Genomic DNA, 140,391 nt, shown 5'->3' with positions numbered 1-140,391 from the left:
GTGACTGTTGAAAATAAAAATTCTTGTGAAAATTCATTTTTGAGAAAAATGAGGTAAAATATATAAATAAATCTTTATAAATATTGGGCCTCCCCGGTGGTGCAGCGGTTGAGCGCTGGGTTGCGAAGCTGCCCGCGTCCTCTGCGGCGCCGGTTCGATCCCCGGCTGCTCCCCGGCCACCTGAGGAGGGTCCCACATGGCGCGCAGACCTCTCCTGCCGCCCGCTGCTCCCCTCAGCAGTGTACTTCGGTCCTTCTGCCTGCTCTGCTCCCCGCTCTGGCTCTGGTGAATTCTCTCACCCTCCCGCGCTTCTGACTGTACCCAGTGCATGTATAAACAAAAAACAAACAAAGAAAGAAAGAAAGAAAGAAAACGTACCTCTATATATATATAAAAAAAAATCTTTATAAATATTGACTCACCTATAGAACAGCAATTTAAATCTAAATTACAAGTTCTATGGACATAGCCTCTTCTCTTCTATACAAAATTCTGAAATGCTCTAAATATATAAACTTTTTAAAAAAAGATTTATTAATTTATGCATACAAGAACTGGGGTGTAGGCCAGAGGTGCAGGGGGTTAGGGACTCACTAGAGAGAGAGGGGAGCAGAACAGGCAGATCTACTGAAACACACTGCTGAGGGGAGCAGCAGGCAAGGCAGGAGAGGTCTGCTATCATGTGGGTTGCTGCCTGGCAGGCCTGGGATCGAACTGGTGCTGCAGTGGCTGGCAACAGCTTGATAGCGCTATCTTTAACCTCTGCGCCACCAAGGAGGCCCCTAAAGTTCATTTAGTTCAATTTCATTCCACAAATGTTTACTAAGTTCATTCCTTTTATGACCCAGCAGGTTCTCGAGTCCAAAGACAAATAATGTTTTAGTGAGCTCACAGGCATATACTTAAAAAGTTCAATATAACAGGAAGTATGCTAGCATGGAGATCTGCATAGGATATTTCTTATACATTAAATTTAATATGGAAGTTGAATCACATTTACATTAATGCCTAAATAAAGATCAAGCAGTCACTGAAAATGATTAATTTTAACTTGTAATCAGTTTTGAATTAATTTATAAAAACATAACTTTGCAGATTTTAAACAATTAAATTTTTGGTGCATTTTCTAGACTATTTATGTAGGCTCTAGAGACCTTTTTTGAATTGTGTCACTGAATTCTTTTTTTTTTTTTTAAGATTTATTTATTTATACAAGCACTGGGTAGTCTGAAGCGCGGGAGGGTGAGAGAATTCACCAGAGACAGAGTGGGGAGCAGAACAGCAAGACTGACGAAATACACTGCTGAGGGGAGCAGTGGGTGAGACAGGAGAGGTCTGCCATGACATATGGGACCCTCGCCGGCCGGCCGGGATCAAACCAGCACTGCAGAGGCTGCGGACAGTCTCACAGCTCACCCTAAACCGCCTGCACCACCAGAGGAGGCCCTCCTTTCTCAAAATTTAATTTAAGCCTGCTTTTCTATTTTCTCAGACTTTCTTTAAGCTTTACTTTTGATTTTTAAAGTTAAGCAATATCTACAAATTCAATTGTAATCATTTATTCATAGTCTGCAACAAAAATATTCAACTGCTTATCTCAATGTATTCCTGGAAGTAGTAGAGTAGTAACAAGAATACTGCTTTAAGACAAGAGAAATCTTTTTACAAGTTACAAGTTTTGTATAAATTCTTTTTTTTTTAAGATTTATTTTATCTATACAAGAACTGGGGTACAGGCCAGAGGTGCGGGAGGGTGAGAGGACTCACCACAGACAGAGCAGGGAACAGAACAGGTAGACAGACAGAAAGCACTGCTGAGGGGAACAGCAGGCACAACAGGAGAGGTCTGCTGCACCATGTGGGAATCTCCCTGGCTGGCTGGGAATCAAACCCGTGTTGCAAAGGCTGCAGACAGCTTCACAGCGCTGTGCTCAACCCTCTGTGCCACGGGGGAGGTCCCATAAGTCTGTCATTTTAGAAACCTGTTTACTTCCTTTAACTTATATTCCCATAAATTCCTGATGTTTAACATTTCTGCAAACTTGCTAATAATTGAGTCAATCAAAACTTTTAGAAGTTATATATAATGTTGTAAAGTTTTTATTTATTTATTAAATAAACTAATTCCTCACTTTTGTGATGTGATGACAGATCTTCTTTTATTGATTAGGGTTCTTAGTTGAAGGAAACAGAAGCAAACTGGTTAATTTATCTAGAAAAAGAATATACTGGAAGAATACTATGTAGTTTTCAGAATCACTAGGGATGGTGGAAAGGTAGGTGCCTAAAAATGTGCAGGGCCATCCATTTAGGATGTCTCACTGGCTGTCTCATGACCAGACCCTGGTAGCCATAACTATCCACATGACTATGAATTCTCTGTCTCTCTCTCTTCCTCTCCCCATACCTCCCTCCCTCTCTTACTCTCTGCATCTTTGCAACACTTTGCCCAGATTCCAAATTTCTGGTGACAAAATCCAACATAACTTAACTGGGAAGAACTTTTGCCAAACTCAGTTTCCAAAGTGTAAGGTAGCCTTGCTCCCATCAAAACTCAAAATTAAAGGCTCTCTGAAAATAGGAAAATATAATACCTCATAGAGCTATAAAGATTTATTTTTTTAATTTTTTTTAAATAATAAATTTTATTTTTATATTCCCCATACAATTGCAACCCCCCCATTCTGATCCCAATCCCTCCCCTCCCGCCCCCCACCCCCCCAAAAGTGTCTCTGTTTCATAGTTTTTTGTTGATTCTGATTTTCACTTTCTTATAGTTATTCATTTTCCTGGTCCCTTATTTAAGTTTTCTAGATTCCTGCTATGAGTGAGACCATCTGGTATTTTTCTTTTTCTTTTTGGCTTATTTCACTGAGCATGATCCCTTCCAGCGCCATCCATGTTGCTGCAAATTGCATGTGTTTATCTTTTTTGAATGCTGAGTAATATTCCATGGTGTATATGTACCACATCTTCTTGATCCAGTCATCTATTTTTGGGCATTTGGGTTGTTTCCAAAGCTTAGCTATTGTAAACAGTGCTGCTATACACATAGGGGTGCAGGTGTTCTTTGGAATTGATGTTTCTGTGTCCTTTGGGTAAATACCTAGGAGTGGAATTGCTGGATCATATGGAAGCTCTATGTTTAGTAGGTCCAGAAATCTTCACACAAGAGCTATAAAGATTTAATGGGATAATATATGCAAAGTGTTTATATATTAGGAAAGTGCTAACATAATAAGAATTCAATAAATATCTGTAATTTTTTTTATTTAGAAGGCAGGCAATAAGCTAATCCCTGGATTTTAAAAAGGGGAAACTTGCTTGTTAAAAGACTCAATATTTTTAAGAACTCTTACAAGATAAACAAATTTTAAAGCATAATTATAGTCACTTAATCAGTGCTACAATAATACTATGAAATGGGAGCTCTGGAAAGTAGGGAAAAGAAAAAACTCTGCTAGAGTCAGAATAGAGAAAATAATCATCAGACTGAGTTGAAATTGAGAGGAGCAAGGTCTTCCTGGTGATGCAAGAGGTTAAGTCTCAGCACTATGAAGCTACCAGCAGCCACTGCAGCGCTAGTTCAATCCCCAGTCGGGGAGCTAACCCACAAGGTGCAGCAGATCTCTTCTGTCTTGCCTGCTGCTCCCCTCAGCAGTGTATTTCAGTAGATTTGCCTGTTCTGTTCCCCACTCTCTGGTGAATCCTCTCACTGCACCTCCCCCTCCACCTCTGGCCTATACCCCACTTCTTGTATGCATAAATAAAATAAATCTTTAAAAAAATAGAAAGATGCCCTCCCCGGTGGCGCAGCGGTTGAGCGCTGGGTTGCGAAACTGCCCGCAGCCTCTGTGGCGCCGGTTCGATCCCCGGCTGCTCCCCGGCCACAGGAGGAGGGTCCCACATGGCGCGCAGAGCTTTCCTGCCGCCCGCTGCTCCCCTCAGCAGTGTACTTCGGTCCTTTTGCCTGCTCTGCTCCCTGCTCTGGCTCTGGTGAATTCTCTCACCCTCCCGCACTTCTGACTGTACCCTGTGCATGTATAAACAAAACAAACAAACAAATAAATAAATAAATGAAACATGCCTCTATTAAAAAAAAAATTTAAAAAAAAAAAGAAAGAAATTGAGAGGACCACTAGCAAATGGGCTGCTATGTTTGTATTTCTTTGTTTTGGGTAAGTTCAAGGTTCTGAAGGCTGTGTTCCATACAAATGAGTTTTAATTGACCTGAAAGTGTGCAGGATTTAGTAAAGGGGGTGATAACAGTCAGATTTGGGAGGAGACGTAACTTTTCTAGGAGTGGTCAGGAAATGAACTAGAATGAGTTTAGCCATGTTAGAGTTCAGATAAAGGGGAGTATTAAGTATTAAGGGAAGATGGAGAGTAAGACATTAACTTAGAAATAATTTGTCATAGAATGAACTGAATTCAGTCACTCCAAAATAAGGGTAAGGATGGGAAGGCATACTGGGTGACTTAAAAATCACAATTTTGTGAGACCTGGGTATATAGTCAAGGATATCATTTCAGGCAGTAGGCAGGGGAAAGAGAATGAGTTTCTATGCAGTGTTCAACCACCCTACATTAGGATTTTGCAACATTGATGCAGTTGAAGCTGTTAAAAGTGGATATTTGCCAGGATAAATGTAGACGCACTTTACATACTTATGATAGTGATTCCTATAAAGATGAAGGGAAAAAAACCACTGAATTTTGCATTGGTTTCAGAAAGTGTTCTTTGAGTCTCCTTTTATGGTAAGGGGGCCATGGATCTCAGTTTAGGAATCCCTGTGTAGCACAAGGAGACTCTGGTAAAAGCCTTACAAATACTTAATGGGTGAGAACAAAGTTGAAAAAATTACAAATATGATATGAATAAGTTGTTAAGATGAGTTTTGGCACAAATATGACAGTTATATCCATCATGCTTCACAACAGTATATGCAATTTCCTAGAATTGTCAACCCTTTTGTGGTGTTTGTTCATACATCTGTTTCATTAATTCACTAATAATAATAACAATAATGATAGTTTAATGAGTGCCTACCAGGTAAAGGCCCTCATGCTTGGCAGTAGGGACATGAAAACAAGTCCCCTACACTGCCCTCAAGGAGCTTATAGTCCAATTGGGGGATAAATAAAATGATAGTGAAATAAGTGTTAGAAGAGATAAGTGCAATGGATTATATGAGAGATGGGAAAGAACACCACATTGCACTTAGGAATAAGAAGTTTAAGGAAAACTTCTTGGAGGGGAAAAATAGGTTTGTTCTAATGGATTAATTGAATTTAGCCTGGCAACACTTCAATGAAATATATATTAGGTCACACAAGTACTTCAGAAGGCGTGAGAGTTAAGTACAAGAAATGGAGAAAGACAGTCTATGGAAATTAGATTGGACAGGTAAGAAGGGCTAGGCAGCAATCCAATATGCAAGTGATTCCTAAGACAGGCAGGAAACACTCTGGGAAAAGGCTGGCTTAGAACAGTTTTATGTGGTTTAGGGCAGTGAAGAAATGGGGATCAATTAAGAGGCATTCAAGTTTAATTAAAAGAAAAAAATCAAAAGAGATCCTGCACTGTGCTAGCCAAACAAAAACAGTAAAAGGATCCTATAAGACATTTCAGTTTGGAGACTTTTTACCCAGGATAGTGGAATGACTTTATGGGAGTTAAAAAAGATGAGTACATAATCAGACTTTTATTTTATCAAATAAAAATCTAGTGGCATTGAAAAGATTGGATTAGAAGGGGACAAGATTACAACCTGGGGAACTGGTTAGATGGCCGAAGCAGTAGGCAAGATCTGAACAGATGGTGGGCTGAAAGAAGATAATGGTACTAGATATGGAGAACTGGAACTCTGTGTGTGTGTGTGTGTGTGTGTGTGTGTGAGAGAGAGAGAGAGAGAGAGAGAGAGAGAGAGAGAGAAAGGGAGAGAGAGAGAGACTGTGTGTGTGTGTGTGTGTGTGTGTGTGAGAGAGAGAGAGAGAGAGTCAGTGGGTTAACAATGGGGGACAAAGGAGAGAGAAAAAAAATTACAAGTCATGAATCAAACTGTACTGCGTTGTGTTGGTCTGTCAAATCTTTTCATCTTAAATCCAAAATGAAGTCGTAACTGAATTTCAGAAATCATCCTCTCTTCCTTTTTCTTTTCAAACTTATCTTGAAATCTTGTTTTACATATTTAAGATTTGCTTCCTGACAATCTGCAATTAAATTTCTGAGATTGCTGTAAATTATTTCTCCCTCTTTCTTTGTACTGCACTCTTCATGCTAAAATATTTTATGTGAAACATCTGAATATCTGAAACTTGTCTCTTCAGAATCTTGTAAATTACTTGTTTCCTAGTTTCTAGCTGAACAATGTTGCGGGAAAGAGTAATAGTCTTCTGTAAGTGTTCTAATCTTTTTTTCAACTAAGTTGACATTTACAGTCAATTGCCATCTCACTTTCTTAAGAAAACTTTCCTTTCGTCGTAAAGGCAATGTACACTGTCCTCATGCAATTCCATTTTCGCATAGCTACTTCATATTTATTTTTCATCTATGACTCAGAAATACGGAGCTTATAAAAACAGTAAAATTTAAAAGACAGAGAAGACCAGGGCTCTAACAAGTAAATGGGGCGGCGGCAGTGGCAGTGTGGATGCTGGGGCCAAAGCAAAGCAAAATTTCCATCTCAGACCCTCCGCTCGCAAAAGCAGAGGAGCCAGTTTGTTGCGCAGAAAGGTTACCCCTCCAGGCCAGCCCAGCCCGAGCCCCCGGGCCTGCGGCCTCGCTCCCGCGCGCCCCCCTGAGCGCCCCGCGGTCTGCGCTTCAAGCGTCCGGGCAAAACTCGCTCCTTGGCCTGATTCTCGCTGCTGCCCGACGACTGAGCCCGGCGAGGACCGGCGTCGCCAGCGCTGGGAACAATACCCTCTGCGGGGAGAACGTCCCGCAGGGGAGGAGCAGGGACCGTCCCAGGCCGGCGGCGGCCCCTCCCCGCACCCCGACGCGCCCCCCGCAGCCGGAGACGGGGCGCCACCCGCCGGGCACCCGGAGGGGCGGGGCGGCCCCGGACGCAGAGGGCCCCCTCCCGAAGCGCGCCCCCGCGCGCCCGCGCGCCCGGCCGACCCGCCCCGGCCCGCGGCGCCCCCGCCCCCTCGGGCGCTCCGTAGCCGTGACGTGCGCGGCGGGGCCGCGGACTCGGCGGGGCGCGGGCCGGCGGGCGGAGACCGACCCGGGATCTGTCCGAGCAGGAAGCGAGTGGAGCCCGCTCGCCGCCACCGCCCCGTCTCTGCGCGCCGCCGCGTCACCGCCCGCCCCCCCCCGACGCTCACCCCTCCCTCCAGCCTCACCTGCGACAGGTAGCCTCGCTGCCGCGCACCTGCCTTCGCCTCGCCCCGGTGAGTGTCCCGGAGCCCCCTCTGCGGGGCGTCAGCGCCCGGCCCTCGCTTCCCCCGGCCGGGCTCTGCTTCGGGGCCTCCCCCCGCGCCGTCCCGTCCCGGGGCCCCAGGCTAGTTTCACCTTCCGAGGACGCGGGTGGATGCGGCAGGTGATGGGTGGGCCCGGGCGGCCGCGGCTCTCGGTAGCGCCAGGGCTAGTTCTCATTTCCACCGGACAATGAGTGTCTCTTTTCATCGGTTTATCATCACCAAGGTACCTTTGTGCGTCTTTCCTGGCTGCCAGGTAGAAGCAGAGCACGCAGGTATTCAACCCTGATTTGGACGCTCCGCGATAGTTTTATTTTTCTCGTTCGTAAACAGGTTTAAACTCATTGCTGGGATAGTGCAGTTTGTTCTGGGATCTGTGGATCAGCTGCTACCACTAATAGTTGAACCATGATTGGGGCGATCTAAAGCTGTCGTGGTTTTTTGGTGATCCTGTACTTTGAGTATGTTAACTTTTGTGTCTGTTACTGAACAAAACCCCTTTTACATTTGTGAATTTTCAGAAATTCTTTAAAACGGCTAAAATGCTCAAACTTTCGGATTTCAAGTAGGAAATAATTTGATAGGGCTATTTACATACATTTTCAGGAAATGTGTTACATTTCATCAGGCATAAAGTATGCAGAGGTGTGTTTCAATTTAAACTACATTTATTAGTGGGGAACTAGGAACAGTGACCTAACTTAATAGAGTGTTGTACATGCTAAATAAGTTTCAGTTGCTGTTATGCTCTGATGATGCAGATGCAGTATATCTAAATATAGTTAGAGGTTTAGAGTTTTAAAAATTAGATTTAGCTGAAACTGTTTTAATACATAAAATGTGAACTTGATCTTGGGTTGGTAGTGGTCATGGTACAAAGGTTGGCAACAAAATGGCATTTCTGTACAAATTAACTAAACTTGATAGATGTCTTGGGTTGTGGTTATCCAATTGGAAATTGTTTAAAGAAAAAATTACCTCGGTGTCTTTTATCATTAATCTTAGAAACACCACAAATTGGGCTATAGTTAGACCTTGAAACTATGAAACCATTTAAAGTAACTTACTGACTTTTAAACATCCACCTCATTTTGAGTATTTTCCTTTGGGAAGGAGTTACATGCACAGTGATAAACAAGTCCTTTTAGTCTTTTGCAAATTTGCTCGTTACTTTTGTGAATTGTGACACATGCTAATTATTGTTCTCCCAGCTTTGTTTTCAAAATCTGATTTTTAAAAGGCAGTAAGTGATGAATGACTTCAAGAAAAGATGATCATGATTAAAAATTCTCCATGTGTACTAAATAAAACTACGCAATATACACATTTTTCATTAGTATGTAGAAACATGAACAACAGATGCATAATGAGTGATTGTAACATTTAATGTATATTAATGCTGGGTATTACGAGATCATAAATCCTAATTGTTGGTGGAAACGGAATTTTTCCTTTGTTTATATTTATGTGATCAAGTTTTAAAATAACATTGGCCAGGAAATCTGAGAGAGGCTGAAGGCTCTTTTCTCATCCTGTTGTGACTTTGCCTGGAGACTGTGGTGTATCATGTAACCATTGTTTAGATAACTGGTCTGTCTCTGGGTTCTAACATACAGCTTTGTTCAGAAAAGTTTAAAAATTTTGGCTATGTGAAGTTTGAATCTATATAAGCATCCCAAGCATTGAAAAAATTAGCCATATTTCACTGTTGATAATTGAAACTCTATTTTTTGATATGTAAAATGTCAGGTTTAAAAAGATTTGTAAGCCTTGTGACTTTTTCATTTCTTTATATTAAAACATTTTAAGTAAAAAAGAAACTACTACAACTTTAATAAATCTCATGCAGTTTAACTGTGATCCCCATAATCGGCTATAGCATGTCTTTTCCTATTTATGATGCATCTGCCATAATCAGAACACTAACTAAGGAGCTTGGGCAGAAAAATAATTTTCAAAGTTGATGGTCTTTTCCTTTTACATATGGGGAAATTTTGGCTCAGAGAGCTAAATACTGCTCAAAGTCATGTAAGCCCACAGGGATGAAGTCTTGATTCACACCCTTGTTTTCTGAGCTTAAAATCCCTATCCTTTCCATCAGACCAAGTTGCCTTGATCTCAGTTCATTTGGTATACTATTCAAAAACTGCAGAAGGTGGTAGAGTGTTAAAGAATGTAACTCGAGGTTTGAAGAAGGCACAAAGTGGTAAGGTTGAGATAGGTCACGGTTGTGGTTCTGGAATTATTTTTTAATTCAATGTGGCTTTTTCATTCCTAAGTGTATCTAACCTTTAAGAGTCATATGATTTGCTTTATTATTTTTGGTGTCAATTCCAGAATGCTATACATATTATACACTTTTTATTTTGATGGATTTATAGGAACTGGAATTAGGTTATAATGTAACACTGTTTTTCATGGTGGCTAAAATGAATAGTCTAATGTTCCAGGTTAGAAACTATAAAGTTTTTGCCAAATGATAGGGGCCTGAGATCCACTGTTGCTCCTAAATTCAGTGGCTGTCCTTTGAATATTACATTGTTAACTTTGTAATCTTGGGGGGAGGGGAAGACTATTCAGATTATGATAAATTGTCATCTGTACTTTTAGAACAATTTTTGTCTTAATGATCTGTATTTATTTAGGAATATCCCTTCAGCAATAATAAAGGGCAGAAATGAGCATGCAAAGGCAATCTTTTGTAACAATGTAGGAGTTGTTTGAGGAGTACAATGTTGGGACAATAAAGAGAAAAATGGTAGGATAACTGACTTGGGTGGCTACTGTTACAAGGTGTTTTATTATTTAGTTTGAAGTATTAGGAATTTTGCATTCCAAGGATATCTATATTCAACTGTAAATACAAAGCCGTCATCCAAGGGCTTAATATAAATTATTAAGGGATGATCTGTAACACATCTGCTTGTCTGTAGATAATGAAACTAAGTAAAGTTAAATAAGTAAAGTTAAATAAGCTTAATTCTGTTTTTGAGGTATTATGTAATGTTCAGAGGAGCCAGAATGTTTTGAATTTAAAACAATTATGCTTTTACTTGCCAAATTTCAGTGGATCATTAATAATTTTAAAAGGAAACTTTTAGATTATTTATGGCTTTCAAAAATAAACCTTATTTTCTTACTGAGTAGCATAAGGATCACATAAATGATTTGAGAAATGATCAAAGCCCCCCAGAAGTTCTCCCTGTGTGTACTAAAGCATAGGAAGTAAAACTAGAAGAGCAAATCTGGCATCATTAGAAATCTTGCAAGGTTTAAAGAGAAGGGAAGCCCTTTTCATGCAGAAGTCATTGCTCCAGTGAAACCAGCAGACGGAAGCACATTCCTTTGGTGATACTCATGTAGGTGAATATTCATGGCCGTGCTGAATAATGTGTACAAAGAAAGGTGGTGCTCCTGGCAAAACTACAGACATTTTTTTGTGTATGTCACTTAACTTGTTATTTTATTTGAACTTGTTATTTTTATTTGCTCAGCCTTTACAGGGTGAAGTATTGCAGTGGCACAATTTTAAAACTTCTGTGATAATGTGGTTATTTTTAATTTACTGAGGGCCTACTGTGTCTGAAATATGACTGTGTATGGGAACTAGTTCTTCTTCCCTGTTCTGATAGAACTTTGGATTTAGGAAATAGAAACAGTGGTAGAGACATAAAAATGAAGATAAATCGAAACAGCCATTTAAAATCTGAAGATGTTTATGTCAACCTTGACACCTTATGTTTGTAAGACATATTATTGTTTTAGAAATCATTTTATGTACATTTGGTTCTTAACTTGATGAAACAGATGTAGTAAATTTATTCCTATTCTGCAGGTTAGAAAATGGAGACCAAAAAAAAAAAAAAAGAAACTTACTCAAAGTTACCTGTGTGACTGTTTAGTTGCATAGGTGAGAATCTATTTCCATAGTACATTCTCTCCACCTTTCTGTCTCCTAGATGTTAGTTAAGGTTAGCCTCTTAGCAGTGTCTTATTTCATTTTATGACTAATTTCTGGTACAGGAAAATTCTGAAAAGTCAGGGCCACTAAATGTGATGATTGTTAAATAGGTACATGTTTTTGTAGAAGATAAGAAATGATGTCTTATCATGGAACTGTGTTAATCTTTTCAGTAGATTAATGAAGCTGAGTTTTGTCATTAACTTTTCTAGTTAGAGTGTTTTTAAAAAATACTTATTTTTACTTATTTATGCATACAAGAACTGGGCTGCAGGCTTGAGGTGCAGGGGGTGAGAGGATTCACCGAAGACAGAGTGGGGAGCAGAAGAGGCAGATCTTCTGAAATATGAAACAGGAGAGGTCTGCTGCACCATGTGGATTAGTTCCCTGACCAGGGATTGAACTCAGGCCTCATTGGTGATAACATGATAGTGCTGAGACTTAACCTCTATGCCACCAGGGAAGTATTAATTACTGTGTTTTTATTTATTCATTTAAAAGTTTTTTTTTTTTTTAAAGATTTATTTATGCATACAAGAGCTGGGGTATAGGCCAGAGATGGAGGCGGGGGGAGTGATAGTATTCACCAGAGACAGAGTGGGGAGCAGAACAGGCAGACTGACCAAAGTACACTGCTAAGGGGAGCAGCGGGTGAGTCAGGAGAGGTCTGCTGCGCCATGTGGGTTGCTCCCTGGCTGACCAGGGATTGAACTCCTGCTGCAGAGGCCCCGGATTGCTTCAAAGTGTGGTGCTTAACCCCTTGCACCACCAGGGAGGCCCCCGTTACTGTGTTTTTAAAGCAAAGTCAATACAATTAGTTAAAAGAAAAATCTGCTGAGGTATTTTGAAAATAACTTTTATTGTTATTACATTGATATTGATCTAATGATTGTGTCCATTTTTTACACTCTAATGAGCTGAGATGTGTCTGCAGTGGTACCCTTATGCCTTCCTTTATAGTCATCTAGCAAATATTTGAGTGTCTGTCTTGTACCTGGCACTTTTCTAAGTGCCAACAATGCAGTGATAAATTAAGTCCTGAACTGAGTGACATTTTATTGTTGTTTTGCATTAGGTTAATTATAGACTCATCATACTAGGATGTAATCAACAGAGCTGACGCTAAAATTGGGACATAGACAGTCTTCAAAGTGATGCAATTTAAGGACTACTAAGAGACTCATTTACCCTAAAATCTACTTCTGGCCTTCAGTCTGATGACTTTCAGCACTGTTACCAGGCTACTTCTGATAATATGAGTACATTCCATCTTTTATCAGTCATTGGCTGAGAGGAAGTAAATGGGATCTAGGATTCATGTTGGATTTTGTAAGAGCAGTGGTAATTGGCCAAGTATGATTTTAATAGCAGCTATTGTTTATTGAGCTCTTGCTGTGTGTCAGATACTATGTCAAACAGCTACTTTATGAACATTAGCTCGGTGAATGATTGTCACTTTAGTGCAGTTGGTGTTATGGCCCTTATTAGAAACTGAGGCATATAAATGTTAAATTTGCTCAAGTTCATAGCCAGTATTTGTTGAGATAGAATTGGATTCCTTATACTACTTAGCAGTAGGTATTCATGTGGAAAGAGTGCTGATATACATACAGATTTGTGATCATCTACCAGTACTAGATGTCCCATCATGTAGTTGGAAGGCCTTGGTAAGTGAGTGTTGGGTAGGAAAAGTCAAAAGAGCTTGTTGGGTGAGTGGTAGGGCTGGGTGGAGAGAGGGGCCTGGAGGATATTTGAGGCTATTGTTTACCTAAATGCTTGACCCTCAGGCTTAATCCTTTTTGTGACAGCCCTGTGACTTCATTGCATTTATGGGCAAGTGATTGATCAGCTCTGGATAGACCGCAGACCTAAGATGATCCTCATTACCTTGCTTAGGTTACTGAGTTTGACTTCTGTTTTTTGATCTGTAAATTGGAAGCCACAATTATTACCTGCCTGATGTAGTTCTTGTGAGGACTGAGTTCGATAATAATAGACGTAAAGTACATTTCATACTCCCTGGCTTAGAGTGAACATTATTACTGTCACAATGTTTTTTTTTTTTTTTTTTTTTAAAGAGGCATGTATTTTTATTTTTATTTATGATTTATTTATTTGTTTGTTTGTTCTGTTTATACAAGCACTGGGTACAGTCAGAAGCGCGGGAGGGTGAGAGAATTCACCCCAGCCAGAGCAGGGAGCAGAGCAGGCAGAAGGACCGAAGTACACTGCTGAGGGGAGCAGCGGGCGGCAGGAGAGGTCTGCGCGCCATGTGGGACCCTCCTCTGGTGGCCAGGGAGCAGCCGGGGATCGAACCAGCGCCGCAGAGGCCGCGGGCAGCTCCGCAATCCAGCGCTCAACCACTGCGCCATCGGGGAGGCCCCTGTCACAATGTTTTTGTTTTTGTTTTTGCCAGGTTTAATGTGGAATGTTCATTTAAAAGAACAAAAAAGCAATGCATTTCAAGATTTGAGCTCAATCTTGAAGGAGGCCATTTCTAAGTAGTTCTGAAATTGAGGTGTGCATCGGAATTATCTGGGGAATTACTAAAAATACAAGTCAGGGAAGTGTGGGTGGGGCCTGGGCATTAGTATTTTAAAATGCTTCTCAAATTTGCTTGCATACCAGAATTTAAGAACAGCTGTCTTAAACCTTTTTTACAGCCTCTGCTTAGGGAGGACTTCAACAATAACAACAAAAATTGCTTGGATTAACCAGGCAGTGTGTGGTACAAGGAAGTAAAATATCAGTAACCAGAACCCCTTCATTGATTTTTTTTCTTTTATGCTTTCTTGGGGCATATAGCATTTATCTCGAGAGGACAATGTAGTGTTAAATTTCACATCTAAATTTAATTGTAGTGACTGTTTCAGCTTATTAACCTGCTTTATTTGCAAGTGAGTTAGTAATATTTCATTTTTAAACATTCATACAAATAGTGGTAATATAAAAATAAATGCTTGTATAGATCTTAAGACCCTTTTAAACTTATTTAATTGGATTTCTTTATGTAATGTATTGTTTTTGAATAATGACTTGGTATTAGCCTCGCCAGGCTAAAGTCCCTGCAGGAAAGAGATTTCATCCTTAATGGTGCAAATGAAGAGACTGCAGAGGTTTGGAAACAAACAAGGGGTGGTGAAGCACTCAGGGAATAGCAACAGTGAGAAGCCCTTAATTCTCTAGAGTACCAAAACAGAGAACTGGTATTATGAAGAAGGGCCCCTGGGAACTGTAGCTTTGAGGCTGCCAGGGATGGAGGGGAAGTTCCCTGACCTCGGTTTGTCTTTTGGTCTCAACCAGTGACTTGAGTTGTTAGAACCCAGATGAAGATCCTCGGTGATTATCTGTGAAGGTTCACTCTTCCAAGGCAGGAGCAGAACAGAGAAGGGGTCGGGATTCAGTGGACCAAGTAGAGAACAACAAGGGCATTGCTTAAAACCTGTGGGAATGTGTAGCATTTCCTTGGTGCATTTGAAATAACTTTCAGCATTGTGATATATCTGCAGAATGATTGACAGTGCTTTTCTTACACATACTTTTAAAAAGTTTATTCACTTAATTCAGCAATTATTTTAGGAACTTTCGATGATCCATATAATCTAACAAGAGACATATTTTAGGTCTGTTAGCAGTCTTGATGTAAAATAAATGTCTTTCATTAAGAAAAACTTTTAATGACTAAGTTTTTAAAACTTTGTTAAAATTCTTTGCCTCCCCTGGTAGCGCAGGCGGTTGAGCACAGCGCTGTGAAGCTGTCCGCAGCCTCTGAGTGCAGGTTTGATCCCGGCCCGGCCTGCGAGGGTCCCACATGGTGCGGCAGACCTCTCCTGTTGCGCCCGCTGCTCCCCTCAGCAGTGTATTTCATCAGTCTGCCTGTTCTGTTCCCCGCTCTGTCTCTGGTGAATCCTCTCACCCTCCCGCGAATCTGGCCTATACCCCGGTTCTTGTATAGATAAATAAATAAATCTTAAAAAAAAATCTTTGCTTTATGGGATTTATTGTTCCAGTTCCAAAGTTCTCCTCTTGAGAACCAAAACAACAGGACACGTTCTTGGTGTGTAATAGTTAATAGAAATAAGACTATTGGGGCTCCCTGGTGGCTCAGTGGTTGTGCGCTGGGTTGAGAAGCTGCCCACAGCCTCTGCAGCACTGGTTCGATCCCCGGCTGCTCCCCGGCCACCGGAGGAGGGTCCCACATGGCGTGCAGACCTCTCCTGCCGCCCGCTGCTCCCCTCAGCAGTGTACTTCGGTCCTTCTGCCTGCTCTGCTCTTCCCTCTGGCTCTGGTGAATTCTCTCACCTTCCCATGCTTCTGACTGTACCCAGTGCTTGTATAAATAAATAAAAATAAATCTTTAAAAAAAAAGAAATAAGACTATTATGAAATAATTCTTTCTCCCGAAATATTTTTAAAGACTTATTAAGTTTCTGTATAAATTGGTTGCAATCTGTTATAGTTCAGCTGTATAAATCAGTTGCTATTGTTGTAGTTCAGCTGTCGTCTGCTTATGCCAATTTTGTTGAATTATCTGAGTTAAGGCTGAAGTCTAAATCCATGCCCTGGATGGATATGAAAACTCTAATGTGAAAATAATTATCCACACTTATGTACATAGTAGCACAATTGCTAAGTCATGGAACCAACACAAATGCCTTCAGCAGGTGAATGATAGAGAAACTGTGATGCACAAACTCAGTGATTACACACAGCTATGAAATAAGGTGAAACAGTGGCATTTGGGACAAAACGGATGAACCTCGAGGTGATTTTGTTGAGTAAAATCAGTCAAAAAGTAAAAGACACATATTAGGTGCTTTCTCTAATCTGGGGAATATAAATATCCAAAAAATATTTATGTGCAAAGAACAGAAGGAATAAAACTTGATCTTGGCAAAAAGAAGATAATGGTTACCAGAGGGAACAGGAGAAAGGGTGGAAGGAATGGGAAATGGAGACTGATGGGATATAGGGATGGGTGGTTTGTTAGAGGGGGAAAAAAAATCCGTGCTGATGTATTTTGGGTAGCTTTCTGAGGATTACTAAAGAAAACTTTTTCCTTAAAGAGATGCTATAATGATCTTTAGTATATAGGCAATATTTCTTCCCAAACAATTATGGTTTATAGTTTACTTCTTTTGAGGGTTCCAAGGAAAAAAAGAACTAGAGTCCCTGATTTGAGGATTGAGTTATTCCAGAGAGAACTTTTCTCCTGTTCCTTGTTATTTTTTTTCTAAAATTAGATAAAGCAGCTGTGTTTTGGTTTGAGGGCATGATTTGCTTTCTGTTATCCTTTTGGCATTTGGGGGAAAAGCTAAGTGTATGCATATGTATGTGTTTTGAAGAGTCATGTATCAGTTTCTCTGCTTTTCCTGTTCATCATTGTTAACTTGAAGATGGGAAGAGTAACATCATTTGTGAATCTGTTACTCCTGTGTTTGAGGTTTCAAGAAAAGCTATGGCTTGAGTTGCCATTGAGATGATGGAGAGAACAGATGAGTGTGAAATGTATTCAGTGACTAATTGTGAATTATGGAGGGGAGGAGCGAGAAAGAAGGGAATTGAATGAATTTGAATTATATGACCAGCGTCCTCCCTGGTGCTCAAGAGGCTAAGAGGCAACTTATGAAGCTATCTGCAGCCACTGTAGCACGAGTTCAATCCCTGGCCAGGGAGCTACCCACATGGTGCAGCAGACCTCTCCTGACTTGCCCGCTGCTCCCCTCAGCAGTGTATTTCAGTCGATCTGCCTGTTCTGTTCCCTGCCCTGTTTCTGGTGAATGCTCTTAACCCCCCACACCTCTGCCCTGTACCCCAGTTGTTGTATGCATAAACAAATAAGTCTTTAAAAAAATGAGTTATATGACCAGATTTCAATTTAGATGTTTAAGAAACCAGAGAAAAATTATATCAGAATTTTGTATTTTATTAAGATGTAGTCTCCTGATATATTTACTCTTTTGAGCAGCATAAATTAGGAATTTATTTATTTTTTAAAGATTATTTATGCATACAAGAACTGGGGTACAGGCCAGAGGTGTGGGAGGTGAGAGGATCCACCAGTGACAGAGTGGGGAGCAGAACCGGAAGACTGAAATACACTGCTGAGGGAGCAGCAGATGAGACAGGAGAGGTTTGCTGTGCCATGTGGGTTGCTCCCTGGCTGACTGGGAATTGAATTCATGCTGCAAGGGCTGTGGATAGCTTCACAGTGCTGTGCTTAATCCCTTGCGCCACCAGGGAGACCCAATTTAGGAATTTATAAGTTGGTTGTTTAACTGGTGATTTTTAATGAGTTACTAGCAAAACCACAAAGAGCCTGATGGCAACATACAGAAATGTTAGTGTGGCAGAAAGTGGGCCATTATTTATTGAAGATATGCTTCTGGAACTGGTCCAGAATCTCATGGACTTTGGATTTGTTTTCTAGGATCGTATTGTTTGGCATAGAGCATTTACATAGATTAGTATTTTCAGAACATATAGACAGATAAATAGGTTAGTGCCTTTTTTTTTTTAAAGATTTATTTATTTATACATACAAGAACTGGGGTATAGGCCAGAGGTGCTGGAGGCGGGGTGAGAAGATTCCCCAGAGACTTAGAGTGGGGAACAGAACAGGCAGATCGACTGAAATACACTGCTGAGGGGAGCAGCGGGCGAGTCAGAAGAGGTCTGCTGGGCCATGTGGGTAGCTCCCTGGTCAGGGTTTGAACTTGTGCTGCAGTGGCTGTGGATGCAAGTTTCTGAAAGGACTCTGTCTCTGTTGAATCCTTCCACCCACCGCACCTCTGGCCTACACCCCAGTTCTATGCAAAAATAATTAAAAAAAGAATAAAGATCTAAACGAAGCCACTGTGTCTATTAATTAGAAGGTTACATCATAATCTTCGTTATGTGTTTGGAGACAGAACACAGTTCAATGAATCTGGGTTCACAGTCTCATTAGCATGGTATTATGTGTAGGGAATATATATATTTTACACAGGGCTGCATCAGAATTTGTTTTCCAAACTATAGTTTGTCTCTGGTGAATCCGCTTACCCTCCTGCACATCTGGCCTATACCCCAGTTCTTGTATAACTAAATAAATCTTAAAAAAAAAAAAAAGGATTACATCTCAAATCCTTGCTCAATAAGAATCCCTTATTAGTCCTTCATTAACACATGTTAGAGTCCTAACTTTTATTGTGGGATTTGACACCCTTTGTGTCCTAATCTAATCTCTTGACTCACTTTTTACCTCAGTTCTCATTGCACCTCTGATTGTACTAGGTTCATCGCCCTTTGCCCTGTTCCCTAAATATGCCCCCTTTCTATCATCTCCTTACTCATGTTCAAACAGGCCCTTTGTCTAGAATATACTTTCCTTTAGTCATCTTAACTCATCTTTCAGGACTTGCTTGAATTAGATCTTTCCAATTTGGAATCACACCTGTATTACAATATTTATTGTAGGTTATGTAATACATGTCTTCCATTCTCCCCCACTCTTATGAGATTGTAAATGACTAGAGTGTGTGAACTACCTGAAAAAAGGTTTGGTAAGGTTTTATGTAGATTAGCAGATCTTAGGTTATCAGGACACATTTATACTAAAACATTATTGAGGACTACTAGTTATGTCCTACTTAATAGATAAAATTAGGATTATCTGAATAAAATTAACATCCATCCCCATACATACAGAGTTAAAATATTTTTTCTTGTCATGGAACTTCCTTGATCATTATTTTTTTAAATATTTATTTATGCATAAAAGAACTGGGGTACAGGCCAGAAGCGTGGAGGGTGAGAGGATTCACCAGAGGCAGAGGGGGGAACAGAACAGGCAGACTGACTGAAATATACTGCTGAGGGGAGCAGTGGGTGAGTCAAGAGAGGTCTGCTTCGCCATGTGGGTCACCTCCCCAGCTGGGGTTTGAACTCGTGCTGCAGTGGCTGTGGATTGCTTCACAGTGCTGCATCTTAACCCCTTGTGCCACCAGAGAGGCCCACTTCCTTGATTATTTTAAATAAATTTCAGATATTCTGTAATTTCATCATCTGTAAATATTTTAGTTTGTAGGAGAGAGTGTTTCTTAAAATTTGAAACGAGGCATATATGATATAGTCAGAATTTAATATCTAAAAGAAATTTGAATTAACTTCTCAGAAGTCTTTTCTAACTTGATCACTGTTTTGACCCTGTGATCTTCCTTATTTTGTCCTGTTTCTCTTTCCATCACTCTCAACTTCTTGAAAGAGGAAAACACTATTAGCTGTTTTTCTTTTTTCTCTATTTACTCTTACTGCAGTATCATTTCTCTCTTAAAACTATGCTGAAATGTTCCAACATTACTTCTGTCCTTGCTATTTTCAAATTCATTGGTTTATTTTCAGTTACCGCCCTCTTTTGAACCATTTGATGATGTGGAGGCTTTTGCTCCTGTGGCATAGTACACTCTCCCAAGTTACTTTTTAACTTTCTTTGTACTTTTTCTCATTGTTCCTCATTTTTCTAGAGGATAAGATTCCTGACTTTAGTTTCATTCTCTTTTACTGTTAAATTAGTAAATCTCTATTCTTTAAATGTTTTTTCCCTTTGAACACAATTATTTTGTGAGCCCATTTATAGCTCATTTACTGTCCTGACATTAAATTAGTAGACAGTATAATCTACAAAGGGTCTGTGTGCACATACATGTATATATAGGTATATGTAAGATTAAAAATTAATATTGTGACCTAACAAAAGGAAATAATTGTTCAGTCATAAATATTATAGTAATTAGCTTAAGCATACAATAGAAATATGTTATATAGGATTTAATATTCATATTATAAACATAATTTTAAATACAAAATTATATGTTAATATTTTTTTTTGTTATATGAAGACTTACTTTAGAAGGCTGAATAAAGTAATCAGATGCTTGTATCAGTTTGGCGTATACTTCCAGATAATTGTTATGGCTGTTATAGCTTTATTTTCTTCAGTTGAGTGTTGTATGATTGTCTTCATTGGCTTTTAAATTCTGAATAAAAAATACAAAGAATTAATGAAATAAACATTTGATTTGTAATTATGTAAATTAGAGACTTTAATAATTATGAGTAGTATACAGTTTTTTCCCTAAATAGCATGATTCACAGATTCTATTCTGTTAAATGGATGGCATTTCTTTACATTTTTTTAATAAATATCACTACAGAAATTAAAACAAATTGTTCATTCTGTTCAAAAATAAGGATTTTAAATGTATTTACTACAATGAGATACCATCTCACACCAGTGAGAATGGCACATATTAAAAATACTAGCAACAACAAATGTTGGCGAGGTTGTGGAGAAAAGGAACTCTCCTGCACTGCTGGTGGGAGTGCAGGCTGGTCCAACCACTATGGAGAGCTGTGTGGAGATTTCTTGAACTACTAAACATAGAGCTTCCATATGATCCAGCAATTCCACTCCTAGATATTACCCAAATGACACAGAAACAGTAATTCCAAAGGGCACCTGCACCTCTATGTTTATAGCAGCACTATTTACAATAGCTAAGCTATGGAAGCAACCCAAATGCCCAGAAATAGATGACTGGATCAAGAAGATGTGGTACATATACACAATGGAGTATTACTCAGCAATCAAAAAAGATAAACACATGCAGTTTGCAGCAACATGGATGGAGCTAGAAGGGATCATGCTCAGCAAAATAAGTCAGAAAAAAAAAGAAAAATACCAGATGTTCTCACTCATAGCAGGAATTTAGAAAATAAGAGACCAGGAAAAAGACTAATCAATACAAAGTAATAATTAAAATCAACAAGCAACTATAAACCAGAGGCACACAATGGGGGGGGGCAAGGGAGGAGGGAGGGGCGGGGAAAGGAAGGACTAGAGTCAAAATAAGGGGGGGGTGCAATTGTATGGGGAATATAACCAAAATGAAAATGCATACATTGTGCAAAGATGAAAAAAGATGTAAGAATTATATAAAATAAAATATTTAAACAAAAAAATAAAATAAAAAAATTAAAATAAATGTATTTACTTGATTTTTCAGAAGATTTTAAGATAAATTCTGAAAATGACTATAAGTTTGTCTTTATGTGTTTTTGATAGTTAAGAACAGATTAAGTGATTTTCATAACTGTAACATAGAATCTGTAATAATTGAAATAATACTGTTGTTACAAACAACTGTGCTGTAGTTGTAGTGTTAAGTGGTGAGAATGAAACAGTCTTAGCAATTTGAAATTTCAAGCTGTCTGCACAAGAAAAATACTGCAAACCACTGAATTTTCCCATTTAATATAAAATTATGAATAGCCATCTAATTATAATAAGTAGTAAGTAAAAATTGGAATGTGTGCCTTAATATTAAGCTTCACAACTGAATAACTGTACAGAAGTTAGGGTTCAGAATAAGAGCCATATAAATTGGAGGAAATTTTGCGTAACTGGATTTGATTAAATTGTAGGAAAGGAAACTAATGAGGTGTTTCAGACATGTTTTTGAATATAGAAGATAGTGACCATATATCAATCAACATATTAAATGAAAACAGAGAGACTTGATCTTCAGTGGCCTTCTGAGAGAGTTAGATCAATTTGTTCATTTATTTATTTAAAACCACTTGCCTGCTTACTATGTAGAGGCAGTGTGCCAAGTTCTAGAGATGCATTTTTGATCAATACAGACATGATCCAGTGATCATTAAGCTTATGCTGTAGAAGTGAGATAGACATGATTGCACTTCAGAAGAGATGTGCTGTGGGTTCTATGAGAACATGTGATGGGGAAGGATGTAAGAAAGAACAGTGTAAGGTGATGGTGAAACATCAGAACTGACTAATCATTTCCCTTTTTAATACCTCCCCACAAAGTTAACTCATCATTGGTTCATTGTGAACAATCCATATACTTGGAGTGAGTAAGAATTTTTGATTTTTCTACCATGTAGAAAAAACGGTAGTATTTTGGTGGATATTTTAGTAGTATTTTTGTGTCTATGTCTGCCTATGTATTCTTTACAAAAATGAAATTGAAGTAGATTGTCCCTCTCCCTTTATTGGAAGTTCTTAAAATTAAGTGCATTTTCATCTTTGTAAGATGACTGGGAAATTTCATTTCTGTACCTAGAATTTATGATTCTTAGGTTCTCTTATTTTTGCTACTATATAAAGACAATAACTGGTGAATGAGTTAGATAAACTGATGTTCATTTATAGTCCAAAGTAAATACGTTTTTTTCCTTCTTTTAAAAGATTTATTTATTTTACGCATGCAAGAACTGGGGTACAGGCTAGAGGTGCGGGGGGTGAGAGGATTCACCAGAGTCACAATGGGGAACAGAACAGGCAGATTGACAGAAATACACTGCTGAGGGCAACAGTGGGCGAGTCAGGAGAGGTCTGTTTGCGAGGTCTGCTGTGCCTTTTGGGTTATTTCCGTGGCCCAGGATGGAACTCATGCTGCAGTGGCTTTGGGTAGCTTCATAGTGCTGCATCTTAACCCCTCCACTACCAGGGAGGACCTGTAAATATGTATTTATGAGGTGCTGTATATAACAGGAAATATAAATGTTTTTAAAAAATTTTACGTAAGAATGGTTATGAATTATATTTCTTTTGAAGGCATATTATTTAAAAACAAGGTAGTTCAATATTTTTATAAAAGATGGAATTTATGAATTTATATAACTATAACCCTATGTATATTTAAGGAATTTGTAGATTTCCCTCTTTTATTCTAATTGTTTAAGTAGACTTATCTTTTAGTTTTGACTTGTTCTTTTTTATGTATTTCTGTATCTTTCTACCATTACATTGCTAATATTTTTTTACATTCCATTGGATGTTTTTTTTGCCACTGTTAAAGAATGAACATAATGTAGTATTTTATATGACTGTTGAGATCTTTAAATATTGAAATATGCTGAAGCAATGGGAGTACTTTTGCTTTTCAAGTGATAGCTGTCCTTTAAAAAATGACCTTTTTTTTCACTTCAAAACACTTTATTGAACATTTGGATGTTGCTTCCAGTCTTCTAAGTTTAAGAATAAAAAAAGGCATTTAAATAACAACAAATCTATACTGGTCGTTTTTCTTTATGTAGAGAAATATGAAAGAATTGTGCATTAATGTTTAAAAGCAAGGTAGTTCACTGCCAAAACTTTACCTCAAGAGCACAACAAATTCTAAGCACAATAAGATCATAATACTACTTCAGTATTCTTGGAATGGTGAGTGTCTAGCCTGTCTATGGCTTAGAATCTGTTTCCATGCTTGTTTCCTGAGCTGCTTCTACCTCTGAGAGTTTTTCATCATTAAAAAATGACTTTTAATAATACAACTTTATGGTGTATTTTTCAGAGATTTTCCTTAACGAGGAAAATCAAGGAAAGTTTTCCTAGTACCTTTTAATCAAACTCTTCACCCATCCTGCACACCTCATCCCTGTTCCAGACCCATATTTTTGTGTGTGTGTGACTTTATTTTATTGTAATGTATGCAAGACTATTCTTGATATTATCATTCATGCATTGTAAAGAAGGTGCTGTTGTTGCAGTACTTAGTTATGTCCCAATAGACCGCTGTGTTCTCTTCTGTAAATATGATTCTCCTAGGACTTGGAATTTGCAGTTGCTTGGTTGCCAGTAGCAAGGTTAAAGTCTGCATAGTAACTGCATTGAGCTAGTTCTTATATGGCTATTAGTAGGTGTGGAATATTGTGTGCAGGTTACCTCTGGGTTGGGAATACATGCAGAAGGTACTGCTACCTTGGCTCCTGGCATGGTGGGCAGGGCTGGCCCTTGTCTCTGGATACTTAGAATGAGACATGTTGGCAACTGTCCAGATTGGAAATATACCTTCTCAGATTCCAGGTCTAACTTGGCCCATCTGAGGGCAGTGTATGGGGATAGCGGCACCCTGGGTGGACACCTGCCTTTGCCAAAGATCATTCTGCTGTCTTGAGAGCTGTGCTGCTTATCTGTTGACAGTCTGGGAGCAAATTGCCAAATACAGGTCAGGAAGTGTATATGACCTGTAAAAGGATCCTCTCCTTTTCCAATTAGGCTATTCAGGCTTGAGCTTTATTCATTTGTTACTTGTTTAATATTATTGGTTAGCAATTTTGATATCTAGTCAGAGTTTATTAATACATTTGAGGGAATATGACTTTTACCAGAAATTCATAATGCCACCCTTCAAAAGGAATGAAAGTGGATTTTTAACAGACTTGACAAATGTATTTCTAGTAACAGTAATTAATAACATTTACGAGGTAGTTTAAATTCTCTTATGCAGAACACATTGGTATTCTTGTTTACCTGGAATGTATAGCTATTACTGCTTTAAGATTTCATTCTGTTCATATTTTAATACTTGATTCAAAATGGATATCCTTTGTCCTGGTTCTTTTCCTTCACTGCCCACACTCCCTCAGTCCCCATGTTTGTGATACTTTGCCGGTACTTTAAGTGTTGTTGTACAATACAGTTTACCTTTCTCCTTCAGTAGGTTGTAAACACTGATTTTATTCTTGTGTCTTCAGGGCCTAATACTTGGCCCTGTTATAACCGATGCTCAATAAATGTCATTCAGTGAATAATTTTGTTGTAAATTTAAGCTATGAATATATTGTTTACTCCTTTGAAAACTAATTTTCTCCATATTTAAACTCTTTATCTCATCACCATAAAATCACTTGAAGGTAAATTTGGGATCAAGTACTTAATGAGCCCAGGTCCTAGAATGTTGCTCAAAGAAACAAAAGCAAACACTGTTAGCTGTGGTAAGAATTTTTTTTAGGAAAAATGAAACTATAGCTAAAAGTATTTCACTTAAGAATCCTTTAATAATTTTGGAAGATATATTACTGTGATGATATAATTTCTACATATATGTGAAAAGAAAATTTAAATTCTGCTTTTTTTGCATTGCTATTTGGGCTAGATCAAGCATTCTGAAAAATTAGAAAACTAAATTTAGTAATTTGTGCACAATTATTCCTTTTTGACCTCCATCTTGAGATTTTGTGTCTTGGCTTTTCTGGCCTCATGGTTGAACAAGTCTAACTGTCTTAGAAAGGCTGTTGTATTTGTAAACACATACACTCATAGGACCAACTTGAGTTTTCATTGAATTTGTTAAACTTTTGGATGAAAGTTACTTTAAAGATATTATTTTTTCTGATTATAAAAGTAATAGCTATCCTTTGGAAAGTACAAAATATGAAATGTATAAAGAAGAGAAAAATTATAATGCTACCAGTTAGAGATAATGATTTATTCTTATTGCCAAATCATATAAATATTATTCTCTGTTTTCTTCAAGGTTTTTAATTTTTTTCTATTGAGTTGTAATTTATGTGGAAATCATTTTGAAACATGACTGGAAAGTTATTTTAAAATTGTAATACTTAATCATTTTCCTTTTACCACTGTGAAAGAAAAATTTGATTTTTGGATTGTTATTAGAGAAGTTTTTTTTAGTACCTCATATTCTTTATTAAAGCCCCATAAAAATTTTTGAATAATAGCTTTCACATTGTGTTCATTTTAAATTAATCAACTAATAGTGAATGCATGCTTTTTCTAAGTGCAAACCAGAGTAGTATAGATTTAGTTGACATTCTTCTAGAACCTGTGGTTGATCTTCTCCATCTACAAAAAAGTCATGTTTTCATTTGGTGTCTATACTTCTGCATCTTTTACTATTAAGTTTTCTACTTATAGAAATATGTTGTTTTGTGTATGTTTTTTTGACATAGGAGATCTTGTTCCCTATACAATGCTTTTTAACTTCATTTTTCATATAACCATAGGCCCTCAATAGCCATATAGAAAGGGAAACATCTAATTTGCTGTTTTAAATTAGTGCAGGCCTTTCTGTAGTTCAGATCTAGCATAGTTTATTAGGTCTATTGTTATTTATTGGTAAGTAATTCAATTGTTTGCAACTTTTCTTTTACTCATAGTGCTACAATAAGATATCCTAGGTGTATACTTAGGATGCTGGGTCAGAGGATTTACCAGTTTATAGTCATACTAACAGAACAACAATGTTACTGGTTTGTAATTTTTATTATTGTAATGGGTCAAAAAGTATCTCATTGTATTTTAATTTTATATAATCTTTCTTAAGGGCAGATAGAATTTAATGATAAAGATAAATAAAATATCATTTTTCTGGCATAACTATACAGACACATGACTCTTTGAAACAGACTTTGTGTTTGAAAGGTTAAAAAAAGTAGAATTTGTGATTGCATATAAAGAAGCACTCAGCTTCCTCCTTCTAGTTCATTTTAGGTTAGCCTTCATTTGACTTAAACTAACATAAGGGAGAATTTTCATTGTTTTTCAGTTTATAGAAGCAGATATCCCCAATCTTGACAAAACTGTTCAGTAAAATATGGAATCAAGACACCATAGACTATTCTGATGTAGAGGGATGGAGAAATAGTACTTTTTTTTGTGGGACCCTCGCTGGTGGCCGGGGATTGAACTGGTGTTGCAGAGGCTGCGGGCAGCCTTGCAACCCAGTGCTCAACCGCTGCGCCACCAGGGGAGGCCCAGAAATAGTACATTTTAAAGTGATTTGGAATATAGGCAAGTAATACATTAGTTAGAATGCAACTATTATAATTAAGCACATGGCTTTTGCATTGTTAAATTTATTTAAATACTTTTTACATGCATCACTGTTTTTTAGTTAGCAGTCATATGATCTACATGATAAACATAGGAATATTGTATTAAAAGGAAATGATCATAAAACACCTAGCTAAGTTTGTAAGTAGTTTCTTCTGACATGACTTTCATTGTTAGTGCTTTCCTATGTCCATTTTGATTTTAAGTTGTTATAATGGCCATAGTCTTAAACACCTTAAAAGCATTGTATAATATCGTATATTTCCTTATGTATTTTATAATTTCTTGAGAGTTGTGTAGTAAATCAACAGTTCTGTTTGTTTTTATGGTATTTAGTTTTATATGTCTTACATTGGTTTAATAAAAGTAAGGGAGGAAAAAAATGCTTTAAAAGTGAACCAGAGTATAAGGTAATAATTGTCTCCTGATTATTCATACTACCAGTTAACCTCTGTTTGCTAATTAAATTCTTATTAAAATGCTCTTTAAAAACATGCGTTTTGGAGACAGTACATTTAAATGTTCAATCACAAGGTTGCCTTTAATTTGTGACATTTTATTGTAAAGTCTCAGTTTTACTTTAGGAACTTTATTATGTTCACTAACATTTTTGGGTAATTACAAAAATACTTAAAGTAGAACATTTTAAATATGTGATGTTAAAATTCTACATAAACATTAATTTTTTATTCTTCCCAGAGACAGTATATGCTAACTTTGAAATGAACTAATGCTTGTAAACATCTATTTCCTTGGAAACTTTCATCTTAGCATCTGACACTGTGTTGTTTATACATGTTCTAATTTAGCCAGTTAAGTTGAGGAGGGCATTGAGGAAACATCTGCACAATCAACAAATGTGTAATAATTCCCAATATATGACATTCTGTATTACTTGGTGGCAGTACATGGATAAGTAAGACTTTCTACTCTAAGGAAAGATTAAAATTTAACAGCAAAGTACAAAACAAACAAAGTAGAGAGAAACTAATGCTTTATAAACTTAAAAGCAGGTGTAGTGTTAAAAAGCAGGAGCACCTAGTTCTGAGAAAAGTTATGGTGAAATTCTTCTGGGCAGAGCAATCTGCATAATATTTTTCCCTCAAACATTTCTCTTTTTTGAGGTTTAACGTAGTTTGCAACACTCCATATGATCTAGGGGAATTATGTTCACATCTCTTCACATGTATGGTACCATGCCACACCTACCACCTAAGTACTTATCACCCTCCACCATAGTCCATTGTACCCCTTCCCCCCAGATTTGTTTTAATTTTTGAAGCAGTGAGCAGGAATGCAATACAGGAAGAATAGGGGAGACATCTTTTTTGCAAGATGAATGCAAATTGTGTGTGACTCTTCACTGTGGTTGGGGCCCAGAATACATGCTAAGATTTCTTTGGAGAAATTGACCCATTCAGTCTAGTGAGAAGGATACTGTCTGAGTGCCTTAATCTCAAAAATGGGGTTGACATGATCTGTGCTGGGTAACTCAGCTTTCCAGGTGTTCAAGGTTGCCTGTGTTTCCTCCAGTGTCACTTATAGAAATGGTTTCTATTCAAGATAAGATAAGACAAAGGGATGGGGGAGTGGAGTGTCACCTAAACCACACATGGACAGATGAGGAGCTGTACTGGAGTTTAGAGCGAAACTAATTATTCTGAGTAACCCTACTCCAAATATTTAAGTGAGGTGAGTCTTCTACAGTGCAGATATTGGAGATAATTTTGGAATGTTTTCCACAGTGTTTGCTTTATTACATTTTCATAAATACACTTTCTTTGCATTTTTTAAAAAAGATTTAATTAAATCTTTTTGGATTTAAATAAGAGCTGGGGTATAGGCTAGAGGTACAGGGGGTGATAGGATTCACTAGAGACAGAGTGGGGAGCAGAACAGGCAGATCTAATGAAATACACTGCCGAGGGGCGCAGTGGACAAGACAGTAGAATCAGCTGTGCCATCGTTGTTGATGCACCATATGGGTTAGCTCCCTGGCTGGGGATTGAACTTGTGCCGCAGTGGCTGCCAGTAGCTTCATTGTGCTGAGACTTAACCTCTTGCACCACCAAGGACGCTCTTTCTTTGCATTTTGAATCTAAATTTGTATTGGACGTTTTGATGAAAGTTAATGATTGGTTGGAATACAATTAATATTAATTACCTAAATTCATATCAATTTAAAATAGCTGTATGCTGTGGATTTATCTTGGCTCCTGTCCTTTCTATTACCCTTATTTTGAAGATGATGCTATCTTATTCCTGCTTCCATAGAATTTTGTTTATTTTCTCCAAAGCTGGTTAAAAAGAAAAGTATAAAGCATAAAATAAGATTCATAATTTAATATGGTAATTATTCCAGATCTTCTCTAATTTCTTTTCTGCCCACTGTCTATGTGCAGTGCTAACTGAATTACTGTTTTCTTAAACAGTTTGTAGCTCAGTTTGTTACAGTTTTCATCTTGCTGATAGCCCATCCCTGGATTCATGTTTCCTTTCTCTTCTTTCTCTTTTCCTTTTAAGCCTGTTTTCCATCTGTTCTTGTTTCCTTGTCCCATATCTATTATTTTTTGTGCTTACTATCTCTTAAGCTGAGAACAGATTCTTTGTTGGACCAAGATTTCTGGCTAGCTTCACGAACCTCTCTGTAATCTACTTGTTGCAAATTTAGCTTTTCATAAAAGAACAAGCAATAGTCTTTGATATCCCAGGGTAGCTTTTAGGTATCTATTTCTTCAAAGTACCTCTGATATTCTCCCAAAATCTTCATTTTGTTTTTCCTTTGGGAAATAGTATGTTGGCATGAAGTCTTTTGATTTTGAGTGAGGAATATTGCATAGATTACATGACTGGGTTCACTGAACTGGTGACCCACCTAATGAAATTAGGACAATCAAAGGAGCCTTGTTAAATGGGGCTTTCAATCCTCCTTCCTTTCTCTCTTGCTGTATTTTGGCAACAGGTTGTAGAGGGGTGTGCTTCATTTTAATAATGAATATTTTACAGAGAGGGTAGTTTTTACCTCTTAAGATGGCATTTGATATCTCATATGTTGTTGCCATTTTATTTTTTTTAAATATTTATTTTTGCATACAGCTGGGGTGCAGGTCAGAGTTGTAGTGGGGGCTGGGGGGGAGTTGGCTAGAGGATTCAACAGAGACAGAGTAGGGAGCAGGACATGTGAATCTACTGAAATACACTGCTAAGGGAAACAGCGGGTGAGACAGGAGAGATCTGCTGCACCATATGGGTTACCTCCCTGGCTGGGGATTGAACTCATGCCTTGTGGTGGGCCTTTGCATTGGTAAACTGAGACTTAACCCCTACATCACCAGGGAAACCATGTTGCTGTTTTAAATATCTTGTCTCAGCAACACTGATTCACCCCATGATTAGACAATGGCTTAGGTTGCATCAAAAGGTAGATAAAGTTGATCTATAATCAAGGCACAATCACTCCATGAAAATCCAGTATCCACCTACCTAAGGTCATTTTTATTGTCATTTTGTGTATGCTAGTAGTTTTGAAAGATGGAAATTTATCATCTAGATTCAAACACAGTTATGTGAACTTATATTTGTGAATCTCCTAAGTGGTGTATTTTAGGGAGAAGTCAGGTGTTGTCTTAAAAATGAAGGGTTGGAGGAAAGAAGTTTGAATTTCGTTTTTGTCCATCAGAGTTTGCCTTCAGTAGAACAATGGTGCAAGGACCTTCTGATATGTAGACTGAGAGATCCTGAATGGGTGACTATGTGTGGACTGGGGGATGCAAGAGAAATATGAAATAATTAGGATTTGACCCAGAGAATGGAGTTGAAGTTGAAAGCCGTATTTAGTAACATAATAGAATCAGGCTGGGGAAAATCAACAGATAGATCCTACTATGTGGCAGTAGAGAGCAAAGGGAAGGTAAGTTTGTTCTGTAAGAGGGCAAAGAGAAAGAAGAAGGTGGAGCAGAGGAATAAAGTCCCAGCCTGTTTGAGATGGAAGAGTACTTCTGTAGATTAAAACTTACAGACAAACTGAAAGCCATTTGTTGTTCAATGTGTTAATATTTGCAATTGTACAGAAGGCACAGGTGTAATGACATAAGGAGCCACTCTGTAATTCTTTATGTATTTTTATTCAGTGCACAGTTTTGTTTTCCAAATGTGGTTCTGCCATAAGAACAACATAGTTTATTAAGTAAATGTAAATTTTCATTTATTCATCTAGTCATTTATTAATGGCTATTTTATTGAGCATCAACTACATGCCAGGCTTGTACAGCTAAGGAAGAGAGAGAAATGTAAGTATAGTTTATTCTATTTCTGGGTAAACAGAGGAATGAGTTCAGTATAATGTGGAAGTTGAATTAGTTTATGTGTGATTACCCCCAACAAGTTAGATGTTTGAAGCAGAATAACAGACTTTCTGATAATGAAAAAGGAGGTCATAGCAACATATAAATCAGAAGAAAGGGTGAAAATTTTGCTTAAGTGCCTTTTTTTTTTTGGAGGAGAGTATTATAGTGTAATAATTAAAAACACAAATTCTTAATTATCAGATTTAGCAATTCTTTTCTTTGTGATTTTTTCCATCGCACCATTTTAAGTTCTTCCTATTTTTATGTTACAAAGATAATCTCCTATACAAATTTTAGAAGCTTTATTGTCTGTCTTTCATGTGTAGATTTGTAACCCACCTTGTGTGTAGTTTTTGTGTATATGAGATATACCTCAAATTTTATTTTCTCCCCAAATATATATTCAGTATTCCTTGAAAAGGGAATCTTTCCCCTGCATTGCTACTGTCATTCTGCTTTGCTGCTTTTGTTGTAAATCAAGCAAATTCCGTATGTATGAATCTTTCTTCTTCTTGTTCTGCTTGTCTGTTCAGTTACCATTACCACACTTATTGTAGATTTTTAGTAAACCTTCTATTTCCATCTAGTTCTTCTTTGATAATGTTTTGGCTATTCTTGGCCTTTGCATTTCTGTAGAAATTTTAGAACCACCTTGTCAAGTTCTAAAAAAAAAAAATCAGTCTGTTGGAATTACATTGAAGCTAGTGATTACATTGGAGAGAATTGACATCTGCACTATTGAATTTTCTCATTGAGGATCGAGGATTATAGTATCTTGGTAAATTATTTAGATCTTTGTTAATTTCCCATAATGATGTCTTATACTTTTATAAAGTAGTCTCGTATATTTTTTTCTTTTAAACTTTTACTTTGTTCTTTTTTCAGTCTTTCAGAAGAGTTAGAAGGATAATAGTCTGCAAAAATGCCTGCATGCCAAATCCTTACCAGTTGGAATTACGTAGATGGACTATTTGTAGTGTGCTATTTAATGGTTAAATAGGAGTGCCTAATGCCTTACGGATAAATTATGTGATACAAAGTTCCTAAGTAAAATAAATATTCCCATAGTGAATTGTTGAAAGAGAGGGACCTTTTCTTTGTTTGAGGAGCCTCCTTCCTCCATTGCATATCTGTGTAACAGTTCAATTGCTTTGGAGAAAAGAATGATAAAATCTAACTAACATTGATAGCTTTATTTCTGCCTCTTCTTAAATCTGTTTTCCTTCAAAATATCATTGAGAAGACTGAGAGCAGAAAACCTATCAATCATTTGTAGATAGGTAATATACTGAATGCTTGTTAATCTAGTTTTCTGATCTATAATAAAAAAGATATGGGGAGGGGGAGGGCAGGAATTCCTGCATTCACCTAGATTTCTTAAGTGAACACCTTATCAGACTGTCTATATACATCTTTCTTTCTCTCTTTTAGATATAGCTATATAATTATGCACATTCACTATACTTAGAATTTTCTGTGAGTTGCAGATTTATACTTGCTCCTTAGCCCCTAAACATTCAAGTGTATATATCATAATAACAAAAATCATCCTCTGGTATTTAATACCTACCAACAGTAAGTACACAGGTAACACTTATAAACAATACACACCTATTTCAAAGTTCATAGATTGTCCTAAATATGTCATTTATAGCAAAACTAAGTTGTGGATCATGTGTTATATTTACTTGTTAAGTTGCTTTAGCCTGTTGACTTTTGGAGCATTTTCTCATCTTCCTTTGTCTTTGATGACATGTTTGAGTAATTGAAACTAGTTATTTTGTACAGACTCTCAGTTTGGGCGTTTTGATATTTCCTTATGATGATATTTAGATTATACATTTTTGGCAAATACCACAGAAGTGGTATGAAGCATTGAACAGAGCTTTAAGCATTTGGTTAAGGTGGTGTCTGCCACCTTACATATAAAGCTACTGTTTTCTTTCTTTTTTTAAAAGTTACTATTTTCTATGTTGTAATTAATAAGTATCCGTGGGGATGTGCACATATTTTAAAATTAGATCTGTTTCTAAGTATTTGATCCCAGAGAGGGAGTCTGGTACCTTAGTAATGCATGTAAAAGCATGCACGTTGGTGTTGGTGATGGTGATGTGATGTGTGTGTGTGTGTGTGTGGTAAAATGAGAGGTTTCATAAAAATGAATTGGCAGTTCATGCTACAGAAGAGCACATTGATTTGTGCCCTGCGCAAGAATTTGGGCTATAATCTAATGATTTTCTTACTTTGCTCAAGAGCTGCTTTACAAGAGGTGTGGGGGAAACTAGCAGTTCAGAACGTCCTTATTTCTGTCACACAGAGTATCTTCAGTATATGGACGCTTTTCTGTTTTAAAAATTCTTTTTTTAATTTAATTTAATTGCAAACTATTGTAAACACTGGAGAACATTTAGAGGTCTTAAACTGGGAAATTAATTACATGGTCATAATTGCAATTGAGAAAAATTTCACTTAGTTAGCATTGTAGAAAATAGCTGTTTTTCCTATTAAGGTTATTTATGGGCAGATTCTTTGGCAAAGTTCATTTATTTATGAAAAAATACAATGAGTTTGATTATTTCTCCCACTTTTCTGCTTTGTCTTCAAGTTACACTCACAAAAATCCATTTAACATTATTTCATAATGGGAAAGAATATTCTATTAAAAATAAAAGGTAATTTTATAACTTGGACTTGAGGAAAGCATCTATTTGTCTTTAAATTATGTAAAATAAAATGCTACAAGTAGTGACACTAATATTTCAGCAACTTTGTTTTGAGAAAATACTGGGTAATTTAAATATTTTAGTAAGGTTGAACTATGTTCACATTTTGTGGCATAACTATGTAGAACTACATAATTCCTTTTCATATCTATTGTATCTGCAATACAAATTTGTGACTATGTTAAATTATCTAATCAATATGTGCTAAATTATGTAATAAGTACATGCTGAGTAGCTAGTTAAATAGATATACAACTGTACAGATTTAGATTATCTTTTGAGTGACATCCAGTTGATTTAAGAATGAAAAAATAAATTATTTCTGCCTTGTTTGAATACTTGTGAATATGTGTATATATATATATATATATATATATATATATATATATAAGCATTTGGTTTGGACATTGTAAAAGATTTTATTTTGGACCACGCTGCCAGCTAACTATTCTAGATGGCTTTTTTCTGTATATATTGCAATGCATACTTGAATCTTTTTTTCTAACAAAAAATTGGATATAAAGTAATATATATTTGAACTGCAGAATTTGCCTATGGCAAAATATTTCTACCAGTGGACTCTAATAGAAGTAGATTTTTAAAAGAAAGCAGAAGGGTTGGCACAGTTTAATTGACAGCAAATGGATGGACAAAGGGGAGCCTTGTCTTAGTGCTCTGTGTTATGTCCTACAGATGAGTCACTTAACTTTTCTCTGCCTTTGTTTTTGTATTTGGAGATGAATACAATAACATTGGTCATTGATTGTTTATATTGTAAAAACAACCAAAGTCTAATATTCTGCTGAAGAGTTTGTACATTAGTCACTGTTGTTATTTGGTTCTAAGTTTTGCATTGATAGATTTTTTTCATGACTTGTTCCAATCCAGCATGTTTTTAATGACTTTGCTTTATTGATATTAATGAGGTACCTTGCATGATGGCATGGATTATCAGTGTCTTGTTAACAAAATGCATTATTAGATTATTCTCTAGCCAATGGGTTGGACTGTATAATTGTTTTCTACCAAGTTAAAAAAGGAGAATCTGTGCCACAGAAATTAAGATCCCAAACTTAAATTAAGATCCCAAATCTTTATTATTATGTAAAAAAAGTGTTTTCTCTCAAACTTACTCAGAGTGGTAGAGCTTCTTTGAAGTTTCCTGAATATTTCTTCATCTTTTTAGCTAGTTGTAGATTCTTCTTTTGAATGTACCATTTGAGAATATTGAAATAAAAGACAAATACTAAAGTTGTATACCTTTTGTGGGATTTCTTCCATGTGATGAGTATAGTAAGTGAAGAATGATGAGCAGGGCCTCCCCGGTGGCGCAGCGGTTGAGCACTGGGTTGCAAAACTGCCCGCAGCCTCTGCAGGGCCGGTTCGATCCCCGGTTCGATCCCCGGTTCGATCCCCGGTTTGATCCCCGGCTGCTCCCCAGCCACTGGAGGAGGGTCCCACATGGCGCGCAGACCTCTCCTGCTGCCTGCTGCTCCCCTCAGCAGTGTACTTCGGTCCTTTTGCCTGCTCTGCTCCCCGCCCTGGCTCTGGTGAATTCTCTCACCCTCCCGCGCTTCTGACTGTACCCAGTGCTTGTATAAATATAAATAAATAAATAATAGCTTACAAAAAAAGAAAGGAATTTAAGATTAAAAAAAAAAAGAATGATGAGCAATAGTAATGGATCTGCTAGTTTGGGATACTGTATATTTTCCTTTATTGTTCTTTTTCCCATATTGTATATATAGGAACATTTCTTTTAACATTTCCATGAAATTTCTTTTCATAATGATTTTAAAATTTAAAAAAAATATATATTTTTAAAGATTTATTTATTTATTTGTTTATTTATACAAGCACTGGGTACAGTCAGAAGCACGGGAGGGTGAGAGAATTCACCAGAGCCAGAGCGGGGAGCAGAACAGGCAGAAGGACCGAAGTACACTGCTGAGGGGAGCAGCGGGCGGCAGGAGAGGTCTGCGTGCCATGTGGGACCCTCCTCCGGTGGCCGGAGAGCAGCCGGGGAACGAACTGGCGCTGCAGATGTTGCAGGCAGCTTCACAACCCAGCGCTTAACCGCTGTGCCACCGGGGAGGCCCAAAATTTAAAATATTTTTAATGATTTCACTCTACCCTGGGATTAAACTTCTTTCCCTGAGGAATACATTTCCTTTTTTTATGATGAAAGTTAATGAGACTACAAGTCTGTGTGAACACAAATCATTTACCTGAAATTTTATGGTGAACTTTCAAAAATTAAGTTAAAACTCTTAAATAAGGAATAATTGTACTAATAGATTTGTGCACTTTAAAAAATCAATGATTAAAGTTTTAAATGTTGTGAAATTGTCAGATTAATAGACTTTGTTACACATTCCTGATGCAATGATGATAATTAACAATGAATCATTCCATTAAAATGGTTTTCCTTATTAAACATGAAGTTTTTGGTTGCATATATTTATCTCTTCTTTCTCTCCTGACACCTCATTAAAATAATAGTACAGGAATTTGAAAAAAGTCGTAACTTTCCAAGAGCAGAGAGATTAGAGGAAATGATAGTAGATGAGGGATTTCAGCAAATTTGGATAGAGGAATATTAATTGAATTGTTCAATGAAGAAACCCATATTCTAAGTTCTTACAGAGGGAAAACCAGCAAGCGGGATCAGATCAAACTAAGGAATTCCTGAAAAAATGGGAATGTGAAGAGGGTAGGCCCCAGCTCCATAATTGTCTTGCTGGCAGCCATAGCACCTTGTTCTCTGAAAAACCAAACTTGATATGAGGAAGATAAGTAGGTAACAGTGGGAATAATCCACAAAACAGTTTCAGTGCTACTCAGTTACTTGAATGAAACTTGAAACCAAATGTTCTTTTTGATCTACTAAAATAGAGCTTCTGATCAACTTTTTAGTGCTGTCTAAAAGTGTATGGGAAACTAACTGTGTTGAGGAAAGCCTTTCCATGAAAGAGAAGAACTGACACAATAGGGAGGAAAGGACAAGAAAGTAACAAAGACAGTGGACAGAAATTAAAAATGTGAATGGAGAAATAAAAATGTCAGTAAAACGTTTAGAAAGCTGGGCCACCCCAGTGGCGCAGCTGTTGAGCGCTAGGCTGCAGAGCTGCCCGCAGCCTCTGCAGCGCCTGTTCGATCCTGGCTGCCTGGCCAGGGTCCCATATGTCGCGCAGGCCTCTCCTGCCGCCCGCTGCTCCCCTCAGCAGTGTGCTTCAGTCCTTCTGCCTGTTCTGCTCCCTGCTCTGGCTCTGGTGAATTCTTTCACCCTCCTGTGCTTCTGACTGTACCCAGTGCTTGTATAAATAAATAAATCTTAAAAAAAAAAAAAGGTTGGAAAGTTAAGAGGGGACATTTCCAAGAAGGTAAAACAAGGAGATAAATTAATGGGTGATAGAGAAGAGGAAAAAAATTAGATATCACTTGGAGAGGGACATTAAATTATAGAATTTTTTTTCATAAAGAGAACAAAGAATGGGCTGATATTTTAAAAGAAATAATAGAACACTTCTCAACCTTATATGACCTGTGCCTCTAAACTTAATGTGCTGAGTATGTATATCAGTGAGTTCAGGGACTGCACTCTTAGCCGTATCATCATGGATGTTTTGAGCACCCATTAAGACAAGATCTTGAAGCTTACAGTTTAGAGGGATGAAACAAAGAGGAATATAAAATGGTAACAAACCTGAAATGCATAGAAGTTTGGGATGTTAAAAATACCCGTACTTTTAAAATCCTGAAGAAAAATGATTTTCAATGTAGAATTAATAAATTGTGTGTTCACTCTGTCATTTAGGTATAAAGATAGAATCAGGATGCTTTTGGTTATGAAAGTACTCCTATCTATCCCAGGGAGAGTAGTGAAAGGAAGTCCCAGAATGACAGCTGGACAGCTGGCCAAGAGCAACCTCCTAAGCGGGGACAAGGGTAGAGGGCAGGGCAGGACCCTGTTTTTGGTTATGTAAGTTTTAAAAAATAGTATCTTTAGCTTCAAAAACCAAAAACCTTTTCTTTTATAACTTTAATAAAAATATAATAGAAATTCCATTTTTTGTGAAGCACTGTGTATTGAGTAGGACTTATGAAAAAGTTCTAATTAGTGTGAACAACTAAACTAAAGGGAAAAAAGCAGGCTCAAACCGTAAGTGTAAAGAAATTCTCCCTTTATGAAGAGTACTCAGTAATTCTAACAAATTCTATTCTAGAATGGTAATTCTTGTGAATTGAGACTAAATTGTAGCTGAGTTGAATTTTAATTATTGAATAATCACTGTGTAATTAAGTCCAGCAATTGAATAAGGTTATAAAAATAATAACTAGTACTTGAACCATTCTAAGAAAATTTTGGACTCAATTGACTTTAATAACTAGGGACATTATAAATAATGTTGAAACTGTAAAAGCTCAAGAAACATTTTGGGATAAGTGGAATGCAGCAACTTTAAAGGAAACCATTCACAGCTATGTTGGTAGTTAGGATAAAGGCAAAATGCCCAAAGAGCAGTAGAGGAGAGGGTTTTCATTGTGAGATCTACTTAAAACACAAAATAAAACAGTTTGCTTACTTTTAATTCTGTTTTGGGAAACTGAAGCCCTTTAACCCTATAAATAGCATTCCTCTGAGATGTCATGCCTTTTGAACTGGGAATATGTTTGAAGCTTTGGATTATATAATCAGTATTTTACATTTTAGAGTGATTATTTTTGTGAAAAGTGAACTATTTAACTTGAAGTGACTTTACAAAAGCATTTCATTTTATTTATTTATTTATTTATTTTTAAAGTTTTTGCTATTTTTTTTTAAAGATTTATTCATTTATTTATACAAGCACTGGGTACAGTCAGAAGCATGGGAGGGTGAGAGAATTCACCAGAGCCAGAGCAGGGAGCAGAACAGGCAGACTGACAAAATACACTGCTGAGGGGAGCAGTGGGCACGGCAGGAGAAGTCTGAACACCATGTGGGGGGACCCTTGCCAGCCGCCGGGAATCGAACCGGTGCTGCAGAGGCTGTGGGCAGCTCTGCAGCCCAGCGCTCAATCGCTGCGCCACCCGGGGAGGCCCAAGCATTTCATTTTATAAAACACTTTTTAATGAAGTATCATACTTCATTAAATTGTATTTAACAATTTGTTATGTAACAAATACATAAATTGTATTTGTCCCAAGTCTTACTCTGAAATATCAAGTCCATGTGAATGTCTCCATTCAGAGAAATTTCATTGTAGTGTTGTATTTATTTGACTACTTCCAAATCTACTTTTAAAAGGATCTACCTCTCACCTGAAAGTTTACCAACTCTTTGGTAAAGCTTTGTGTGTTCATTCATCTTTTTTAGAATCTGTTATCTTACTCAATTTAAATTATCCAACACATTTGAGTGAAATGTCAGTTGGATGTCAAACCATGGATTTAACTGATTTGAGAGATATTTACAGTCAGGAAATTATAACAATCAGAAAACTCTAATAGCTGAACAATAACTAGATTGCCACTTTGCATTTGCTGTTTAGTGGATTTATGAGACAAAATCTCATATAATGAATGACCAATTAATAAACTCTTTACAAAAAGCATTACAGTTCTCATATATATTAATTTTTCTTTTGATTTTGTTTCAAACAACTAGTTACTAAACTGTTCAGTTTATTGTTTGTTTGTTCATGCATTCACTAATGATTTGCTGCTGGCTCTCTGCTGTCTATCCTATCCTGTCATTCTCTCTCTTCATGGCCTAATTTTGATGTGTTCTTTCCCCCCTCATTCTAGTGGATTCCTAGGTACAGTCTCTTCTACCAGAACACAATGATCTTTCTAATGTGCAAATATAGTCAGATGACTCCATTGCCTGTAGAATAAAGAGTTAGAGTTAAGGCCCGTTATCATCCACAGGGATCTGTCTTGCCAGTTTCATCTTTTGCTGAACTTATTTTTCCTTCTCTAAAAACACACCCGGTTTTTTGTTTCACATTTTTGAATTTCTACATTTCTTATTTAATTTGCCTAGACTATCCTTCCATATTTTTCTATTTGTTAAAATCTTTTATCCTTCAAATTCAATTAATAAAATAAGTCAGGAGAAAGACACACATCAGTTATGTGTGATGGAAAGAAACAAAAGAGCAAACAAAATTAAACCAAAACAAACCCTAGAAATCTTACTGCAGAATTGAGGCTGTGGGAAGGGGTGAGCTGAGGGTAAGAACAAAGGAGGAGGGGCCCAACTGACTGTGGTGCTTTGATGGTAGGTGTGGTGTGGTGTCCCCCTAAATCATATACAATGCTGTAAACCAATGTTGCCTCAATTTTCAATGGAAAAATTATCATAAAAAGCCTATACAGTGTTATTAACAGATGTTATCTCAATTAAGAATAAAAGACATAACTTAGATGGCTCTCTCTCTAAAGCCTAAACCCCCCTGGGACTATTTCATTCAGGCAGTCAAAATAATATTGGTTTGGCGATTCTCCATAAGAGTAGTTTATGTTTGTCTCTCATTTATGTGAACACCTTGACCAAGGAAGAACAAAGATATTTGTGGATGAGACAGGAACAAAGATAATAGATCAGGAAATAAACTGTACACTTAATATTATCAAGATTTGAAATTTTCAATGACTATTTTAAATAAGTGTTAGCCCTAGGGACTTAATAGGAGAAGCAAATATAGACTTGTTTATAAAGCAAAAAATATTTACTTCCTCCCACCTGCCTCCCCACAGGGTTTGGAAAACACTATTAAACAATATAATTGTTGACTATGAGGCTTCTGTACGTTGTTTGTAGGACATTTGTTTGAGGGCTAATTTTGTGAAAAAGATTTGTTGATTCTATTTCACTTTTTTTTTTTAACCTGTCTGTAGGAGTCAAGTATAACAGTCTATGACATAATTAAAGGTTAAAAATAAAATTTATCCCCTGTTGAAAAACTGCTTCCTGAAAACCTTTCTAGTTATTAAGAACATCCTGTCAGAGATTCATTTCAGTAAATACTGAGCTTTTGGCAATTTCTCTTGTAAAATGAGACTGCCTAGCTAACAATGAATAGTTGCCCTTTTTTTGGTCTTTTTTTTAGACTTTTGTTTGTTTTATAAAAAAAATCACATGAGACATAAACCCTTACTTTAGCCCGTGAGAATTTGGGATTGATACAAGACTGAACAAATGTGAATAGATCAGCACTAATACCCAGAAATGTGTTTTATGAGGTATGTTCCCTAACAAAATCAGTGGGGGCTAGACCCTGGGAGCTGCTGAAAAGTAGTACTGAGGTGTGTCTCAAGGAACTTTGGAAGTGGATCTTCTTAATCTGTTTTTAGTTTTTTTAAAAGCCTGAAGGTTCATATTTATAGTGATGGGATCTGCAGTAGGCTAAAGTGTCAGGTTTCTTTGTCTTTGGTCTTTCCTCTTTTTAGTAACACTATTTTATAGGTGGCAGGACTATAAAATTAATCTGTCATTTTAACTGATATAATTTTGTGTGTGTGTGTGCCAAGCACTGTTCTGGGCTTTTGGATTCATAGTGAATAAAGCAAAGTCCCTAGAGGGAACAAGCTTATATTAAAAGTAAATAAAATATGTATCAGATGTTAAGTACTGTAGGAAAACAAAGTAGGGAAGACTATTGGTGTGCTGATTTGGGGTGGGTAAGTGGGTAGATATTTTGAGTAAACTGGTTAAGGAAACCTCCCTGAGACGATGATAATAGAGCAGAGACCTAAAGAAGATGGGAAGCAAAGAGTACTAGTATCTTTCAGGCAGAGGAATTGAGTCAGTGAATGCTAGGATTCTGAAGAAAGCATGCTTGGTGTGTTCAAGGAGCAGCAAGGAGACAGACGACCATGGATCAAGTGGAATAAGTGGGAGAGCTGGTAGAGAGAGGTTAGGGACAAGGGGAACAATTTGTGAGGGGTCTTATAGGCTATTATAAAGAGAAGAGTGAGAGATCCTGAAGTACATGAACAACATACTTCAAGGAGAAAGTACTTAGCAGTGTCAATTAATGTTTCTTACTTGAATAAGATGAGGAATAACAATTGATGAGGTCATTGGAGATTTTGTGGGATGGGAACATAAGGCTGATAGGAATGGGTTCAAGAGAGGTTGAGAAGAGAGAAAATAGAGACAGTAAATGAGAATGGTCAAGTAGTGAAGAGGGGGAAAATTGATAGATAATGAGAGGAGAGATAGCAATACAGATAAAAGTTGCTGAAGCACTGTCTTTGCATACCCTGAAGGGGATAGGATCTGGTAGGTGAGTAGAGGGATTGGTCTTAGATATAAGCAAGAATCTTTTGGCCTTAGTAATTGAAGAGAAGGCAGAACCCTTGGGCACAGATGCAGATTGATAAGTAGATGTGGTAGTAAAAGCTTAAGAAGTATTTGATTATTTTACAAAGTGAAAAAAATTGAATTTTAGTAGGTTGATAGATACTATCTTCAAAGCATATTTATAGAGTGACTTTGGAAGTAAAGTAGATTTGAAAATAAATTTGAAAAAATGGTTCAAGTTTCCCATTTTGGGAATGAGCATTGTTATTCCATATTTTACTAGTAAGTGATATTTAAGAAAAAAATATAAAGATATTTTTAAAGCTGAATCAGTAAAATGAAAATTTTTGCTGGTAAGCTTCAATCCTTCTGATGATCTCTCTGACTCTCATCTAGTCATTCAATGCCATGTTAACTGAAAGACAAAATTAACTTCACATATCATATTTACCTTTTAGCACACACCAAGGGAAGTTCTAGATTGTCCTTCCTTATAATATACTCAATTAAGAGTTTAAATCCAAATTCAATTAAGAATTTTATAAATAAGAAATAATAAACATTTTAATGTTTATGAAATAATTTAATGAGCAGGTTTTCATAAGACTTTTATATAAATTTTAAACTATATTCTTTATGCCATTAAAAATAGATTAGGGCAAGATAGTATTATACCACTAGGTCTTTTCCAGGAACTAGTGACAATTATAATCACTGGTATAGATAAGAAGCCTGATTAGGCAGAGTTGTATAGTGCAATGATTATTAGTTTGAACTGGAGGTCACATCTTACCAGTACGTTTTTTGCTTAGCTGCCCTGTTTGGGCAACTTGCTTAAAGTTCTGAACTGGAGTTTCAAGAATGGCATATTATTTCCCAGAATTGTAAAAACCAAGTGAGATAAGAAATTAGAGAACTCTGGTTTAAGAACTGGTACATAGTGAATGGTATGAAAAGCATTGTTGTTATTTTGTTTCCTGTGAATAGCTGAGTTTAACTCCTCCACGCCAGTCATAATTCAGTTTGTTTTCATTTCCTGTTTTCCTGTTATGTACCCATGCACACCATGCCACACACAGCCCATTTAAAAAACAAAAAACTGCTTAGTTTTATGAATTGCATGCTAGCCTTATCCTAGATTTTTTGGACTCATTTATGAAAAAATGATAGAAATTACAATGTAATGACACCTTCTACTCTTCCTTTTTAATTTGTTATTTCTAGTTTACGCCTCCTCATGGTATCATTTAAGATTTTGTTTTTCACCTCAGGAGAACTCTGTGGCCTGAATTGGATTTGACTTGGGGGTCATCTCTTAAAATGACCCTACAAGGTATAGGTCAAAAATCTTCAACTTCTACTTTGGGGGTATTTTAGATGATTTAAAATACTAGAGATGTCAAGGCTTGTTTAAAAGACTAAGGATTGCTCAAACTTCTTAGTATACCATCTAGATTGTGGTTTTGCTTACATAAGATCTTTTAGTCCCTGAAAAAAATCTGAGTAACATTTGCCCAGGTCCTGTGATTTAGCTGAGAATGTTTCAATTTGAGCAGAGTGGTCCATTTTACACAGGCAGGATTCACCTGGAGAAAAGACCTTTCCTTGGTTTAAAGACCAATTTAGTTTTTGGAATTTTTTTTAATTCACCACGTATTAGGAGAAAAACATAGCCCTTTATGAAGAAAATGAATTAAAGTCTTCAGTCTTTGTTAGTTTTTGGACACTGTTTGATTTCTCTTCTCAGGTGTAATCTCCATAATTCTAAATAAATAAATTCATTATTTTTCCTCCCTCTCTCTCAAAGTGAAAGTTCGGAGACTGTAAATAACTTGATTAAGAAGTGAATAAAGGGCAGTTTGTATTAAAAAAATAAAGTCTTCAGTTTTTTACAAATTATTTTTAAGACCAACAAACTTTTATGTAGTAATACCTTCAATATAGTGCTAATTACAAAACTAGGTCAGTTCTGTATGTAATCTTTGGACAATAAGCATTAGTCATAGTATGGCAATTTTAAATTGGCATCAGTTAATATCTTGCTATTATATTCTAGTATTTCAACATCAGTAAAAGGAATTTGAGCTTCTGAAATAACCTGGGATATTTTGTGTCTGAAAAATAAGGGCTTTCTCTATAATGGTCTACATTTTGGTCAGGATAGCTTAATATAGACTTAATATTATTTGAATTGAGTCTAAATTCAAATTGTTTTGTGATAGAAACGTAAGAGCTTATATCTGAAATACGGTTTATGATTTCTTTTTTGAAAAATCTTTAAGAGAGTTATTTAACCAATTCTCACAGTTCAGATTGTTATCTATTCAGAGTAATTTATTTGCCTGACAGTATCAGTTTTCTAATCATCTTAGAAAACATTTTATTATTTATATTTTTTTTATTTTTTAAGATTTATTTATTTATTTATACAAGCACTGGGTACATTCAGAAGCGTGGGAGGGTGAGAGAATTCGCCAGAGCCAGAGCAGGGAGCAGAGCAGGCAGAAGGACCGAAGTACACTGCTGAGGGGAGCAGCGGGCGTGACAGGAGAGGTCTGCGCGCCATGGGGGACCCTCGCTGGCGGCCCGGGATGGAACCGATGCTGCAGAGGCTGTGGGCAGCTTCGCAGCCCAGTGCTCAACCGCTGCGCCACCAGGGGAGGCCCAGAAAACATTTTAAATAGATAATAATGTTTAATATATAATATACAATGTAGTGTATAATATATGTTTAGTATATATTTAATATTTAACGTATAATAACCAGATAATGGTCCCATGAGGTGCTCAACTGGACTTCCTACAATTAGTAATAGGAGTGTCATAGCTGACTTAGACATTTCCTTTTTTTAATGTCGTTTGACCTCTCTCTTTTCTTAATGATATCTAAGCCTAAAACAGTGGCTGGCACATGGTACGTGCTCAATAAATATTCATTGAAAGAGTGATGAATATACAAATTACTTATGAAATTGAAATAGTAAATATTTAGAATATATTTTCTCAATTTGTTTTCTTATTTCTTTGTCCTGAGTTTGTATTTAGTGATGTTTTCATTTTTAATGAATGTTTTTGCTAATAAAACCAGATTATTCAAATATCATGTATAATGTATGTATTAGGCAATATTATAGCAATTAAGTAATTATACATTTTACAACTAGCTGGATAAGATTAATTTGGAAATACTTTTGGAGAGGCCTTTTTAAAGGTAATTTATTGAAAGAAAATCTTGCTGAAATGTTTTTCAGTATTTTGGTGCACAAATACATTCTTATGGACCTGAAAAGCTTGTGTTAGGTATACCACAAATGTACCAGCCTTGGCCAACTGTTACTTGGTGCCCAGTTTTCTCACAGTATCTGGACACCAGAGAAGCTAATAGCCTTCAGGCTATAACTGATACAGATACGAGAACTTGCCAATTTAAAGCTTGTGTGCCAAATATATCTACCCCCTTTCTGTTAAGTAGAATTTAAGAACCTGGAGGACAGGATTTTTGCCAGTGTTGTTTACTGTTCTGTTCTAGTTGGTTGTTACTAGAAAGATCTGTAAGACCAAATGTCTCCTTTTACTCTCCATTATATCCTTAGCACCTAGTAATATGTGGTGCATAATAGGTGACTAAGTAAATAATAGTTAATAGAATGAATGATAGTGGAAGGCAGTGAATGTTTTGCTTATCTTGTGCAAATGCTCCTTTCTTCCTTTTTTGATACCAGTTCTTGAGACTCAACTTTGGATTACCTTTGCTAAGGCTCATTTTCTAATAACTTAGTTAATAAAATATAAGACAATGTAATATATCGCACCTATGATTGTTTCAGTATTTCAGTATCATTTTAAAAAAGTATAAACAGTGATACTCAAAATACTACTGTAGTTATGATCACTAGCCGAGGTTTGTTGACTGTTACACTGTTGGGCACACACCAGCTGGAAATCAAGGCTGTATATAAACATGATTTTTTATTAAAAAAATCAAAAACTACAACATGGTATGGAAAGTTTGAGAACCTGATTTTTTTTTTTTACTTAAATGGTTTTTTTTTTAAGATTTGCTTATTTATGCATACAAGAACCGGGGTACAGGCCAGATGTGCAGGAGGGTGAGAGGACTCTCCAGAGACAGAGCAGGAACAGAACAGGCAGGCTGACTGAAATACACTGCTGAGGGGGGCAGTGGGCGAGACAGGAGAGTTCTGCTGTGCCGTGTGGGTATCTCCACCGGCAGCCGGGATTGAACCTGCACTGCAGAGGCTGCAGACAGTTTCACAGCACTGTGCTCAACCCACTGTGCTGCCAGGGAGACCCTTACTTAAATGTATTTTTAATATAAAAGTTGAAATTCCATAGGTGTTTACCCATCAGTCTTTCATGTTTTTACTCTATGAGTTTTCTCTACACCATCCCATTTATTGCCACAACTTCAATCAGCACCTATGTGTTTACTGCTGGATTTTTTCTTGGGCCCAGGCTGCTTCTTTGAGGCTTTAGTCTTTTATTTTTTTTTTTATAATAAATTTTATTTTTATATTCGCCATACAATTGCAACCCCCCCATTCTGACCCCAATCCCTCCCCTCCCGCCCCCTGCCCCCCAAAAAGTGTCTCTGGTTCATAGTTTTTTGTTGATTTTGATTTTCACTTTCTTATAGTTATTCATTTTCCTGGTCCCTTATTTAAGTTTTCTAGATTCCTGCTATGAGTGAGACCATCTGGTATTTTTCTTTTTCTTTTTGGCTTATTTCACTGAGCATGATCCCTTCCAGTGCCATCCATGTTGCTGCAAATTGCATGTGTTTATCTTTTTTGAATGCTGAGTAATATTCCATGGTATATATGTACCACATCTTCTTGATCCAGTCATCTATTTTTGGGCATTTGGGCTGTTTCCAAAGCTTAGCTATTGTAAACAGTGCTGCTATACACATAGGTGTGCAGGTGCTCTTTGGAATTGATGTTTCTGTGTCCTTTGGGTAAATACCTAGGAGTGGAATTGCTGGATCATATGGAAGCTCTATGTTTAGTTGGTCAAGAAATCTCCACACAGCTCTCCATAGTGGTTGGACCAGTTTGCACTCCCACCAACAGTGCAGGAGAGTTCCTTTTTCTCCACAACCTCGCCAACATTTGTTGTTGCTAGTTTTTTTAATATGTGCCGTTCTCACTGGTATAAGATGGTATCTCATGGTAGTTTTGCATTTCCCTGATTACAAGTGATGTTGAACATTTTTTCATATGCCTGTTGGCCATTTGCATTTCCTCTTCAGAGAAGTTTCTTTTTAGCTCTTCTGCCCATTTTTTGACTGGGTTATTTTCTTTGTTGTTGAGTCTCATCATCTCTTTGCAGATTTTTGTGATCAGTCCTTTAAACAGCTGGGACTACATCAAATTAAAGAGCTTCTGCACAGCAAAAGAGACAATAACAAAAACAAAGGCTTTAGTCTTTTATGTACAGCTCATTACCAGACATCTACATATAGATGTCTCTCTAGATACTATCCAAAATTGAATTCATGATGTTGTTCTGACTCTGATCTAACTCTGAGAAAGTGAAACCACCATCCATTCAGCATCTCATATACCTTCTTGACTCCCTTTTCATCTTTAGTTCTTTGCACAATATTTTATTTTATTTTTTATTTCATTTTTTAATTTCTTTTTTATTTAATTTTTAAAAAATATTTTATATAGTTCTTACATCATTTTTCATCTTTGTACAATGTATGCATTTTCATTTTGGTTATATTCTCCATACAATTGCACTCCCCCCCTTATTTTGACTCTAATTCTTCCTCTCCCTGCCCCTCCCTTATCCCCCCCCCAGTGTGTTTCTGTCTATAGTTGCTTGTTGATTTTGATTATTGCTTTGCATTGATTAGTCTTTTTCCTGGTCTCTTATTTAGGTTTTCTAAATTCCTGCTATGAGTGAGACCATCCGGTATTTTTCTTTTTCTTTCTGACTTATTTCACTGAGCATGATCCCGTCTAGCTCCATCCATGTTGCTGCAGACTGCTTGTGTTTATCTTTTTTGATTGCTGAGTAATATTCCATTTTACACAATATTTTAAAAGACCAAGCTTAATTGATGAAATTCGTAACTTTCCCTTGAACTGAACCATTTCTTATCTCTCTACTGCTTTCACCAGACGAAGCCGCCACCATTTATTGCCTGGATAATTGTAGTACATTCCACCTGGAGCCTCTCTTTATTCCCATTGAGGTTAGAATGGATGAATAGCAGTATTATATTTTGAAAAAATTAACTGATGATCTTTTGTTCTCAGGGTTTGGTTGATGTTTGATTTTGTGTTCTCATTTACTTTATTTACCACCGCTATCATCCATTATGTCCCCTTGATCCTTTCTCCCTACCATCCTCCCCCTTTGGAAAATGTCCACTAGTTTTTATACTTACAAAAACTTTTGCATTGCGAAATTGTCTGCTATGTAAATGCCCAGTATTTGTATTTGTCATTTTGACTTGCTCTACTATACATAACTCCCTCAAACTCCTTCCATTTTCCTGTAAATGGCAGCATTTCATTTTTTCTTATGGCTGAATAGTCTCACACCTGTAATTTTCAAATGGTAATCTTTGGTAATGGTGACATAGCAGATAAGTGGCTAATATTTGGTATGGATCTACTTGTTCTGCTCCTGGCACATGGTTGCTGTTGAGATCATCAGTAGACATAGAGAGAAAAAAGAATTATGCTTGTGTGTGTTATTTGTCACTGTAGCTTCTATACTTGTTTATTCCTCAGGGAACTTTCTGGTGATATGCTTCTCACCTTTCCACAGAGAATAATTGAAAAGTTAGTATCTTGGTATCTTTGAATGACTACATATTGCCTTCTGTTGATTAGTTATGTAAGTATCAGCTGTCAATTAAATACCAAAGTTGAAATAATTTTCAGTTGATGATAGTGTATTGTAGATCATTTCCTCACTTTTCCTGAATAAATTAAGGAATTTCAAGAATTTTAAGCTTGTCTAACTGGCTCTACTTGTTGATATAGGTGTTTTCTCCTTTGTATTCTTACAACGCATATGTAGTCAGCCTTTAATATGTTTAAGTTTCTAGTACAATAGTACTTGGAGACTGTATTTTAAAAAAATTGCTTTGCAATGTCTTCTTTTTTTAAGGATTTTTAAATTTATTTATGCATACAAGAACTAGCGTACAGGCCAGAGGTGTGGGGGGTGAGAGGATTCACCAGAGACAGAGTGGGGAGCAGAACAGGCAGACTGACTGAAATACACTGCTGAGGCCTCATGCTGTGGTGGCTGCAGATAGCTTCATAGAGTGCGTCTTAACCCTTTGTGCCACCAGGAAGGCCCTTCTTAACTATTCTTCATATGCAAATATGTTTAGTAAGTATGAGTGTTGATTACTTTGGTTTTCTGAATGACTTTTTGAGATATTACAAATATATCTGAAAGAAGTTTGTGGGATGAATAAATCAGATATCAGTAATGAAGGATAATTTATGTTACAAATATTTAGGTTTTCAACAACAATTAAATAAAGCCTTATTAAAATAGAGGCTTATTCTAGTGAAACCCCTACACTAGATAGAAAATAATATTTAATAGATGAATGAATTTCTACATTTTCTCCACACACAGGTACATCATCAGCAGAGAGTTAAAATAAGATAAGTTCAGGTAAGAATCTGGGGAGATTCATGTGATTCAAGGGTAGGAGATATTTTGATGACAGTGCAGCCCCTTAATGACTGCCCCAGCTGTACTTATGGAGTTCTAGGTTGGAAATCATTTTCCTTCAGAATTTCAGAGGCATCATTGATTTCTTGCTTTCAGTGTTGCTGAAATCACTGAGTCATGATCCTTTGGATATCCTTATTTCTTTTTCCTTATTTTTTCTCTGGAAGTGTGTAGCATCTTCTCTTCTCATGTGTTACAAAATTTGACTTAGTTTCTTTGTGTGTGAGTGTGTGTCTCTCTTTTCCCCAGTTACTGTGTTGAGAACTTACTGGGAATTTTGGTTAGATTCTAGAACTCATGCCTTTTAAATTCTGGTGGATTTTCTATGGATGCTTCAAAGTTCTTATACTTCTGGGTTTTTTTTTTAGAAGATGAGAGGTCTGTTTTGTTTGGCATTTTGCTTCTGGGGCTTTTTAAAGATTTATTTATGCATACAAGAACTGGGGTATAGGCCAGAGGTATGTGGGGGGTGAGGGCGTTCACCAGAGACAGAGTGGGGAGAAGAACAGGTGGATCTATTGAAATACACTGCTGAGGAGAGCAGCGGGTGAGATAAGAGAGGTCTTTTGCACCATGTGGGTTTGCTCCCTGGCTGGGGATCAAACTCTTGCTGCAGTGTCTGACAATAGCCTGGTAGCAGTGAGACTTTAACCCCTGTTCCACCATGGAGGCCCTACTTGTGGATCTTTTTTACTGGTCTCATTTCATCTCCCAATCCCCTCCCCGCTTTTTATGTTCTGTCTCTTTATTCATGACTTTCTGAATAATTGCCTCAAATTTATCTTCTATACCTTCTAGTGAATATTTCATTTCTTCTACTATGCTATTAAAGGGAAATCATTCTGACACTTGTAAAAATAACAAGGAAGACTTTATTTTGGACTGTTACTAGGGGTGCACTAGTCTACTTTGGTTGTCCTAACAGAATATCATAGACTGTTTGGCTTAAACAACAAAACTTAACTTTCTAACAGTAAAGCATGAGGCTGAAAGTTCAAGATCAGGGTGCCAGTATAGTTGAGTTCTGGTAAGGATTTCTTTTCTTGTCTTTCAGATGACTGCTACCAACTCTGTTCACATAGCCTTTCCTCACTATGTGCGTGTACTCTTCCTCTCTTTAGGGGACTGCAAATCCAATTGCATAAGACCCCATCCTTATGACCACATTGAGCTTTAATTATTAAGTAAAAGCTCTGTGTCCAAGTTAAGTCACATTCAGCATACAAACTTTTGGGGGCACACTGTTCATTCCACAGCAGACATACGTTCAATCTATAATGAGGGGTATTACAATAGGGGAGAGAGATGAGGCTCAGCTTTGAATACAGCAAAGACGGTTGGGGATTGATAACCAGTGAGTAGAGTGAGGGGATCACTAGATGCAAAATTACAGAGGAAACAGCAAGGGTAGGAGATTTTTGCTAAACTGACTTAATGAGATTTTTGTTGAAGGAAAGTCAAGCATTTATAAATCAAGGGTAGAGGATGAAGAACATGATCAGGTAGCAAGGTGGAGGGATTTCTGTAACCTGACTTAGCATGATTCTTGCTAAAACTGGCCTGTGCTGAACAGAATAGACACGGAAGCCCTCCTTGAGGCTGAGTCAAGGAGCAGGCCCAGAAGAGCCTAATTCAAGTTAGGTCAAGGAGAGATTTTTTTATCAGCGTGTGGCAGGTTTTGTATATGCATCCTTAATTGTTCTGGCATTTCTCATTCCAGAGAAACATCATTCATCATTCTTATTCCTATTCTCTTCTCCAGAGATTATCCCTTTAAACTTCTCATGAGATGGTGATGTGAGTTGGGGAGGTGTTTGCCCAGCAACAAGGAATGTATGTGTGATTAGTTTAATTTGAGTTGCTTTACATCTTTTCCCATTCCTAACTCAGGATTGAGATCTCTAGGTTTGCTGAATCAACCAGTTGCTACCCCACTCCCAAAATGTTGTTGTCATTGTCTCAGCTCATCCTGTCCTTCTGGACTGATGTCTTTTTAAATAATCCCTTCATTGTACATTTAGGGACTGGATGAAGGAGCAGCATTAGCTGTGTGCCTTTGAATCTGTTATCATTACTGGGAAGTTATGGCAGATGGTTCAAAGTGGGAAATAATTTGAATCATTCAGGCTAATCGGCTAATCTGTCATCCTTTTTTTGCACTTGGGGGCTTTGCTTTGCTATGATTTTTTTTTTCAATTCCCCTTTGCCTCCCATTTCAGATACTTAATTATTCTTAAATGATCCCTCATGGCTATTTTTAATTTTCCATAGTGCTTAGAACTACCACAAGACCATTTTCTTGCAATTTGCTGGTGATTTCTAACAAGGGGCATGGGGAAGAAGTGTGATGGTCTGTAGGGTAAAGAAAATGTCAGGCTTTTCTGCCCTCCCGCCATCAGGATAGATGATGGATCCTTGTGGTCCTGAATGCATGCCTGATGGCGGGCACCTGGAATAGGATGTGGGCATAGGTAGATGGGATTCAGCTGAGCTAAGACTGTGCTTTTTAAGGGCGGCGTCACAGGGACGCCAGAAGCCGAGAAAGCAGCAGTAGAAGCCGAAAAAGAAGAGCAGCATCAGTAGAAGCCAAAGCAGAAGCCGAAAAGCAGCAGAACGAATGCTAGAGAGCCCAGATAGAGTGAAGACTTGCTGGGGGCTGGGAGGCCTCCCAGCCTGCCAACCTCCCAGCCAGCACCCCTGCCTGCCATATGCCTGGTGAACCCCAATAAAAAACCTGCAAAACTACCGAGGACTCTGACTCCTCCTTTACCCAGTCTGCATGGGATCAGAAAACCTGCACTGTGGTCAGTCCGGCCCTTACATGGTCTCTTTTTGGTGTTGTTAGAAAGATGATCTCAGTTTTATGTCGTTTAATTTTCATAACAGTTCTATATGAGTAAGGGTCAAGATGATGATCAGGGTGATAAAGTAAACTGCTTAAGAGTCAGACAGTAGTGGAGCTTATACTTTCTAACCTAGGTTTTAAGAACTTTCCACATTTTCTAGTCCACCAAAACCTTTTATTCTTCTCAATCTGTGTGAACATTTCACCATTTATTTCAGTAAATATTGAGTGGCCACCTCTGTGTTGTGCTTTGGAGACACCGAGAGGACTAATCCTTTTAATAAGATTTTTGGTTTTCTGTGCAGACTGTCAAGGGTAAAAACAGGGATGCTGGCTAAATACTGAAGTCCTAGTAAAAAGCTATATTGATTTTAACTAGAATGGGAGAGAAAATGCAAAAAAGTGGGTGGATTTGAAATACTCACTTGAGGAAACAAGATTAGTAGGGAGTGATACGGATTTGGGAAAAGCTGGGGAATTGAGCATGACTGCAGGTTTGATTTGAACTGAATGTTGTTGGTGCCTTTACTGGTAGGAGAAAGAACAGGCTAGGTGGTGGGGCATAATACTACCAATGTAACATCTATTAGATATATTCATGGTTGGATATCTAGGAGGTAAGTACATACTGGGAACTGAGAGATGTTCTGGGCTGGAGAAATAAATTTGGGTATCACACACATATAATGGTTTTTAAAGCCACTGGGACTGGCTATGATTATCTAGGGAAAGTGTGTAGATGTAGGTGTGGTAACGTAAGTGATTCATTTCAATGGAAAATCCTCATTTAATGCCTTAGCTCAGATTATACTTAATCCTAATAACATTTGCTGCTATTTCAATGAAGAATCCTCATTTAATTTATTAACTTGGATATACTTAAGCTTAATAGCATTTGTTGGATGGGGAAAGCAAATCCTATCATGTTAGTCATGGCATGGAAGGCATTAACCAACAAGCCCTTTGTAAGCATGACTGTAGTGGCTTTTTGATTGAATTGTATGCCAGATGTCTTTGACTTTTATGAGAGACTAGACCTTAGAGACTCCAGATGAGGAATTCCAGTTTTGAGAATGCTATACAAGAAATGATGTATGGTACATGTATCAACTCTTTTAGTATAGATAAGTGTGAAAAATAAATTTCCATTGCGATGCTGAAACTAGAACATCTGGAACCACTCACTTACTGATTCACTGTTACAGGTTAGTCTCATAGCATCCAGGTTCATTAAAATCAAGTATTTTACATGTCATGGCCCCTTCAGATATTCTCAATAGCATAATTGTAAGTGTTAAATTTGAGAATGCCTAGTATGAAAGACACCTTATAGGAATACTTGAAAAAGTAGATTAGAATTCACATTAAGCAAAATTGGAAACAATTCCAATGTTCATCAACAGGAAGGCAGGTAAACTGGTGGTGTGAAGTCATTCAGTGGGCAGTGTACACAGTAACATGGGTGAATAGCAAAACCATTTTGTCAAATGAAAGAAACCAGACACAATAGTATACATATACTATTCTTCATTTATATAAAGTTGAAGAATAGGCAAAAACTAATCTATAATGATAGAAAACAGATGAGTGGATGGTTTTGAGGATAGGAATTGACAAGAGGGAGGCATGAGGGAACTTTCTGGGGTGATGGAAATGTTCTCTATGCTAATTGGGATATTTATTATATTGATATCTCCATTTGTATAAATTCATCAACTTGTGTATTTAGGATTTATAAATTTCACTATGTGTAAGTTTTACCTCAGTAAAAATTAAGAAAACAATAAAAACAACTATATTGAATGATGCTGTGAGGATTAGTATAGGGAGTCCATAGGTGAGGCAGCTCTGCGGCCTCAGATTTTCAGGGAAAGTATTCCAGAAGAAGTAATGCCTCATCTTTCTACTTTTTACCCTCCTGTAGGGTAAGGAAAAATGTCAGGCTTTTCTGCCCTCCTGCCATCAGGATAGATGATGGATCCTTGTGGTCCTGAATGCATGCCTGATGGCGGGCACCTGGAATAGGGTGTGGGCATAGGCAGATGGGATTCACCTGGGCTGAGACTGGGCTTTTAAGGGCGGCATCATGGGGTCGCCAGCAGAAGCCTAGGAGAAGCCGAAAGAGAAGCCGAGAAAGAAGCAGCAGAAGCCGAGAGAAGGCTGGAGAGCCCAGATAGAATGAAGACCTGCTGGGGGCTGGGAGGCCTGCCAGCCTCCCGGCCCCCCAGCACCCCTGCCTGCCATGTACCTGGTCATCCCAGTAAAAGACCTGCAGAAACCACTGAGGGGGCCTCCCCAGTGGCGCAGCGGTTGAGCGCTGGGTTGCGAAGCTGCCCGCAGCCTCTGCAGCGCCGGTTCAATCCCCAGCCACCAGAGGAGGGTCCCACATGGCACGCAGACCTCTCCTGCTGTGCCCGCTGTACTTCGGTCCTTCTGCCTGCTCTGCTCCCCACTCTGGCTCTGGTGAATTCTTTCACCCTCCCGTGCTTCTGACTGTACCCAGTGCTTGTATAAATAAATAAATAAATCTTTTAAAAAAAAACAACATAAAACCACTGAGGACTCTGACTCCTCCTTTACCAGGTCTGCATGGGATCAGAAAACCTGCACTGTGTCCGTTCCTGCCTTTACACCTCCCCATCTAAAATGGCTTTCTGTTCAACTCTTATTTTGACAGTAACAATATTCTTAGGACAGCTGCTTAACTTACTATGCAACTCAGAACTCAATACTTTATTAAAAGGAAATGCTGTTATAAATTAACAATGGGACAATAGGGAAACACTTCTATTTCTGTACTGCTCTGGTGTTGTGCTCTACTGCAGTGACTACTGTAGGAAGGAGAAGAGGAGTGTATGCTGGGTCCCTATCTAAAAGTAAATAATGGCTGGCAGGGGTCAACAAGATGGGAGAAGAGTGTTGATTACCTGCAGCTGAAGTAGATGTGTTTCTGTGAGTTGTGCTATTTACATGTTAACTTTAAAAAATATGTTAACTGTTTTTTATTTCCAAAGTTATTCATGTTACTTTTATTCCTTTGAAACAGGTATACTGGATAGCTCCCTTCAAAAATGGAAGATGGAAAGCCCGTTTGGGCTTCTCATCCTACAGATGGATTTCAGATGGGCAATATTGTGGATATTGGCCCTGACAGCTTAACAATTGAACCATTGAATCAAAAAGGCAAGGTAAGTTTTGCAGAAAGATGTCAAAATTTGCTTTCTTTTTATTGGTATCTCCTTTCTTAATGAAGTAGATATCTCTAACATATTTTATGGAAAAGTAGTTTTCTGGTAAGTGAATCTTAATTTTCTGCCGAGTGATTTGATTAAATAAGTATATGTCCTTGGGAAAAAATGATGTCCTGTGATAAAATGAGACTATTTAGGGAGCCTTTCATGATCACATTCTTAAGAGGAAGTAACTATATGATAAAATATAAACATATAACATTTTTATTCCTTATACTTTTACTGAAGTTATTAATGTTTATGATACTCAACTGTTGCATTGGCAGTACCACACTGATACATGGAGTTGTGGAGCAGGCTACGCCATGCAGGATGCTGCTAGAAAAGCAAGATCCTGGCCTTTTAATTCTTAATCATACATCATCCTACTCCTATTATGTGGAGTAGGAGGACAAAGAGAAAAAGATGGGTGAAACTAAAATGTGTTTATGTCATCTAGGGCTTCAGGGGGACATGAGTTTGCTGACCAGATAATTCTTACCTGCTTGATGACCAAGTGTTGTAATTGAAACCATACTCCAGGCCCCCGGCCATGGTTCCAATCTTATCAACAAGGCATTCCACTGATCTGCTTCTGGGGTCCCTTGTTATTCATCAGTCAATCACTCCCCGTGGGCAGGCGTTCCTGGTCATACCTTGTGATGCATACCTTTCCCAGGGTGATTGAGATTTCTGCTCTTGATTGATTAGAAAGGCACCTTGTAAGGTTGAGCTTCTATAACTGATTGACTGGGCAGTTCTGACCTTACATAGGAATGCAGAACTACGGGTAACAAAAATAGTGGCTAAACAGGCTGCTTAAGTCTTGCAGACCCACACTCAACATATTACAAAGTGAAAATATGAAAAGTGAATGGAATTAGTTACCAAATTTTGATTTTTGTGCTAGTTTCTGGATAATTCTTTTTAAAAAAGCTTTATTTCCATAAATTTATTAGCATGGGATTGGAGTAAATATATTTCTATTAGTAAAGATACTAATATCTTTCAATTTTTTTCTTATGATATAGTTTTTAAAGCATTAAGTTATACTTTAATATTGTACACAGATTATCTGTTTCCTTTTACATACATGTAAAACAGATCTACATATAGACAGTTTTATAAAATGTGGGTTTTGGGGTAAAAATGACCTGGAGTTTTTTCAGTCTTTATGGGGATTATAAAAGTCTGTTTTTGTGTAAGGTCTTCACAATTTTCAATTTAATAAATATTCCTGCTAAACAGCTTTTGTGACTAAATTAAATTTGTTGAGGTCATTTCTGTTTACTTTAGACTGTGAATGTTCATGAATTATTTATATTCTACTGATACATGGTTAACTAATGCCATATGACTGCCATCCTTCTGGGAACCTTAGAAAAACAAGGTGAATCTCTCATGAGGTCTTTTCACAGAGAAAACTATTCTGTTACTGTAAACAACCCAGGAACCTAAATGCATAATATATAATGTGCCATGTTAGAGGAGGCCAGTTAAAGGAACCCTCAGAAAATAAAAGTCGAAGTGTTTCTAGTTTTTCCTCTTATTAACAAACTCCTATCTGTTCTTACAGTGATATATGTTAAAAAATATGGAAAAAAATTTAAAATAACATGCTTAGTTATTTTTATGTATTTGAAGTTGGGGAGGAAAAATTTTCCTGTACACCTTTGGGTCTCTGGCTATGTCTAAGAATTAAACTGACATAATTCAGATTCACAGTAGAAAAGCATACACCCTGTTAAATTTTTGTGTATAATCGAAAGCCCTTAGAGGAGAATGATGACCCAAAGTGCAATGGGAACAGATTACTTTTATACCGTTTAGACAAAGAAGCAATATATTTGTGAATAATTGATAAAACCAAAGGGTTTGAGCTAGGGGCAGTAAATTATGGAGAATTAGTTTGGGAAAATAGGATTAGTTTTAACAAGGTCTGTTGGTACATATTTCTCTCCACCTCATTCCCTTTCTCTGGTGACAATACTGAATGTCTTCCTTCTTCCTAATACGGGAAGGGCACATTTCACATGGGAGATTTTCCATTACTTTTAGGAATAAAAAAGAAGTTCAGAGCAGTTCTTAAACCTGCTGTTTCTCAAGTGCCTTTTTCTTTTTTTTCCTTCTGACCTTATTTCACTGAGCATAATCCTTTCTAGCTCCATTCATGTTGCTGTGAATGGCATGAGTTTATCTTTTTGATTGCTGAGTAGTATTCCATTGTGTATATATACCACATCTTCTTGTGGATCTGTAGATAATTCTGTAGCTAAAGTCTGAGTTTTTTCCCACAAAATTCTTGTTTTTGAGAATTAGTTTCTCAGGAATTGCTTTTAATCTTAATTTTCCCTCTCTCCCTTTCTGTGTGGGGTCTTTATAAATTGTAGTGTCATAATAACCACATGGTTAAAATGAGCCATTGCATTAGGTATGTATGTAATATGTGTGTGTATATATATAAGAAATAAATTTTACATGTCAACAAGTATGTGTGTTGTGTGTGTACATATTCATAAATGAAACAGTCTTACCAATTGTGTGGATATTTTGTAATATATATATTTTTTTAATATTAAATTTTATTTTTATATTCCCCCATACAACTGCAAATGCCCCATTCTGACCCTAATCCTTCCCCTCCCGCCCCCCACCCCCCAAAAAGTGTCTCTGGTTCATAGTTTTTTGTTGATTTTGATTTTCACTTTCTTATATTCATTTTCCTGGTCCCTTATTTAAGTTTTCTAGATTCCTGCTATGAGTGAGACCATCTGGTATTTTTCTTTTTCTTTTTGGCTTATTTCGCTGAGCATGATCCCTTCCAGCGCCATCCATGTTGCTGCAAATTGCATGTGTTTATCTTTTTTGAATGCTGAGTAATATTCCATGGTATATATGTACCACATCTTCTTGATCCAGTCATCTATTTTTGGGCATTTGGGTTGTTTCCAAAGCTTAGCTATTGTAAACAGTGCTGCTATAAACATAGGGGTGCAGGTGCTCTTTGGAATTGATGTTTCTGTGTCCTTTGGGTAAATACCTAGGAGTGGAATTGCTGGATCATATGGAAGCTCTATGTTTAGTAGGTCCAGAAATCTCCACACAGCTCTCCATAGTGGTTGGACCAGTTTGCACTCCCACCAACAGTGCAGAAGAGTTCCTTTTTCTCCACACCCTCGCCAACATTTGTTGTTGCTAGTTTTTTTAATATGTGCCAATCTCACTGGTGTGAGATGGTATCTCATGGTAGTTTTGATTTGCATTTCCCTGATTACAAGTGATGTTGAACATTTTTTCATATGTCTGTTGGCCATTTGCATTTCCTCATCAGAGAAGTTTCTTTTTAGCTCTTCTGCCCATTTTTTGACTGGATTATTTTCATTGTTGTTGCTGAGTCTCATCAGCTCTTTGCAGATTTTTGTGATCAGTCCTTTATCATTAGTGTTGGGTGCAAAAATGTTCTCCCAGTTGGTGGGGTTTCTCTTTGTTTTTGTTATTGTCTCTTTTGCTGTGCAGAAGCTCTTTAATTTGATGTAGTCCCAGCTGTTTATCTTTGCCTTCACTATCACTGCTTTGGGTGATGTGTCTGTAAAGATGTCTTTGACGTGCAAATCCCGTAGTGTTTCGCCTATATTTCCTTCTATGTATTTTATGGTTTCAGGTCTTATGTCTAGTTCTTTAATCCATTTTGAGTTGATTTTTGTGTATGGTGTGAGGTAGTGGTCCAGCTTCATTCTTTTGCATGTAGCGACCCAGTTTTCCCAGCACCATTTATTGAACAAACTTTCTTTGCTCCAATGCATAGTCTTTGCTCCTTTGTCAAAGATTAGTTGACCATAAATCTGTGGGTTTATTTCTGGATTTTCTATTCGATTCCATTGGTCTGTATGTCTGTTCTTGTTCCAATACCATGCAGTTTTGATGATTATGGCTTTGTAATATAGTTTGAAGTCTGGGAGTGTGATGCCTCCATTTCCTTCTTTTTTTTTTCAGTAGAGCTTTGGCTATTCGGGGTTTTTTGTGATTCCATATGAATTTCATCAATAATTGTTCTATTTCTTTGAAGAATGCCATTGAGATTTTGATTGGAATAGCATTGAATCTGTATATTGCTTTTGGTAGGATGGCCATTTTAATAATGTTTATACTTCCAATCCATGAGCAGGGGATGTCTTTCCATTTCTTTGTGTCTTCTTCTATTTCTTTTAACAGTGTTTTATAGTTTTCTTTGTATAGGTCCTTTACCTCTTTTGTTAGATTTATTCCCAAATATTTGATTTTTTTTGTTTTGATAATAAAAGGGGTGGTTTTTTTGATTTCTTCTTCTTCAGATTTATTGTTTGTGTATAGGAAGGCTACTGACTTTTGCGTGTTGATTTTGCATCCTGCCACTTTACTGAATTGATTGATGAGTTGAATTAGTTTTTCTGTGGAGATTTTGGGGTTCTCTATGTATATTATCATATCATCTGCAAATAGTGATAGTTTGACTTCTTCTTTTCCTATTTGGATTCCTTGGATGTCTTTCTCTTGTCTTATTGCCCTGGCTAGGACTTCCAGTATTATATGGAAAAGCAGTGGTGAGAGTGGACATCCTTGTCTTGTTCCAGATCTTAATGGAATTGCTTTCAGCTTTTCACCATTGAGAATGATACTGGCTGTTGGCTTGTCATAGATGGCCTTTATGATGTTGAGGTATGTTCCTTGTATCCCAAGAATTTCAAGAGCTTTTATCATGAATGGGTGTTGCACTTTGTCGAAAGCTTTCTCAGCATCTATTGATATTATCATATGGTTTTTATATTTCTTTTTGTTGATGTGTTGGATAACGTTGATTGATTTTCGGATGTTAAACCATCCTTGTGCCCCTGGAATGAATCCAACTTGGTGGTGGTGAATTATCTTATGGATACATTGTTGGATTCTGATAGCTAAAATTTTATTGAGGATTTTTGCATCAGTGTTCATTAGGGAGATTGGCCTATAGTTTTCCTTTTTTGTGTTGTCCTTATTCGGTTTTGGTATTATATTGGCTTCATAGAACGTGTTTGGTATTGTCCCTTCCTTCTCAATTTTTTGGAAGAGTTTGTGAAGGATAGGCACTAATTCGTCTCTGAATGTTTGGTAGAATTCATTTGTAAATCCATCAGGTCCTGGGCTTTTGTTTTTGGGGAGGTTTTTAATTACCATTTCAATTTCGCTGCTTGTAATTGGTCTGTTTAGGTGTTCTATTTCTTCTTTATCTAGCTTTGGGTGATTGTAGAGTTGTAGGAATTTGTCCATCTCCTCTAGATTGTTGAACTTGTTTCCATATAACTGTTCATAGTAGTTACTGATTATTCTTTTGATTTCTGCTGTGTCCGTTGTGATTTCTCCTCTTTTATTTATGATCCTGTGTATTTGTGCTTTCTCCCTTTTTTCCTTTGTGAGCCTGGCTAGGGGTTTGTCTATTTTATTGATTTTTTCAAAGAACCAGCTCTTGGTTTCATTGATCTTTTGGATTGTTTTTTTAGTTTCAATTTCATTTATTTCTGCTTTGGTTTTTATTATTTCTTTTCTTCTACTGGTTTTGGGGTTTTTTTGTTGTTCTTTTTCTAGATCTTTGAGCTTCGAGATTAGGTTGTTTCTTTGAGTTCTTTCTTGTTTTTTGATGTGAGCTTCTATTGCTATATATTTTCCTCTTATTACTGCTTTTGCTGCATCCCATACATTTAGGATATTGGTGTCCTCCTTGTCATTCAATTCAAAGAATTTTTTAATTTCTTCTTTGATCTCCTCATTAGTCCAGTGGTCTTCCAGTAGTGTGGCTTTTAATCTCCATGAGGTAGGATAGTTCCTTGCCTTCTTTTTATGATTTATTTCTAGTTTGATGCCTTCGTGGTCAGAAAAGATGGTTGGTATGATTTCAATCTTGGTGTATCTGTTGATGTTTGTCTTGTGCCCCAGTATGTGATCGATCCTGGAGAATGATCTGAGTGCGCTTGAGAAAAATGTGTACTCCATTTTTTTTGGGTTTAGTGTTCTATAGATGTCTGTTAGGCCCAAATGCCCTAGGTCCTTATTTAGAGCTTTAGTTTCTTTACTTATTTTTTGTCTTGTTGATCTATCCATTGTTGATAGTGGTGTGTTGAAGTCTCCCACTACGTATGTGTTTTCTCTGATGTCTGTTTTCAGAGAGGACAACAGTTGTCTGATATATTTTGGTGCTCCTTCGTTTGGTGAGTATATGTTAATGAGTGTTATTTCTTCTTGAAGTATTGTCCCCTTGATCATAATGTAGTGACCATTGGGGTCTCTTTTTATCTTTTTGAGTTTGAAATCTGTTTTATCTGATATAAGTATAGCTGTTCCTGCTTTCTTTTTTGGCCCATTTGCTTGTAGGATTGTTTTCCATCCTTTGACTTTGAGCCTATTTTTATCTTTTGTAGCTAAATGTGTTTCCTGGAGACAGCAAAAGGTTGGGTTTTGTTTCTTAATCCAGGCTGCAACTCTGTGTCTTTTTATTGAAGAGTTTAGTCCATTTACATTTAGAGTTAATATTGATATGTTAGCATCTGTATTTGCCATTATGTTTGTCTTTCCTTTGATTTTATTCTTTTAATAACTTTTTTTTTTTTTTTGGTCTTCTTTCGTTGTTATTCATCCCTCTGAGGTTCTGGCTTTAGGATTCCTTGTAGTATTTTTTGGAGTGGGGGTTTATTCGTAATGAAATTCCGGAGTTTCTCTTTGTCTGGGAAGCTCCATATTCTTTCTTCATGGAGGAAAGAGAGCTTTGCGGGATAGAGTATTTTTGGTTGGCATCTGTTTTCTTGGAGTCTGTTGACTATGTCCCTCCATTCTCTCCTTGCCCGTAGTGTTTCTTCAGAGAAGTCTGATGTCAGCCTGATTGGTTTTCCTTTGAATGTTATCTGTTTCTTCCCTCTTGTCAGCGTCATTATTTTTTCCTTGTCCTGGATTCTTGGGAGCTTTACTATTATGTGTCTTGCTGTGTTTTTCCTTTCGTCGTGGAAGTTTGGTGTTCTTCTTGCTTCTTGTATATCAATTTTCAGCTCCTTCTTCGCATTTGGGAAGTTCTCTTCAATTATCTCCTGGAATATTTTCTCTGTTCCTACATCTCTCTCCTCTCCTTCTGGAATTCCTATAACTCTTATATTTCCTTTCCTCATGGAGTCAGATAGTTCGCGAAGTCTTTCTTCATTCTTTTTCCTTCGTACTTCTCTTTCCTTTTCTGTTTTGGTTCTTTTTATTTCTGTGTCTTCAAGAGAACTTATTCGTTCTTCCATTTCATCTATTCTGCTTTCCTTGCTTTTCCCGGAGTTCTTTAGTTCCTCCATTAATTCTTTGATCTCCTGCATTTCTTTTACTTCCCTCTTTAGGGACTCAATTTCATTCTTCTGACCATTGTTTTCCCTCTTTAGGGACTCAATTTCCTTCTTCTGATCTATCACTTTTTTAATCATGGCAATTTTAAATTCTCTTTCTGGAAGGCTCAGAAGTTCTTCCAAGTTGCTGTCGTTGCAATCTGGGGAGTGGTTTTCTTTTTGTGGTGTGCTTCTTTCCTGAGGAGTTGTTAGGTTTCGTGTGGTTCTTCTACTCCCTACTGTCTGTTTTCTAATTTGTCGTATGTGTTGGGACACTGTGTTGCTCGGACTGACTGGCATCTTGGGTGAACTTCTCCGCTCCCCTCTGGCTCTTCCAGGAGCCATCTCTGTCTTCGGGGGGAGCTTTCTGCTGGTTTTAGGCAGTTTTTACTGAAGAAATGTCCCTGTTCTCAAATGGCGAAGCGGGATGCAGTCCCTGCGCCTCCGGTTTCAGGCACACTCTTCTGTGCACCCGGTCTGCCCCGGACGTGGGTGCCTGCTCCCTCTGTGGGCTCAGACTGCTGGTCAGAAGGGGCCTGGCGTGGAATAACTTCCCGGCTGGCCACTGGGTCCTCCAGAAGCCTTCTGCCCTTTTCAAGCAGTCTTAAGAAATTTCCTGTTCTATGGAGTGTTAGTGACTTTTTTTTCCTGGTCGCTAGGTGGCGCCAGAGATCTCGCCTGTTGTCCTTGGGGGGCTGTTTTTCGCCTCCCCCAACCCCGTGGGACAGGAAACAGAGCAGGAATGGTAGGGTACACCTCAACAGCTTTGGGGTGCTGTGTCTGCCTTGTGCCCCACCATCGTGGAGAACCCACGCCCCGAATTTTCGTGCCCCGGGTCTCAGTTCAAAGCCCTCAGTTCCAGGACGCGGGCTGTAGCCCAGTTCAGTGGCGCGGGAATGGCGCCTTTTGCACCCCGCTCCCGTGCCTGGGCGCCTGGTTCCTGCTTACTCAGGGAGGGACCTTCACCTCAGTGAGGACCTCCGCGCGTCTCCCCGCAAGCCTAGGTCGCAGGCGCGGGGACCTGGGCAGCAGTGATCTGCACTTGCTTTTCAAGTGCGCCCAGCGCGCAGCTTTTCCGCGCAAGCTTACCGGCAGCCCGGGCTGTGTGCGCGTCTCCTGGGGTCTTTGTTCTTCTCTAATGGCGCCTGGAGCCGTTTGCTCACCGCCGTGGCGAATCCTGCAGGGTTCGCCTCAGCTCCCGTTCACGGGGTGTGGTGGCTGCAATAGTTCCTTTCCACTCACAGTCCCGCTTGCTGAGTCGTTTGTTCTTGTTGGTCGTTTTTGTTTGTTGTTTTCCTCCTCTCTGCTGGTTGGAGAGTGCCGCCTCTGTGGGCGGGGGAGGGGAGCAGGGTTCTGCGCTTCCCTCCCTTCTAGTCCTCTTTTATGGCCACTTTCTTCTTCGGGTAGTTTGCTGGAGTCACCCGTTTATCTTCCGTGTCCCAGTTCTCACTGGGACCTGCCGCTTTTCCTCCCTATTAACTTTTTTTTAATGGGAGATCTTACTCGCAGCGTCTCCTCGCCGCCATGTTGCTCCGCCCCCTCCTTTTGTAATATATTTTATGCTCTTAAAAATATTTGTAAATGTGTATAAACGTACCTCAATAAAAGTAATGCAATTAAAAAATCTGTGTTGAACCTCTAAAATGGTTTCAGTTTCTCTATTTTCAGCAGACTGGCCTTTAGACTAAAGCCCTAAATATGGCATAAGTATCTACATGTTCTTTTCCCTGTTTACTTTGCTGTCTCATCTTTTGTCAACAGAGAGTGTCCCCCTTATTCTCTTGCTATATGCTTATTCTAATGTGTCTGTCGTTCTCTTACATCTTTCCCTTCCACAATGTTTATCAAGCCCTCACCATGATCCGGGTGGTGTTAGGGCTTTGTGTCATTGCTGGAATGGCCTGGAATGGCCTGGAATGTCACTTTGCTTACCAAATACCTATCTGTCAAGACTGACTGAGGTCACCTTCTCTATGAAGTTTTCCCACAGATACTCAATCTTTCCTTTCTCCTCCCATGCAATGGAGTTTACTATTGATTACTTCTTCCTTTGAGGGTGGTATAAAATTTTAGCCTCCTGTACTACTTTATTAAAGATATTTGGTTACATTTTTCTCTTCCATTTACTAGACCGTAATCTTCTCAGTTGCAGGGACTGTTTGTTTTGTCATTGGAGCTTGATGTACTGTGTTTGATGTATGGTAGATTTAAAGTAAGGCAATCAGTGTGCTTTGTTATGTGATCTTTTGGTAAGAGAATAAAAGCCTCTACCTTCTAGGAGAAAACAATTGCTTTAAATGAAGGAGGTTTTCTCTTTCTCACTGAGTAGGTGGTAAAGGGGGGAAGGTGAAGGCTGGTGATAATTTAGGGGATGAAGAAGATTTGCTGCTGACTTTTTCACCTTGCTCTTAATCTTGCCATTGTAGGAACTCTCTGTCCTCCATGTTTCTCCCCACCCCCTTCTCTACTCACCCCTATTAGCCTACCTTCTGGGACCCTTTTTTATTTCACATGCCTGCTACAGGGATAGAATTAACTCCTGGGTTCTGGGGAGTCCTTACCCATGTGACCACAGGTATGTGGCACATAGATCTATGACATTAACAGGTATTTGCTGAATTATTTCCTACAATCATTGTTATAGATTGTGGATTATTTAACATTATCATTAATATACTTAATGTACATTTTAGATTAGTTTGCATTTAGTGATATGTTTTCTAAACATTTCCACATTTATAACATTAAGGACATAGATGCTAGGTTCCAAATAGTCAACTTCCTGAGTTTTTAGGGCATAACAACTTTCCCAACTTTGAAGTGCAGTTGTACCAGCAGCTTGAGTTTTACTCTATAAACTATAGCAGTTACTTTCTCCTATATTTTTGCATAGACCTACAAATACTATTTTAACACAACTAAACAATTTTCTATTTTAGAGTTTTGTTTTTTATGGATGGAAACTTCAACTAGAAAGTAACTAACTAATTGTTTGAAGAACATAAACTTGTAGATAATTGTTAGGATGGCATGGGTAAAATTTAATTCTCTTTGGATGTAATATGAGATCATTTCTTCTCTCTTACAAGATACTATCTTAATTCTAGAATTTCTACCACAGGTTTTAAGTGATATAATAAGTACACGTGTATTCATGGATACCTGTATTTTTGTGAACCAAAAAGTTTTGGATGCTGTTTACAATTCTATGCATTTCTGTACAGGAATTTTTGTTTAATGTGTTATATTCAAACAATGGCATTAAGTGTATAGTATTCTTTTCTGTTGCTATATTGATTGAATGTTAATTTTTCCTTTTTTAAAACAAAGTTGCTGCATGCAAACATTAAACTTTTTATTTTTTAAAAAGGCTAAGTAGCATACCTATGTGTTAATATACTTCTTGTTTTGTCCTAGTCTAAGTATTAGAACATAGGATCTTTTGTATTGACTCCCATTTTGGTTTCATGCTCATGCTAATAGTGAATGGTATATTTGGGTAAAATTATTATCTTGTTTTTGGCTTACTGGCTTGTTAAATTATAGGATCTTTTATTTTAATGAAGAGCATATTGTTGCACTTACGTATGCAACCAATTAAACTTTTTTTTTCTCACTTATTTATAAGTCTCTAATGAGATTTTTTTTTGTTTGTTAGACATTTTTGGCTCTCATAAACCAAGTGTTTCCTGCAGAAGAGGACAGTAAAAAAGATGTGGAAGATAACTGTAAGTATCAGAAAAAAGATTGTTCTCACCAAGAAAAGGAAACTGTCTCACAAAAATAGTTCTAGTGTCATACACATTATGAAATTACCCCCTTATCCATTTCTGCCATGCCTCCTGCTTCCTCTCTGGTAACCGCCATATTTTTCACGGCGTGTAAGAGTTGATTTTGTTGTGCTGAGTTATTTTAAACCTCATCTAGAATCAGATGATTTTTATAGTAGTATTTGTGTTTTAATAATTTGGAAATTGAATTGAGAGGAGACATTTATTGTCAGTGTGCGGAGGAAGCAACCATTAAAATAGTACTGTACAATATGTACTAATTGAAAATTTGATTCAGAAAATTAAAGTGTAACTATTTTAGTTTATTTGGTGAAAAAAATTATCCAGTGAATAGGCCGTCTATTAATTTCTTTTTCAAGCTTAAGCAGTAATTGTATTTGGCAGTATTTAAGAATTGTGTCCAGAAAGAGATTGAGAAAAAATTAGGCGGCACTCCCTTCCTTTTCAAAATTGCTGGAGGATTTGTCTGATGGGAAAATGCTTTTTTTTTTTTTTTTAACAGCAATCTGTCCAACAACAATATAAAAAGGAATGAAATTCTACCATATCCAAAATAAGAGAGAAAATTCTTTTCTGTGGAAACTTGCTAGGGCATTCAGAACTAAGGAATTAATCCTTTTCTATAGTCAAAATTTTTTTTGTTTATGTAGCCTCATATAGCTAAAATAATAAATGATTTTGAGTATTTTTAATCACTTTTTAAATATTTTAAAATATTTTCTTTCTGGTTATTTCATCTGATGCTCTTGTCCAACCTTTTAATTTTTCCAGCCTTGGTGTGGATTTGTTGCCTCTTTGCCAGGGAGACAGCAACATTAACTGTGTGGATGTTAATTTATCCTTATCACATAGTAGCATGGCCCTACCAGAAGTCCCTTTCCTGAAACCACATGATTAACATAGCATTAGTTGTTGAGTTTAGAGTGTAGGTTATACAGCTAAAGTGGTTTCATCACTTATAGTTGTTTTGATTTAAGGCTTGACATTATAACACTATTCTCTGTCAAATGTATCTTTAGCATTGTTTCTGAGCGTCTCTCATGCATAATTCTAAAATCCTTTCCTGTTCTCTGTATCACGGTAATAATGTGATCATTAAAAACTTGATGTCTGTGAAAGGAGAGACATGAGTTACAATTTGATAGTGCCCTAAAAATTGCAAATTTATTATCTATTTTGCAGCTCTAGGTTTTCTATGCAAGTATTAAAAAGGTTTCATATGTGGAGATCACTATTTAATTTTGCCTTTCACTTTTTGCCTGAGGTGAACTGGCTGCATTGTCTAAGTGTAAAGCATGGACAGTCTTGTTGAGATAGGCATAGCAAGAGAATTTTGTTTGACAGAATTGGTTAGGAGTTGAATTGTGTGTTAGGCATACATGTAGTGTAGACCTGTAAACAACTTTGATGAGTGAACCAACCAACAAATAAGCGAAAGAATCAGGCAGATCCTATCCTCAATAATCTGGGTTTTGTATTTAACACCAGGCATACAATTTTCTTTTTGTTGTTGATTAAAATTTTTTATTTTCTTACATTGTTCATTTTTGTACAATACTTGATTTCTCCCCTCAGGTGTAGTCCCCATAAGTCACCCACCACCACATCACTTATGAACCATCACCATAGTCCATTGTGTTCTTCCCTCCCTGTTTTAACCCCTTTCTTCTGTGTGCCTTAGGTCTATAGTTTACCTGCAAGTTTTGTCTTTTTTTTTTGATCCTTTGGTTCTCCTATATTCCTCCTATGAGTGAAACCATCTGATATTTTTCTTTTTCATTATGACTTATTTCATTGAGCATAATCTCTTCTAGCTCCATCTGTGTTGCGATGGATGGCATGAGTTTATCTTTTTGATTGCTGAATAGTATTCTGTTGTATATATATACCACATCTTCTTTATTCAGTCTTGTGTTTAGGGACATTGGGTTGTTCCATATCTTGGCTATTGAAAATAGTGCTGCAATAAACATAGGAGTGCAGGTTTCCTTTTGAATTAATGTTTTGTGTCCTTTGGGTAGATTCCTAGGAGTGGAATCTCTGGGTCATATGGTAGACCCATTTTTAGTAATTTGAGGAACATCCACATTGCTTTCCATAGCAGTTGGACCAGTTTGCATTCCCACCAGCAATGCAAGAGGGTTCCTTTTTCTTCACATCTTCGCCAGCATTTGTTGTTGCCAGTTTATTTTTTATTTTTTATGTATTTTTTTTTTAAAGGGGACAAGGCAAGAGGGTTCCTTTTTCTTCACATCCTCGCCAGCATTTGTTGTTGCCAGTTTATTTTTTATTTTTTATGTATTTTTTTTTAAAGGGGACAATGCGATATAAACTATTTCACAAGGGAATCTTTTTAAAATTAGTTTAATTTTTTTTAAGATTTATTTATTTATACAAGAACTGGGGTACAGTCAGAGGACCAAAGACACTGCTGAGGGGAGCAGCAGATGAGGCAGGAGAGGTCTGCCGCGCCATGTGGGTTTCTCCTTGGCCTGCCTAGAATCGAACCCGCACTGCAGAGGCTGCAGACAGCCTCACATTGCAGCGCTCAACCCCCTGTACCACCCAGGAGGCCCTGTTGCCAGTTTTTTAAATATGAGCCATTCTCACTGGTGTGAGGTGGAATCTCATTGTGGTTTTGATTAGCATTTCTCTGGTTACAAGAGATTCTGAACATTTTTTCATATACCTGTTGGCCATTTGCATTTCCTCTTTGGAGAAGTGTCTTTTTAGCTCTTCTGCCTGTTTTTTGACTGGGTGGTTTGCTTTGTTTTTTTGTTGAGTAGTATAAACTCTATGTAGATCTTTGATATCAATCCCTTATCGGTTATAGGAAGTGCAAATATTTTCCCCAAGTCTATGAGTTGTCTCTTTATTTTGGTTATTGTCTCTTTTGCTGTACAGAAGCTTTTTAGTTTGATGTTTGTTTAACCTTTCCTTCCTTTTATTTTATTTTTTTTTTGCTTCTGGATATGAGTCCTCAAAGATGTTTCTGAGACATACAATTTTATAAACATAACAGACATACAATTTTATAATCATAACACTGGCAGTCTGAGCTAAAGCACTGTAAAGAAAGTACAAAGAAGAAAGTAGGTCTGGTGGTGTTTGTGGTAGTGAAGATGAGAATTATCATTTGTGTGAAACCTTTAAACAGTAAACTAACCTTAAATAATAGGCATATTTTTGCTACCTGGAGGAGGTGGCCAATGTATGATGGCATTTGAGTTTGATAAATAGTCTGCCTGCAAATTATACCATATTGAAGGAAATTATTGAAAATTATATGAAAAGGCCAATGGAATGCAGGTTTTACAAAGCCTTGAATATCAGACTTGAATGTAGACTGTGGTACTTGAGGAGGCGATTCAGTTAGGAGTCTAGTTTAGTTTTATATTAGTTGTTGAGCAGTTTGGATTAGAGAGGAGAGAGACTAAATCAATAGACAATAAAAAGCTACTGTAGTTACAAAAGAGGTAATGAGACCCAAAGGAGGGTTAGAGTAGTAGAAATGGGAAGAAAGGAGAGGCAGTTCAGCGAGTCAGATAATTTCTGAGTGCCTATCATGTGGTACTGGCTTAGAGTAAGGATGGGGAGAGAGATGATCCTACCACTCTCTGTGGTTTGCAGGCTAGATGACTGGAAAAACAATCGTGCTAATTTTGGAAACAGATGTTGGAAAAGTAGAAATGAGGCTCAGTAGATTGGAGGGCTGGGAGAATAAGATATGTCAGTGTAATGTATGCTAAATGTTATTATGTTCTGATATATTAAAAAAAAGATTTCTGGGCCTCCCTGGTGGCACAAAGGGTTAAGCACTGCACTATGAAGCAATCCACAGCCTCTGCAGCACGAGTTTGATCCCTGGCCAGCCAGGGAGCAGCCCACATGGTGAGGCAGACCTCTCCTGACTCGCCCGCTGCTCCCCTCAGCAGTGTATTTCAGTCAGTCTGCCTGTTCTGTTCCCCGCTCTGTCTCTGGTGGGTCCTCTCACCCCCCACATCTCTGGCCTATATCCCAGCTCTCATATGTATAAATAAATCTTTAAAAAAAAGATTTCTACCTGGATTCTGCCACTAATAAGCTGCATATTGTGATTAGAACATATGTAATTTCTCTGTCACTCTTATTTTGTCATATGAGTTATGAGGCACTGATTGAATTATCTGATGGTCCCGTCCTATTCTAAAATTTTATTCTTTGTGCTTTTCTATAAAATACTGAGTGTCAGACTGGACTAGTGTCATCATTTTGTGGTGTCAAAAATGTATCAAACCCAGCCCTATATATGTAGCATATTCCTTCCATTTGAATTATACTCAGCTGTTTAAGCAATCTTCATTGTATACTTGTCTGGTCCTCCCTAGATGGGCTGAACCATTTGGAAATTCGTTGTTTCAAAATAGCACTTTAACACATACATAAACGGATATATTTTAATTGGCATCTAGGATTTACATGTAATTAAATCTAAATCAACAGATGCATTTTAGCTTGGTTCGAAGTGTTCTATTAAGATAGTATTGTATTTTACTTTTTTCTTTGAATAACTAATGATTTATAAACTTTCATGTCTCAGGTTCACTTATGTATTTAAATGAGGCCACTCTCCTCCATAATGTCAAAGTCCGATACAGTAAAGACAGAATTTATGTAAGTATTTTACTATGCTTTAGGGTTTTGTGGGCATAACTATTGTACCTGCTACTGTTTGATCTTGTCAAGCCTGAAATATTCTAAGAAATCATAGTCATCTGAGCCTAATTGATCACTGTGCACTCTATAAGGATGTGAACTCCCCTCTACCCCCATTCATTGCTGAAATTCCAGGTCATGGTACATAGTAGGTACTTAAATATTTGTGTAATGAAGTAATGAATTCAGAGTACCGCCTCATATCTTTCAGACTTAAATATTTTCAATTTGATTATTTTGAAAAAAAAACAACAACAGCAACACTATTTTCAGTTTTGAATTCTTATTTTTGGTGTAATGTTTATAGATGTTTAATTTTCCACACTGTTATGCAAAGAATTGAAGGCAGCATTTTATATATATATGTGTGTATGTGTGTATACACATATATATAAATACACATTATATATATAACTATATATAAATTAAACCCAATTTTAATGAATACATAAATTGAAATTAAATACTTAGATGAAAAATTGTAAATTAGAATAGGGTACAATACAGTACTGGAGGAATTATCAAGTACAATGAACTGCTGATCACAGAACCTATATAGTTGCACATTTCATTAAACCCTAAATAGACACTTTACCTTAAAAATCCAGAATATTAAATAATGAAAGAGAACACTTGTATTGTAAATAGTGTTTACACAAATAATTCAGGTGGCTATTCAACTAGTATGTTTTAATGATAATAATTCAGTGGGCATGCATGAGATTTTATCTGCTCTGACCTAGTTGCAGATTTCTCTGATGGTTGGAGATAAATTACTCTACTGCAGTTCTCCCGTTATGAAGATGGGACTCTTCATTATTTTTAAACGAAGAAGACACATGGTTTCTTTGACACTTCCTAGATCGAATGACAGTTTTAATCTTTTATATCACTATCAATTTGCCTAATTGTACTTATTTAATGCTGACTAAATTACCTTTAGTCTTTGCCATCTGTCCAAGTAATGACAGCTGGGAAATAGGACTAATTTAGTATTTTCCAAAAGAGTTTATATGTTATCTTTTGGTTATTATGTACACGATTGTCTTTGCTTTTCTCTTTTTATTTTTTAAAATCTATTAAATAAAGAATATACTAGGTTGAAATATGACTGTTCTCACTAGAAATTTTAGAAGTAAAACTCACTTAATGAACATCTAATGTGTGCTTAATGCTGTTGATATAATGCATGAAAGTAATACACATTTTTAAAGTTTGTTAAATCAGGTTTCTTTAATCAATAAATGTTGAATTGGATACCACCAGGACACATTATTTTTCAAGTAGAACTAGCTACTATTTTTTTCCTTTTTTAATTTCATTTTTGCATAGAAGAACTGGAGTGTAGGTCATGGGCATGATGGGGGAGAGGATTCACCAGAGACAGAGGGGGGAGCAGAGCAGGCAGGCAGATGTATGAAATACACTGCTAAGAGGGGCAGCGGGCAAGACAGGAGAGGTCTCCTGCACCATATGTGGATTATCTCCCTGGCTGGGCATTGAACTCAGGCCTTAGTTGTGGTAGCACTGAGACTTAGCCCCTAGGCCATCAGGGAGGCCCCCTATTTTTTCCTTTTTTAATTAGTTAATTTTTTATTGAAGTAACATTGGTTTATAACATATATAGGTTTCAGGTGTATAGACTTATCCATCAACATCTATATATATATACTATATTATGACTGTCATCAAAAGTGTAATGTCTGTTGACCCCTGTTAACAATTTACTCACCCCACTTCCCACTATCTGGTAGCAACTGTTTTGTTCTTGCACCACTTCTTTGTGTGTCTTACATCACTTAATGATGGTGGAACAATCTTATTTATATGAGCAAATTTTAAATGTTTTAGTATCTCCTGAAATTTGGAAGTTTTTAAGTTACTTTTACAGAATGATCATACTTTTAAAAAACTAAGATATGTTTTATTTTTATTTGACATGTTTATACAAAAGCTTAAAACCCACAGTTTTCATTATCTTTTTAGTGCTTCCCCTACTGCAGTGCTACTACACTCACTGACTTGCCATTAATGAGTGACGGTTTACCTGAGTATTTTTACGTAAAAAAAACTGTTTTTTCACATTGAGTTTAATGTAAAAGTCTACAAATCTTTGCTTAATTGCATGATTAATAGTAAAAATGATCTATTTGTGAAATTTTCATTTCTTATGTATAATATCTACATCACTCTGGTGAATTGTATTTTTTTTTTTTTTACGCCTATTATTTTTGATCCTTCTTTTCCTAAGATAGGTATGCACTTGAGCAAATGACCTCTGTTAGTGACTGGCATTGTCAGCTTCTGTTTGGAGAACCAGTACTTTCAAAGTTAACTTAAGTCATGATTGGTATATATTTTTCGCAGTTATGCCTTATATATAACTATTACAAAAGCAGCAATACATACATAAACTCATTATTACTATATAATGTATAAGAGTAGGAAGTAATTTGGAGTCAGAGTTTAATGTTTTTATATTTCTCACCAAACTTAGTTATCACTATTCTCCCCCATATTTGAGTAAACAAAAATAGCTAACTCATTTTTAACATTTGAATTGTTTTTTAAAGTCTCTGCTACTTAACTTTTTCCCTGTTAGAATGATCACTATTTGCAATTTTTAATTTTTATCGCATTCCAGAAAACATTTTTGGAAGTATTTTCTGAATTTTGGGATTAAGCAGTCTGAGAGTTGAGTTTCTGCATCATTTCCCTTCCACAACTAGAAGCAGAAAAAGAAAAATATGGTCCTGCATGTCCTGGTTTGAACAGCAAACCACTACTAATTGCTTAACCACAACTCTATCCACAAAGAATTTTATAAACCTTACTGGTACATTTTTCTGGTCTTTTAAAGTGACATTTACATTCCAAACTTAAAAGCAAACTTAAGATGGTCGTTAAACATTTTGCCATCAATATTCTAGACAATGGTTGCCATATGTTGTTTTGCAAAAATCTGGGGTCAAGTAGTGCCACAGAGCTGGTGAATTCTTGGCATTCAGTGATGGGGATAGGTCTAGGGAGCCCTATGAACTATGTAAAACTCTTTAATAGCATCATGAATAAAGTAGTCTAGGTGAAGAATACAAATGACCAAAACTTGGACTACAGGAATAGAATGAAAAGATTTCATATGTAGAGTCCCCAGAAGAAAGGTGGTTGAGATAGAAGTTGAGAGACTCCGCTTTCTGTGATGACTTAGTGGTAATACTGTGAACCTAGGAAAATGTGGAAGGAAAATGTTTTCTTTGAGGCACAGTGAGGTCAAGAGAGATAATTTTGATTTGGACATGCTGAATTTGAGATGCCTATGGGATGAGATTTAAATACTTATTGACTTAGAGAAATATGGATACTGTAGTAATCAGGGAAAGTTTAGGATTAGAAATTTAGATTTGGGAGTCCTACTTAATTTAACGAACTGAAGCTGTTTGCTCTATGTTCTTTCTCCCATGAGCCTTACTTGGTTTTAAAATGAAAATAGTAATTGGAAGTCTTCATGTTCATGCTTTTCGATTTAGACATATGTCGCCAACATTCTGATCGCAGTGAACCCGTACTTTGACATACCTAAAATATATTCTTCAGAAACAATAAAATCATACCAAGGAAAATCTCTTGGGACAATGCCACCCCATGTCTTTGCAATTGGTAAGTAATTTGATTGTATCTTATTTTTTGTTTTTCATTATATTTTAAAAATTTCCCTAGTTTTTATTTTGGGTTAGTAAAATATATCATGAATTGAATATTTTGGGAGGGCTGTATGATTTGAGTATATCCTCAAGTGTCTTCCTTCATAACTTTGAGGCCCAGTCCTACTGTTGTTACCCAGGTTATCACTTGTGAAAGTGTTACTTGAGCTAGATGTGAGCTATAAGAGCAGACTTCTTTCCTGATGTCTTATTTTTATATTAGGATTTTTAATTTAACATATGTTCAATAATTGAAGATGTTACATACTTCATATCTCTGGGCAATTTGTGTGGGAAGATAGCAGTCTCTGTCTTTGCCTTTCTCAGGTTCTGAGAATAAGAGAAATGGAGTTATTTGACATGCACACTCCTCTTAGCACCAGCTCATAAGTTAGTCAACCCTTGTACCCTGACATAACCAGCAGTGAAAGGATGACCTGTGTTGGTACTGATTCTTAGTGTAGTCTATTTCTTTTCATTCCTGTGTTTCTGCTTAACCAGGCTTCATGTTCACATTTGCTTGATCTGTGTACTGTATACTACTAAGCAGAATAAATATGTCAGGCAAACACAGTTTAATAGCAGATTGGTTTCAGAAGCGTTGAGGGCATTGGTGTGTTTTCTGTCAGCAAGCAAAATATTATAGTGCAGAATCCTTCGAATCTGAATGTGAACAGGGTCATCACTAGATGAAACTGCATGTTTGAAATATAAATAAACTCATTTATTTTTAATTGTTCACTGCTGAAGAGGTGTTTGCAGTGATTTCTCAAAAGGAAGTGGGACAGATCACTGATTAATTAGTCAAAAAGAATGGGTACATGTTTTGCCTTCAGAGCTTAGAGTAAAAAGTCCTCTGTAAAGACTTTTTCGTTGGTATGGTTAGCAAATGTTAAGCTGAGAAATAGTTGCTTTATAGGGCTAAGTTGATCAGGTCCTAATTTTGAATTAAAATTACTTCAAGATCACCTTAACAAAATTAAATTATACTCAATTTGTCTGTGTAGTTTTAAAATTTAAGACATTTAATAACCTCAATTGTTTGAATATAATAAGATATTTAAAAATTATATGCATAAACAATTGCAAATTTTGAACATTAATTTTGCCTATCATTGAAATGCTGACAAATCCTGTTTATATTTAATGGCAATATAACAGGTAAAAAATACACAGATTTATTTTGCAATTATGTATTTTTTTCTCCAGTAGCATTTTTGGTTGCCAAATTTCTTAATTGGAAGCTCATTACTTTTTGTTTCTCTCTGGGGACTTCATTAGATATGAATGATGAACATTTTTTTATCCCTCTGCAGACCTGCTCTGGTATTAAGAGCTGGGCCACAGCTCATAATATGAAAACATACTAACACAAGAGTTGTTTATTTGAATTTCATATTACTTAGCTGTAAGGATATTAAACTAGACCAATTAAGATGCTTTTAGAGATTCACACACACTTTTGAATGATTTTATCTTAAAATTTTGCTAACTGTAAATACACATTTATAATTTAAGTGCTCTTCACTGGTAAATAAATTATCATTTAATCAATGTATTTTTGATGCATTATTCATTATTAATATGTTATTTTGACTCTAGCTGATAAGGCTTTTCGAGACATGAAGGTGCTCAAGATGAGTCAATCTATCATTGTATCTGGAGAATCAGGAGCTGGCAAAACAGAAAATACAAAATTTGTTCTAAGGTGAGGAATACTGAGCTAACCTGGAATAATTTGAACAGGTTTAGTTTCTTTTAATTGTTGTGATAAAAATTATAACTTAAATCTACCATCTTAACTATTTCTAGTCAGTAATGTTAAGTATATTCACATTGTTAAGCAGCCAGTCTCCAGAATTTTTCATCTTGCAAAACCAAAAACTCTGTTTCCATTAAATAGCTTCCCATTTCTCCTTGCTCCCAGCTCTTGGCAACAGCCACTCTATGTTCTGCTTCTATGATTTTGACTGCTCTGGGTATCCCATACTAGTACATCTTACAGAGTTTGTCTTTCTGTGACTTTTATTTCACTTAGCATGATGTCCTCAGGCTTCATCCTTATAGCATGGTGTCAAAGTTCCCTTCCTTTTTTTTTTTTGTCTTGGAAGACAAACAACATTTAAAACAACCATGAAATTTTGTTATGAAGGATCAGAGAATCCATCCATACAGGTGATGAGATTATTCTGAGATGAATCTGGATTTGAGTGAAAACAACTTTCTAAAAACAACAAAAAACCCTGAGAATTCCCTTTTTTTAAAGTTTTATTTTTTTATGCATACAAGAGCTGGGGTAAAGGCCAGAGGTGCAGTGGGTGAGAGGACTCACCGTAGACAGAGTGGGGAGCAGAATAGGTGGATCTACTGAAATTCACCGCTGAGGGAAGCAGCGGGAGGCAGGAGAGGTCTGCGCGCCATGTGGGACCCTCACCAGCGACCAGCGGCCGGGGATCTAACCGGCGCTGCAGAGGCTGAGAGCAGCTTCGCAACCCAGCGGCTCAACCGCTGTGCCACCAGGGGAGGCCCTGGTAAAACCTTTTTAATTTAAGCTTATGACAGCTGACCATTCTATATTTTTACAACCATGCTCGCAATGTATCCACTTTGCTTCTGTCATATTAAACTCTACATTTTGTTTACAAACATAGTATCGTAAATATAGGAGGAGCCTTTCAGTGTAGTTCAGTTTCTTCAATTTATATACCCATGGATGTTACATCTATTAATGAAGCTATGCCAGGACGAGTGTGTTCTGAATTCTCACAAGTGTTCTTATTGTCTTGCATAGCTAGTCGATTTTTGCATGGCATGCCCTTTTTTTTTTTTTTAAATTACTATTTGTTATCTGATTGTATATGCTATTCTGAGTTAATTGTATGAAATCTATTTAAGTGTTTGTTATTCACTATTGGATATATACAATTCTGGTTAAATAAATGCTTCCCAATCATCTTGGAATTCTAGTGTTTCATTTCCTTATTCTTTCTCTCCTGTATATTGTAGTAAACATACAACTTTGACATTCAAATTTGTATGTGAACAAATAATTAACAAATTATGAGCCTGTGATGTAAACATAGATTGTAAATCAAAGATTACTTTTTGTTTTGAAATGTGCTGGGCAAATAGTTGTTCCATCATGTTTTATGTTTCGCTGTAACAACATGAAGAGTGGTGACTTCCTAGTTTTTAGTGGTGGATTACCTTATTTTCTCTCACACCTAATAAAGATGGAATTAGTAGGTCATCACAAAAGATTGGACTCTAATGTCATTGACGAATATTCCTGTGAGATATGCATGGCATATTTAAAATCAAATTGTTAGTTACATTCAGAATATTTCCTAAAACATTTTGTATAAGTGATGCTGGTTTACATTTGGATTGCTAAAGGCAATCCAAGTAAAATTTTAAATGTTTAAAAATACATAACCCAATAGTTGCCTTTCATGATAAATTTATAATTTTTAAGTAAAAAATTAATAATGATCCCTTTTACTTGTATGAAAATATTAAAATTAAAATATATGAGCGATGTTATATAAATTATTTTATCCTATATTTTAAACAGATATCTCACTGAATCCTATGGAACTGGACAAGATATTGATGATAGAATTGTTGAAGGTATTGTTCATTTTGGGTGGGACATAAAGTGGGGAGGGCACCAGTGAAATATGGTGGAGGACTCATTTGAGAATGAGTGCTATGCAATATGTAGTGTGTTACACTTTAGAAAAGTTGGGAAGTACTATTCCAAATGTTTCTACTGCCTTTTTACTGGAGAATAATAGATGTTAACCAGCCATACATGAAAATCTTTTGATGGTCTCCTTAGTGGAATATTGGTTGTTGGGAATAAGTAGATCATTGATAGTATAATTTTTTAATATAAACACTTTTATACCAGTTTGGGATATAGCCACATAATATATTAAATTCTTTTAACAAAGTTAGTAGATCGTCAGTATAGGTATAAGGGGGACCTATTATTGAGTTCCCCTTTTGCCAGTAGCCAGTCTTCCACAGTAAATTGAACTTGTTGATCCTCTGTTTTCTTGCCCATCTGAAAGGTGAGGTGTATATGCTAATGTTTCTTTTAGTTTTAAAGCTTTCTGACTGTGAACTGTAGGGAAATAGAATGTAGACTGGTGGTGGGAATGTAGATTGGTCCAGCCCTCATGGAAAATAATATGGAGGTTCTCAAAATATTAAGAATAGATACACTGTAATCCAGCAGTCCGACTCCTTGACATTTATCCAAAGAATGCAAAAATACTAATTTGAAGTGCCATGTACATTCCTGTGTTTACTGTAGCACTACTTATAATAGCCAAATTATGGAAACAACCTAAATGCCCCAAAACAGATGACTAAATATATATAAGTTGTGGTACATATATATGATGTAGTACTATTCAGTTATGAAAAAAGGAACTCTTACCACTTGCAACAATATGGATATAATTGGCAGACGTTATCCTAAATGAAATAAGCCAGAAGGAGAAAGACAAATATTGGATGATTTCACTGATACATGGAATATAGAAAAATAAAACAAAGGAATTGACAAACCTAAGCATGGAAATATGTATATTATTTTAAAATTATGCTTCATGCTGATTTTTTTTGTGCAATATTTTCATTTCTCAACAGCTAATCCACTCTTAGAAGCCTTTGGAAATGCAAAGACTGTTCGCAACAATAATAGCAGTCGATTTGGGAAATTTGTAGAAATACATTTCAATGAAAAGGTAAGTGAGAGGGAGTTTTAGGGTATTAAGTTTGGGGACTATTTTAAAAAGTACACAAGTCTTGATAGAATTAGTGTTGTATTTGACCTGTGGTAACTCTTTTTAATTTTCTCTGTTACTTTGGATAGTTGAGGAAATCTATACATTCTTCTTTATGTAAAAAATACTCTGAATTTACATTGTTTACGTGTATTTATCTGTTCCCTTTTATTTGATGAATATTACAACTCTATGATACACAGATGATTGTTAGAAAAGAAGTAAGTTAGCATTTTAGGTTATACTTTTAATATTTTCCGTTTTGTTTTTTAGAGTTCAGTCGTTGGAGGATTTGTTTCACATTATCTTCTAGAGAAATCTAGGATCTGTGTTCAAGGCAAAGAGGAAAGGAATTACCATATTTTTTACAGGCTGTGTGCTGGTGCTTCTGAAGATATTAGGGAAAAACTTCATTTGAGCTCCCCAGATAATTTTCGGGTAGGTTGGATAGGAAGAAGTTTCATACAATTTTTACAAGTGGAATTGCTTTAAAATTTAAAACTAGTTTCAGTGGGTTTTGATATTTAATTGTATGTAGCTTACCTTAAATCCAGTGTAATAGGATAGAATGACTCTCTCTTATATAGTAATCTATTGAGGTTTATAGCTCAGCTATCATAATATTATTATGAGTAGGTACATAACAGGATAGGTAAGAGTAGATGTTAAACCCCTTATCAATTTAAATGCAATAGGAAATTTATAATAGTTCTATGATACTAACTTTAAAGTTATTTAGTTGTAAAAAATAGTTTGACCACTGAAATAATGAGGGACCCGTGACTCTTCCTTAATTCTGTTCAACAGCAAATACTTGTTCTTTGCCCACTGGGTGCTTATCATTTGCTAGGGTTAAAAGATAAATAAGTCTAACTGATAAATTAAATGATAAGAGAGAGCTAGGTATAGGATAGGGATAGCATAAGTTACAAATGCTGAGCCAGGAAATGATGTTTCTATGCGAGGTATATAGGAATCAGAGGAAAGAGCTAAGGAATACACTTTATATAAAGTTCTTTGAGTTGTATTGGTAGTTGTCTTTGGACACATCTCTTCCATTTAAGAGTCATGACAAAGTGAATTATGCTTCAGTGTGTGTATTTGTTTTTGCAACTTAGTTGCTTTTTATTGAAAAGCATCTTTTAATGTATATTTAGAAATTTTAAAACTTTATTTTAAGATCCTTAGTAAAATGTCCAACCTTATATAGGACTCACCAAGTTAACTGCAATTTGCCTTTGTTGCCCACATTATCCTCATGAAAGAAGAAGAGGCATTTCTTTAAATGGTATTAAGAAAAAGAATAGAAATTACTTAAATAATGTAAAATTTTGTATTGATGTGACTTTGTCAACACTGAATTGATGATATAAGATGATGTAACTCTTCTTGTCTTAATTTAGCATTTCTTTCTGCTTGGGGGTATGGTTTTTGTGTCTCTCAAGTAGCATAGGCTTCCCAGGTATAATGGCAGGCACCCTAAGAGGACAGCTACAGAGGCCCTATCAGCTTAGAGAGTTTCCTGCTTTTGTATTGTGAACTGAGGTGTGTGCTTTCTTCTCTTCTAAGCTATTCCTTTTTATGGTGAGAGGAGAGTAGGGAGACAGCATTACCCTTCACCCACCGGCATTAGGCAAATGATTCTGCCTTAAAGGGAAAGTGTGTTGGTAATTTCATTAGATACTGCTCTAGTTTAAACCTCCACTTTTAATTTATAGAAAAGGATGAACCAAAGGAGAACTTTATCCTAGGATAAACAATTTCCTAAATTTTTTTTTTTGGTCAGTGCTTTATCCAAATTTGTATGTAAACAATTATAGTTACACATTTAACAGCATTTGTATTAACTATATATGTATTTTAGAAAATAAAAGGTTTAAGATGGTTGCATTTTTCAAAATTGTCCAACATTTTTTTGCATGTTATATGGAAGCTTTTGTTGTAATCAGGCAAAGATCCTCAAATATAAATAAAACTTGGATAGAAAGAGAATGAATGGCAAGAAGAATTGTAGCTTTTTAGTTATGGAAAAATTGGAAGAAAAAATTAACTTTGCTGGGTTTAATATTAGGTCCATGTGTCTAAAAACCAAATATTTGACAAAACAGTTGGGGAGGGAGGAGGTAGGATAAAACAAAGACAATGTTTTGGCTCTGTATGTTTAAGCTGTTGTATTTACTAAATACAAGAGCTCTTTTTTGAATTAGTTGAATATGCTTACCAGTGCTGTTGCCTCCCCCTTCTCTTTTACTTTTTCCCCAAAGAATCTAGGGTAGAAAGAAAAACCCACTGCATATAATTTTCTGGTTTTAGCTATTTCATTATAATAGAGGTGAAGATAGAAACATTGAGCATCTAAAATATTAATTTATCTCCAAATCATTCATAATTTACTATATATATATATTTTTTGGTATTTGAATGATGTGGTAGTATGTTCAGTCTTCGAATTCATGCTGAGATAAAGTGAAATCATAGTGAATTGATTTAAGAGCAGTTGAGATGTTTTTCAATTTTTCCCATCCTGCTCCCTACTTCCTTCCTTCCTGATCCCCCTTCTCCAAATGTGGGGAACTGAATCTCTGAGGCCCATTGTTTTTTTCTCAAGTGCTTCCCCTGCTCTATGTTTTGAATGTATTTAATCTTTATAAGACTTCTGGGTAGCAATATAAATAATTTGATATGAAAGTTGAAATTGTTATTTGAATAATGATGAAGGTTAATAAAACAAGTATTGTAATTTATGAATAGTCAATATTATCAGTAAATGTTTTGAAGAACTGATTCTTAAAGCCAGACATTAAGAAACTCAAGGATAATATTTGTTAATCATTAAGAACTGAAAGTATTAAGCCACAATGTAACTATATATTTTATAATGAAGTGTATTCATTATTATCTGCAGTACTTATGAACTTTATTTTAAATAAGATACTTGACAATGAGAAGATTTAAAGCTTTAAGTGTAGAAAATCTTTATGGTATTTGGTTTTTATGTTAATTATTTAATTTATCCTGCTTTCAAGAATTAGGACTTTTAAAACCTTTGGTTTTATTAGTGGGAGTAAATGCTTATGAAATAAATACCCACAAGAAAAAGATTTTAACTATGTGTGATAAGGGATGTTAATTAGAATTATTAGGCAGTATGTATCAAATCATTTGGTTCTACAGTCAAAACTAATATAATGTAAATGCCAATTATATCAATAAAATCAACAAAAAAACAAGTGAAATAAAAAATATTTTAAGAAAAAGTAGCAATTTTAATTGAGAAATTAAATTATACCAAGGTTATATTTTCTTGTGGATCATATTTGTTAATCATCTTTAATTTTTTTAATCATAGTATTTAAACCGAGGCTGCACTAGATACTTTGCTAACAAAGAAACCGACAAACAGATTTCACAGAACCGAAAAAGTCCTGAGGTATAGTAGACTTTTTTATTTAATTAAAACTTTCAATTAAACAAATGCTCAAGAATATATTATGCTTTTTATTTTGGAATCCAAATAATATTTCCTAATTTAGGCTTGTACTTAAAAAAAAAATCCCACCCAGGGGTCTCCCTGGTGGTGTAGGCGGTTGAGTGCCACGCTGTGAGGCTGTCCACAGCCTTCTGCAGTGTGGGTTCGATCCCAGCCAGCCGGCGAGAATCCCACTTGGCGTGGCAGACCTCTCCTGTCTCGCCCGCTGCTCCCGTCAGCAGTGTGTTTTGTCAGTCTGCCTGTTCTGTTCACCACTCTGTCGCTGGTGAATCCTCTCACCCTCCTGTGCATCTGGCCTATACCCCGGCTTTTGTATAAATAAAATAAATCTTTAAAAAAAAAATTCCACTCATCCACATCTTTCTCACAATGAAATGCTTTATGCCTCTGTTGGTATCTATGGAATCTACAGGTTCTGATTTTTCTTGGCTAGTTTCAATGCCCTGTTCTCCTCTTGTTTTTCCCAGCATGATGGGAAAAAATGCTAATCTTTTTGAAATTAGTAAATTGCTAACCTTTTTTGAAATTTACTATCATAATATTCATTTGGGATTAAGTATAAAATATATCTTTCATAATTTATGATTTATTGCCCACTTGATTGATATAGACAAGAAATAGAGTAAGCATTGTTGTGAAAAACAGTGCTTATATGTTATTGCATTTCTTCTTAAAACATTATAAATATATATTATGAAAGTGAATATATAGATCTTATTAAATTATTGTATTTCTGAGAGTAATTAGATATGATTGTACTATTTAGTGTTATTTTCAAAACATTAAATCCATATGTTAGGAGTAGTATGAATTTTATTCAAGGAGCTTAAATAATGAACTAAGTTAGAATTAATATTTGGTACTAGTTCATATTATCTTTATTAAAATATTTAAATAATTGAACCATTTTTAGTATACTGAGTTTTTAATTTAACACTTCTGTATTTTTGACTTGGATGTTTATGACTTTTTCAAGTTGGGTAGGGTGAATTATGTTTCCTATACATTTATAAAAAAGAGCAGAAAGTTAGTAAAAAATCTCTTTTTGAATTCTAAGCAGATGAGCCTACAGTTAATTTTTTTTAGATTAGCATTTTATCTGTCATTTTACATACAAATATCTGAATTATAAACCATAAACTTTATGTTATAGTTGGAACATTAAGAAGTGACATTAATATTTATTATGATATTTTCCTTTGTCATGTTGTTTTTTTATAAGGCATCATTAAAATACAGAGATTGTATTTCCACTAAGGCAATAGAAACATTTTCTAGTTGGGCGTTGCAGTTCCCCTAAAAGAAAAAAATACATACACTTGACTTTTAGGCATGGAAAAAGCTGAGTAGAGAGGAAAGAAAACTGGATTTTACTCTCCAAGGGGTAATATGTACTCTGTACTCTCCTGAGAAAAAAATGTGCTGTTTCTGATTCTAGAGTCAGCATAATTAGTCAGGAATCTTAGTCATATTATGGTTTGTATATATAATATATGTATGAATATATGTGAACAATGAATTGATTAACAAGTTTAAATTACTTTTTATGTCTTCTTTACCAGGAGGATAAGGTGATCATTTTGACTAATTAGATCCTTTTGAATGTCTTTAAGCTGCATGTAATTTTTAGGAGAATGCAGTATTTTTAGTCTGTCATTTGATTAGACACCATTTTTAAATGAAATACCCAATTACAAGACTAAAAATTCTGCATGATAGGTGTTTTCTGCTAATTTTGGCTGCATGTAATCATTTACTTTGCTTCTGTTAAGAGTAAAATTTAATTTCTTTAGAGATTTTCCAGAAATAAACATTATAAAGAATTTTGTAGAAAGACAATCACAACTTTAGCTGGGAAGCAATTGACAACTGGAGGAAACAAAGTCTCTTTGAGGCATCCTTCATGGCCAGTTAATTTTGATACTGTATTATCTAATGTTTAATTTTGCTAATTCAGTCTCAAATTCTGGAAAATTCCTAGCCCAATCTTTCTGTGCCCAGAAACTTTTATTTTTCTCCTCCTGTTTCTTTAGGCCTGAGTTTCTTCAATTTTTCTGCGTTTGTTGTAGTTTTAACAAATAAATGCTTTAGAGGCAAGTTCTTTTAGGGAAGAAAGTGAATTTTCTCTTCATTTTTTTCTAAAATATTTTCAGTCATTGCATAAATTCTTGGACTAATAAGCATAGTGCTTAGTAATATACTTTACCATATATAGTTATACAGAAAGATTTAAAAAATAATTCTCAGACAAAAAAAATTTATTACCCTTTCCAATATTTACTACTGTTGAATATTGGTGCACTTGAGAGGTACATTATACCTAAAGAATAATGGTCAATCATCACTTGAAAATTTTTATTATAGATTAATATTTACATGAAAGAATAATGTAGAGAGATCCAGTGTACATTTTTGTCCATATATTCAGTTTTTAAATGTGTGAGAATATTAAGATTTTTCCATTGATGCATTTTATTTTTGCATGTTATATAGTGCATTAATAGACCTTGTCTGGCTGTTTTAATATACTCAATGTAAAGGTCATTTAACTGACTTGTTTTTATTTTATAGTATCTTAAGGCAGGCTCTTTGAAAGATCCACTGTTAGATGACCATGGAGATTTCATTAGAATGTGCACAGCCATGAAAAAGATTGGTTTGGATGATGAGGAAAAGCTTGATCTGTTTCGAGTAGTAGCTGGTGTCCTGCACCTTGGAAATATTGATTTTGAGGAAGCTGGCAACACTTCAGGTTTCTTTGTGTTTTTGTTTTGCTTTAAAGAGGAGTAAAATTGGAAATTATTTCATTTCCTTGTTATATGTAAAATGAATCTGTTTATGTGTTAGCAATACCCTGAAGTTTCTAGAATATCTTGTGTTACATGGTGAATCTTGCTGTGCCATTAATCACCACGAGCTTTGTTTTGAACATATGAGTGATACTGGTAAGAAGTAAACTTGAAGTATCTTATGGTAGATACATAACTGTAACCACCAGCATCATATTTAGTTAAAATTTTCAACTAATACTACACTTTATCAGTAAGTGAGCAGAATAATTGCCCGCCATCTATTAAGGCATTTTTGACATTTTCTTCTGACTCATTGACTAAACTTGGATTGTTAAGTAGGGCAATTGCATACAAAAAAGTCCATATACTTTATTAATGGGAAATGAAACTAAGTTTGACTTTATGCAAATTGAAGAGTATTTAAATATCTGAATGATAGTTTCAAGTTTCAAATGTTTTAGTTTGTTAAGTTCTCTCTGCAACTTCAGGTGTCTCTATGTAAAACTTTTTTGTATAATCTTAAATTTGATACATGGATACATGGGTTGGCAAACTGTGGTCTATGGTCAAATCTGAACAACTGCCTGTTTTTGTAACTAAAATGTTTTGGAACATATTCACACCCATTCATTTATGTTTGTGTATTCTGGCTTTCATGCTACAGTGGTAGAGTTGAGAGGTGGTAATAGAAACTATATAGCCAGCAAAGCCTAAAATCTGATTTTTCAGAGAAAAGATAGTAGCATTAATATATTATTTTAAAATTTTGTATCCAGAAATGAGTCGAAAAAAATCAAAAGAATTATTGTGAGGACTATGCGTATCTTAGTGGTAGATGTGGTGTGGTAACATACATCTGAGAAGGTGTGAACACATACCTCTGAATCATATTTGGTGTTGTGTACTCAGACTACTTCAATATAAAATAATACAATTAAGAATATCAAAAAGCACCCTTAATGTAATAGTCAATAATTTGGACTTTAGGTATTAAAAGCTCTGAGCTTTGTTCTTTTCATTCATAAAATAATGAGGAAATATTCCATGAGAAGTATAATCACTAGCAATAGTATGCATATGGGGAAAGGGCATAGAGGAAGGAAAAATAACATTTAAAAATATGTATCTACATGTGCATGACCCTTCATATACTGTATTTCATCATAAACATAATCATAGTTTAAACTTCATAAAGATAATGAGGTAGAGGATATTATTTCAATTTTACAGAAGTGTAGCCTATGTAGAAGGTAAATAATATGGTTATAAAGAGACTGTAGATGTAAGAGCTGGGTTATACCCATCTCTGACTAACTCAAGTACTTGTCATAATCATTCCTCTTTGCCTCCAGTAGCTGAACTTTAGAAGGAATCCTATCTGTGAACGAGCAGATTGAAATAGATAGTCCTAATGACTTTCACATTCAGTGTCCTGTGATGCTGATGATTCAGTAACAGTAGATGCACCGTAGTGTTTAAGGGGATATGCTTTTGAGTCAAACTGCTTGACCATGTACCGTGTACTGCCTATATGACCTTGGACTGGGAACTTAATCTTTCCATGTCAGAGTTTCTGTAACAGTCCTTACTTTGTGGAAGTGACGTGTGAATACACACACACACACACACATCGAGAGCAAGAGCAAAATAGGGAGAAATAGCCATATTGATCTATAAAACTGTGTTACAGCTTTTTCCACTAAAATTACTACTGGAGTCTTGAATTTTAATGCAGCACTATATTTCTCCAAAGATTTAGAGTATTAACAAGGGTTATAATTCAGTATCAGTATATTTTGCTTCCAAGGTCATAAAAAAGTGAAACAGTGACAGATTAATATTGATAGGCTGAAAAGATTATACCATGGACTGCCTTGAGTGAGGGTCTGCCTTTCATCTTGGCAGTGTGAGTGTCTAACAAGGATGGTAAAATCTAAAGTTAAAAATAAGCCTTATCTATTCCATACTTTTATTTAAGTGACGTGTACTTCTAAGAACTGAGGCTTGAAAATCTGGCTTAAATAATGTTTATTAATCTCAAATTAAAATATATTTTCATTAGGTGGCTGTAATCTGAAGAATAAATCTGCTCAGTCATTGGAATATTGTGCTGAATTATTAGGTTTGGATCAAGATGATCTTCGTGTAAGTTTAACTACAAGAGTCATGCTAACAACAGCAGGGGGCACCAAAGGAACAGTTATAAAGTAAGTTCCTTAACTCATTGCTTTGTAAAAATCCTGTTTCTAGTTTGTCAGGATATGTTTTGAGAATACTAAGATAGATTTATTTATTTTTAAAGATATATTTATTTATGCATATAAGAAATGGGGTACAGGCCAGAGAGGCGGGGGGTGAGAGGATTCACCAGAGACAGAGTGGGGAATAGAATGGGCAGACTGACTGAAATACACTGCTGAGGGGAGTAGTGGGCGAGACAGGAGAGGTCTGCTGTGCCATGTGGGTAGCTCCATGGACGGCCAGGGATGGAACGCCTGCTGCAGAGGCTGCGGATAGCTTCACAGTGCTGTGTTTAACCTCTTGTGCCACCAGAGAGGCCCAATACTAAGATTTAAAGGCATGATTTACTTCATGATTCATTCTTTTCATTTTAATGTTCTGAAACATGTACTTGAGAGATCAAAGTTCTGTGTCTCTCACCCTTGTTATCTACCATTTAATTAAACCCCTACTTCTATAGCTCTCAGAATTGTTCCTTTCAGACATATTACATATAACAAATTTGAAATTTGTAAGTTAAGAGAGATGCTTGCTTTTATACAACTATGAAAACGAGTAGATTATGTTAATCAGTATTTGTTCTAGGCAATAATTAAGTTTTTTCAGTGTTTCAGAATTGTACTTTTTGAGAATAATTTTAATAATGAGATATAATTCACATGAGAGTCACTCTATTTTTGAGTAGACAGTACATTTTTTTGAGCTAAATAATTTACTCGATAATAGTTTTTGTTTCTAATTGTAGATATACTGCCTTTAGTTCTCTTACAGTATTCTACTTAGCCCTATATGTGTCTGTTCACAAATGACCTTTTGGAATTATTTATTTTTTTCTTCATAGTGAATACATTTATGTATACTTTGCTCTTGGGTCTGGCCGACACTCACAATATATTACTTTAAGAATTTTCATTGGTAGAGCCTCCCCTGTGGTGCAGTGGTTGAGCGCTGGGCTGTGAAGCTGCCAGCAGCCTCTGCAGCGCCGATTCGATCCCCGGCCACTGGGTGAGGATCCCACATGGCGCGCAGACCTCTCCTGCTGCCCGCTGCTCCCCTCAGCAGTGTATTTTGTCAGCCTGCCTGTTCTGTTCCCCACTCTGGCTCTGGTGAATTCTCTCACCCTCCCACGTGTCTGACTGTACCCAGTGCTTGTATAAATAAATAAAATCTTAAAAAAAAAAGTCCTTAAAAAAAAAAGAATTTTCATTGGTATACTCTTCTTTTGTAGGGTACCCCTGAAAGTGGAGCAAGCTAACAATGCTCGTGATGCCTTGGCAAAGACTGTCTATAGCCATCTTTTTGATCATGTGGTGAACAGAGTAAATCAATGTTTTCCATTTGAAGCATCATCCTATTTTATTGGTGTCCTAGACATTGCTGGTTTTGGTAAATATAGTTTCATTTGTGAACTTGTTTGATCTCATTCCACTCAGTTTTTCTAAACTTTTTTCTCCCATAATACCTTTCACTTGATATGTTTTCTGGTATATCTCCAAACCTACATTTAATTTCATAATGTGATTTTATAGTGAATGCTAAAAAAGAAAAAAAAAAAAGGGAAGTCTTACGGGTTTTGGTCACACTAATGCTAAAAAAAAGAAACATTGATTAAAATCACTATACTTAGGGGATGTCTCTGTACTCTCAAATGAATATAAGTGAGTAAGGATAAAATTTTGGGCTACTAATAAGGAGGATAAGGTCCATACAATTTCTGGCAACAGTGTAGAACTGAGTACAGGTTGACCTAGCAGATAGGCTGACTTCATTACTACGTGTAAAACTCCATCATAATTATCAGCAGATAGCTATTCCCATTTAATCACCCATCCAGTTAAGACTTCAGGATAAATATTTGAGAATAGTTGCAGAACTGTGCAACCAGGAATGAAATACATCACCAAAATCTGAATGCTTCTTTGTTTTGAATGACTCTGCTGTAAATATCTGAGTAAATAGGATTATTTTTTTTACTGGACTTTATCAGTGTGAAGTTGGTGGTGTTCTGACTCCATGGGAGTGGTGTTTTCCTCCTTTGTAGTTTGTTGACCTTTGCCAAGGAAAGATAGGAGTGTTTACAGTTTGGGAAGGGGCAGAGTTTTGTTTTTTATGTGATATATCACATAACCTTTTATCAAGGATAGAGAAACATTTATCACTGACTGAAGATTTCATAATCTTCAGACACTTGCTTCCTGGTCTGCACCAATTTTGGCATAACACCCACCTACACGCAATCATAACATTTTAGTACTTTGGGGAACTTAGAGATAAGGTAATATATTCCATTAATTGTAAAAATGTGTTAGTGTCCATAACATTTTTTTATGACTGTTTACAAATCACAGAAAATCTGCTAGAGCATGTGTATTTAAGCCATTTTTGCTCTTTAATTAATTTAGATTGCTTTGACACCTGTGCATTAAAAATTTGTGATGGTGGGCTTACATTTTATATCTTTTATTATTTGACATTTATCTCATGTGACAACTAACCTTTTTTTGTAGAACAGAGCAAGGTATTTTTAATACTTTAATGCCTAACAAAATTTAAGTCTTAGAATAAGAGCATATGGGGAGTTTAGAGCAATTATATGTATTTTTACTGAGTCTTAAATTAGTCATTGGCATAATAAAATTTTGTTCTAAGATAAATTTATAACATAAAGTTAATCTCATGGTGACTCTTAATTCTGGTTTTATATTTTCAGAGTACTTTGAACATAACAGCTTTGAACAATTTTGCATCAACTATTGCAATGAAAAACTTCAGCAATTTTTTAATGAAAGGATCCTGAAGGAGGTAATTGCCTTTGCAATTTAGATTTAAGAACTGCAATAAACTGTTTAGATTTGAAGGAACAGAAATGTGTGACAGTTACCCCGATTGATTGGGTAAAATGTAAGATACCCCAGGGGATCATAGATGCCCAGCATAGGCCCCTCTGGCTTAACTGTTGTTCAGACACAGCAGAAGTGTTAATGGTACAGTTGGAGCTTAGGGATCCAATAAAAACTCTAGTAGGTACCTCAGGAATGAAGATCTATTACCTCTTACTAGTGGCTTTTACTAGACTTAAACTTCTGCTTCTTTTTCTGGTTCTATTATTTCTATTCCTGCTACTGCTGCATGTCTTTTTACTTTCATCACTGACCTTGGCATCTACCACCCTTCTTCTGTATCTGTTACTACCCACTATTCTTGCTACCTGCTTGCCCTCTCTGTGTGTGGCAGGAATCCTACAAAGTCAAGAGATTTGATGGGCCCATTGATCTGAAATGCCTCTGGGCAGAGTTTTCCCTGCTATACTCATGTGTGCCTATGAATGGTATACCTTTGGCCAGATACAAATCTCTGGTCCAGTAAAGAACTTCCTGCCACTGCTGATAGTGAATAACTGTGAATGTGGCTGACCGCAAGTCTAGGAAAGTTACTTTATAGTTCTTTAGCCTGCAGAGTAAGTAAAGGGGGTTTTGGATCAGTTCATTTGTGATTAGATTTACCATTTCCTCCCTTTTGTTCAAGTTATTCAGTGTTTTCCTACCAAAACCTTAACTTCCATCCTTTGAGTTTTCTGACATAAATTTTACTGAATGAAGATAGTAATGTTAATGGAAACTAAGAAATAATCTAGTGCAGGGCCTCCCCGGTGGCGCAGTGGTTGAGAGCTGGGTTGCAAAGCTGCCGGCAGCTTCTGCAGTGCTGGTTCGATCCCCGGCTGCCGGCGAGGGTCTCACATGGCGCGCAGACCTCTCCTGCCGCCCGCTGCTCCCCTCAGCAGTGTACTTCACCTGTCTGCCTGTTCTGCTCTCTGCTCTGGCTCTGGTGAATTCTCTCTCCCTCCCGACTTCTGACTGTACCTATTGCTTATATAAATAAATCTTTAAAAAAAAAAAAAGAAAAAGAAATAATCTAATGCAGCCCTTTATTTTACAAATGAAGGAACTGATTTCCAGAATAGTTCAGTGACTTCTGTAGATCTGAACCTACCTTTCTGGCTGCTGGACCACAACACTGTATTCTCTTAGTTTTAGCACAGCTGTTCTATAAGTTCTTGCTCTCATTGAATAGACTTGAAATGTGAAAGATTTTATCTTCTGTATCTATCCCATTCATCTTCTTTCTATATTTTATTCTGCTTTCATCTTTATGGGTTTCCCAGCACATTCCAGATTTTGTATATTTTTAATATATACTACATTTAAACCAATTCTGGAATAAACTGGTAAAAGAAGTAACTATCAGTTGAGATAGTTGCTCTCTAGAGGTTTTACCCACCCATATTCTTCCATTACTTCATGAAGTATTATGTGTTTGAATCTCACTTAACATACTCTAATTCTTCCCTTCATGCCAACGCAGCTAACTAGAAACTTCATGAAAAGAAGATAGTGTCATAGTTTGTTAATTTTTGTAACAGTTCTTTAAAATGTAATTTCAAATTAAGATTAGATTGAATTGGACAGTACCTTCTAGAAAGAAAGAAAACTTCTAGTGTATCTCTTGGGAAGAAATATTTAAATATTCAGGAAAAAACGTTAAAATATACAGTAATTTAAGTTCATTGCATAGCTCACTTATCTGTGATAAAAGATTTTATATTGTGATAAAAGCCATTAAAAAATTTTAAGGAGATTCCAGGCTTATATATCTAGAGACTGAATCTTGATTTATAAATTGTTCTTCCAAATTATATTTATTTTCTCTTCATATTTCAAGAAAAGTGTGCTGATGTGCAGTAGGGAACATTTCCACATATTTAAGTCATATGTTGGATTTTTTTTTATTTCACCTTGCTTTATGGCACAGAATTTTCTAGCCCCTAATTATTTGTGAGACTCCTCGGCCCCCAAACAAGTTGGTATGAACATTATATTCTGACTAATCAGTAAATGTTATGATCAGAAATGGCACAAAACAATGAATCTGTTTCACGCCACACAATATTTCTATGATTCTAATTATAATTATTTAATTTTAGGAACAAGAACTCTATCAAAAAGAAGGTTTAGGTGTTAATGAAGTGCATTATGTGGACAATCAGGACTGTATAGGTATGTATTTTTTTTACTCAACTTTTGGGAAATATGAGAAAATATATAAAAGCTTTTATTAGTAATTTTTCAGTGCTGTGATTGATGTGGGACTAGAATCTGTGGTATTTAAGAAAGATTATATTTTTGTAGTACTGGTAGGAAGTTATATTCTACGAAGACATCAAATTCAGTTATTCAAAAAAATTTCCTAAAATTTCTTCTTTTTATTGTGATTTGTATTTTCTTACTTAACCAGCAAATGTGAATAAAGAAGGCAAGCAATTGTTTAAGCAGTAAGCTCCCTGGCTGTCATTATTATCTCCTATGAGAAAGTTCATACTTTCGCTAGGTTCCAAGTGAGGTTCTTCAGGCTTTGACACTGCTGTTCTGTAGTTCTTCTGGTCTGTTCTGTGTGCATTGGCAGCACCTTCTTGCTGGATGCAAGATGGCTTCAGAAGTTCCATATGCTACATCCAAAGAATATATTGCACTGGGAGAACAAGATCTCTGTTTTTCTTGTCCACTTTTATAAGAAAGACACCTGTCTTTTTCTCTACCCAGCTAGCAGTCAGTGTTTCTTTTTTTCTCCCATCCCACCTCTAAAATCTATTGGGCAAGTCTTACCTTGGATTAGCCATTGAGTTAGTAATTCATGTTAGAACTGGAAAAGATAGTATTACAATAATGATATTACTTTATATTAGTGTAACTTTTCAAAGCACTTTCATACCCCTCCTGGCCCATTCAACATTCCTTTCGCACCCCTCCTTTCTGGCCTCCTCAGTGTTTTTGTGTGGCCTGATATTTTGGATCAAACTCTTCTCCTTCCATTTATCTGTCAGTCCTGTTTCATGTCCTTCTACAGTTATCAGAATACTTTTATTTATAGCTCAGTTCACCATGCCTCATTTCACCACCCATAATTCATTTTTAATTTAGATATAAATCTGGAAGAGTAGGGATTTTTAGTTTCTTTACCTCTCATCCTAGCTTACAAATGGGATGGTTACTACATTAGTCACTTTCTTTATGGAGTTGTTTTTCTGAAGCTTGTGCTAAATAGTTGATCTTACTTTCTAATAAATTGCTAGATTTGAAATAAAATCCATCTGCTGTCAGCTTTTCAGAGACTACTTATAGAATAGGTTATATTGTTTCTGACCAATCCTTAAAATTTGTCATAAAAATTGTTCATGTATCTTTAAAATGGTGTAAACACAATTTACCATATTTTGTCTTTTTTGAAATAGACTTAATTGAAGCAAAATTAGTGGGAATTCTAGATATTCTGGATGAAGAAAATCGCCTTCCCCAACCAAGTGATCAACATTTTACATCTGTAGTTCATCAGAAGCACAAGGACCATTTCCGACTGACTGTGAGTTTGCCATTCTAAAACAGACTGAGTGGTAGAAAAAGAAATCTTCACAGGGGACTGTGGTGATGGTGCATGAATGCATTGGTGAAGGAAATTCTGTGGGGATTACACCTGGGGTGGGGGGAGGCAAATATTGTTTAAAAATGAACAATGATGTAAAAAATAATTAAAAAATATACACTAGGTAGTAAATAGATGATTCAATAATTGGAAACTATGGACGACTTGGAACAACCACAGTTTTCCAGCTCAGCACATATCTTTTATAGATGGACATTTAATTTATAAGCATATATATATATATATATCTTTATGTATATGTGTACACACACACACACACAGAAACATCTATTGGGACAACCAAACATCTGTTGGTTGACGGAGAAGTCATGATGTATTTTTCTATGTTTTTCAAGAAAAAAATGAGTCATGACTTTTCAACAACCTAATATATGTAGCTGGATCTAAAGTACATTTCCCCAGTCTAAAATGTTTGGAAAGATTTATTTGCAGTTAGCAGGGGTAGGGAAGGGTATGGGTTCAAAAAAGGGAAGGGAAGAACACAAGTTGACTATGGTGATGGATCATGGTGGAACTATGAGAGGAGAAATCAAATACTGTATAAAAATGAGCAATGATGTAAAAAAAATCAATAAAATAAAAAAATACTTAGCATATTGTTTGATACATTAAAAAAAGAAATATTTATCTGCTGTTATAATGTCCTTCCTTCCGAGCAAAGTGCCCTTCATCAGTTGCTTTATTTTGTGTCATGGGATCATGATCATGTTCAGAGGTTAGCACCCAGAGTCACTGGCACATTTGAGACCAGCAATCAAAGTTTTAACTTAGTCTGACTGGTGGATGCAATCCATACTAGATAGTGATGAGCCATTTCATTTTGGTGCTCATTCCAAGAGATTTTTGAATGGAAAATACACTCAGAGAGGGAAATAAAAATGGAAGCATAGAAGAATTAGCTAAGGAACAACCAGAAAAAGGGAGCAGTAGAAATAAATGAGAAGTGCATTTCTTAAATTAGGCCATAAGGCCTGATTCCCTGAACTGCTCTTGAGTCATAGAGATTTACTTAAGTGCTTGTGATGAACATAGAGCCATTTTTTTCTATTTATTTCTCTCTATATATTTTATATCATTATTCATTTTTGTACAGTTTGCTTCCTCCTTTCAGGTGTAGTTCCCATAAAATTCCCACCACCAAGTTAACTGTGAACCATCACCATAGTCTCTTGTGCACTTCCCTCCCTTGTTTTAATCCCTCTGCCTCCTCCTCCCCACTGAATGTCTCTGATTTATAGATGCCTGCTAGTTTTTTTTTTTTTAAGTTTTATTTATTTATGCATACAAGAGCCAGGGTATAAGCCAGAGGGGTGTGTGTGGGGGGTGAGAGGATTCACCAGAGACAGCATGGGGAACAGAACAGGCTGAGGGGAGCAGTGGGTGAGACAGGAGAGGCCTGCTGTGCCATGTGGGTTGCTCCCTGGCTGGTCGGGAATTGAACTCATGCTGCAGTGGCTGCAGATAGCTTCATAGGTTGCATCGTAACCTTTGCGCCACCAGGGAGGCTCCAGTTTTTTTCTTTTTTCTCCCCTTATTTGGTTCCCCTATATTCCTCCTGTAAGAAAAACCATCCAATATTTTTTTTCCTTCTAATTTACTTCACTGAGAGCATAATTCCCTCCAGCTCCATCCATGTTGCTGCAAATAGCATAAGTTTATCTTTTTTGATTGAATAGTTTTGATATGAATAATATTCCATTGTGTAAATTTAAATTTATACCACATCTTCTTGATCCAGTTACCTGTTTTGGGGCTTAGATTGTTTCCATGTCTTAGCTATTATAAATAGTACTGCAATAAACACAGGAATGCAGGCTTCTTTTCAAGTTAATGTTTTTGTGTCTTTTGGGTAGATTCCTAGGAGTAGAATCACTGGGTCATATTGTAGATCCATTTTTAGTAATTTGAGGAACCTCCATCCAGCTTTCCATAGTGGTTGTACCATTTTGCATTCCCACCAGCAATGTAAGAGGGTTCCCTTTTCTCTACATCCTCACCAGCATTTGTTGTTGTTAGATTTTTTTGATATGATCCATTCTTACTGGTATGAGGTGGTATCTTTGGATTGGCATATCCTTGATTATAAGTGATGATAAGCATTTTTTCATATACCTGTTGGCCATTTGCGTTTCCTCTTTGGAGAAGTGTCTTTTTAGGTGAACAGTAGAGCCATTTAACATGAGGCTGAACTGTGTAGCTTTTGAAGTGTTTTCTGAATTTAACTGAATCTCTATAATCAACCATCCTCACCTGAGGTCATGCAAGCATAGTTTTCCATTCTTGTGCTCAGAAAGAACCTGCCTAGCAGGTTCTTTTGTTAATTTTATACTTGAAGATAGGTGGTGCCTCATCTTCCAGTGAACAATGAAGGAAGGAAGAATGAAAAAATGATGAAGAAAAATAAGAGAAAAACTGCTTAGAAATGCAGATGCCTACTATATTGTATATTGTAGATTATGGCAAAGTATAGCAGTCATTGCTGTGATGGATCAAGGAACTTCAGTAAATAACAAGTATTCTTATTTCCTTGCTAACTCAAGAATATGTTTGACTAATGATTTGGATGAGTTTTCTTGAAAAACTGATGAATTGTCTTCAGCTTCTCCAGTAGCTGGTATCCTTCAATGACCTGCTCCACTCACTTGGAGTTCTTCTGTATTCCTAAATATTTCTTGTAATGTGGAGCCTGTTTGTCATACTTCAGTGGAGATAGAAAGAAAATGTTTGCTAAGATTCAAAATACACGTGTGTAGATCTAGTTATTCACTGCTCACTGGTCTTTGTTAGGACCAGTCTTTGGAAGGGTTACCTTTACTAAGACTGTTGATTGCTAGTCAACAAAATTGTGATGAGGATCTCAGAGGCATTTAATTCCAAGGACAGCAAACAAAAGCATTAGGAATGGGCTTTAGCCATTTTTCTCAAAAGGGAACAAGAGCAAAACAGTAAATCCTAATTTTTATAGACTGATTCTTTTGTTGTATTTCTCAGAAATAAAAGTAATAATAATCATTTATTGAACACTTAGAATGTGCCAGAGCACTGTTCTCAAGAATTATTTGAATTATTTTATTGAATCTTCAGAATGATCCTCTGAGGATAGAGGCTGCAAGTATCCCCAAGCTAGAGATGAGGAGACATGCACAGAGAAGTTACAAGGTCTGCCGTGTACAGCACGACAGAGGAGCTGCTGGACTTGGGTCAGGCCAGGCAGTTTTACTTCAGGGTCCTCATTCTGACTCATGCTGGTGTATTGCCTTGTATAGAGGAGAAACTCTGTGCTTGATTAGCTCTCTTACCTGGAAAAAGCCTTGCAAGGTTCCAAGTCTTTAGCTTTTTCATTTTTAAAAGAGAGTAACTTTTTAAATTTTTAAGTTATTTTGAAGGTCAAGTGTTATCTTTTATGTGAAAGCATTTGGAAACTTAAAATATGACACACATATGAGATATTATAATTAGATAGTACAACCCTAAAATGATTTGGTTTCTTTCATATAGATTCAGGGCTCATAGGTGAACGTGAGACACGTTGTGCTGATTTCCAATTTTTCTTTCAAGCGATGCCTCTCAACTGTAGCTGTATGTACAAATCACCTGATGTAAATGATATGAGCTTTTGGAAATTTAAAAGTTTTCCAGGTGATTCGAAATCAGCATTTAGTGTCAAGAACAACTACACTATTCATAGGTAGTTACCTGTATAAAATGCCCACTTAGGTTTTGCAAGTACTTTTACTTTTTTTAAGATTTGTTAATTTATGCATATGAGAGCTAGAGTACAGGCCAGAGATGAAGGGGGTGAAAGGATTCACCAGAGACAGAGTGGGGAGCAGAACAGGCAGACTGACTGAAATACGCTGCTGAGGGGAGCAGCAGGTGAGACAGGAGAGGTCTGCTTCGCCATGTGGGTTGCTCTCTGGCCAGCTGGGGATCGAACTCATGTTGCAGAGGCTGCGAATTGCTTCATAGTGCGGTGCTTAAGTAACCTTTGCACCACCATGGAGACCTTGCAAGTACACTTAAAGTTTTTTGCTTACTTGTTTTTCCTTTCCTGAGAGATTTTATAACCAAATATTTTCTAGATCTCACTGGTTCCTTTAAGACTCACTAGATATTTAAAAAATGACTTATTTGTAAAAAATGTGAAAATTACCTTTATAATTTTAAGTATTTTATAATATCTATGTGTTTTCTAAATGAAATTTTGCAATGTATTTTTTATGATTTGATAACTGATGAGTGTATTGTTTTTCAGATTCCCAGAAAATCTAAGCTGGCAGTTCATAGGAACATCAGAGATGATGAAGGCTTCATTATCAGGCATTTTGCAGGAGCAGTGTGCTATGAAACAGTGAGTATAACCTTACTGGTAGAAAACCATTTGATGTTGAAGCTGCAGTTCTCAATATGATAAACTTTAGTCACATCTGGCTGTTTGCACTTAAGTAAAGTAAAAAGTTGAGTTCCTGGGCCTCCCCTGGTGGCGCAGTAGTTGAGCGCTGGGCTGCGATGCTGCCCGTAGCCTCTGCAGCGCTGGTTCATTCCCCTGTCACTGGTGAGGGTCCCCCCCCCAAAAAAAAAAAAGTTGAGTTCCTCAGTACACTAGCTACATTTGTTGTACTCAGTGTTCACAATGACTGGTGATGACTGTTTGGACAGTGCAGATTCAGAACATTCTGTCACCCAGAAAGTTCTATTAGACAATGCTGTCTTAAGGGATATTGTCACCAGATAGATCAAAACATTTGTTTGCTTTATTTCATTTTGTTTATTTTTGTTTGCTTTATTTTTCAGACCCAGTTTGTGGAGAAAAATAATGATGCCTTACATATGTCTCTTGAATCCTTAATATGTGAATCCAGGGATAAGTTTATAAGGGAATTATTTGAATCATCCACAAATAACAACAAAGATACTAAACAAAAAGCAGGAAAACTTAGCTTCATCAGTGTGGGAAACAAGTTTAAGGTATTTGTTTTAAATACATTATTTAAAAATTTTAGCTGCATTTAAAATATTTTGTTTTAAACTCTATGGTAAATAATGTAAACCACTATCACAAAGCCTGTGAATGAAATTCAAACTCAGACCTTCCTTGTTGGTATTTGTATACAAAATAGCAAAGTAGGTGTAGCAATCCTCCATACTGAAATGCTTGTAATTTTATAAATGTGTTCTTTCTTGGTGCTTAACATATCTGATTACTTCTCCTAATGTTCTTTCTTCTCCTTACTTTCTGGTTGAACCTTCAAACCTTCTCTTTCCCACTTGTGTTTTCTGTTTCCTTCCTTATTCAGCAGTTTTGTTCTAGCTGGAGTAATCCAGCTCGGAATGGCTAGAGAGAACTAGTTGAGTTGAGAGGAAAATCAGGCACAGCCAGGGGCTTCAGGTAAATGATCACTTTTGTGGACTCTTATTTATAGAGTGGCTACCATGTTAAAAAGAGCCCGGCTTAAGTTATGACTCTGTAATTAATTTTCGACCTGTTGTCGTGCATAGTGCTCTATGAATGTACTTATTACACTAAAAATTGCTTAAAAGTTAAGTACTTGGTGTGGCAAATCCTTCAAATTGCTCACTTAACATTGAGAAACATTTCATTTGTTTTATTTTGGGTCAGGATTTATTCTTTGAGGCTTAACAAAGAATGGTCACATGATGTGTCAGAAACAGAACACTGCTAATTGATTCTAGTTATTGAGAATTTAGATTTAGATACATTGAGATAATTTAAAATATCTGTGTCATAAGCTTAATGAGTAAAAAATTATAATAAATAGAGCAGAGAAATAGAAATAATTTCTCTTTCATGTTTCCACAAGTATTATTATTGTTTTACAAAAAACTCTTGTCTTTCATTTTATCTACTTTATAAATAATTAGAAGCAGTCCTTAATTATCAGAATACATTGATACTGAGAGTGTAAGTGTCCTGAAATTCTTTGTGGATTGAAATGGACTCAAAATAACTAAAATGATAAATGATGTTTATAAAAGCTAGATTTTTAAAAAAGCTTAAACTTAAATACAGGAGGAAACATATTTTCGGAACTGATTAAAAAGTCTTTAACTTTATCATCAGTTACAGTAATTAATTATGAGTTCCTGATAGTCTTGAACAATATTTTCCTTTTATTTGGATATTCTTAAATTCCTGAATAGACATATAAAGATTGATTTAAAATGGTGCATTAGTCTGTATGAAATGGATATTCATTACATGTTTTCTGACTATATTATTGTAATAATAATAATGGTAAGAGCATATCTGAAATTTTAGACAATATAAATAAAAACAAAAACATTCTTAAAATTCTTTGGATTAAAGTATTTAATGTTGAGCCTTGAAATGTCTTAAAATTACATATATCTAATAAGATGTATTTTGCACAGTAAACAGATGAAAGTTATAAATGAGTGATATTATTAATAAAATATTTCACATTTTTCCAAGTGTTTCTTTGAAATGAAATATTAGTGAGTATTTTAACTGTAGTAGAGCAGCTGATTAAGTGAAATTGTATCTATGTAAGGCAAGAAATATCAGACTGCATTTATATAGTAATATTTCAGTTCTCCAGCATCACTGAGAACCAAAGTTTTATACTCAGAAGTGGCTTTTCCAGATTATTGAAACACAACCCTTTTACTGTTGGTGTTATAGAAGTAATTTTTTGATGGAAATCTAATTCTGTCGTATGTAGGAATATTTATATGCTTTAAAATAAAATACAAATAAAGCATGGGTTGCATGAGACTCCTTCGTTTTAAAGCATACTATTTTATTTTAAATTATGTTTTTCCTTGGTGATTGGCATTCTTCCCTCTTTTCTCAGATGGTATTAGTTTGTTTTTGCTGCTTCTACTCTTCTTACTGGCTTTATCTTCCTTTTGAGGGGAAATAGTGTACTCATTAGTTTATAGATTAAGAAGCACGGGCTTTGTGATGATTTTACTTTCTGTATTGGTGGTTTTTATACTTGCTTTTCAGTTGTGTGATGGTGGAGATTAACTTTAATTAAGGTTGTCAGAATTCTGTCAACCAGTTTTAGTGGACTATGATTTTATTTTTTTAATATAGTGACAAATACATTCCATTTTTATAACATAAGCCCATGTTATCTGAAGTATACTAGTATCATGGGTTAGAGAATGAACTTCATTGTCAGGCCTATATTGAATTTTGGCTTTGCCATTACTGACTTCATGATCTTTGGCAAGTTATTTATCTCTTTCAGTGATTCACATGTACTAAGAAGCTAGTAAAGTATCCTTAATTAGAATTGTTGTGCAGATTAAACATGATAATGCCCCGGCAAAGCTTTAAGCAGTGCCTCACTCATAGAAACTGCAAAGTATGCCCATTTTTATTACCATTAATTATAGCTATGATTGATCCAATATGTTAATTTAAAAATTAGCATTTTAATTTGTCTTGTAAGCACTATAATAAACTTCTTAGTATAAAATTGATATCAACATTTTACATAATTTACTTTGCAGAGAAGAAAGCAAATACATGATTGAATTCATGATCACTCAATGTTATTAAAAATAGTGTTCATTGTCTTTTTTTTTTTTTTGAAGAAAATTCCCTTTACTTTTAAAAGCAATTGAAGTGTGAAAAGTTTGAAAATAGTAAAGAGGATTTCTATAACTAGGCAGGATAATTCATTTATGATAAGTGGTATGAAAAGCAATCCTAATATGGTACTATTAGTGTATATTTTAGACATATCTTCATTCTTGATGGAGTGTGACACAAACTACACCTAGCTTGCACATATTCAAATACTGCTCTATTGACCTCTTAATGAGTGCATCCCCACCCTTTTCATTTCCTTCTTCATAACCTGTATACTTTTTCCTCATTTGCCCCACCTACAAGTGTGCATGTACACTTTTTTTATCACTAATTTCAGTCTTTTAATTATACAAGTTCTATATAAGTAAAATAAACTATTGTCTGTGGCATTACATTAGTCATACATTTTGCATGACATTATTTGTTAAAGAGTTTCCATATTAGAAGCCATTAAACTGATGTGTTGTATGTCAGTATTATTGCATGTTATTTTATTGTAATAAAGAGCTAATATTAACTTACAAAATTGAATGCTTCTGCTTTTTGAAACACTAAGTTGATTTCCTTTCTTCTACAGACACAGTTAAATTTGCTTTTGGATAAACTTCGAAGTACTGTGAGTACAATTTTAAATGTTCCTTTTTTAAACTGTAATTAGTAATTACCCACATGTGCACAGTAAATTTGGAATAATTAGAAATTCAATTTAAACCAAATTTCCTTCACTAAAAATTTCAGGGTTTTTTTTTTTTTAAGATTTATTTATGCTTACAAGAACTGGGGTACAGGCCAGAGGTGCAGGAGGTGGTGTGAGAGGATTCACCAGAGACAGAGTGGGGAGCAGAACAGGCAGACTGACTGAAATACACTGCTGAGGGGAGCAATGGGCAAGACAGGAGAGGTCTGCTGTGCCATGTGGGTAGCTCCTTGGCCAGCCTGGGATTGAACTCATGCTGCAGAAGCTGCGGACAGCTTCACAGTGCTGTGCTTACTTAACCCCTTGTGTCACCAGGGCGTTCCTAAAAAGTTCAGTTTTTAAAATGATTTTTTGTTAGTTTTGTTTTGAAAAAAGGTGAACTGTATATGTAGAGTCAAATTATTTTATAGATAATGTAGAATTCTATGAATACTGTTAAGTATGTTGTAGTTTTAGGAGAGTGAGGATTATTAATTATTATGGAGAAAAATATGAAAACAAATAGGCATAATATTTTACCTCATCAGAGTTTCCTAGGAACCTGTTTTTGAACTAGACAACATAGTGGTTTTCTCTAATTTTTTTAAACCATCAAAAGAAACTAGATATATGGTCAGATAAATGAGGCATGCATGATTCTAAGACCCCTTTTAAAGAAATTCACAGAACTTAACTGAGTAATCTTCCTTTTCAAATACTCATCTTGAAAAGCCAATTATTTATTCTGTTGGTGTTGCATTGCCTAACTTATTAACTTGTTTTGAAATTGTTAAGTTCTTTTAAATATCCTCATTGTTTGCATATATTTCTCTCTTAAGAAGCAAACATCTTTAAAGACCAAGTCTGATGAGGAGAGTATTTTATATTTATTCCCCAAATATAATGGTACTCAAAAAAGATGAGATTATTTAAGATATCTGAACACAAAGCATTTCTAAAATGTGTGTTATAAAAGTTTTGAAAATGAGTTCTATTGTTGAAATAACTATTCAGTGTTGCAAAATGACTACTTTGAAGGGGAGCACATATTCGATTCTAGTATATTGGTTTCATTGTTCAAAAGTTTCATTGTGTGCCTATTGGTATTCTTTCTGCCTCGTTCAAAATCTGATAGCCAATTACAAATAAATGCTTTAAGTTGATGTTTCAACTGTTATTTTACAGGCCACCTGAGAGTGACCTTTTGTAGGAGGTATAATTTACTTCTTTCCTCATAGTGCAATTTTCTTATCACAGAAACATAGACTAAAATACATTTAATTGTAGAGTAAAAGTACATGTATGGCAGCTTATGAAATGTTATTAAAATATGTTAAAATATCTCACAGCTAAGATATCTGTTTATAAAATTTCTTCGAGCATAGTATAATCCTACATGTAATATACAGCGCAGAAATTTACTCTAAGCTTTAAATTACAAATGTGTGGTAATAAAGTTTTAAATTCCATAGTGATATTTCTAAAGCAGTTCATAGGTTAATGATTATAAGCTCTGAAAGTTGCTGGTATTCACAGAAATAGAAAAATAGTGCCATATGTATTGTATCAAAAATTGCCTTTATTCCACTAGGGAGCAAGCTTTATTCGTTGCATCAAACCTAATTTAAAGATGACAAGCCACCACTTTGAAGGTGCTCAAATTCTGTCTCAACTTCAGTGTTCAGGTATTTCCATTTTTTAATGGTCTATATAAATGTGTGTAAGGAGTGCTAGTTAATACACAATTTAATATATCTGGTGTTTCCAAATAACACTTTTCTTGATTATTTTAAAGAGCAATAATTTTTTTGTCTTTTATTTCCTTTAATTATAAAAAAGGCATGGCTGGCAAGTTATTTGAGCAATATTGGGATATAGTTTGTTGTGAAATAAAATTTTATCATTGAAGTAAAATTCCTAAAAGCTTTTTAACTATAAACCTAGATCTCCCTTAAGTAGACTGCTTACCTATGGTTTTCTCAGTCCTGCAGTTTGTTTCTCATTCTCTGCATAACTGGATCCACAGGTAGGTTTTAATATCCTTGCTTCCCATGCAACTGTTTATGGGGAAAAAAGAAAACGATGCAATGTTGTCTACTCTTTGGAACTGTTATGCATTTGTTTTCACTAGCACTTCCTAAGCCTTGCCCTGCCACTTTCTGACTTCACTCAATCATAGAAGTTGTAGGCACCAGGTTCCCTATTTTTCCTTTATTCTATGCCCATCCTCTATCGCTACCCATACTATACCTTTCCCCCAAGGCATCAGTGCTTTCTCTTCCTTTTGTGCCAGCTCAGTCTCATGACACTGTCTTAAGCTGTTTTGCATCTGACTTGTTTTGCTCCTCTGGGACAGATTTATAATATTGCTAAGGTCACTTAAACATCAGAATTCCTCATTTTCATGGGCTCCTTCCAAAGCCCTACCTCTGATTTTATATTTTTTGGTAATTTACAGTTTTGTAATTTAATTTAAAAGAGACTTCCCCGGGTATGTCAACTATAGCCTCCACCCCTCCAAATCTGGATCTGCTTTTTGATCCCTTTAATAAAACCTTAATTGTTGATGAATGTAATTCTGTCCTTTTCTTCTCATATGTACAGACAGGGTAGACAAGACAGATTCGTACCATTATAAGTTCATGATCTCTAGGGCCCTCGGGCCCACCCTTGCTATGTTTCCCAGATAAGCATGTTCTGTTTCTCTATGGAGACCTGTGACACTCACCCTAAATCTTTGAGCTACTGCCAACAAATAGCCTCACCTCTTTACTGAAAAACCCAAAGCATTATCTGTCTGCTACTAAATACCACCTACCTGCATAACTTTACCTCCTGTTAAGAAGGAGGAAGGAAATACGAAGAACCTTTCTTCCTAGTGTAGACAATAGTTCCTTAGGATGCATTCCTTCATACCTTCTCATGAATCTTCAATACTGATTGCATATGTTGAACTATACCCTTTGAGATGTGTCTCTCCCATTTCCATCTAAACTTACTAAAACCTCATTTTAATTCCCTCTGATCCACATTCACTTGCAGTTGCCTCCCTATATTGCTCCTCCTTGTTTTTGCCCCTGTTTTTGCCTTTTCTTCTCCAAGAACAATTTATCCATTTCTCATTTTCTTGCCTTCTTCTCATTCCTTAACACAGAATTCACCTTCTACTTTGATTAGTCCTCCAAAATAGTTCTTGAAAAAGTCACCAGTGATTTTTTGATCCTAAATAAAATGTTCATTTTGAAGTCCTGATCTGCAGAGCAGCATTTGACTCTTAACCAATCTCTCTAACATACCTTTTCCTTGGATCCTGAAACTGCAAATGATCATGCTTTTCTCTAGAATTAGGTGCCCATACCTGATTCCTTTATAGACTGATCTTCTTTTACCTGGATATTATTGTTAGAGTTTGTCAGACTTTGGATTAGGCCTGATTCCTCACTCTTTATGAACATTATGCAATATGACTTTCCATGATGCTGGAAGTTCCACCAAACTAGTTCAAGTGCTCAATAGCTAAAAATGCCTCTTGGCTACCATATTGAGCAACACAGATATTTGGGGCTACTGAGAACTTGAAACATGGCTTGTGGGACTTAGAAACTAAATTTTACTGCATTTTAATTTTTTTAAAGTGGAATTTAGTCTCGTGGCTAGTGGCTGCCATATTAGAAGGCAAAGTTATATATATTCTCTACATCTCCCAAGACACATTAATGTGACCTAAACACTGTCTTTTTTTATCCCCAGATTTATTGAGTTATAATTAAGATACAACACTGCATAAGTTTAAAGTGTACATGTGTTGATTTGATACACTTATGTATTGTGAAAATGATTACTACCATAACATTAGCTGACACCTCATCACATCACATAATTACCTTTCTCCTTTTTGCAGCAAAAACATTTAAGATACACTCTTTAGGCAACAGTGAGTTTTAGTACTTCTTAATTCAAGCTGTAACCATCTTTCTCCTGGCTTTTTGCTGTAGCTTCCTAGTTATTCTTCACTTACATCCAGAATTATGATTTCATAACAAATCTCATGTCTTTTTACTACTTGAAATGCTGTAATGTCTCTGATCATTATTAAGGTAAATAATACCTTCATTTCACAGTCATAATTAAAAATTTTATAGATATTTATAAAACCATTTAATTTTTCCTTCCTCAGATCTCTAAACCCACTCTGTTTTGTCTTGCCCTTTTAACCCTGCTATCTGCCAGTGCCTTGTATATCTAAGATTCAGTAAATATTGTTGAATGAAATTCACAGTCTAGCAATATGAAGATTTGTTTGTGACTAATTTTAACAAATACTGGAAAAGTTTTAATAATTAATGTGCATTGTATACCAGCATGTAGTATAGATATATTTTTTAAATATTTTCTTCAGGTCATCTTTATTTTGAGTTTGACTTTTATTTCCATTTAGATTTGTCTTTAGGATTTGTTTAGCCTAAAATAATAATTTTTTTATTTCCTAAGTGAACACTGAGTGCTCTGGCAAGTCAAGTATGCTTAGACTTAACTGTATATACTATTGGATTAGCAGAATATGGGCTTACTGATGTTTTACCTAGGATTCTTCTTTCAGTAAGCTATGTTCTTTTTAACATTATAAGATATATTGGCAGTTTAATAAATTATACCAACTCATAATAGTTTGATTTTTTAAAGTAATAAAAATAATTTAAAGTAATAATTTTTTTGCATACCAGTTTATAAAATTTTATTGAATTGGTTCTAGTCATGTGGGTAGGTAATGAGAAAAGCAAAAAAATACAATAACTTGTAGAAATAAAAATATTGATAATACTTTCCAAAATAAAGAAATTTAAGATTTAAATTCTATTTTGCTTTTCATCTTCCATTAGCTTTTTTCAGTTTGAGGATTAATTAACATAGGACATCTTTTACTAAAATTACTTTTCTTTTTCTGATCAGCCAAGACCAAGGCACAGTGGTGGAAGGTGAGGGGAGGCAGGTTTTCTGCTGTAATCTTGGACTGTGCTGCCTGTCTCAGGCAGCAAAGAAGGTTTTTGAGTATAACCAGCCAGGACTATACCAAGGACCCCAAACTTTTAGAGGAAGAGATCTTTAAATTCACTTTAAGTGCTGAGAAAGTAGCAGTAGAATTATTATTATTATTTTTTAAAGATTTATTTATTTATGCATACAAGAGCTAGGGTGAAGGCCAGAGGTGGGGGCCAGTGAGAAGATTCACCGGAGACAGAGTGGGGAGCAGAACAGGCAGATCTACTGAAAAACAGTGCTGAAGGGAGCAGCGGGCAAGACAGGAGAGGTCTGCTGAGCCATGTGGGTCACTTCCCTGGCCAGGGATGGGAACTTGTGCTGCAGTGGCTGCGGATAGCTTCATAGTGCTGACATTTAACCCCTTGCATCATCAAGGAGGCCCCTATAATTGGTTATTTATTACAATCCATTAAATTTGTAATGAACTTTTTTGCAAACCAGTTCATAAGTTGTCTACAGTTATAGAGTAAGCCAGGGGACTCAGAGATGGAAGATGTGTATGTTTCTAAGGAGACTTTGTGACAGCATCAACCAAACATTACTTTTATTTCTCCAGATGTAAATCTAGAAATTTCTTTCCATAGGAACAACGGCCTTATCTGTTTTATTCATTAATATTAAAAATTATAACAATTATGTATGTTCACAGTGACAAAAACTAAATAGTACAGAATAATATAAGTAAAAAGGCTTACTTTCCTCAGGGGTGGCCACTTAACCGTATGTCTGGGATATACCTTTTATATTGGTTAGATAGAGTTCTGCCCTATTTTTGATTAATACATCATATTCTATAATGGTTTTAACATAATTAATTGACATTTAGGTAACTTTTGTGATTTTTTTTTCCTATTGCAATGACCCAGTTGACGTAATGGGCATTCTCCTATGCATATCTTTGCTGACATGTGTGACAGTGTGACAAGCTGTAGTTTCATCATAGAAGTTCATCATAGAAGTAGAAAATACTGAGTCAAGTGGATAAATATTTCTAAACTGTCATCCAAGATTGTTGCACTGGTTTACCCTTTTGAGAATGTAGGTGTGTGCTCGTTACTGTCATCAACCCTGAGCACTGTTAGTGTTTTATATGTTTGTCAGTCAGCTAGATTAAAATTCATTCTGACTCCCTTGAATGACTATCTTTCCTATTAGGTTATTTAAACATAAAAATCCACTCATTTTCCCATGTTTTATAGTTTTGCTAATACAAATTTTTGACCAGCAGTAATTAATTTTGGTATATGGAATCAGGCAAGAAGTCAGTGTTATCTATGTTTTTCCAAATGCCTAGTCATTTGTCCTAACACTTTTTATTGATTTTTTTCCCCATTTCTTTGAATAGTCCCAGAAACTAAAATTTTGGTCTTTTTGTAAACAGAAGTTCTGGCACTATCACTGTATTAGAGCTTTTCACTAGTTATTTTTTACTTTTTTTGACAGGAAAAGCGCAGATTGACTCAAGGCTCAAATTAACCACTTATTAGAATTACACCTAAAACAGTTATTCATCCTGTAGATTCTTTACCCCAAGAGACTAGTTTCTTTGAGAAATGAGTGAAAGGTAGTGAAGAGAACTCTCCTTTCTTTTCCATTTGTTTTGTTTAAGCACCAATGAGAACTTGGGGATGTGCTTGACTACTTTTTGGAGACTCTATTGGGAATCTTGTTCTAAAATTAACCCCAGTGCCTTTGCCTTATACAGTATGATTGCTTCAGGTTTCTAGCAAGAAAAAAATTACAAAAACTTAATTTGTGCTTTCTAAAGATCAATAATTTTGTCTGTAGAAAATAGTCAAACTAATTTCAGAAGAAATTTGGCTATAATAGCTTTAGGTGGTGCTTATGTTGGGACATATGAGTAGAAATATATCTCCTCTATATAATAATTTCATTGCTTATAATTCCTGTAATTTGATTCTTTCTAAAATTTTATTTGTAAAAATTGATCATTCACAATTTATTTATGGACTTCTGTATGTGATCGGCAGTAATGTGTGCTGTTTTTGAATCTAGGTATGGTGTCTGTTTTGGACTTGATGCAGGGTGGTTTCCCATCTCGAGCTTCATTCCATGAACTCTACAACATGTACAAAAAGTATATGCCAGATAAACTTGCAAGATTAGATCCAAGACTATTTTGTAAGGTACAAATATCCGTTCAATTAAAAGCTCTTTGTTATAAACTGTATTCTTATTAAATACCAGTTGGCATTTAACTTTTTAATTTTTATTTTTCAGGCTCTTTTTAAAGCTCTGGGCTTAAATGAAGTTGACTACAAGTTTGGATTAACAAAAGTATTTTTTAGACCTGGCAAGGTAAATACATTTTATTTTAAACTTAAACATAATCAGGAATATGAATAGTTTGGGTCAGAGAATATTTTTAAGGCTTTAGTGATTTGTATTATTCCTAAATTATATGAATACTGATAGCATGCATATTTACACACACGCACACACACACAGTCTCCCTATTGTGAGAAGTTTACAATGTGCTTTACTCCATATAGTTAGCATTTAATTCAGCTTTGGAAATGTTGGTGACAGTATATTGTTTAATTACATTTTTCATTATATAAGTGTTCAGCAAAAAATACTTCTGTTTTAGGCAAGTTGAAAGCATTTCTACAACATTAATTCTGTCTTCAGTAATTACAAATTTCATAGTACTTTTGAATCTTCATTGAGACAGCAAGTTTTACTATAGTAGATGATTATGGTATAGAAAATTGGATTGGAGAACTGAAGACATGATTACTGTCAAACACTAATTTTAATATTTATAGCTTCTTGTACCAGATTACAAGATTGAGTTATAGAATATTTCATAACAAAATTATATAATACAGAACTACCCAGTGCTATTTATAGTGTTAATAATATTTTTACCATTTGTACTTTTCAAATATTGACTGAGTAATTGCATCCTCATAATTTTAATCAGTTGTTTCTATATAATAGTCAAACATATTTGTGTGATTTAGCAAAGTTGGAAATAAGTCTTTAATGCCTTGACAGTTAAATTAATCATAATAAATAAATCTGATTTCATGTTTTTGGGCATAAGGTAAAATGTGTGTATAGCTAATATATGTACTTCTTTGTTAATATTTTTGCTTTAGAGGGCCCATATGATTTCCTATAAGAGAAAAAGATTGAGAGTTAATATATAAATAGTCATATTTGACTTAGCTATTATCAAACATATTTATTATAAACTGTTGAGTTTATAACATATTTATTGTAAACTCAACAGTTTATAATAAATTCTACTTTAGGGCTATAGTAATTATTTTAGAATGAATAACCTATTAGAAAAAGCTCTTGATTTTGTTTACCTCCAGAAAGATCCACTAGTACAAACACAGGCAGATTTTCAGACATCCTTAAATTTTTTTTTTTTTTTTTTTTATTTTGTGGGACCTCACCGGTGGCCGGGGATCGAACTGGCACTTCAGAGGCTGCGGGCAGCCTCGCAACCCAGCGCTCAACCTCTGCACCACCGGGGGAGGCCCCAGACATCCTTAAATTTTTTTTTTTTTTTTGAGTTTTGATAATAAGCTATATTGATATGATGTGACATCATCAATATGTTGTTGTGGGATAGGAATATATGGTAAAATAGAAGTAATTAATGTAATTTGTTATTAAATTATGGAAATAATGCATTGTATTTATTAGTAAATAGCTGTTTTACTTGTCTATCTGCTTTTAGCAATTTCTATCTTTGACCAAGTTAGGAGTGAAGGTTGAGGGAGAGAAAAGTACTGGTGATCTTACATAGCTCACCTTCTCTTGTCAGCAGCTGCATACAAATATCTGGAAATGTGGATAATCCACTCAAGAGATATAGTAGCAATTTTCCCCATTCTTTTCTCAGTAAACTGTTTGCCATCTGTAATTGTCATTTAGGTTTCTTTTTCTATTTTTGTTACTGAATCTACTAATTAGAAATGGGTAACCTCCATTTATCCCTTCCTCCCCCAATCCAAAGACCTAGAGGAAAGAAGAGAAAGGCAGCAAAATACCACCAAGTGTGTTTGGATTTGTGTGTACTTCACTGAGACATGTCTGTGTAACATGTTTATGTAATTGGCTTGTGACTGTTTCCAGAAAATTAGATTTTGGATTTGAGTTCCAGTTATTTCATGTCTCTGTATGTTGAAACATTTTTATCTTTTGATTTCTAATGCCATTTTATTTTTTAGTTTGCAGAATTTGATCAGATTATGAAGTCAGACCCTGACCATTTAGCAACACTGGTTAAAAGAGTCAATCACTGGCTTATCTGCAGTCGCTGGAAGAAGGTTCAGTGGTGCTCACTCTCAGTCATCAAATGTAGGTGTTTCCTTCACACCAAGAACTGTTGTTATTTTGGAAATGTATTGGTTTGTGGAATCTTATGAACTTGTCTCAGTGGTGAGTGCTGGACAGCAGGGACTGTGGCTCTTGTTCATGCGGTGTTTCTGATTCCTCAAGTAATACCTCACACGTAGTATATGATGGTATTTGTGGACTTTCTGGTGTGTGTGTGTATGTGTGTGTGTGCGCACGTGTGTATGATACTTTTTTTCTCTGAATGTGTTATAGGAGAATTAATTACATCATGTCCTAAACAAAGCTCACCATCTCTCCCTCTCTCCCTATGCACCCCCTTACAGCCATCCTCCCAATCTCTCAGAATTAGGCTGGAACTTTTCTTTTTCCACCTCGCATTACCAGCACACATTTGAAAAATTTGAAGGTTGTGATTATCTTCCTGATTCCAGAGATCTTGTCAGTCAACAAATAGTGTTGATATCTCTTCCAAATAGTGTGCATTCTTTCCTCTTTCTTGCTAATGCATTAGTGGAGCACCTCATCCCACTTGCATAATTACTTCAGTAATTCTCATACTGTTTTCCTAACTTCTCAGAGTAATCTTCTCAGAGATCTCTCCCTAAACTAAAAGTCTTTTATTAAGGTTCTCCTTTAATGTAAGTCAGTTTAAACTTTGAAACTGTTTTCCAAAGCCCTGTAAAATGGGACTTCAGCTTCTGTTTCAGCCTTTTCTCCTACCTGTGCCCTTTAAGACCCTGTTTGCTGGCATAAACTAAACTGAGCTGCTTTCTTCTGTTTCTACCAGGTGTAGCAACTGCTTATCTCTGACTCACAATAAGGGGAGGAGGGGCACAATATGTTCACATGGGAGTCTGTGGCAAACTTTTAATTATAAGGAACTATTTTCAGTAACTTGATTAAATTTATATGCCCCCTCATAATCTCAGAGTATGTGAAACAGTGCTAGACACATGAAAAGGATTCTGTAAATTGTTACTTATTAATAGAAAAACTTAATTCCTTTGATGTCATGAAAAGCAACAATGCAAACAAAAATTATTACTGAGGTCTTGATAGACAGTTGTAAATACAGATAAAAGGAAAACTATAATAAAGAAAAAAGATAGCAGGAGCTCTTTTCCCATCATTTTCCATTACTTATATAAACCTATTTGTCAGTCTGGTACATGCTTTCAGCTTTGTACATTATAATGGGAAGCACATTATATTAAAATTATCTGTACTGTCCCATCCATTTGACTGTATTATACAGTGGTGCTGAAGTCAATAACCAGATGGAATTTTTTGCAGGGTGTTTAATAGGGACACTGAAAAAAATTTCAAGGTCAGATCAGTCAAGGACTGTTTAGATCATTCTGGGTAACTGAAGTCAAATACATACCTTTACTGTGCAACTGTCAGAGGAATGTTCATTGTGAAACTCCAGGGGAGGTATAGCATATAGCATTTCCTAAGTTCATTTGATAGCTGAATCCTTTTTTCAAGACACACCTGTTAACATTTTATAGACCAGTATTGCCAAGGACAGTTTGGGAAGCAATAGTGTAGCATAATAAGGAAATAATGTATTTAAATAGAAAAACCTACCCATATGCATGCTATATTTTTTATTTTAAGAAGTATAAGGAATTAAAGAAATGTTAAACTTGGCTGATTTTGATGTCTGGTATAATGCATTCATCAAGATTTCATGTATTTTGAAGGATGCTGTGTGGAAATGAGTCATTTAAAAAAATTATGATTAAACAGTAATTTTCTGTCCTTATGTCCTTAGTGAAGAACAAAATAAAATACAGAGCTGAAGCCTGCATTAAAATGCAAAAAACCATTCGAATGTGGCTTTGCAAAAGGAGACACAAACCTCGGTAAGATGAACAATACCTAAAGAATCCTATAAATCCTATAAAGTCATAATGAAACACAGTTTGGATATTCACAGTTTTCCCCTTTCTCATGTTATTTATAAAAAGATACTAGTCTACTATGCTTTGTCTGTTTAAAATCAGCAGTGGAGGACTATCACTGTGTTTTAGTGACGGAGGTGTGGTGATAATGCATCTGAAGAGGTGTGAACCTGTACCTCTGAATCACATACAGTAATATAAAACAATGTTACTTCAGTAAAACTTAATTATTAACGAATTCATTGGTTCATTAATTCATTAATTCATTACTTCATTTGACAAAAGGATGTGAGCATTTCCAAATATGTAAAAAATATGAAAGCTTTAAATAGGTGGTTGAAAGCAGTGCTTTTATTCTAATTATTTTAGTCACTTGTGTTTCTTGATAAATGTTGACATTGTTTTTTTAAAAATTTCAAAGTTTAAAGAGCATAATTTTTGAGATTATCTTTTGAAAACACCATCACACTGTAAATATAGTCTTTATTTCTTACTGTTTGAGACTTTCATTTTTAATTTGGGTGTTTTGAACTTGGAGGTGTGAATAGCTATTGTTCTTTAACACTTTTCCAAAGAAATTAAGTCATTTAAGTTATACTATAATTTTAAGTCTTAATGTAAATATAAAATACTTAAATCCTATTGACAGATATCAGTGTCATTCACATCCATATTTGATTATTTCTTTTTTACCCTTAACAAGAGACCTGAAAGAGAACACTGAATAAAATGAAAACAAATAAAATATCCCTTTTAGTAATATGTAATAAAATTTCCATTTTATTAAAATGAAAATTCTACTTATAGCATTAAATAGTGATATTAAAGTGATGAAATATTGTCTCTACAGCATTGATGGTCTGGTTAAGGTGGGCACATTGAAAAAGCGACTGGATAAATTTAACGAAGTAGTAAGTGCACTGAAAGATGGAAAACCAGAGGTGAATAAACAGGTCAAGAACCTTGAAATTTCAATTGATGCTTTAATGGCCAAAATTAAGGTACGTAATTTTAACCCAAATGCCTTTGACATTCTTTTATAATTTAATATCTTTGTTATTGATATTGAAATTATACTTACAATGTCAATGTTTAAAAGGTAAAATGTCACAAATATTGAGTCTCATTGACGGTAAGGATGTTCATTATAATCTGTGTTTGAAAATGTTCTTTTTTTTAAAGATTTATTTATTTATTTATACATACAAGATCTGGGGTACAGGTCAGAGGTGTGAGGGGTGAGAGGATTCACTAGAGACAGAGTGGGAAGCAGAACAGGCAGACTGACTGAAAGACACTGCTGAGGGGAGCAGTGGGCAAGACAGGAGAGGTCTGCTGCGCCATGTGGATAGCTCCCTGGCTGGGGATCGAACTCATGCTGCAGTGGCTGCAGATAGCTTCATAGGTTGTGTCTTAACCCATTGCGCCACCAGGGAGGCCCTGAAAATGTTCTTAACAAGAAGGTGAAGAAGAAGAAAATTTTAATGCAGTTCCTTCTGTTATAAGGGAAGATCCCCCCCACCCCCACACACTATGATAAACTTTTGCACAATCATTACTGAGAGAGGCTAAATGTAAGTTATTTTGTTTCATGTTTTCTACTTGATAAAACTAACTTTTACATTATAAAAGTAATGTAATATTACTGAAGAAAATTTTGTAGAAAACTATCAAAAAATTCATTCCCCCACACTAACCTATTATGCTGTTGTATATTACTCTTCCTGTCTTTTGTTCTAGTCTTATTTTCCCTGCATCTATTTTTGCATAGTTCTTATACATTTAATTTTGAGTCCCTGCCATTATGTTATATTCCTTGTCCATGTTATTACATTTTTTTCATATTGGCTATATCATAATTGACTTAACTGCTATTAAAATAGCAATTAATCCCACCCTCCCCACCCAAATTTTGTAGGAAAAAACAGGGAACCTTTTATGTCTTAATTTTCATTTATTTTACTACCAGTAGAATCAAAGCTTTCTTTTAACCTGTTTATTTATTAATTATTATATTTATCTTTTCTTATCTTTTTCTCAGTTATATACTAAGGTCTTTATGTTTTTATATCTGGTTTCATAGGTCACTGTAACTATGTGGGATATGTGAGCTTTTTATCATACTTTCTCAGATATTTTATGTAGACTGGTATATCTTGGTTTTGGAAGGTTGGAAGTAGAAGATCCCCAGCCAGGGAGCTATCCACATGGCGCAGATCTCTCCTATCTCGCCCACTGCTCCCCTCAGCAGTGTATTTCAGCTTTTCCTGAGAAAGCTCAGGAAAAGAGAGAAAATACTTTGGATAAACTTAGCTGATTTTACAAATCTGTCTAGAGCCATCTCTATTTATATGGTATTATTATCAGTTAAATCCAACTCCGCTACATTGCTTGAAGACTTACTTAGGCAAATCACTCAACAATTTTGGATGTATCAAGTATTTTCTTAAATTTTCCTTAGGGTACTATTTGAATGTTATTAATAAAGAGTGTTAAACTGACAGAATTAGTGTATCATTCCTTAAAAAATAATTTTTAACTACAATATGTTTTCTTGTCCCCATTATATCCTTTGATAAATTCAGTAGTGTTCCATACATCAAATTATTAGGCAATTTGAAGAGATTGAAGAGATAACTTTTTAAAATGCATGTTTATTATTTGGTTTTCTTTAAGTCCACTATGATGACAAGGGAACAAATACAGAAAGAATACGATGCACTAGTTAAGAGCTCCGAGGAGCTCCTCAGTGCGTTACAGAAAAAGAAACAGCAGGAAGAAGAAGCAGAAAGACTGAGGCGTATTCAAGAAGAAATGGAAAAAGAAAGAAAAAGACGTGAGGAAGATGAAAAACGCCGAAGAAAGGAAGAGGAGGAAAGGCGGATGTGAGACATTTATATTTTGTTTTGAATTAGAAGCTAACATAATAGTAAATTCTTGGTTTTTATAGTGATTAATGAATATTCTTGTTTTAAAAACTCATCCTTAGTTTAAAATACTAATTTTAGAATAAGTTTGAAAGTGTGAAAAATGAGCACATTTTATAATAATGGTCGTATGAAATAATTTTGACTATAATCTGAATTTTTGTTAGTTTCTTACACCTGAAGTGTTCTTCACTTCTTTTTAAAGTTAAAACCTGTGTTTATTGTATAAGCTAGAAAAGAGGTATTTCTAATTTCTGCAATTTCATAACTGATAACCGTTGGGAGATTGCCATGATGGGGTAGGCAGGAGTATGAGAGTTGTTTAATTGGAGGAGTGGAAGGAGGCACACGTAATATGGACCTTGGAAGTAAACTTTATAACCATGTTAGTCTGGGGATGTTAAAGGTTATAGAATGTAGTTGTTTTATTTCAGGAGAATTATGGTCAGTGGTGTTTAATTTTTTTTTTTTCCAAAATAAGTTGATAATGTGTACAGCCAGGGGTTAATTTGAGTCTCCATTCTTTAACCTATGTCTCCCTCCCTGTCTTCCTCCCTTCTTTCCTTTCTTCCATCTTTCTTTTTAATTAAGGTAATTCTAGTTTACAAAACTGTAAGGTTCAGAGGTATATCTGCACACCTTGAAAAATCTATTATTATACCTCACCAAAGGTCTAGCCACCATCCATCATTATAAAATTATCCCCTTCTACCTATGCCTCCACCCACTCTGCACCTTCTACCCCTCTGGCAACCATCATTCTATTGTCAAAGTCTAAATATTTGTTTTGTTCTGTTTTGTCTTGTTTGTTCATCTGCTTTGTTTCTTTATATTCCAAATGTGTGAAATCATATGGTATTTGTCTTTCTCTCTGATTTATTTCACTTAGCCTAAACCCCTCAAGTTCCTTTCATTGTTTAGTTTCTTTATTATTATTAACTAAAGTGTCTTAATTAAATCTATAGTTTCAGTCATTGATTTCCTCATTTCTTTGCTTAATTCTGCCAATTGTAAGCCTATATATTTTTACACTGTAATCTAAGTAAATATGTCCAAGACTGTTATATCTTCTTGAATTAAACCTTGTTTATTAATATTGAATTTGCTTCCTATGAGGTAGTCCTTATTTACTACTACATACTGAATAATTTTCTATTTTTTTGTTAGGAAACTTGAGATGGAAGCAAAGAGAAAACAAGAAGAAGAAGAGAGGAAGAAAAGGGAAGATGATGAAAAACGTATTCAGGTGTGTACTTAATCGACAATCAGAAAGAATTTCTGTTAAAATATTGATAGAACCTACAAAGTTATAAAACCAAAGAAGAAAAAACAAGATCACAGTTTTTAGATAAGTTGTCACTGATTTATCCCAGGTATGAAAGACAGTTTCTGAAGTTCTGAATTGGTTTGGGGGAGAGAATTTGAGCTTAAATCCAGGCTCTGTCACTGCCAGAGGATGGGGCATCACACAAGCCATATTGAGTGATAAAGACTTTTATTTTCCAACTGTAGAATGAAAATAAATGATAGTTGTAAGCATGAAATTATTTAATAAACACATGTTAGGGCATACAAAGCAGTGCCAGGCTCTGGTAAAATGACTTTTATCCTGGGTAGGCTGAGGTGGAGGCACAGCTGGCCCGTCAGCGGGAGGAAGAATCACAGCAGCAAGCAGTTCTGGAGCAGGAGCGCCGTGACCGGGAGCTGGCCCTGCGCATCGCCCAGAGTGAATCCGAGCTCATCAGCGACGAGACCCAGACTGACTCAACACTCCGGAGGTACTGGACTGCTGGGTGGGCTGTAGTGCCTTTCCTTCACTTTCTTTACCTCTTGGCTTCTCATTTCTGCATGACGGGAATAGGGGGAAATTGTATTTCTCAGGTCCTGATATTTTTTAAGTAAAAATATAAAAATTATTAAAAGTTTTTCTATCTACTTTTATACCCAAGTGAATGAAACAGTTGATTTCCTCCAGTTGTTAAACTATTGAAAAATAAAACTGTTCTTTCAGTTCATGAATACTTTGTTAAACTTTAAAACATCTCAACTTTTACTATGAATTTCAGTTTTGTGTAAAAAGTAGATACCTAATTCTAAATATCTGTGATTTAAATACTTACATAGACATCAGTGACTTTGTTATCATCTACTTTAATGTTTTTGAGATTGAGATTTATTATTTAAATAAAAAATATATCCAGATACCTCCACCCCTCCCCCCATTTCCATCCCCACGTATTTCAGAATGAATGGATTTCCTTTTTCCAAGAAGGAAGGTTAATCTATAATATATATTGTTGGATATAGAGAAATACAGACATTTGTATTAACAGTTGCAGGAAGGTTTTACTAGAACAGATTCATTTAAAAAAATTTAGACAGTAGAACTATTAGTTATTCTAGGACTTATTTGTAAAAATATACCAAAACTGGTATGTGTGTGGGGTTCCCTCATACATACGTATGTATGTGCATACATATTGGGAGATAGATACAGATATGTGTAGCCATGCTTTTCACAATCTCATAGCACTGTTTACAGCCAAATATAATTCAGGCGCAACCACTAGATGTCACTATTTCCTTGCAAAGAAAGAAAACCTGGTTCAAATTGCATGGTGGTGATTTTTATTTACCTGAAAACAAAGAGGGAGAAAAGGGTATCTTAAGTGGCCTTTACACTTTTGTCTAGTGGTTATATTGGGGAGTTCTGGTATCTGAGTTATACATGAAAATATATTTCAATAATTGAGTAGACCTATCAAACACAAGCTCTTATAGTAATTGTTAAGTCCTTGAGTTTTTAGTCTAGTATTTGGACTCTCAGTTAACATTTCTCTATAGTTGAAATATTTTCACCCAGCTGTGGATTTTTGTAACTGCAAATTCAGTCTAGTTACTATTTTGTTTCTTCCCCCTGTATTATGTTGGACTGGTTGGAGACCTTTGTGTATAACTGAATAGTTGCAGGACCACAGTCTTAAACCAGGCTCCTCCAGCTGCTCTCCCTAAGGTCCCCGAGCAAGTATTTCAGTTAACAAGCCTAAATTTATTATGGTTGAAGTTTATGTTGAAGGGACTCATAAGTGGAGTCGTTCTTGATATTTGTGGTCATACTTTATGTTCAAGTATTTAAAATTTTAAGCTATATTCAGTGTCATTCCATATGCTATAGATGATGCTAGCTTATATGTGAACTCCTTCCTGTTTTTAGAAGCCACACTTCTTCCAAAATGAGTGGTCTCAAAGAAAGAGTGGACCATTTAGGACCTTTAACATAAGTGATAAGTTACCTGTGATTAAGTTAAATCCTTTTCTTCAGGCCACTTCCAGGAAAATTTACTTAGCCTTAAGGTCCTTATAAGCAACTCCTATGAACCTCCTGGTTTTTTGTACTCTGCAGTATAATCATTAGCACTTCATTATGGGTAATGATCTGTACAGATTTTTCATGTTTGATAATTTTATCTTATTCCATGGGCTATAACTAAATTTATTTTTTTTTGCTTGTTTGGTTTCCCTTTGTTAGCTCTGAATTCTTTTTAAGAAGCTTATGAGTAAGAGCTCTGTATTAACCTTTTACTACATAGCATGTAAATATTATTCTTGACTTCTGTGATGCATTAAAAATATATGTAGATAGGTTCTGCTGCAATAAATAACTTCAAGTTACTTTTCCAGCTTGGATTCCCATCCGGTAGTTACTACGTAAGAATTGCTTTCCATATATGTGATATGTTTTTAAAAAATCAATCAGTTACACATATGATCCTTGATGCAAAGTGATGATTTCATATTATCTAAAATTATTAAATACTATCCAGATTCAACTTAAAAATAAAGAAGCAAGCCTCACAGTGCATGGATTTTCTATCTAGATGTAATGTTGTCTCTTTAATTTTCATTGACTACTTTTAATTCTTTTCTAATAATTTTAATGAAGATTTATAACCATTAAAATTCTAAATGATCTCATACATATGTATTAAATAAAAGTAATATTTTTTCAAATCTATGATTGAAGTCATTGAAGCACAAATTCTGATTTTCAAAATCAGAATTGGTTCTGATATTAACTAAACTATATTCTTTTTACAGAATTGATGGAGCAAGACCCAAAATGACACCGTATGTCATTTTCCTTTTTAAAAAACTAAGTTTAGTCATGTAACTTCTTTTGTAATAGATTGTAAATACTTTTAGGAAAAATAATTTCCTCACTAAAGTAAATTTTACATTATTTCCCTTTATTTAAGAGAATAAGCTAACTCATTATCCTTTCTCCCTTCTTTTTTTTTTGGCTTGGAAAATGTTTAGTATTCAAGTTTGATACCCATTCACAGTAGTTAATCATTTGTTTTCTGACTAACTTTAACTCCTGTTTTATATTTTTAATAACTGCTACATATTTATAAAAACAGATGTAGAGATATAAATGCGCAAATGAAATATTAAAATTATTTGAGTCATAGCAGATAGTTTAGTTTTCAATATATATGAGTATATTGTAATATATAAAATAGCTCATAATTTGAAGTTATAGATGGATTGCTAATTTTGGTTGCTTACACATATTTTTGTTGTGAACATCCCCCCCCCCCACCACCAGAGGATCTAAGTAACATTTGAGTTATATATATGAATAGATATTATATATAGTATAAAAATTTTGGAATATATATAAAACGTGATTTTAACAACTTTAAGCACCCCAACTGTAACCTTTATAGTGATGGTTCTCAATTCTGTCATACCTCAATATCAGTAACAAACTTTATGAATGATCAATGTACATAAATAATTATCCTAAAACAATGCATGTAAAAGAGAAATAAAAACATAGTAATTTGTAATGAAACAATGTACTTTAAGAAGAAAGTACTTGCATGCAATGAGAGGAAAACAATCAAGTGCTCATATTTTTACTCATACTTAGAATCACTGTGAATGTGACAACTAGATGTACAAATTGGTATAAGAATGTTGTATCAGTCAATTCAATGCCAAAAAAATTGTGAACAATCCTTTGTAAAGTTCAGAACAAAATTAAGTATGATCTCCTTTCAACTATATAATAGTCGTATTCCTAGAATATTGAAGCTATCTGCTAGTCATATTCTGTGAATATTAAAATCTTGCAAAAAATGTAAAAGGTAAAGCATTTATATATTCATCTCACCAATTGTCTCTGGTGGCTCTGTTAAATCTGCATAGGACTTAGGGCTGTTCTTTCTTGTGCAGGGCATTTGGCATCCCCCATTCCTCTCCTCCTCAAGTATCAGCAGTACATTCTTACATCATTGTTATTACAATGCACAGGAAATTTTGAAAATTTTGAGTGGGTGCTGTTGCTATTAGAAATGTTGTGTTATATAACCCCTGTAATATATGAGGCATCAAAGGTGAAATTGTGAGCACCTGTATATATTTTGGTAAAATTAGAAGGAAAAGGCACTTGGATTCAGAAACCATACCCATTTAGCACATTTGATATCACTCCTAGAGCAGTAACCAAGTCAAGTGAGGTGTTGAATCAGTAGGGATTGCATTCAGTGTAGTTCTGGGTCACACAGAGAAATCTCTCTGTGATCAACAGACCATGTAGTAAAGAGCTTTGAAAGGCCATGAATTCCTTTGAAACCTGCTGTGGGAAAAGAAATGGAGGAAGCTTGAGGAGAAAAAAATAACATGGTAAAAACAGAAATGCTCTTGGATATTAAGACAAATCTTGAGGTGGAATAATAATAGAATTAAAGTATTTATCAAAATCATCCTGAGTTTGAAAGTTAGAAAATTCTCACTAGTCTAAGGACAGGCTGACTAGTCCGAGAGAGGCAGCACCCCAGTTCTTGTATGCATAAATAAATAAAATAAATCTTTAAAAAATAAGGCATTGCTCAAAAGAATTTTTATTAGATTGTATTTGTATTTGTACTTTGTGTTTGTTGTCCTTGATTGTCAGTTTTGCATGACTACTTTTTCTGTGACCGAGTTTACTTGAACTGACCTCTGTCAATACCTAATCTTAGGCAGTCTTCTGTACAAGGAAAAACAAGTACAAGAATCCTCCACTCCTTGTAATCAGGCTCTCTGCTCTTGACAGGCATTTAAGGAACTGCCCCAAAGAATATATGTATCCATCTTATTTTCTTAGGATTTTTACTGATTTGTAAGATTTTGAAGATATCAGTAGTGCAATGAATAGAATGAGTGACTAATTATGAAGGAAGCAAGACAGAAAAATAAAGTAATAAAGTTAATGAGGTATTGATAAACACAAGGAAATGTTTCTATTTCACAGAATTAAATATTGAGAAAAGTTAAACTTTCCAGGGTAAAAGAAAAAGTAAGTTTTGATCTTTAGAAATATTTGTCCTTGGAAAGTTCACACACTTCTGATTTTTAATAGTGCTTGATGTGTTTACATCAGATTGTTATTTGAACTTTGATACTTTAACACCATTATGCCTTGTCTAATGTTTACTGAGTAACTCCATTGCAAATATCTGAGTATAGATCTATGCCATGCCTAGTTTTCTATATTTGCTTATAACATATTGATAATGTTCTATACATAAAAAATAACACAGAAGCATGGCTTTCATGAGAATTTATCTAAAAGTTCCTATGAGGTCTCCCTGGTGGTGCAAGGGGTTAAGTCTCAGCACTAAATAGCTATGGGCAGCCACTGCAGCATGAGTTTAATCCCCGGCCAGGGAACTGACCCAAATGGCACAGCAGACCTCTCCTGTCTCACTCACTGCTTCCTCAGCAGTGTATTTCAGTCATTCTGCCTGTTGTGCTCCCCACTCTGTCTCTGGTGAATCCTCTCACCCTCTTACCCCCATACCTCTGGCCTACACCCCAGTTCTTGTATGTATAAATAGCTAACATAAATCTTTAAAAAAATAAATAAAAGTTCCTACTAAAAAATATAGATGTATTCAAGTAACTAACTGGATTTAAACAAAAATTTTGCCTTTATTAATATTATGACTATTTTGAAAGTTATAAACTTTTGCAAAATAAAATAATAATGAATGATTAATAAATCAACAGCCTTATTGAAAATATAATTTTAATTAAACTTTTATATATCTTTTAAGTAATTTACATAATTATGGTTTTGTAACTATGTTTTATTGTCATTTTTTTTATAGGGAGCAAATGGCAAAAGAAATATCAGAATTATTGAGTAGGTTAGTGCAGTGTAATTGGGAGAATTATCACCTCAATCATATTTTTAAATTACATTTCACTATTTGGACCAGACCCTGTTATTGAATTATCTGCTTTTTCTGGGTAAATTTACTGTACAATACATGTCACTTCATTCTCAGTGCACCCTTACATAAAAAAAACGTAAAAAGCAGTGTTCCTCTAAATGGGAATACCATTGGCGTTTTGGATGGTGCTATTCCTTATTGTTGTTTCTGTTACTTGGTGGTAATACTGTTATGCTTATCATTGGCCCCCACAAACACAATGCAATCTCGGTGGGGGGAACCCTTCCTCTCATTGGAACAAGAGGAGTATTTTGAAACTCCCCTTAGGGGTAGTACTGCCCCCTCTGGGGAACCATTGTGCTTAGTTAAGGGGAAAGTAGAGTGAGAGTGTGGCCTTCTGAAGGCCTCTGCACCGTGGTCCATAGTTTAACAACCGATGATGTAAAAATGGAGCCATCAAAGTTTATAACCTTGCTGCAGGATCTGGTCCAGTACTTTTATAAGTGAATATCAATCAATAACACTTTAACTCTCAATTTTGAAATTACAGAATTAATTGCAAGTATTAAAATTAATATTTTTAAAAATTAAGACCATTTTGCTACCACCTAACTGCATTATTTACATGATTGTCTTTATAACAAGTCTAAATAATCAGTAAATTTCACCTTTTACTATTATCTACATAAAATACAAATATGTCTCCAGAGATTGGGGGAAGAAGAATATTTAAATGCATTGCATTTGTGTAGTTTTTAGGATGCTTAATATGTTTTTCAGCATAATATTTTTGTTTATGGTAATACGAATCAAAAGTTAGTAATATTAAAGCCATATTTTAAGCAGTAATAACTTGAATTCATGCTTATTTTTTAAAACTATCAAAACAAACCTAATGTATATTGATTAACAGCTCATGTATATTATAATCTAGAAAACTGTTTTATTATGTAGATTCACTTTCTCAAAAAGAAAAAAAATCCATAATGATTTTTCAGCTGTTCTTTTGAAAGAATAAAGGGAATAAAAAGGATTTTTTTTTTTGCTTGTTTATTGAATGTTGGTTTAGGAATGTAGAAAAAAAATATTTGAATAAATGTCAAGGCATAACTTACTGTTAAGGGTAATAGACCTTGCTGACACATAGCTTGCTTTTTTTTGAGCAAAGCAATTAAGAAGAAAAAGTTACATGGAAAATTGCCAGTCACACAACTTATGAAAAATATAGATTCTGCAATTTCAGATTTTAACCACAAAATTGCAGGAAATACTAAATCACACACTATTCTTTAGTCAGACTTATGTGTGACTAACAATAAATGTGTCTAAAAGTAAGTATGTAGGATGAACTATGCTATTTTCAGTCTCTAAAATGAAAGCCTACAGGTCTTTTAAAGAGGCCAAGTACCTTATTTATTTTGTTGTTAAAGTTAATATTGATGAAATAATTTCCTTCATTTAGGAAGAAGGATGCATATTTTCAAACATTTTACAATAGCACCTCAGTAAGCGTCTATGTCTTGACTATTTGCCAGGGTTATTATTATCTCTGGAAATGTGATCGTCCCTCCTCAAGAGGGAATATTTTCCAAGTAGTAGGTGACAAAGGAGAAATTCCCTCTGTGGTACCTGAGAAGCAATAATCTAAATAGTCTAATTTTTAATATTTAGTTCTTTTATTGTTTGTGCCATTGTCTCTTCATGTTTTGAATACAATGTGTTTAAATTATTCTCTGTTACTTTGTGCTGAAAGTCTGCTTGCTGCTTATTCTGAGCGTCTGCTGTGTGGCAAGTGTTATCTTTCACTGAAAAATATGCTCATTACTACAGAAGAGAATTTGTTCCCTTATATGTTGCATAGTTATTTCTAATTATGTATGTAGATGCAAGCCTTAAGCCCTAAATAGCTCTACTATATGAAAAAGTTGAATTTATCCCATTTTTTATGCTTTTTATAAAAAAATTATAAAATGTTCTTTATAAAAATATCTTAAATTTTTTCTCTACTCAAATGTTCTTACTACACAGGGCAAGAATCAGCACTTACACCCTTTGAAATCTGTCATCTGGCTGATAACCTAACACCTCTAACTTATTGTCACATTACTGCTTACTGCATATGAGACATGGTTTTCTCTACATACAGAACTTTTCTAAGTGTTCTTTAACGGTGAAATCAAAATGTCACATTAGTCTCCAGACTCCAGCGCTTCTGTTAGCTACATTGGATGACTGATGAGTGGTTTGCAGCTTGGCCATTTATCTGTGTACCCTTTAAACACCCTGATACCCAGGGTATTTTGAGCTAGTCGGGGTGGCTGGGGCATGGCCATTGGTAACATCCAGTAGTCTGTAGGCAGTGGCACTTGAGTGGCCTAATGGGTCATAAACCAACCATTAATTCTAGTGCTCTTTCAAGTGTGTCGAGGATTTCCTTTTTAATTTTAAGGAATATATATATTTTATATATACATGTGTATATAAATACATGCATTACATATATGTATGTATTTTAAAAACTTTTTTATGTTTGTATATTCATAGGTTAGAACATTAAAACTTAAATCTGGGACAAGTTCATTGTACTAGAATATTGAAATCAAAAGTCCTGATTTCAAACCCAGGGCTGTTAGACAGCACACTGGGACATTTTTCATTTTCCTGGGCATCCTTTAGTACATAATTATCAGTCTCATCTGTCAGACACAGAAGTTATTAAGTATTTTTCTAGTAGTTATTTCCTGTTCTCAAACTTAATGCTCACTTTTTGTCACTTTAGTCAACATTTCATTTGTGTTTCTAGTTTAAATATTCAAAGATATATAATAATTTCAGAGGTCCTGCTGTTCAAGCCACCAAGGCAGCTGCTGGTACCAAGAAACATGATCTTAGCAAATGGAAATATGCAGAACTACGTGATACCATCAACACTTCTTGTGGTAAGTGTATGGGAGGATGAACAATGAAAGGACTCTGTAGCTGATAACTAATAAAGTAAATATCTGGATTATAATGTGATTTTGGTGGGAGAGGCATATTATTCTCACTTTGAAATGAAGACCTGATTTAATTACAAAACTGTAGGAACAACATGGTATTAAATGCAGTTTGCCTGTTTCTTGCCTGGGTCAGAGAAGAAACACACAGAATTGCGGTTTTAACTGTTAGTGACTGACTCTCTAATGTTATTCATAACAGTTAAATTTCTATAATATTCTTTCTATATGTGAAAATATAAGAATCATGAATGCAAAGTAAAAAGCAATGGTGATATAATCTTTTCTTTTTAAAGCTATTTTTCTTCCATCAGGACAGAGTAAAATGCTTTATCCAGGGGATCCTAGATAGTTAATTTTTTATTTCAATCATAGAGTTTGAATTGAGGACACTATGACTAGGAAGTAAAGTATCATAATTTTACAGAATTCCTCACAATGTTATTTCCCTCCTTACGGAATCTATTATTAATATAAAACATGCATTACATATAAATATGACTTGGCAGTTGAGTACTTGGCAGTTGAGTACCACTTCTGTTATTGTGGTCTGTGACCTTGGACAAGTGACTTAACCTCACTGATTCAATTTATTCATAAATAAAAGTCCATTTAGTTCAGGTTTTTTTTGTGTGGAGCAAATGATATAAAATAGTAATAATGTATAAGAAGATACTTTGTAAATATAAAATACAATAGTACTATAAACTATTCTTTATCAATAATTGACTGGCTTTTGATTTGGTACTGTGTTCATTCAGAAATGAAAACTTTATATATATGTTTATGATACAGAATAATTATGCTAGACAACTAAATTAGTATGTTAATTAATTCCTTTTTTCCATTTTGACTTGTTCTGTGTAATTGATAGATATTGAGCTCCTGGCAGCTTGCAGAGAAGAATTTCATAGGAGACTAAAAGTATACCATGCTTGGAAATCCAAGAACAAGAAGAGGAATACTGAAACAGAGCAACGCGCTCCAAAGTCTGTTACTGATTATGGTAAAAACAAATTTGTACTTTTGAATGTTTCCAAGTGTATATATGTAAATGTAACTATGTATGAGACATTTAGGTAAAATGTCCAATACAAATTTTCTTTTACTATAAAACTACTGTAGAACTGTGACTGTTTAACACAACCATGACAAGTTGTTTTTGGTAGCATTATTTTTATTGACTTCGACTTTAAAGTCATATTTCATAAGACATATTGAATTTACTTGTTTAAATAAATTCAAGAGGTAAGACCTTTCTTGTTGGTACTGAAGAGGTTGCATTATAGTGTTATAAATACGTGTTTTTTCCATACACAGATGTGCACACATTGATAAAGATCACATGGACAATGTAAAAATTGCTATGAAAAAAGCAATGTCTGCAATTCAGTGAATATATAAAGGAAATATTACCTTGAGTTAGACCAGATTCTTAACTATGCCAGGCTTTTATATTTTTAATAAAAATGGACTTTATTATTTTGTTATACAAAGGGCAAAATTATATACTAGAAATTGGGAAATAGAGAAGGAAAGACAGAACCTAGTAAAAGAATGTCCTAACTTTAACTGAGAATACCTACAATAGTGAGTTGTAATTTCAGTGTTTAAAAACAGTAATGGAATTTCATTTTTTTTCAACTTGCCACTTTTTAAACTGCCACAATGTATTAAATTCTGATTAATGTCAGGGTGACAACCTATTTACTGTCTTTTTAAGAGGGGCATATTCCAAACACTTCTTAGTATAGTTTATCAATGTATGATATAAATTGAAAGAAAATGAGCTTTGGGTTATATTTTGTTTTCCTTACCACCTTCTTAGTACTGGTAATTAGTAAATAGTAAATAAAAGTAATGTTTGGTTAAAATCAATTAAATGGTGAGATTTTAGGCTTTCTAAGTTTTTGCAAAGAATAGACTGAGGGAAGTATTATTGATAAGAGAGCTTTGGCACTAGTGCTTGCTCAAGGGTGTCATCAGTCAGAATTTAACTCTGAGAGGGAGTGAGAGATCATCTCTCAGTAAGAACTGGCAAGTGGACTACCCTGTAAACACTGATTTTCTTCTTTGGTTTCAAAATTTGTCTCTGTGAATTGAAGATGACAGAATGGTTCCATTACCTGTTATGAATCATGGTATCTACCACATTTCTACAGTTTCCTTTGTTTTGTAAAAATGGCAAGAGACTGTTTTTCAACCATGGTGTTCTGACCATGACTTTTAGCAGATAGGCTTTCATTATCCTGAATGATTGCAATTTGAAAAACAAAAGGTGTTAATAATGTAATATTTAGCACACTCATTGTTAATGAACATACAAATTCTTGTATTTTTAAACTAAAATTTGATACTTCACTCACCCAGCTTTGCCAGAAAAAGAGCAAATAGTATATGACTTTCCTTGTTGATTATTATGCTATTTCCATTTGTAATACTGGAAAATAACAGGATATTTACCAGAGTTCCCTGCAGGTATAGGAACAAATTAGGAATTTTATACAAATATATTCCATGTATAGTATCCTTCAAAGAATTTGATTATGAGCCATTTTCAGGATAAAATATAACTTCTTCTCTGAAAAGTACTTGTTTCTTTCTGTCTCTTCAAATGAAATTCATACCAACACAGGGATACAGTTGATAGTAAAGGTGAAGGGTAGTGATATGCATAAGTTGAGACAATTCTGTGTTAGGTGGTTTCCTTATAGTGCCGCTAATCGGTCTTTAAAAGGATCTACTGGTGCACTCTAATATTTAGAAGAATTATAATTCATTAATTTGGGAAAATAAAATGATGACAACTTATGATTATGATTAACAAAAATATAATCTGATATTATTGCTTGTAATATTGACAAATCATGGTACATTCTTATGAGATTCATGGTAAATTCCATCATGTGTGCTGTTCTGGGGCAGCATGCTGTCATCACACTAAACTAGAGAAAGAGATATTGAGAAATTATTTTGGGGGCAGAGGAAAATTATCCAGTGAAGATTTATAATACTTAGTTGTTAAGCAATAAATTTGAAGAGTACTATGATTTCATAGTTCCTAAAGTAAAAAAATAACAGGAGTTTAAGATTTAGACAATTTGAAGAAATTTGAAAAAAATAAAATATGCTGAATATATGTAAACATAGCAATGTCTTTAATGCATTATTTTTAAAATAAATTTAGAAGTCAGTTTCTTTATTGCAGACATTCTTACAGTGATTTAAAGATCCAATAATACTGATTAAGCCATGTGTTGGATTTTTGTTTGGATAATACTGTATTCCCAAAATAAAATTTACATCATCTTTATATGTTCTTCAAGCAAAATTTCCTAAACATTATCAAAATAACTTTTTAAAAAATCTGAAGCAGCATTTAGTTGTTGGTAATTCTGAGAATATTTGGTATTTACTTGTTTGTCACCACCTCCATTGATGGGGAAGTTTATAAGTTAGAAGAATGATCATTTAATAGTTTTGGCATTTTTATCTTTTCTTCAACATGAAATGTTTGTTCACAGATTTTGCACCATTTTTGAACAATTCACGTAAGTCAATGGGTGGTAATTCATGAGCTAACTGGAAGATGGGTTAAAATACTTTATAAAGTACTAACTTCTATGAAACATTGTTTTGCTACAATTTTAAGTAGAATTGTACATTAATGTTGGTTTATCTGTACTAAGGTATTTAATTTGAGATGATGTTTTCATTTGGATGACTCCAAAATATATATTCAGAAACAAAACTTAATTGTTTTATCAAGTAACTTCCTTTTAAACAATAACTAGCATTTAAACTGAGTATACACAATTCTTATTGTAGCAAAACTAAATAAACAGCTATTCTTTTAGAATAAAGACTAACTTTAGGTGCTGGTTTCAAATACTGTCTAATTTTCCAGTAGGGAGGAGAAGAACCACACGCAACCTAGCAACTCTCCAGAGAAAAAGCACACCACAAAAAGAAAGCCAGCCCCCAGATTGCAACGACAATAACTTGGAAGAATTTCTGAGCCTTCCAGAAAGAGAATTTAAAATTGCCGTGATTAAAAAACTGACAGAAGTCATAAAGGAAAACAATGATAAGGGAAAAATAATCAACGATCAGAAGAATGCAATTGAGTCCCTAGAGAGGGAAAACAATGGTCAGAAGAAAGAAATTGAGTCCCTAAAGAGGGAAGTAAAAGAAATGCAGGAGATCAAAGAATTAATGGAAGAACTAAAGAATTCTGGGAAAAGCAATGAAAGCAGAATAGATGAAATGGAAGAACGAATAAGTAATCTTGAAGACACAGAAATAAAAAGAACCAAAACAGAAAAGGAAAGAGAAGTACGAAGGAAAAAGAACGAAGAAAGACTTCGGGAACTATCTGACTCCATGAGGAAAGGAAATATAAGAGTTATAGGAATACCAGAAGGAGAGGAGAGAGATGTAGGAACAGAGAAAATATTCAAAGAGATAATTGAAGAGAACTTCCCAAATGTGAAGAAGGAGCTGAAAATTGATATACAAGAAGCAAGAAGAACACCAAACTTCCACGACGAAAGGAAAAATACAGCAAGACACATAATAGTAAAGCTCCCAAGAATCCAGGACAAGGAAAAAATAATGAAGCTGGCAAGAGGGAAGAAACAGATAACATTCAAAGGAAAACCAATCAGGCTGACATCAGACTTCTCCGAAGAAACACTACGGGCAAGGAGAGAGTGGATGGACATAGTCAACAGACTCCAAGAAAACAGATGCCAACCAAGAATACTCTATCCCGCAAAGCTCTCCTTCCTCTTTGAAGAAAGAATATGGACCTTCCCAGACAAACAGAAACTCCGGAATTTCATTGCAACTAAACCCCCACTCCAAAAAATACTACAAGGAGTCCTAAAGCCAGAACCTCAGAGCGACGAATAACAATGAAAGAAGGCCAAAAAAAAAAAAAAAGTTATTAAAAGAATAAATAAATAAAATCAAAGGAAAGACAAACACAATGGCAAATACAGATGTTAACATATCAATATTAACTCTAAATGTAAATGGACTAAACTCTTCAATAAAAAGACACAGAGTTGCAGCCTGGATTAAGAAACAAAACCCAACCTTTTGCTGTCTCCAGGAAACACATTTAGCTACAAAAGATAAAAATAGGCTCAAAGTTAAAGGATGGAAAACAATCCTACAAGCAAATGGACCAAAAAAGAAAGCAGGAACAGCTATACTTATATCAGATAAAACAGATTTCAAACTCAAAAAGATAAAAAGAGACCCCAATGGTCACTACATTATGATCAAGGGGACAATACTTCAAGAAGAAATAACACTCATTAACATATACTCACCAAACGAAGGAGCACCAAAATATATCAGACAACTGTTGTCCTCTCTGAAAACAGACATCAGAGAAAACACATACGTAGTGGGAGACTTCAACACACCACTATCAACAATGGATAGATCAACAAGACAAAAAATAAGTAAAGAAACCAAAGCTCTAAATAAAGACCTAGAGCAATTGGGCTTAACAGACATCTATAGAACACTAAACCCCAAAAAAACGGAGTACACATTTTTCTCAAGCGCACACGGATCATTCTCCAGGATCGATCACATACTGGGGCACAAGACAAACATCAACAGATACACCAAGATTGAAATCATATCAACCATCTTTTCTGACCACGAAGGCATCAAACTAGAAATAAACCATAAAAAGAAGGCAAGGATCTTTCCTACCTCATGGAGATTAAAAACCACACTACTGGAAGACCATTGGACTAATGAGGAGATCAAAGAAGAAATTAAAAAATTTTTTGAATTGAACGACAAGGAGGACACCAATATCCTAAATGTATGGGATGCAGCAAAAGCAGTAATAAGAGGAAAATATATAGCAATAGAAGCTCACATCAAGAAACAAGAAAGAACGCAAAGAAACAACCTAATCTCGAAGCTCAAAGATCTAGAAAAAGAACAACAAGAAAACCCCAAAACCAGTAGAAGAAAAGAAATAATAAAAACCAAAGCAGAAATAAATGAAATTGAAACTAAAAAAACAATCCAAAAGATCAATGAAACCAAGAGCTGGTTCTTTGAAAAAATCAATAAAATAGACAAACCCCTAGCCAGGCTCACAAAGGAAAAAAGGGAGAAAGCACAAATAAACAGGATCATCAATGAAAGAGGAGAAATCACAACGGACACAGCAGAAATCAAAAGAATAATCAGTAACTACTATGAACAGTTATATGGAAACAAGTTTAACAATCTAGAGGAGATGGACAAATTCCTACAACTCTACAATCACCCAAAGCTAGATAAAGAAGAAATAGAACACCTAAACAGACCAATTACAATTAGCGAAATTGAAATGGTAATCAAAAACCTCCCCAAAAACAAAAGCCCAGGACCTGATGGATTTACAAATGAATTCTACCAAACATTCAGAGACGAATTAGTGCCTATCCTTCACAAACTCTTCCAAAAAATTGAGAAGGAAGGGACAATACCAAACACGTTCTATGAAGCCAACATTACACTAATACCAAAACCGAACAAGGACAACACAAAAAAGGAAAACTATAGGCCAATCTCCCTAATGAACGCTGATGCAAAAATCCTCAATAAAATTTTAGCTATCAGAATCCAACAATGTATCCATAAGATAATTCACCACGACCAAGTTGGATTCATTCCAGGGGCACAAGGATGGTTTAACATCCGAAAATCAATCAACGTTATCCAACACATCAACAAAAAGAAATATAAAAACCATATGATAATATCAATAGATGCTGAGAAAGCTTTCGACAAAGTGCAACACCCATTCATGATAAAAGCCCTTGAAGTTCTTGGGATACAAGGAACATACCTCAACATCATAAAGGCCATCTATGACAAGCCAACAGCCAGTATCATTCTCAATGGTGAAAAGCTGAAAGCAATTCCATTAAGATCTGGAACAAGACAAGGATGTCCACTCTCACCATTGCTTTTCAATATAATACTGGAAGTCCTAGCCAGGGCAATAAGACAAGAGAAAGACATCCAAGGAATCCAAATAGGAAAAGAAGAAGTCAAACTATCACTATTTGCAGACGATATGATATTATACATAGAGAACCCCAAAAACTCCACAGAAAAGCTAATTCAACTCATCAATCAGTTCAGTAAAGTGGCAGGATACAAAATCAACACGCAAAAGTCAGTAGCCTTCCTATACACAAACAATAAATCTGAAGAAGAAGAAATCAAAAAGACCATCCCTTTTGTTATTGAAACAAAAAAAATCAAATATTTGGGAATAAATCTAACAAAAGAGGTAAAGGACCTATACAAAGAAAACTATAAAACACTGTTAAAAGAAATAGAAGAAGACACAAAGAAATGGAGAGACATCCCCTGCTCATGGATTGGAAGAATAAACATTATTAAAATGGCCATCCTTCCAAAAGCAATATACAGATTCAATGCTATTCCAATCAAAATTTCAATGTCATTCTTCAAAGAAATAGAACAATTATTGATGAAATTCATATGGAATCACAAAAAACCCCGAATAGCCAAAGCTCTCCTGAAAAAAAAAGAAGGGAATGGAGGCATCAGACTCCCAGACTTCAAACTATACTACAAAGCCATAATCATCAAAACTGCATGGTATTGGAACAAGAACAGACATACAGACCAATGGAATCGAATAGAAAATCCAGAAATAAACCCACAGATTTATGGTCAACTAATCTTTGACAAAGGAGCAAAGACTATGCATTGGAGCAAAGAAAGTTTGTTCAATAAATGGTGCTGGGAAAACTGGGTCGCTACATGCAAAAGAATGAAGCTTGACCACCACCTCACACCATACACAAAAATCAACTCAAAATGGATTAAAGAACTAGACATAAGACCTGAAACCATAAAATATATAGAAGGAAATATAGGCGAAACACTACGTGATTTGCACATCAAAGACATCTTTACAGACACATCACCCAAAGCAGTGATAGTGAAGGCAAAGATAAACAGCTGGGACTATATCAAATTAAAGAGCTTTTGCACAGCAAAAGAGACAATAACAAAAACAAAGAGAAACCCCACCAACTGGGAGAACATTTTTGCACCCAACACTAATGATAAAGGACTGATCACAAAAATCTGCAAAGAGCTGATGAGACTCAACAACAACAAAGAAAATAATCCAGTCAAAAAATGGGCAGAAGAGCTTAAAAGAAACTTCTCTGAAGAGGAAATGCAAATGGCCAACAGGCATATGAAAAAATGTTCAACATCACTTGTCATCAGGGAAATGCAAATCAAAACTACCATGAGATACCATCTTACACCAGTGAGAATGGCACATATTAAAAAAACTAGCAACAACAAATGTTGGCGAGGGTGTGGAGAAAAAGGAACTCTTCTGCACTGTTGGTGGGAGTGCAAACTGGTCCAACCACTGTGGAAAGCTGTGTGGAGATTTCTGGACCTACTAAACATAGAGCTTCCATATGACCCAGCAATTCCACTCCTAGGTATTTACCCAAAGGACACAGAAACATCAATTCCAAAGAACACCTGCACCCCTATGTTTATAGCAGCACTGTTTACAATAGCTAAGCTTTGGAAACAACCCAAATGCCCAAAAATAGATGACTGGATCAAGAAGATGTGGTACATATATACCATGGAATATTACTCAGCATTCAAAAAAGATAAACACATGCAATTTGCTGCAACATGGATGGCGCTGGAAGGGATCATGCTCAGCGAAATAAGCCAAAAAGAAAAAGAAAAATACCGGATGGTCTCACTCATAGCAGGAATCTAGAAAACTTAAATAAGGGACCAGGAAAATGAATAACTATAAGAAAGTGAAAATCAAAATCAACAAAAAACTATGAATCAAATACTGTCTAATTTTCAAACACTGGTGGTGTATTTTTGTCCAAAAAGATTTGACTTTTACATGCTAATGTGTACAGTTTTAATAGAAGACCTCCTAAAGGGAAGAGGCGATAACTCCCTATGATGTACATATTTTGATAATTTAGAAGCTTCAAGTGATCTTAGTGTACAGTAAATTTCTTCTAGACTCAGTTGAGTGATAATGATTATAGAAAACCATATTTACTTGCAAACTTGTTGAGCCTGTTTTTTTTTAAATGATTCTAGTAATTTTATGGAGTTACATTTGAAACGAATTTCACACTTTTGCAGATAACACATTTAGAATTGAAAGAAACAGTTTAGAAGATTAGTTTCAAGCTTTTAACGTCTATACCTTTTTCAGATGGATATTTGTTTCCTGGCTTCCCTAGTAGAAATTCACATTAGTGGAAAAAGTTATCAGAGTGGTCTTCCTATTGGGTTTCTTAATTTTACCCAATATATTAAGTTATTTGAGAGTGTTACTGTAAAGGAGAAAATTAGGTTAATTTCTGGGTGACCACCGGTACCACAGTAAGTTTCCTAGCAACTAGACATTGAGTTCTAACTCATTGCTTAAGATGGAGGGAAGATTTTTAATTTTTGTCATTTTGAAGTGTTTTAATGTTTAGTTAGTGTATTTTCTGCAAAGTAGGCAATTAAAAAAATTAAAATAGAAACTCTGAATTGTAAGAAGTTTGGGGGAATAGGAACAAAAGAGTAAGTAAGCTCATCTCTGATAATATGCTAAAGGTAGTGGGACTTCTTAAAGTCACTAACAAGACTGGGCTGCTGTTTCATTGTTTCTTGGGCTTATATAGCTGTACTAACTGCTTTTGGCTTTCTCTGGTTTGCACAGAAATAAACTGAGCTGCTATAAATCTTTTGTTGTTTGCTGGAGTGAAAAGTAGAATAAGTATTTTCATCCTTTCAGTATTTGGAAAATCTTACAAAAGCTATATATGGGTGGCTATTATATAGATTCATGGACATAGCTCTTCTGTAACTCTTAATTGAGCTGCAGTAAATAGTCTACTTTTAAAGTTGGAAATATATTAAATGAATTTATCAAAATTTTGCTGCAGTAAATGTAAAGTCATTGCCCCAGGGAAATGTTTTTATTTGTAGATAAAATAAAAACCTAGCTGTTTAGTAATGAAAATTGAGCAAAGGAAAAAAGATTGCTAGGAGGGCACTGACCATTAATAGCAGAAAAACAGGAGAACCAAATACAATAATATACTTTCCACTTATTTCAGTGGATTTTATTCAAAGAGAAGTCTGATTTCAGGGTAAGTAAATATCTTGGAGGGAAAGGTCATGCTTACTATCACAGGGTTTTTATTACTGTCATGAAAATGTCTAAATAGTATTAGTAGAATGTCTGTTATATTGGCCATTTTAAATCCCCAAATCAGTTGGCAGAAGAGAAATCTTTTTTCTTCCACATTTTTGAGGAAGTTAGGATTAAATTGACAAATAATCATAATCCTTCACATTTCTGAAATTACTGCTTGTTTGTTTTTATCACAAACAGCCAAATAAGAGTTATGTGAGCTCACTGAAGAAAGTATAAATCTAATAAATAATATTAGTTTGCTTTCCTGCCATAAGTTTATTTTAAGTTACTGGTATAGTCATTTGTGGAAATCTTCTAGGGCTGTGGTTGATGTTGTCACTGCTATTGTTATGACTGTGTCTGTTCTGCCTGCAATGGTAAGGAACATCTTTAAGGAAAGAAAATTCTCAGAAAATCACACTGAATTGTATTCATTTATAGGCAACTAATATTTATATTTTGCTTTAAATTTACTAGTGGGAACCTCTTCTTTTAAAAAAAAATTGTGGTGCATTTTAGGATGAAAGGATGTTTTGTTATCCCTTGGGCTTCTGGTATAACTTTGCTTGTTCTGTTTAACAGCTCAGCAGAACCCAGCGGCTCAGCTTCCTGCCAGGCAGCAAGAGATTGAAATGAACCGACAGCAGCGCTTCTTTCGCATCCCATTCATCCGCCCTGCTGACCAGTACAAAGACCCTCAGAACAAGAAAAAAGGCTGGTGGTATGCCCATTTTGATGGACCATGGATTGCCCGGCAAATGGAACTCCATCCTGACAAGCCACCCATCCTTCTTGTGGCTGGTGTGTATTATTCACCTAAAATTTTTTCTAAAACAAGAAAGGATTATAAACCCCCTGAATGAAGCAGTTTAATATGTAGTGCAATAATTCATTAACTTTCAGGATTAAGGGGATGGAGTTTTGCAATTAAATCACATTTTCAGTTAATTGAGGATTAATTTATTTATAATGTGAAATCACTTGGATTAATTATATCCTTGTGTAGCACATAGGAACATGTCTGTGTCCTAAGAACCTTTTCACTGGTGTTTAATTATATCAGTTGATTTGTAATGGTTTGAATAAATGTAGCATCCTGTTAATCCTGATAACTTGTTTGGTCAACTCTAATATTAATACATTTTAAGAAGGGTTCTGGCTGGAGGACCAGTTTGTTTCTTGTGAATTTATTAAGCATATTTCAATTCTAGAGGAAGAAGTAGTTTTTAAGTCTTCAAATCTGCAAGAATTGATAGCTATGTGAGGACTAAAGTTTGTAGAAACAGGTCTCAAAAGAGATAAGGTAATTCTCTATGTCTTTTATGCAGGTAAGGATGACATGGAGATGTGTGAGCTGAATCTTGAAGAAACAGGCCTGACCCGAAAGCGTGGTGCTGAGATTTTGCCAAGACAGTTCGAAGAAATTTGGGAACGCTGTGGAGGCATCCAGTACCTTCAGAATGCAATTGAGAGCAGACAGGCTAGGCCCACATATGCAACAGCCATGCTACAGAATCTGTTAAAGTAGATGCTGCACACTAACCTTGTAGCTGGGAGCCTTTGCCACGGTACTAGGTAGGGTGTGTGTCCTAGAGCTCGAACCATTCCATAATCATGTTAGAATTACTCATGCGAAGTGGATGGATTTTATTAATCATGGCTTTTTGTTAAGTTAATTATGGTAGTGAATTTGGGACCTAAAATTTATTTTCCTGTATTCAGTGATAACTGTTAAACCTCTTATTCTAATATTTGTTACACTTGGACAGGTTCTGACATTTCTTATCCTTTGCCAACAGAGTACCTTCAGTCTATCATGACTGTTCTGTAGGAAAATAAATTGAAAATAATTCAGAATAAGTGCATTTTTAACAGTGACACC

At 35.5% G+C, this 140,391-nt stretch overlaps 1 protein-coding gene across 10 annotated transcripts; it reads left to right on the top strand.

Annotated features, from left to right (window-relative positions):
* Positions 1 to 56,035: 56,035 nt before the first annotated feature.
* Positions 56,036 to 140,037, top strand: MYO6 (myosin VI; the record flags this gene model as incomplete). Of its 10 annotated transcripts, XM_084228598.1 has the most annotated exons (35): positions 56,036 to 56,152; positions 67,214 to 67,283; positions 71,926 to 71,999; positions 75,569 to 75,698; positions 77,345 to 77,450; positions 79,317 to 79,372; positions 80,402 to 80,499; positions 80,812 to 80,976; positions 83,888 to 83,968; positions 86,600 to 86,780; positions 88,883 to 89,027; positions 90,290 to 90,447; positions 91,772 to 91,863; positions 94,043 to 94,115; positions 95,348 to 95,475; positions 99,812 to 99,907; positions 100,351 to 100,524; positions 103,719 to 103,757; positions 105,409 to 105,502; positions 110,874 to 111,004; positions 111,099 to 111,176; positions 113,069 to 113,198; positions 114,976 to 115,066; positions 115,956 to 116,106; positions 117,782 to 117,990; positions 119,200 to 119,278; positions 119,650 to 119,810; positions 121,714 to 121,740; positions 122,131 to 122,160; positions 125,193 to 125,231; positions 128,094 to 128,197; positions 129,129 to 129,260; positions 131,779 to 131,805; positions 139,092 to 139,310; positions 139,838 to 140,037. In XM_084228598.1, the coding sequence occupies 35 exons, from the start codon at positions 56,036 to 56,038 to the stop codon at positions 140,035 to 140,037; spliced, it is 3,885 nt and encodes a 1,294-aa protein (XP_084084724.1). The 10 variants fall into 10 exon arrangements, with proteins under 10 accessions (XP_084084724.1, XP_084084725.1, XP_084084726.1 ...); XM_084228599.1 differs by lacking the exon at positions 121,714 to 121,740; XM_084228600.1 differs by lacking the exon at positions 131,779 to 131,805.
* Positions 140,038 to 140,391: the final 354 nt, after the last annotated feature.

This window comes from Talpa europaea (assembly GCF_964194135.1).
Source record: "Talpa europaea genome assembly, chromosome: 2".
Taxonomy (NCBI): Eukaryota; Metazoa; Chordata; class Mammalia; order Eulipotyphla; family Talpidae; genus Talpa; species Talpa europaea.
This window is presented reverse-complemented; position numbering and strand designations above follow the sequence as displayed.